The sequence below is a fragment of the Carassius auratus genome, chromosome 41 (assembly GCF_003368295.1).
Source record: "Carassius auratus strain Wakin chromosome 41, ASM336829v1, whole genome shotgun sequence".
In the NCBI taxonomy this organism is placed as follows: Eukaryota; Metazoa; Chordata; class Actinopteri; order Cypriniformes; family Cyprinidae; genus Carassius; species Carassius auratus.
Window position 1 is genome coordinate 22,578,041 of NC_039283.1, and position 144,179 is coordinate 22,722,219.

At 37.6% G+C, this 144,179-nt stretch overlaps 7 protein-coding genes across 13 annotated transcripts; 3 read left to right on the top strand and 4 right to left on the bottom strand.

Moving 5' to 3' along the window:
- The first annotated feature begins 10,371 nt into the window (after positions 1 to 10,371).
- LOC113059300 (neural-cadherin-like) lies at positions 10,372 to 68,344 on the top strand. Its single transcript, XM_026227688.1, has 31 exons — positions 10,372 to 10,657; positions 13,736 to 13,961; positions 14,577 to 14,781; positions 23,343 to 23,454; positions 28,736 to 28,985; positions 30,089 to 30,231; positions 31,580 to 31,752; positions 34,964 to 35,132; positions 35,283 to 35,453; positions 36,264 to 36,436; positions 37,703 to 37,870; positions 45,000 to 45,249; positions 46,666 to 46,793; positions 47,034 to 47,220; positions 47,979 to 48,122; positions 51,703 to 51,986; positions 52,200 to 53,817; positions 54,817 to 54,910; positions 57,801 to 57,985; positions 58,923 to 59,158; positions 60,230 to 60,507; positions 60,653 to 60,867; positions 62,598 to 62,725; positions 63,055 to 63,182; positions 63,573 to 63,696; positions 64,427 to 64,774; positions 64,903 to 65,167; positions 65,387 to 65,567; positions 65,645 to 65,898; positions 66,912 to 67,069; positions 67,373 to 68,344. Exons 1-31 carry the CDS (start codon positions 10,372 to 10,374, stop codon positions 67,826 to 67,828), a joined length of 7,737 nt encoding a protein of 2,578 aa, XP_026083473.1. The 3' UTR covers positions 67,829 to 68,344.
- Positions 68,345 to 71,738: 3,394 nt separating this feature from the next.
- LOC113059301 (G1/S-specific cyclin-E2-like) lies at positions 71,739 to 76,601 on the bottom strand. 2 transcript variants are annotated; one of them, XM_026227690.1, is made up of 11 exons: positions 76,508 to 76,601; positions 75,526 to 75,566; positions 75,354 to 75,429; positions 75,198 to 75,248; positions 74,488 to 74,636; positions 74,046 to 74,181; positions 73,784 to 73,930; positions 73,414 to 73,644; positions 73,215 to 73,326; positions 72,849 to 73,006; positions 71,739 to 72,758 (listed from the first exon to the last, which is right to left on the bottom strand). In XM_026227690.1, the coding sequence occupies exons 2-11, from the start codon at positions 75,537 to 75,539 to the stop codon at positions 72,651 to 72,653; spliced, it is 1,182 nt and encodes a 393-aa protein (XP_026083475.1). In that variant the 5' UTR covers positions 75,540 to 75,566; positions 76,508 to 76,601; the 3' UTR covers positions 71,739 to 72,650. The 2 variants fall into 2 exon arrangements, with proteins under 2 accessions (XP_026083475.1, XP_026083474.1); XM_026227689.1 differs by having other exon boundaries at positions 75,198 to 75,251.
- A 3,440-nt stretch (positions 76,602 to 80,041) lies between these two features.
- On the bottom strand, positions 80,042 to 85,628 carry LOC113059302 (tumor protein p53-inducible nuclear protein 1-like). Its single transcript, XM_026227691.1, has 4 exons — positions 85,406 to 85,628; positions 83,308 to 83,615; positions 81,278 to 81,629; positions 80,042 to 80,606 (listed from the first exon to the last, which is right to left on the bottom strand). The coding sequence occupies exons 2-4, from the start codon at positions 83,414 to 83,416 to the stop codon at positions 80,354 to 80,356; spliced, it is 714 nt and encodes a 237-aa protein (XP_026083476.1). The 5' UTR covers positions 83,417 to 83,615; positions 85,406 to 85,628; the 3' UTR covers positions 80,042 to 80,353.
- A 4,916-nt stretch (positions 85,629 to 90,544) lies between these two features.
- Positions 90,545 to 101,057, bottom strand: LOC113059303 (N-acetylglucosamine-1-phosphodiester alpha-N-acetylglucosaminidase-like). Its single transcript, XM_026227693.1, has 10 exons — positions 100,543 to 101,057; positions 98,381 to 98,520; positions 98,077 to 98,185; positions 97,120 to 97,248; positions 96,834 to 97,033; positions 96,108 to 96,155; positions 95,845 to 95,973; positions 95,285 to 95,416; positions 93,894 to 93,963; positions 90,545 to 92,697 (listed from the first exon to the last, which is right to left on the bottom strand). Exons 1-10 carry the CDS (start codon positions 101,040 to 101,042, stop codon positions 92,466 to 92,468), a joined length of 1,689 nt encoding a protein of 562 aa, XP_026083478.1. The 5' UTR covers positions 101,043 to 101,057; the 3' UTR covers positions 90,545 to 92,465.
- Positions 101,058 to 102,004: 947 nt separating this feature from the next.
- LOC113059304 (NADH dehydrogenase (ubiquinone) complex I, assembly factor 6-like) lies at positions 102,005 to 110,320 on the top strand. 5 transcript variants are annotated; one of them, XM_026227695.1, is made up of 10 exons: positions 102,005 to 102,408; positions 102,533 to 102,609; positions 103,563 to 103,662; positions 103,844 to 103,966; positions 104,159 to 104,215; positions 104,409 to 104,511; positions 105,429 to 105,562; positions 107,543 to 107,644; positions 108,505 to 108,561; positions 110,097 to 110,320. In XM_026227695.1, the coding sequence occupies exons 1-10, from the start codon at positions 102,385 to 102,387 to the stop codon at positions 110,223 to 110,225; spliced, it is 906 nt and encodes a 301-aa protein (XP_026083480.1). In that variant the 5' UTR covers positions 102,005 to 102,384; the 3' UTR covers positions 110,226 to 110,320. The 5 variants fall into 5 exon arrangements, with proteins under 5 accessions (XP_026083480.1, XP_026083479.1, XP_026083481.1 ...); XM_026227694.1 differs by lacking the exon at positions 110,097 to 110,320 and adding an exon at positions 108,662 to 109,372 and having other exon boundaries at positions 102,005 to 102,609; XM_026227696.1 differs by lacking the exon at positions 103,563 to 103,662 and having other exon boundaries at positions 102,005 to 102,609.
- Positions 110,321 to 115,317: 4,997 nt separating this feature from the next.
- Positions 115,318 to 118,028, bottom strand: LOC113059676 (beta-2 adrenergic receptor-like). The gene is made up of 2 exons (XM_026228221.1): positions 117,852 to 118,028; positions 115,318 to 117,327 (listed from the first exon to the last, which is right to left on the bottom strand). Exon 2 carries the CDS (start codon positions 117,210 to 117,212, stop codon positions 116,151 to 116,153), a length of 1,062 nt encoding a protein of 353 aa, XP_026084006.1. The 5' UTR covers positions 117,213 to 117,327; positions 117,852 to 118,028; the 3' UTR covers positions 115,318 to 116,150.
- A 1,135-nt stretch (positions 118,029 to 119,163) lies between these two features.
- Positions 119,164 to 137,757, top strand: LOC113059305 (pleckstrin homology domain-containing family F member 2-like). 2 transcript variants are annotated; one of them, XM_026227700.1, is made up of 2 exons: positions 119,164 to 119,370; positions 134,805 to 137,757. In XM_026227700.1, exon 2 carries the CDS (start codon positions 134,816 to 134,818, stop codon positions 135,527 to 135,529), a length of 714 nt encoding a protein of 237 aa, XP_026083485.1. In that variant the 5' UTR covers positions 119,164 to 119,370; positions 134,805 to 134,815; the 3' UTR covers positions 135,530 to 137,757. The 2 variants fall into 2 exon arrangements, with proteins under 2 accessions (XP_026083485.1, XP_026083486.1); XM_026227701.1 differs by lacking the exon at positions 119,164 to 119,370 and adding an exon at positions 119,416 to 119,545.
- Positions 137,758 to 144,179: the final 6,422 nt, after the last annotated feature.

Below are 144,179 nucleotides of genomic sequence, written 5' to 3' on the forward strand. Positions count from 1 at the left end.
CTACACTGTCATTTACCAGGACACCTGCAAGTCTTTCCCTATGCTGTTTGTGTGTCTGTGTGATTCCAGATCATCTGTTCGGGTGGTCCTTTAGGGAGGTATCTGGCTGCAATAGAGACTTCAGCAACATGGTATCAAACAGACCAACAATGGCACAATTTTCAAGATGGTGGAGTTTTTTCAAACAGGTAGTTTTCCCCAAAATTAAAATTTTAAGTCACCATGAAGTCAAAATGTTTTTTTATTTTTCTTAATTTTTTATGGAATAATGCCGTTTTTTTTAAATAAATGTATTATTATTGTTATTATTATTTTATTAAAATGTGCACAAGGACTGGGCAATAATTCCTCCTTTCCAGAAACCTGTCACTCACACGAGATCGCAAAGATTCATGAATCTAGCCTGGCCTTTCATTTTTACTTTGTTCGGATAAATGTAACAAAAGAGAAGAAAAGATGTTTGTAATTTACATTTAATGTAGACTTTAAAGGGGTCATGAACTGAGAAATCAACATTCCCTTGATCTTTTGAAATATAAGAGGTCATTGTGCTATAAAAAAAACAATCTATAAGTATCAAAAATGTTCTTGTTAGCCTAAAAACATTGAATTCAAGACCTGGATCAATGAATGAATGAATCATTCAAATCATTTGAGCAGGTTTTGCAGAATGAATCTACAGATTCATAGGAGTCAAACCAACAGTTCATTCATGAATCATTTAATTCAGACATCACTGCTATTTTTCATTAATTCAAATTAATATGTTATGAATTGCTTTAATTTCAGCCCCGAAGATAATTTAATAATTGGAATTTGATGTTTTTTTCCATAATTTAAGGTGACACCCACAGTATTCATTGATTTTCAAATTTTTAGTGACTTTATTAATTTTGTTCTGAAGAAGAAATAAAATCATACAGGGTTGGAATGACATGAGAGTGAGTAAATGGTAGAATTTTCATTAACCAAATTATCTGCACTTTATTAAAGATTTAAAACGAAAAGCATGTATATATATATAATGAATATAATGAAAATAAATAATGAAGAATTACTTAAATCTGTTCAATTCTGAAAGAGCTAGCTCTAAGCAATGCAATTTTCCTGTTGTTTGTTTCATGCCCTTATATTTGAATCACCATTGCAAAAAAAAATAAAAATGGCAACAAAAGAAAAGCTGCACATGTTTGATGTGGTTGAAGACCATTTAAGTCTCTTTGAATGGAATCTAATTTTCCTCTGTCGGCATCAGCTTCTGTTGCATCCTCTCGCCAAATTACCGTACACCAAATTAGGCCAAAAACAACACAGCACACACCCGTTTCCGTCCCTCTTTTTGTATCCGCTTTTGATCTTTTTTTTTTCTTTTTTTTTTTATGTAACAATCCGTGACATCTTCTGTATTGATTTTCAAATTAGTGTGGAGCTTTGGATGGACTTAATGAAATTCACCAGCTATTTATATACCGACCATATTATATCCGATGCTTTGCTTCACCGCAGTCTGTGCTTAGCGTGGATAAACGAGGCCAAAACAAATGCATGAAAGCCTTTGCACTTTCTTCTCCAGTTTTTTTTCTCACGTTATCTGAACTTGTAAACTGCGATGCCATACAGATCAAGTGATTGTTTCATTGTATTTTATGCATAGGGTGAGAAAGAGATCAAAGTTGGCATTCCATATTGTTCTTTTGAAACAAAGAGTAAGATGCCCAGTCATGAAATGGATATTAAAAACCCGCTGTTTCTTTACCAGACGGCCTTGTAATTTCTATCATCGATAAAAGGGATTTTTACACTTTCCTTTCTCTCTCATTCTCCTGATCCGAGGGGTGTTTATCTATCTTCAGGATGTGGTGATTCTGTGACAGCTGTTTTGGAGGAGTTGAGTAGAGATCCCTTTGCTGGAAGCCTCGCCAGGGTTCCTCGGGTGTCCCTTGAACTGCCCTCTTCCCCGCTGGAGGTTTGTTGACTGAGCCTGTGGCTCATTTTCCTCTCAGGTGTGGGTGTTTGGGTTTGATCCACATCTGTTCGGCCTTTAGGCCACTTCAGCGGTGGGCTGCACAAAGAACTCTGTGTGAGGTAGGAAGGGTCGCTTCTTAGGTCTGTGTGTCCATGTGGAGAACACAGATCTTTAGAGACCCATGAAGATGTGGAACCCCTAAAGTACACAAACAGTACCAGACAAAGTCAACGTGTCTGTTCTGTCTGCGCTCTCACTCCACATGAAGTCACCTACTTTTGTGTCATTTAACATAATTTGGCCAAAAACCCTCAATGCCTTCTCCCATCTTGAGATATGATTCAGAGCTGCCTGGTGAAGAAAGCTCCTTTAACAAACTAGAATTTTACTTAATTCAACTTAATATATATGTGCATAAAATGTAAATAACATAAATTATTTTTATTTATTTAATGTAAAATAATAAATGCTTATATCCTTTTCATATATACTTTATAGTACAAAAATTATATATATTTATTATTTTACATTATTATTACAATATTGTTTACATGCAAATTTTACATTACATACAAAATTCTATAATTATATTATATTCATATCTGATAAATAAACATTTTTATTGAATAAACAATATTTTTTGAAAATGTTATCTTTATATTTTTACTTTTTTATTTATTACACTATACACTTAAGTATTAGCTACTAAGTTACTGTATTATGAATTTATATTTTTAAAACTTGTTTTTGTTATTGAATTTTAGTGTGTTGTAACAGTTCATATGTATGGGCATTATATGCAGAAATTTTATCTACATTTAAACATTGCTAGTGCATGATCAGTTTTATTCTCATATTTTCATCAACAGTATATTTTTGGTCTTTTGTCATAAATTTAGCGCAGAATATTTAGCAAGTATTATCCTTTCACGAGAATATACAGTTCCTGTATATTGTAATCCTGTAATAAAATATTATTCAATAAGGCATTACTATTCTGTTCCTTGCTGTGTTGCTAAAGCCAAAGTTCCTTCATTTGGATACATTTATGCATGCATTTGGCATACATCTTGCTAGGTTCAGTCATGTAGACCACTGATAATTTATCTGTATTATCATCAAACATCAGTGAATCACAGTGGCAAGTGGACAGCCACAGAATTTGATTACACCAACAGCAGCTTTGATAGGATGTACATGCATTTGCATAGAGAATGTCATTTTTTTTTGACTTTAACATGTGCAGTGATCTGTGGGGGTTTGTTGGTTTGTGTTTTTGCTCTGCTTGTATTGATGTGGCTTTATCTATTTGACTGGCTGCTCAACTTGAGCTCCATCCATCCGTTTGCACGACACATCATGCCTCCATAGACGATCACAGCACAGAGACATGGAAACATAGAGGTGAGACACACAAGCCCCCGACCCTTGTATCTCTTTTGCTCTCATTGTGTCTTTTGTCTTTTCCTTGCATCTCCCTCAATCAATCTCTCTTCACATACTCCTGAACATGGCTATGAAAAGCAGGAAGTGAGGGTAGTGGTAGTATGTTCTCTGTTGACTAGGTGCTTAGAAGTGAAGTTTTTCTTATTTACACTCGTCTCACTTTTTCGTGAAATGTCAAAAACAACATGATGCAAGTCTGGAAACAAACATACAACAGAGAAAAGAGAACACAAAAACACCCCAAAAAAGATATTTCTCCTCTGATAAGTCGCTCCTTTCTCTGTCTGATCTTCTGAGGCCGTCTGAGGGAGCAGATCGGGTCTCTGACAGCAAACTTCCTCAGGACCTACAGGGGAAGTCAGAGATGACGTGTTCTACAGAAATCTCATTTCTGTCTTGCAGCCGAGCATCCTCGGGCTGAAAGACAGTCTGAAGCCAAGAGGCGTCACTGAACTCAGGGTGGCTGAAGGCTTTCTCTACCCGTCCTGCTCTTTTGGTTGGTATTGAGATTAGACTATGTGCTTTCTGGGGCTATAGATGCAACACTGTAGCTCGGTAGATATGTTTGGGATTGTTTTGCTGAGATTACAGAGATTGTGAAAAACATTATGAACATCCTCCAAAAAGAAGACAATGAAAATTATAAAACAAGAAGAGTATCACAAGAAGGAAGATGACAAGCCTTGAATTTCTCTTATTAGGACCCATTGTTGGATAATTAGCTCATGATCTTGATCATCCAAGTGGATTAAACTGTACTTTTGGTTTTTATGCCTGTTTTTCACCTGTTTCAATTTTATTTACAAAAAGATCTTTAATCGCATAACAATAATAATAATATTAACAATAATACAATTATGTTTTTATCATTGCTATGTGTTACTAAGGTGTTGCTATAATGCCGATGGTTTCCAGCACAAGTTCTTAATTAGTCTCAGTTCCCTTTGAAACAGTTTCTGCTTCCTCCCATAATAGTAATAAAAAAGTATTTTCTAATTTACAATAATTAATGAATTAGCCGTACAGAAGAGAAATTGTCTTTTGAAAAACAATTAATTAGTATTATATTTTTCTCATAAATAGCTGAATTAGATTTTACAAGATGACTTGCATTATTTAATGTATTGCAATGCATAAAAAAATCTACATCTTAGATTTAGATTTAGTTTAATATTTTTTACTGATAAATACCTGAATTAACTACACTGTAAAAAATTGTCCTGTAAATTAACGGTAGTATACTGGCAGCAGGGTTTCCAGCAGTGTACCGTAATTTTACAGTTTTATTACCGTTTTCTGAATTACGGCTTTTTTGTAAATTAACGGTAATATACTGGCAGCAGGGTTTCCAGCTGTGTACCGTTATTTTACAGTTTCCAGAATTACAGCTTTTCTGTAAATTAACAGTAATATACTGGCAGCAGGGTTTCCAGCTGTGTACCGTTATTTTACAGTTTTCTGAATTACAGCTTTTTTTGTAAATTAACAGTAATATACTGGCAGCAGGGTTTCCAGCGGTGTACCGTAATTTTTCAGGATCATTACTGTATTCTAGTTTTTTTTTTTTTCTAAACCGTAGAACTGGCAATTTTGCCAACCATTAACTTTATTAAAAATACCTGTATTTTAACAAATTCACAAACTGGCATTTCATTTATACTAAAAAGTGGCAGCAAATAGACAGAAAAGAGAGGACCAAGGGGGTATTTCTTATAGAACACTATTTATTTAAGTGCCCAACCAATAATTCAAATGCTTTCTCAAAAAAAAAAAAAAAAAAAATAAGCAATCAAAATGGAAGAATCAGTCTTTGTATGTGTTAGAGAAAGATGAGATGAAGAGAGAAGAAAATTAACCAATTTACAAAACAGACAATGTGCAAAATGAACCCTGCAGAAGTCTGTGGACATATTTAAACTAATTTAAGTTGACCATATAAAACACAAAACAAGCAGCCGTTTTAGGTCTAGCTTTGTGCTATGAGTATGACAATGCATGGGCATGGGCTTGGAGTGTACGTTCCCCTAAAAACAGCCTTTAAGAAATGGCAAACAACTTCTGAACAAGAATCTTATTTTGGTGTAATAAGTCAAAACCTGGCAAGGATTTGTAGAACAGTCCAAGAACGTTTCAGAAGCATAAAACTGTCACCAACTCTGATGCAAGTGTAGCCAGGGAGGGGTGTAGTCTGAAACATAAACATTGAGAAAAATCCTTTTTAAGTTAAAATAACATCAGCAGAATTTTAATAGAACGTAACAAAAAACATGTATACTGTATAATAATATAAAACATTTCAGAAACTTAGGACCCTACGATTTCCACAATGTGAAAAACATGGAGGCAATCACAGAATCAAATCATGAAAACGGAATTAGGCAAATAATGTGGATTGTCACAGAATTTGTCACATTTGTGATGAATACAATAAAATAGTGTTGTACACTAACTGAAATCGCGATGTGGATTAGTGTATTAATTAATAAAAGTTGCATTATTATGTTAGAAGTTGTACTTATAATTTTTGTAAAGTTATCCAAAGGATTAATTAGTTAATCAAAAAAAGGAACACTAGATTAAAGGGGGGGGGGGGGGGGTGAAATGCTATTTCATGCATACTGAGTTTTTTACACTGTTAAAGAGTTGGATTCCCATGCTAAACATCGACAAAGTTCCAAAAATACTCCTTCCGGTTTGTCACAAGTTTCGGAAAGTTTTTTTCGAGTATGGCTCTGTGTGACGTTAGATGGAGCGGAATTTCCTTATATGGGTCCTGAGGCACTTCTGCCGGAAGAGCGCACGCTCCCGTATAGCAGAGCACTGAGAGCACAACAGACTTCACTGATCAGAGCGAGAGCGTTGCGAGAAGTCACAAAAGAAGTGTGTTTTTGGTTGCCAGGGCAAGACAACGCTGCACAGATTACCAAAAAAAACAGCATTAAGGGACCAGTGGATGGAGTTTATTTTTAGAGAGCATCAACGGAGTTGTGCAAGTGTTTGTGTTTGTTCCCTGCATTTCGAAGATTCTTGTTCACAAGGCCCAGTTTGACGACGGATTTGCGTATCGTTTATTTCTTAAGGATGATGCAATCCCAACGAAAAAGGGTCACAATCGTGTGTTGGAACCGCAGGCGGTGAGTAAAACTGCTTAAAATATCTCTGCCTTCTTGTTAGTGCGTCCGCCTCCCATCGGAGACCCGGGTTCGAGCCCCGCTCGGAGCGAGTCGTTGCTGCTGCTGCTTTCGTTCAGTTTCAGCCTCAGGATCTGATTCTGGATCATAAATAAACGACTGAATCTGACTGTTAACCATGGTTTGTTTTGGATGATGGTTTTTTTTCCTCATGCTAATGTCACAACTTCCAAACGCTCTCAATGCAAAAGCCTACTGGCGCTCGTGATTCTTTAGCTCCGCCCACACGTCACATTAGTTTACAGAAAAGATAATCAATAGTTGCAGCTCTATCCCACATACACAAAAAAAAAAAAATCAAGCGTCTTCACATCAATCCTTCAAAATAAAGGTTCGGTCTAATGTGATGTGATTGTGACGGAAATATATCACTTTTGTACAGTAGAATATGTCATTTTCAAAGTAATATAATAATACAAATAAGAATTATAGTAATAAAAATAATAATAATCATTAAAAATGATGTTTAAGGAATAATTACACAATTGTTATTCAATGTTTTAATTGTAACAGGAATAAAAATGGAATTTGAGAATAAAACATATTTCTAAAATGTATTTTAACCATTAAGATGTAATTTGAAAAAGTTAAAACAAAACAAAAAAAAATTATAAAACATATTTACTTAATTTCTTCATGAGTGTTAAGTTAAATATTAAGCAGATTTTACCTGAGAATGACAGGTGAGTTGCACTTTATATTAGAACAGTCAAATTTACTTATAATATACTTTTCGCAAAGTAAATCTTATTTAATTTTTTTCAAAGTTGAGCGCTTGCATACAATTTTTTATAATTCATAGAAATGGGAAATGCTTCTTTTCTCTTTTTTTTCTCATTGTTTCCACACTATTAGTATGACCAGTACTTAATTTGTAAATTGCTAGGTCCCGGAATAAAGTGGGGTGACCGGTTAGAGGACGGAGAGGTAACGGTGCATTTGAGCAACATTAGTGGACCAACTAAACTGATTAATAGTGTGCATGTACTCAAAAAAAAATAAAAAATAAAAAAAATCATGGTTTTAATAAAATCATTATATTATTTCAACCTCGAAATTTTTTTGTGTGTTTGGATAGTTTTTGTGTAACCTGGGACTGAACAGTCGCAACAACATAGGGGTTGTAATGAGTGCGGACTGTATCCTCTTCAGGGTAGTTCTCAGTGCCACTGACGATTTTTCTTTGGGTCAAATATAGGTTTGTGGATTTTATTTATAAAACCGTTTCTTTGCTGTAAATTATTTTATTTTATGCAATGCAAACTACAGGGACGCAACGTTAGTAGCCAAAATGAGTCACACCAGTCTTTTTCAACTGACTACTTTTAAATGTTGATTTTTTTTTTGTTAAACAAGTTTAAATGTGAGAAATATTCTGTGTGTAAACTGTGAAATAAGTTGTATTAAGAACTGTATTTAATGAAAATGTATGTGTAACTTCACTTGCCTAGATGAAGTCCCATTTGAAGTCCATTCGATTTTTTGTAGAGTGGCAACCTTTGGATTGACTGTAGTGGACTTCTTATTCACCACCTTCCCCGTCTTCTTGGAGACTACCTTGCCTCGGCAGGTCTTTGAGCCTCTTTCTGGGTTTATTCCATAGAATCATCTAAGGAAAGTTGCATTACACATTACCGAAGTGTATAATAACCATTTTTCAAAATTCTGATTAATTAATTTGGTTTAGAATTTAGATTAATTTTGTAAAACTTTATAATAAGTATAAAGTAATAAAGCACTTATAAATCATTTGCAAACGATCTATATATATATTCTGACTCGTTTCGATTTAATGTGGATCTACATGCCTTTCTCCTATTTTCTCCGTGTCTGGCATGCAAATAAAACCACATTTGACAGTGTTTCAGATGATGAACTGAAAAAACTGAAATGGAAGAACAGTTAAAGTGTAGTAAAGTGTTACCACAGATTCTAAGAGAGTGATTAAAACATACGCAAAAAGGAAAACACTTACCTTTGAAAAAACTCTAACGTGCAACAGGCCTCCTCTTGATACTGCAGATTGAAGATGTAGTGCACAGCAAACACTTGCAACTGCAGTCAAAAATGTTGACTGGACACTCACAAAAAAAAAAGAAAAAAAGAAGCAATTTTAACAATTGTGCACAACAGCAATGTTAACAATTTTATATCTCAGCCATCAGTAAATGTTTCTTCTTCATCATGCGCAATGACACACTAACCCAGCAAAATCAGATGAGGATTGGCAGGTAGATTGAGTGTCTTCTCAACATCAGATGCAGATGCTGCAACCTGTAGAGAACACACAATACACAAATAATAATATTACATAATATAATGTGGTGAAGTGGAAAGAAGAAAATAAAATACTTACATCTGCATGCGAATCCAGTCCATCTTCGTGTTCCTGGAAGTGGGACATTAACGTTAGAATCTTGACAAGCAGGTGTACCATATCTTTGTTCTCATCCAGGGACATCCTCCAACTGTAAGTGAATGAAGTAACGTTTCCTCTGTGATATAGAGATTTGTGCCAATAAATCCAGTGCAAAATTAAAATTCAAATGTGCTCACATACAAAGCCCACTTTATTAACAATAAGTTATTTAGATTACACTCTAACTAGTTTTAGATACGACTTATATTGAAAGACTAATGTGTGTGAAAACAAATGTTTCTCACCATAACGTTAACGCTACTCTTTCCATCTATCCAGTCAAGTGCTCATGCAAAAGGCGATGAGTTTATGCTTCCTAAGTAAAATTAAGTTTACAGGCCTATTTTCGATTTCCCAACATATAAGGATAATATAGTTACCAACTTTATACGCACCTAACTTAGCAACATTAATGCAAATAAAACAAATCCTCCATTTTAAACTACACTGGGTTGGCGCCAATGCAAAATGTAAATATAATTGTGCAAATAAGTGTTTCAGAAAATCAGGAAAACACACTTACTTCATATCCTCGTTATCTGCAGTCTGTAATAGAGATTATATTTGAGATAATATCCGTTTTATTCACAGAGACTGATGATGCTTTTCTCTGGTATCAGACGCTAACCGTTGCTCCCCTCCCCCACCGATCACGTGCTCATCTTCTACCGTTGCCAAATATGTTCAATTCATATCCAATTAAATAATCAGCGAACGCAAGTATTTTATATTTAACTATTTACAAGTTTAACATGTACAGGAGTTTACACCAGGAAAGAAAAAAAACGATGCAAATCCTTCACAAACACACTCATACACACTTAACTTTCAGGAGAAATTTGTAAAAATTGCATACATGCTAGTTCACCGTCTTGGCAAGATTTGTCAAAGGTAAATTAAAATATTGTTCCCACATTAAAAAAACGCTGCAGTTTAAGATAAAAATGTATTCAGACTTTGATCTGCTTACCTGTAAATGAGCCTCAACTTGAGATGGAATCCATAAAACTTTGACTGAAACCATGCTCCACCATGTGTCGGCTAGCCTTTGGTTCCCCCTCTCCCACCGATCACGTGTGCATTTACGGTAAGACACCGTAATTTTAGAAAACAGTTCAGTACTGTATATTTACGCTGTTAATATGCTGTAAATTTACAGAAATTTTTTACAGTGTAGGTGGACTTACATTGCTATATTCTGTTTTGTAATGCATAAAACATACATATTGTGAATCTTCATTTAATTTGATATTTTGTCCTGATATATTTTAATAATTAAATCAACTTTTTTTTTTTGTAGACTTCCATTGTTATTTTACATATTGTAATGCATAAAATGCACAATAAAAATGCAAACGTCTACAGTATCCCAAAATAAACAAGTGAACGAAGTGCTTTTGGTATGTGATAAATTAAAATCATATTTGTCTGTTTCTCTCTCTGTAGGTGATGAATGGTACCTTTGCTGGCTGACACTGACCCTCCCCAACCTGTCAGATGTGCAGTGGGCAATGTTCCCCTACCCCTACCTGGCAGCTGTCGGTCCTGACACTGGTGCTGGCTCTGTGGTCTACAAGCTCTTGGCCCGAAGTGGTGATAGCTCTTTGGGAACTGCTAACTTCCTTTTAGTTGATGGTGGGTTTGATTGGTGGACTATTTGATAATCGTAAAACTGTCAATACAATCACTCTGCAAGTTAAAACGCTGGCCCACTTTAGATGGAAAGGGAATTAGACTGATGTCTCACATGCAGACACACATTATATGATCAATAATTTTAAACCCTTGAAATTTGAAACTTGAAGCTCAGGTTTGAGATCAATTCAAAGACTGGTAGGAAACATCAGCCCCCCCGCCCCACCCAGCCAGTTAATTACTGTACAATGTAATAGAAATGGCATAATATGCTAAGCCACTAATGCAATTCTTGCCATTTCCATAGTTGTTCACTCTGAGTGATTTAATTGATTGCACAGAGAGCAGCAAAGGTGAATCTGAGGCATTATTAGAATTCTGTCTAATTAATCAGAAGCAAACAGACTAAACAATATCTAAACGTACAGCTCTGATCTGCCCATGTATGTGTTAGTGTCTGTGTGCGTTGGGATAGGTGTGCTGTACTAGTTTTATTGTACCTCCAGGACATCTTCAGAAACATCATAACCTCTCATAATGGTTAGTCATTCATCATCTGATACGTTGTGACATTACAAAATTACTTCTCTGGTCCATAAGGATTTAAACTTTGCTATAAATATTCTGTCTCCAGTGGTATTACACTCAGATGTTTATAAACTCTGTGAATCGGTGGCGTTGCCTATAGTGCTCTTTCTCCTAGTATTTGATCTGTCTTTAAGGTGAATGTCATTCATTGTCAGTTAGACTAGATTTGCACTTACAGAATGGATGACTAGTCCTTGTAGGACAAAAGTGTTAATGTTTTAGAGAAGCATAGATTTTAGACCTTGATTTTGATATTATAAAAAGGATTGTTTACTGATTGGTCAGTATGGAATTCCAGCCATGTTGTGTTGCACAGTAGCACTTAATGAAATTGCTTAATAATATTTTAATGAAAAATTTTTCATAACAAAATCAAGGCCATGTTATATTCTGAATATTTTCACAGCGTAAGGATTGCAGGTACTTCTGTATGTTGTGCTTTACAGCATCCTTTAGACATGACTAATCTACCATTTTTGTAGTATAGGCAGATATAGTTGTTAAAATAGATACAAACTAGATACAAACTTATACAAACAAACCTATCAAAATTAATTATGCAAATAAATGCATGATAAATAATTAATTGCATCACATTGATAAAAATTACATTAATGACATTAACAAATTTAGAAAAGATTTGTTCCAAATAAATGCTGTTCTTTTTAAACTTTGTATTTATCAAAAATCCTGAAAAAAAATGTATCACAGTTTTCACAACTGTTTTCAATGTTAAGAAGAAGAAGAAATGTTTTTGAGCACCAAAACAGCATATTAGAATAATTTCTGGAGGATCTTGTGCTGCTGGAGACTGAAAATTCAGTTTTGTCATCACAAGAATAGATTATATTTTAAAAAATATTAAAATTGAAAGTAGTTTTTTTAATAATAATATTTCACAATATTACTGTATTTTACATCAATCAAATGCAGCCTTTTTGAGCATAAGACACTTTTTTCCCGAAACATTAAAAAATCTCAACCCCAAAGTTTCGAATGTATATGTACGCAAATATAACATTGATATGATATGTTGTCCGTTAGATCATAACATTTTTCCATTTGTTTAGTAGCATGTAAATGTTCTTAGAGTTACTCGTCCCTAAACAAAACATCAAACAGTAATTGGAGGTTGCTCAGCTTTTTCCTGTCTAAGAGGTCAATGCTTAGCCAGAATAAGATGCAAAATTTACATAATAGGAATAAGATTCATTTCACACAATTAACAAGTTTTTTTGGAGAGAGCTTGTAAGAACAGAATCGAGTATGATTGTGGATCAGAACCTCTGCTCGTGGCAGATGAGCATTCGAGCAGCTGCAGAAAGGCCAAGGTGAGGCGGGTACAGCTGGGAGATCTGCTCCGCCTCAGCAGCTGTGTTCTTCATCCACCTCCTCTTCCTCGGCTCCCAAATAACGACATGCTCCAGGGGACAGCAGTTAAAATGAGCTCTTGTCTTGCTATTGTCCTGAAGGAGGAACGGAGGGGAGCACATTGCTCCTCACACACACACAGATGCACTGAACCACAGCTGGCAGAAGGGTCCCTCACACTTAATGTGTGTAAAAAGACTCAAAGGCTTTTGTGACTTTGTCTCTGTAATGCTCTTGCACTTTAAGCTGAACTTTACATGAGTTTTTCTTTTAATATGTGATTATAAACAAGTGCCACATCAGTTTTTAGGAGATGTTTGCAAATTGGTAACATGCCACAAGTCATAATTTATTAAAGTTATTTTAAAGGCAGGTTGTTCCTTTACAATACATTTTCATGTCCTTATACAGTAAAATGTGTCTTAATATACTGGTTAAAATATTATATAAGGAAATCATATTAGTTAGTTTCTGCTTACCATACTTGTTATTTTAGTATTATTTTATTTACTATTAATGTATATATTCATATCTTGAATTAGGTTTTATTTTATTTTTTTATTTTAAATTTTTTATTAAATTTTTGATTGTTAAATTCAGTTCTACAAATTAATTTATTGAACATTTTTGAGTTCAAGATTACACTTTTTATCTAATAATCTATTTATTTTTATTTGCATTTTTTTATTTCATCTTCATTTCAAATGACAAAAATGTAAATGTAATTTGGAAAATAATAAATAATAAAAATACAGATTACAAAATAACATTTTAGAAGTCTATATTTTAATATGTATATAAAAACATGTATATTTTTAAGTATTTGCCTTATTTTCTTTTATTGTTATTATTTTTAGCTTCATTTCAAATACTGAAATGTATTTTTAGTAGTCTTGGTTTTAGCTTTAGTTTTAGTTAACAATAACAACACTGGTCACAATATCATTTATAAATATCATTTAAAAATAATATATCTTAAAAATATAGATTACAAAAACATTATAGAAACCTTAATTTTTTTTTATCTTAATTTTAAAAGATATTTTATAAATATTGCAGATTGTATTTGTATTATTTTATTTAATTTGCTACATTAATTGGGTGTGTATTTTGTGACAGGTGGAGAAGATTCATTTGAAGTGGACAGAGCAACAGGAGAAGTGAAGACCACAGGGCGACCTCTGACCCCCAGTAAGGAGTACACACTGACCGTCCAGGCTGTGGACTCACAGGGCAGGAGGGGTCCGCATGCCTCTGTCTTCATACTAGCTGGCTTCCGGCCCCCTCAGTTCACCAACACCACCTATACCATTTACATCCCAGAGAGCACCGGCGTGGGCCAAGCGTGAGTACAGGAAGCTGTGTTTTAGTGGCTGTGTTTGTGTGTGTCAGTATGTAAAAAGATTCAGAATTTGCTGCTCATTAGAGTGTAAGAGAAGGATTGTGTGAACATGGCCAGCTCTAAAGCTTTGTGTGTCATCTGTTGCATGAAACAATTCACCCGGAGGGATAGCGGAGGTTGAGAGAGGGGGGTCAGAGTGAATAGAAGAGGTTGTGGCAGAGAGGGGGAACACAGATGCATCATTTTGTCCCCAGGCTCTTATGTTTGAAAGCGAGTTCAAATTCAAATATTTATTAAAGGAACTTCTGGATAAGCATGCAGAGCAGAGTCTGAACTTCCCGCTTCAGGCACTGGCACAGAACTGAGCATAATAATCTGTGTGAAGGAGGAGAGGACAGCTAATCATGGACAGAGAGACATATTAAAAAGAGAGACATATTAAAGTTAGAGTGTGGAAGGGGGAGATGACATGGGACGCAAGCCACAAAGAACAACTGAGATATCTCAGACATGCATTATTTCCCATTTTTAACTGTAAAGACATTAGTCATTTTCTACAATATTGTAAGTTGCCTTGATGCATACAAAAGCATACAAATTTCCTTGATGTGTCTGTAGGGTAGCGGTGGTCCAGGCTGTCTCTTTCCAGAGGAAGACTCTGTCTTATATGCTGCTGGTGAACCCAAGCAACCTGTTTAGCATAAACCAAGAGAGTGGTGCACTCAGCCTGACACGCACTGTGGACTTTGAGAGTGGACAACATCTCCATCACCTGCAAGTCCGAGTTTCCGAACCAGGTACAGGACTGAGCAACATGGCAGAGGTAAGCACATGTTTATCTAAACAGAGTCTTTCCTTGGTCTTCAATCACTTTGATTCTTTTTCCACTTTACTCACATGCCTGAATAGAAAAACCATCTTAAGCCTGACATTAATATGCTGTATGTGTGGCTGTCAGTCATTCTTCACATTGAGGCCTTGTATGATTTCATGACACATCTGGTTCTTTCAGAGGTAAAGGTGGATATGCTTTGATACACACAATAACATGCACACAAATGCATAAAAGCATGTGCAAGCTCAAACAAAAGCAAGCACATATCAGCAGAAATGCTCTAATGAGAGATTGTGTGTGACGCTGAGGCCATCAAACACGCCAACTGTGGCTGTTACCACTTATGAGACTTACTGTAGCGGTGCATGTGTCTTTATGTGTAAGATGAAGTGAAGCGACAAAGGCAAAGAAATATGACAGATGATTGATGTATTTTACCAATTGTGTTGCTGTTGCCAATATTAGTTGCTCAAAAATATATATCAATTTGTGTGTGCGTGTTGCGTGTTGTTGTTCCATGTTGTTGTTTGGCAGAAGTTCCTCCACAATAATTGAGTCCTCTTGGTGGACTTGGCTGAGACACAGTGATGTGGAACTGTGTGTCTCCGCCAGCACCAGTCACACACACATGTGCACATTTTGGATATTTGTCGGAGTCACTGCCCCTTGCCAAATGATTACACCATCTGTGAAGACGACTCCATGAGTAGGACAGGCTAGAACAGAGATGAGATGAAGCAAAATGAGAGAAGGGGAGAAGATAAGAGACAAGGCCAGAAGAGACTAGATTGGACAAGACTAAATAAACAGAGAAGAGATTAGAAAAACAGACGAGACTAGAAAATAAAAAGTGATGAGATGAGATGAGATGCAGCAAAGAGGAGATCAGTTGAGACAAAACAAACCAAAAACCAGAGGAAAACTCTGTCTTATATGCTGCTGGTGAACCCAAGCAACCTGCTTAGCATAAACCAAGAGAGTGGTGAGATGAGATGAGTTGAGATGCAACAAGAGAGAAGATCATCTGAGACAAAACAAGCTAAAAGAGACCCTCAAAAGATATAATGAAACCAGATGAAAACTTATTATATAGAAATGTCAAAGCTTATAAGACAATAGGAGACAAAGGTAAGACTAGAAGAGAGGAGAGAAGATAAGACAAAAAAAAACTATGTAATGAGACAAGAGGGATAAGACGAGACACTAAATGAGATGAGACGAGAAAAGACTAAATGTGTTGAGATGAGACAGCAGGAAAAGACACTAGAAAAGGTAAAATGAGACAATATGAGACCAAAAGAGATGAGATGAGAAGACAGGTAATGAGTAGAGATGAGGATATAGAAGAGAACGAAAGAGATAAGGCTAGAAGAGACAAAATGATAATAGATGAAAAGAAGAAATGAGACCAAATGAGAAAAGAAGAGACTAAACAAGGCAAGCTGAGAAGAAAAAAAGAAGCGAAGAATGAGCGTCTGTCCTCTTAGCATGTGAAAAATGATTTCATAAAGCTCTACATTAAGACTCTTCATCTCTTTTAGACCCCCGTCGTTGTTGTTATTAGCAGTGATTCTCCTCCAGCAGCAGACGTCAGACTCATTACTGCCATATTCAATTTCCAACAGCTATGAAACAAACACAGAACATCCTCTTTCATAGGGCAGATTCCTGAGGGACAATTGGTGAGAAAAAGAAACCCTTAATGCAGAGCAACATCGGTTTTAAGGTCCTGGCATGACGGTTTCAGAGCTGTATGGTCCGCTATGGTGCCGTGTGTGTTACATGTAAGGAACTTCTCCCTCTTGGCAGTGCTGTTCCTCTGAGATAAGCAGTTCTGCAGGACTCAGCCTCACCATGACTAACGCTCCCACTGAGAACACGTAACCCTGCTTTTCCTCTGCCTCTGTTCGGTCAAAGTCAAATCCTGTGCCAGTATTCTGTCTGATTTCTCACAAATCGCTGCACAGAGAGAAGCCTGAATTTAGATACAGCCCTTCCATAAGCTATCATCTGAGCTTCAGCTGAGATCTGCTTCATCAAAGCCTACAAACTGAGTTTGACTGGGGTTTATGTGTCTGTTTGTGGGGTGGTAGAGCCATTTGCATTCAGTGGCTTCTACCACAGCTGTTCTGTTCTGCTTCAGTCTCTTCTTTTAATTTTACTCCTGTTCTCTGTTCTTAACCAAAAGCCTCCAGAGAGCCAAGTGACTCAGGACATGAAATTTGTCCATGCTCATGCAGGGGTTTATCCCTGTTTTAAAGATTACCTTCCATGCAAATATTGAGGTCAACCATCTTTCTGAAGGAGCTGGTTGACCAAATAACTGAATTTTAAGAATAAAGTAGACAAAAAACAATCAAAAAGTTTGCAAACCAATCAATAAAGTGAGGAATAATAATTGTTTGAAGCTCACTTACTCTCACAATTCTGTAAATATTGGCGTGTTTGTAAACGTTATAGAGCCATAAGAAATTTGCCTTGAAGGTCAGTAAGGAGAGTATGTGCACAGAGGTTGTGATATGAATAATCATTATACATCACCCTGATGAACGTCTCTAGGTTACGTATGTAACCCTAGTTCCTCGAGGGAACGAGACGCTGCGTCAAAAGCGCTTTGGGGAACGCGCCCAGCGTGCGCGACTCTGAATATCGTGTGAAATCAGACCAATGGAAGAGCGTGACGTCACCGGCGGAGGTACGTAAGCGACCAGGAAGCTATAAAAGCACGTGCCACGCAGCTGGCGTCAGCTTCGAGTACCAGCAAGCGCCGGCAGGGGTGCCGGGGGGTATAGCTCCGAGACGCAGCGTCTCGTTCCCTCGAGGAACTAGGGTTACATACGTAACCTAGAGACGTTCCTCTTCAGGAACTCGAGCTGCGTCAAAAGCGCTTTGGGGAACGAGTACCAACGCCGCCAGACTACCAAACCCCTGCCTAGTGTGTATCCGAAGAGCACAGCTTAGGTCAGGAGGACTGAAGCGCCTGGAGTGACTGGCATGTCTAGGCCATAGAATCTGACAAACGTGGAGGGCGTGGACCATCCCGCAGCGTTGCAGATGTCCAGCATGGACACACCTGCTAAGAAGGCCTTGGAGGCCGCCATACCCCGGGTAGAGTGAGCCTTGGCTCCCGACAGCGGGGGACGACCAGAGGACTCATAGGAAGCGTTGATAGCCTCGACTATCCAACGACTGATAGTCTGCTTAGAAGCAGGAAAACCCCTCTTGGGGGGACCGTAGCATACAAGCAATTGATCGGTCTTTCTCCACAGGGCAGCTCTGTGGACGTATGCGTCCAGCGCTCTAACTGGACACATACAATTTAGCTTCGCCTGGTCGGGCTCCCGAAAGATAGGACAGAAGGCCTGCAGTACGACAGGTTGTGGTGTAACAGAGGGAACCTTAGGAACATATCCCGCTCGAGGGTATATGAACGCTTTAGTCATGCCTGGTGCAAATTCAAGATAAGTAGGGGCCACAGAGAGGGCCTGAAGGTCTCCTACTCTCCGCAGAGAGGTGATAGCCAACAGAAAGGAGGTTTTAAGTGTAAGGTGTCTGCCTGAGATATCTTGAATAGGTTCAAATGGGGGTCTGCACATTGCCTCTAACACCACCACCAGGTCCCACGGGGGAATACGGGACCGTACTGGAGGTTTCAGCCTCAGCGCACCGCGGAGGAAACGTGTAACTAAGGGGTGTCTTCCCAAAGACTGGCCATCGAGAAGGGCGTGGTAGGCCGCAATAGCCGCCACGTAAACCTTCAGCGTGGAGTGGGTCAACCCTGCAGAGAGCCTAGCCTGTAGAAACTCCAGAACTGTACCAATCGGGCAGTTTGCTGGGTCTAGCTGGCGGTCTCCGCACCATGAGGTGAAGAGTTTCCACCTCAGGGCGTACAGTTTCCTCGTTGAGGGAGCTCTGGATTGGAGAAGGGTCTCGACAACCTCGGTTGAGAGACCGGCTGCTAAAAGTTGTGCCCCCTCAGGGGCCACACCCACAGCTTCCACAACTCCGGGCGAGGGTGAATTATCGTACCCTGCGCCTGCGAGAGGAGGTCTGTCCTGATCGGTATCTCCCACGGAGAGCCGTCGAGGAGCGAGACTAGATCTGAGAACCATACTCGGCCCGGCCAGAACGGGGCTACTAACAACAGACGGACCCTGTCCCGGCGCACTCTCGCCAGAACTCCCGGGAGCAGAGCAATAGGGGGAAATGCGTACAGACGAAGCCTCGGCCAGGTCTGTACCATAGCGTCCAGTCCCAGAGGAGCTGGATGAACTAGAGAGAACCAAAGGGGGCATTGAGACGTCTCTTGAGATGCAAATAGGTCTACTTGAGCCCTGCCAAATATTCTCCAAATCTGCTTCACTACTTGTGGGTGAAGTTTCCACTCCCCGGGCCTCGGCCCCTGCCTCGACAGTATGTCTGCTCCCACATTTTGTTTCCCAGGAATATATACTGCTCTTAGTGAGAGGAGTTTGCTCTGGGACCACACCAGGATCTGGTGCGCCAGCTTGTACAAAGGGCACGAACGCAGACCTCCCTGGTGGTTGATATAGGAGACCACCGATGTGTTGTCGGTGCGCACCAACACATGGTGACCCCTTAGGTCTGGGAGGAAGTGCTTCAGTGCACGAAAAACTGCTAGCATTTCTAGACAATTGATATGCCATGTTCGATGGCGATCGCTCCACAGACCACGGGCAGGGTGGCCACTCATGACTGCACCCCAACCAGTGAGGGATGCATCTGTCGCTAGCGTTTCACGGCGACAAAGAGCTTCCAGCACCGGGCCCTGTTTCAAGAACCAAGGTTTCTTCCATACATCTAAGGCATGTAGGCAGCGCCGCGTGACCTTGATAGTGCGAAGTAGATTGCCCTTTGGGGAAAATCCCTTGGTCTTGAGCCACCACTGCAGGGGCCTCATGTACAGCAGGCCAAGAGGTATCACGTTGGACGCAGCTGCCATCAGACCCAACAATCTCTGAAATTGTTTGGCAGTGAGTGACTGGCCTTGTTTGACTCTCTCGACTGAGATGCGGATCGACTCGATACGAGCAGGGGACAATCGTGCCTGCATCGTGGTCGAATCCCATACTACGCCTAGATAGATGGTTCTCTGAACCGGAGAAAGTACACTCTCCTTGGCATTCAGTCTCAAACCCAGCTCCCCCATATGTGCGAGGACGACATCTCGATGCCGAACCGCAGCCTGCTCTGACTGAGCTAAGATCAACCAATCGTCGATATAGTTGAGAATGCGGATGCCCTGCATGCGCAGGGGGACCAGAGCCGCGTCTACACATTTTGTGAACGTGCGGGGTGAGAGTGCAAGGCCGAAGGGAAGTACTCGATATTGGTAAGCTTCGCCCCCGAAAGCGAACCTCAGAAACTTCCTGTGATGTGGAAGGATGGATATATGAAAATATGCGTCTTTGAGATCTATCGTGACAAACCAGTCCTGGGACCTGATCTGTGCTACAACTTGCTTGATTGTGAGCATTCTGAATTTTAGTCTCATAACTGAACGATTTAAGACCCTCAAGTCTATAATCGGACGCAGCCCCCCATCCTTCTTGGGAACTATGAAATACCGGCTGTAAAATCCGGACTCCCTGTCTTGAGGAGGGACCACCTCGATGGCCTCCTTCTCTAATAGGGTTTTCACCTCCTGTTCCATAACCAGACCCTGCCTGAGGCCGACTACTGTCTGAACGACCCCGTTGAATACTGGCGGCACGGAGCCGAACTGAATGCGGTAGCCTTTTTCTACTGTGTGCAGGACCCATCGAGATACATTTGGCAGTAGTTTCCACGCTGCTAAATAATCTACTAAGGGAATCAGTCTCTCGAGACTGATCTCTGGTGTAAGAGGCCCCCGCAGGGGCGGCGAGCGTCTCAGCCCCGCTACGCGCACGGGCGGAAGATACTGAGAGCGATGCTCGCTGGGACCTGCTGCGCCCTGGATCACTGGCAGGGTTAGCAGACCGGCCCCCAGAGGGCGCTGAGGGGAGACGGGCACCGTGTACTGCGGTGTGTACCGCTCTACCCCAGCAGAGGCTGCCCTCTGAAACCCTGGGTTGTTGGCGTCAGGGTTTCTTGGCCGAGGACTTCTTAGCTTCAATAACCGCCCTGAGATCTTGTTTGGGCTGGGAAGTCCTCGGCCGAGAGCTTCGTCGAGACTCTCGTTCCCGACGCGGAGGAGCACGAGAGGCGACGCTATGCTTCTGAGCCTCGCGGTACGAGGAGCTAGGGAGCGGCTGGGGCATCTCCCGCCCAGATGCCCCGAGGGAGCGACGAGGGAGGAACTTATGGAACGCCGCCGCTTGCTTGCGGGCCTCCTGAAACCTGTCGACGACAGAATTGACTGCGTCGCCGAACAGGCCAGTCGGCTGGATCGGGGCGTCCATGAGGCAGACCCTGTCCCGCTCTTTCATATCAGACAGGGTCAACCATAAGTGCCTCTCCGCGGCCACCATAGCTGCCATGGACCGCCCAATCGCTCGAGCGGTCTCCTTGGTGGCGCGGAGGGAGAGATCAGCGGTCCTTCTTAGCTCAGAGATATCATGGGACTTGATCTCCTCTCCCTCATCTAGCTCCTTGAGCAGATCGGCTTGGTACGCCTGTAACACCGCCATGGTGTGCAGACACGCACCAGCCTGACCTGCTGCCGCATACCCTTTGCCCACCAAAGCCGAAGTTGTTCTTAGTGGCTTTGAGGGCAATGCCGGGGCCTTTAGAGACGACGCCGCACCGGGGGACAGATAGCTCGCGAGCGTCTGTTCCACCCGGGGCATCGCTCTATAACCGCGCTCTCCCATCCCCACTACGCTCCTGTAGTAGTCTGACAAGGGGATGTAGAGGCGGGCCGAGAATGGGCGTTTCCACGACCTGGAGATCTCATCGGTCAGGTCGGGAAAGAATGGCAGGCCCCGGCTGGGAGGTGGCTGACTCGCGCGCAGGAAGCGTTCATCAAGCTTGCTTCTCTGCGGTTCAGCTGCTTTCTCGGTGGGCCAATCGATGTTTAGCTTGGCCACCGCGCGAGTAACCACCTCCAAGAGCTCCTCATACTGCGGCGAGTGGGGTGGCGAATCCCTGTCGAGCGACTCCACATCAACTTCCTCCTCGGAGGAAGAGAGGCGAAGCGTCGACCCCTCTCCCTGAGTGGAAGGAACCGCTGAGCGTGCTTCCGACTCTAGGGATTGGGTGCCGGATCTGGCAGAAGTGGAAGGAGATAGGGACTGGCCCGTCTCCATTCCCTCCACCAGATCCACTTGCGAACCCCACGAGTGCAGCCGCCGTTCTGCCTCAGCAGAAGCGGGACCAGCACCGCGGGGAACGCTGGCGAAGGCCCCCTCCTCGAAGAGGGCCCTCCGGGAACGAAGCATACGCACCGACATCCGCAAACAGTGCGGGCAGTCGGCCCCCTCGAGAGCCGACTCGGCGTGCTTCGAACCCAGGCAAACCACGCAAAGGTTGTGTGTATCCCCACCCGTTATATATCTCGGGCAGGGAGGAACACACAGCCTAAAACGCGATTTGGAATCGCCAGAATGCTTAACTTTCGCCTTGCTTTTGGGCATTGTCTAGGAGCTCTTAAACTGGACAGACAACAGTAAATAAGACTCACAGACAAACAGTTTGACAATCACACACAGAGCGCTTGCTGAGAGACGCGAAGCTGACGCCAGCTGCGTGGCACGTGCTTTTATAGCTTCCTGGTCGCTTACGTCACTCCGCCGGTGACGTCACGCTCTTCCATTGGTCTGATTTCACACGATATTCAGAGTCGCGCACGCTGGGCGCGTTCCCCAAAGCGCTTTTGACGCAGCTCGAGTTCCTGAAGAGGAACTGGTTTGCAAATATTCTGTCTTGTTCTGTTTTAATCTTGCAGTATTGTTCTGTTTGGCATTTTGAGTCCAGCATAACAAGAAGTTCTGTGGCAAGAGCTATTTTAGTGTTCTCATTAATGAAATTTCATTGAAATTCCACTGGAAATAGCGTAGTAATGTATGAAGCTCTGTTCACCCTGAAGCCACTTTCAAACTGTCGGTCACTGCAGCAAATATTTATGTGAAAAACAGACATTTGTGCACAAAATTTGGCAGAACAATGGTAAATGTGTTCACACTTTGTTTCTCTCGTTTATATTCTCTGCACTTTAAAACTCTTGTTTTACTTCCTTTCTCTTCAATTCTAATGCCTCTTAGCGTCCTTTATTTATTTGAATATTCCTTAAGTATATTTAACACAATCAAACAAATAATGTTTTTAATTGTTTTTAGTTTTTTTATCTGTCAACGTTATGGAAAGTATTTTTATTTGTCCATTTGTCCAATGTTCTTATAATTCTGTAAAAGACACACACACAAAAAATGATGGTTAATGCCGTCACTAGTACATTTTGATGCTTTATAGACCTGGTTAAAATCCATAGACTATGAAGTGATGAAGGTGTTTGGGAGTTGACTTTATTTGGGGACTAACTGTTCATGTTTTAATACTTGTCCACATAATAATGTTTCTTTCTTGGTCTCATTCTCTTACTTATGCAGGTGCTGGTTCACATCATAGATGAGAATGACTGCACACCAGAATTTATGCACTCCATTTACAGTCGAGACAATGTCCCTGAGACCACCCCTACTGGCACATCCTTACTGCAGGGTGAGTGTCTGTTTCTCGATTTATCTTTGTGTCCGTCTCTCTTTCTTTCTCTCTGTCTGTGTTCTTCCCCTGGCAGTCCCACTCTTGAGGCAGGTGCAGTTGCCGTTTGCTCTGCGGGGGTGAGTGTCTCTTCAACTCAGTCCTGTAATTATGAAATAATTCATTATGGCATCGCTTTCTGGGTGGTAAATGGATTGTAATCAAAGCCAGCTCAGTGGTTTCCAGGCAGAGAAGCTTTTCTGCCCCCGTCTTCCTCTCTTTTCCAATTTCTCATCCTCCCGACTAGCTCTGTCAAACTAGTAAAACCATTTTGTGTCTTTACTGACGTTGTGGGTTCTAGAAACACAGGTCGGAGACTGTGACCCAGCAATAGAGGTGAGATCTCCTCTGTGGCAATGGATGTGGCCAGGTGTAGGGCTACGACCCCCTCCATTTTCTTCAGATAATCATGTCTGATAGAGAAAGGCAGCTCTGAAGAAAAGGCATGCCTGACCTCCTTCTCTAAAGTACAAGCGTTAATGGGTAGGAACCTGTATATCTCTCTGTGCCGACCCAAGTCTTATCGCTTTAATTGAATGTGTTTTAGAAGCTTAAAAAAATAAGAATGAGGTGTCGTGTTGCATTTCAGAAAAAGCTTTGAGTGCATTAGTTGTCTGAATAAATATTCATAAGCCCTAATTAGTGGTGCTTGCTAAGTCAGGCACTATTAGTGGTGCTCATAACTTGTGTTTGAACAAACCTCATTATTAAAGGCATAGTTCTCCCAAAAATGTACTTACTTTCACATTGTACCAAATCTTCAAAACACCATTTAAGATATATTTAATAAAACTCTACTTTTTTTAATAAAAAGTTTCTGTTCTTCCATTAAAAGCGCAGGTAACCAAAACTTTTTATAATTTTTGTTAAAAGAGAGGTGTACTGCTTAAAATTAGGTTATATAAAATAAAACTTTACTATTTGTATATATAGTGTTTGTATATTTTACCATTTAAAATTAAAAATAAAACACTAAAAACTCAAATCAGTTAAAAGCCAGGTGTATAAATAGGCATAAAATATGACAATAATTAGTTTGATAAATGAATATTCATTTTGAGATTTGCTAAAGATAATATTTAACTGTTTTTAATCTGAAGATCAACTTTAAGTCTTTTAGGATGACAGAGGTAATCTTAACATGTATTGAATATCTAATGCTAATATTTATCCAGTATTGACTGATGCTGATAAATTACAAAATCTCTCATATTGAAGGCTAAGAATTATGGTATCATATGGATACATTTGTGTTTCTAGTAAAAATTTCATAGACTTCAACAGAAGGAGGCCTATCTATAGATCAGAATATCAAAGAGACTTGTGGCTGGACTTCTTTGAACAGCCTAACAACCACATAGCAACATGCTAAAAAACACTGAAAAACTACACCATAAATGTATGTGAAAAAAAGCTAAATTTATACACAAAGGTCTTGTTCAGTAAAATTGGCAATGATCTGTACATGTTAGACTAGTATATGCATGTGTCCTTTTTTATTAACATTCTCCAATCTAATAGTTATCTAAGTATAAAACAGAAGCTTTGTGCTCAGCAGCAAGGAATTTCTTCTCATCCAGTGTAGGGCTGTGCGATTAATCATAATCATTAATAAATCACGATTTGAGCATTTGCGATTTCTAAATCACTTTATAGCACGATTTTCCACAGCCCCAAACTCCTGTAGTATGCTATCCGAACCAATCAGAATGCAGAGTGCATAAATGGAGCGCGAGGACCAGGTTTTTTCCGAGCCCATATTAACGGTTCATAATGTTCACACTGCACATATTAAAAGATGTGAACACAAAAGGTTAGAAATAGAAAGGTGTGAAAATAATTCATATCTAGCGCCTGAGAACAGAGAGAGTGGTGAGTGCTCAGGAAACAGTTTGAGAGAGAGGAGAGACACATTTAAGTGCACGCACTCTCTCCAGGCGAGAGCAGCGTGTATCTGAGTGTGCGCGCCTGGTTTGATGCAAAGGAAATCCGCGTGCGAACAGAGAGATTCGCGCTCACGCATTATGTTAATGTGCTTTCGTACTACTGTGCTGCTTCTGCACCACATACACATACTGTATATGCACTGCAGACTAAGTATGTGTGAACCTGGCACCACTACAATGAGCTCTATGACCAATGCATTGCAAAGAGAAAAAAAATAGACATTTTGTCACACGTTTACTTTTATTTTGACTTATGTCTGTACTACAGACAAATTACTTTAATTGGTTTTCTTTAGAAATTAAGTTTCAAATTCTTACTGAATGCATTTATGACTGTAAAGCATGTCTGTGTGTTTCAAAATCGTGATTAAAATCAATATCGCAAAACTGATAAAAGAAATCAATATAGGGTTTTTTGTCCATATCGCACAGAGATCGAAAAGCTCTACGATGCCCCAGTGCTGGCCACCCTTTTAAAGAGCTCCTCACCTTCTCCGCAGAATTCTCAGTGATGAACTATTCTTCATTTAGACTTTGTTATGCACAAGCCTACGACACTGATGAAAAGAAGCAGAAAAGAGAGAAAAGCAAAGCAACAAGCAACAGAAGTGAGTCAGAACTGACAGACCACACGCTTTGTGTGGCAGATGCACAAATGTAGAATGCCAACTGCATTTATGCAATTCCATTATGTTTACATATCGCTGCACCCAGTGAAAACAAGCACTGTTCACCATATGAAAACAGAATGGTTCCTGCCTCTGATTCCAGTTGGCTCTCCTGTTTTAGTGCAGTACGCACAACAACTTTCTTTTTCTGTCTCTGCATCTTCCTTCTCTTCTTGTTTTGTCTCCCTCACTTTCTTTCTCTCGCTTTCAACATGCAAAAGCAGCAGGTTCACACAAACACCAGCTGGGACTGTTATTTTCTTATCAAATGTGTTCTGTTGTGAGTATAAAAAAAAGAAAAGAAAAACACGGTGCAATCGTTGACTGTGCGAAGCCTGGCAGAAGGGAGAGATTATTATTGTTGTTTACCTTAAAACGGGATTAGACTGTAAATTGGGTGCCAGCTTTTAATAGGGCCTAGCAAGAAGAGAAGTGCAGAAGGCGCTCCAATTATCACACGGAAAACGTCTCTGGGAGGATTTAGTGCACAGCGAAGCAGCACACTTAAAACTCGCCCAACCTTAGCACACCTTCCTACCAGCCTTTCTCTATCTCTCTCTCTCTCCCCCAAGCCGCCTAACTGGTATGTTTAATTTATCCCTGGTCTCTTACTCGCATGCATTAAATATGGTAATAGGTAGCCCTCAGAGACACTGTATTAGGGCTTGTATTTTTAATGAACCTTCTGTTTGAATCCTGGCCGTATGACTTCACATGCATTCATGGCTGCTCCGAATCTTGTTTATACTTGTGTGGAGCACTGACACCCACCCTTACCCACCTGCTGCCAACAACTGCAACAAGTCCTCAGCTTAACCGCGAGAGAAAGAAGGTTTCTGCTGAACATCACTACATCTATGTGTGCTAGCTATTTACCTTGAAGATTGGGGAGCTGTCATGTGGCTGTAGTAATTGAGTATGCTGGCCGACTGGGTATAATGACAGCTTGCCTGCAGTATAATGATACAGGGCCCTGACTTTGGCTGTGTGCCTAGTGACAGCAAAGCCTTCCTTCACTCGTACTTTTGATCTGGTTCAGTCAACAGCAGCTTTTCACTGTGACAGAAGAGCACTTAAATTGATCAAATATAGAACTGGCCTCTGCTACATAGTTTCAATTAATATTGTCTCTATTAATATGACAACGTACACAATTTAAAAAGCACTTAGCACAAAATGTCCAACAAGATGGTTTTCGGTGTCATACTGTTTTCTTACTGGATAAATATATATGATATTCAGAGTTTTGTGATTTGTTTTAAAATATATATAAATATATATAAACTTTTTTTTCGAACAAAGTGTCTTACCAATGCTGCATTTATTTGATCAAAAATTATTATACATTATATACAGTACTGTGAAAAAGTCTTCGGCCACTAATATTTTCACCAACAAAAATGGTTTTAAGTCAGTTATTTCTATCTTTTTGCTTTAGTGTGTCTGTAGTAAATATCAGTTTACATTTCCAAACATTATTTTTGCCATTAAATGTAATAATCCAGTGAGATTTTTGTTTTGCACGAGGAGTCCGACAGCAGGCAGAGCTCCACACAGAGATCTGATCTCATCATCATCAGTCTGTCTGAAATGACATGAAGAAACAGAACAAACTAAGACAGACTAAATCCAGAATAACTGTGGCAATGTCTCCAAGACACTTCAAGAAATCTACCTGCAAAGCTACCTGAAAAACAATGGGCAAGTGCATCTTGGACAAAAGCTTTTTTTTAACACATAGATTGGTCACACCAAATGTTGAATTAATTTAGTTAAGTTAATAGAAGTTAATTAATAAAATTATTATTATTACATTATTTTTGATGGCATCCTCACTTTACAGCATTTTTACACATGTGCCTAAAATGTTGCACAGTACTGTAGCTTTGCAGCTTTCTTGAAGCATGTTTGACACATTGCCACAGTTCTTCTGGATTTAGTCTTTCTCAGTTTGTTCTGTTTCTTCATGTCATTTCAGACATACTGATGATGGTGTGTGTGTGTTTGTGTGTGTGTGTGTGTGTGTGTGTGTGTGCGTGTGTGTGTGCGTGTGTGTGTGTGTGTGTGTGTGTGTGTGTGTATGTATGTATGTATGTATATATATATATATATATATATATATATATATATATATATATATATATATATATATATATATATAGTATAATAACCCTCCCGCTCCCCCCATTTTTTATAATGCAAAATGCAATTCCTTATTTTCTTATTCTGATTTAATTAAACATTAAGTATCTTGTGGCTGAATTTGTCACTTCATATTACTTGACACTTGAAACATGTATGTTAAGACACAGTGTTTTGCATACACACGCACACACAAATCCTTCCTCAAAACCCCACAAGCAAGTGGTGATAGTGACATTAAAGCATGTCATTGATAGTGAATACCCCCATATCAGAACATTCCAGGCCTAATGAGAACACAGCTGTCTGAGAAAAGCAAAGAGATGATTAAGAATTGGCATTTATTTTCAGTGACTGACCCAGAGCAGATCTCCAACAAGGTTGCCTTCACCACGATTTACTGCTATGTTATTGCTAGCTGTTGCCTTTAGTCAACGTGACCTGAAGTTTAACACAGATCTTTTGTCCCTCCCTCTCTCTTTCTAGTTCTGGCAAGGGACTGTGATACGGGGCTGAATGCAGAACTTTCCTACTTCATTCAAAGCGTGAACTTTGACATCTCATCTCAGGGAGTGGTGAGCCCCAGGCAGAGGCTGGACTATGAGAGACCCAACCACATGTACGAGTGCACGGTGGTGGCCGTGGACAAGGGAACGCCCCCTCGCACAGGCACAGCCTCCATCCGAATCCGCATGGCCAACGTCAACGATGAAGCTCCTGTCTTTTCACAAACAATGTATGGCTCTTTTCTGTATGTTTTCCATTTTCTTTTTTTGCAAAACGTTCAGGAATACTTGATTCTGATTGGTCAGAATCAACAATCTGCAATCAAATTTGCATATAATCACTACTTAAACCATATATTTGACCGTTGATCTTTTCAAATATTTCTTCTCACATCCTTTTTTTATGTTTATTTATTTATTATTAATTTATTTATATATTTATTAGTTTACCTTATAAACTTATATTAATCTATTTTAAACTTTATATATATTTAAATTTCATTTAAAAATTGAAATTATGTTTGCATATAATAAATACAAAACTGTGTAAATGATCTCTCAAATCACTTTCTTCTCACATAATAAATTCAACTCATATATATATATATATATATATATATATATATATATATATATATATATATATATATATATATATATATATATATATTAACTTAATTTAGCAGATTTTCATTTCATTCATTCATTCAACAAGATCCACTGGATTCAGAATTGGTGTTTATTGATGTCTGTACATTATTCCACTTATTTCACAGCTACTTAAATAAAGTATCTCTATCTCTTTGGAGTTCCTAAGTATAAACAGTTTTACACTTATTCTTCGTCACAATGGGATTTCATCAGAGCAGAAGAAAGCAGAGGGTCCCACGAAAGCTGTGCGCCAGGCATTTATTAAATGTAGCCAGAAGGAGAGGCAGACATGTGGTCTGATTCAGAAGAAAGACAACAGTCACACTGAAGCAAGCGAGCCATCTACACACACACACACACACACACACACACACACACACACACACACACACACACACACACACACACAAATAAGGCTCTATTTGAGAACATCATCTCCCTTGATAGAAGTTTGGGTGACACATAAAGGAGGTGGTGGTGGTGTATCATAATTAGAGCTGCAGTATGTGTGTGTGTTTATGTTAGGTTTCGCTCTGGTTCTTCTCAGTGCAGGGACCGCGTGGTTGTTTGTGTGCGCCCTGGGATACGCTTCAGAGGCCGTGTAGGGGAAGCAGATGGTGGGTCTGTGATGTTCTGAGCCTGATCTGTCTGTCTATCTCATTCTGTCTCCCTCTTTCTGCAGATATAAAACCTTTCTTTCAGAAGACGCCGGCCCGGAGACTCTAGTGGCCATTGTGCATGCCAAAGACCCAGACGGGGATGGCGTAACGTATGCCATCACTGGGGGTAATGAAAACAGCAATTTTGAGCTGGACAACCAGAAGGGTGAGTCAAGGGGGATGCAAACTCAAAGCTCTCTTGCTCTGGTAACAGCGTCCAGGCATCCAGTACAAGGCCTTGGGGATGCTGTCTTTAAAAAGAACATCCAAAGCCATCAAAAAAGAAGTTTTCTCTTCCTGTCTGCTCAGCACGCGCTTTAATCCATCATTCAACTCACGTTTGCTGTAAAAGCAAACACCCCTTGTGTTGTTTTTGGCCTACAGCTCTTGTTTTTTAGTGTGTGTGCACTTGTATGTGAATGCATATTTGTCTGTTTTTATGCCTGCCTTCCTGCTTTCAATCTCAAGGTTACATTTGTCTGCAGTGTTTGCTTTCCGTTTGTTTACCAGCACATTTTATGCCTAAGAGCTGGAAAAAGCAGTATGCTAAAGCTCTCTCCTGTCTTATCAGCCTCTCGGCACGGCTGTTCCACCACCTAACCCATTACAGGCCAGCACAGAGAGATGGCCCGTGGCTTCAGCACTCAAAAAAGCTGCGTGGAGTTGTCACTTCAAAAATGCAGCAACACTTTTTTTTGGTGCATAACCCCATACTCCTCAGTTGTTTGGTGAATGTGCAACCATAAAAAGAAAATTTTACGATGTTGTTAAGCATGATGCATAAAGGCGGTTGTCATTCTTTTCAGATATTAATGTTTTCATTTTGAGAGCTTGTCACCTTGGGTAAAAAAGTGCTTGTATTCATAAACAATTTTGACAGTGATTTTTTTGGTTGTGCACCCTTGTGAAAAACAAAGTACATTTTTGCAACCTAAAAAAAAAAACAATACAGAAATAATACTTATTATGGAAATGATACCCTTTAACAGAATACACTTTAGTGTGAACTGAATGTAATATTTTTGGGCACTCATTTTTTTTCTTAATTTTAGTTAAATGAAAATTTACAGTTTTATTATTTACTTTTAGATTAAAAGCCACTGAACTTTAGAAATCTTTTTTGTAATGCTGAATGCTCTGACCAGCTTTAACGATAAACTAAAATATCCTTTAATGTCATTTCTAATGATATTTGTAATAATGTACTTGTGATGATAAAGTTGCTATTTAGTAAATTTGGAATCTTAACTTTATTTTTTATACTGAATCAAGCATGGGCTTTAGTATGTTAGTCAGCGCACACAAAAGTGTACTTTAGTTTGACAAAAAATTATTAAATTAATGATTTAAAATGAAACTTATGGTCTTTTATTTAAGTAATGTTATATTATCTGCAAATAATTTTTTTTTAAATGTCATTGTATTATACAAGTGCAGATTCAATACAGTTAAGCGCACGTGTCTTTTAAAAGGGCGGTGAGATGAGCTAAAGCATTCTATTGAATTATTTACAGGCATCATCAAACTGCGGCGTAGTCCTCCTCCAAAACTGCGCGGGCCTCAATATGTCCTTAACATCACGGCGACTGATGACAATGCAGCCGGTGGGCCACTCCCCCTTAGCAGCTCCGCACAGGTCATCGTTGGCATCAATGACATCAACAACAACAAGCCAGTATTTGATGAGGTGAGGTTAAAAAAGATCTTAAACGTGTGTCAAAATCCATTTCTAGTGAGCAATACACTGGAGAAGAGCCTGACTCGATCGGTCTAGATAGGAGTACAGAATTCAAATATATTCTCTCATTAAATCTGCCTAGTATTGAGTGCCTCAGGCTTTTAATACGAATGACACTGTGAACACCTCACTAATGGCAGTGTTTATTGCTAGAGATGAAGTCTGATGAGACAGAAAGTAAAGAATAATGGGTAGGAGCTAATATAAAGAAATAAAAGAGCAGAAGACATACTGTAAATGAAAGGATAAACAATGAATTTTGTCTACTGATGACATCCACAGTCTCATTTTATAATCCGTTTTACAAAAAAAAAAAAAAAAAGATTCATTTGCTAAACACAATTTCTATGACATGATTCTCAGTTTTTAGGTTTGTTTTTGAATGTTAGATTTTGATGGATGCAGGAGACTGCCATGAACTTACATTATTTACTCAGACTGTGAACCAGACACCTGAATTGTCTCTTTAAGACATTTAAAATATGTTTGACTACATTGCGCATCTGGCTAAAAGGCTATTTCATGAATTCACCCCAAAATGAGCAAGTAAAAGAGAGCAAACATTAAAGAACGTGCGAAATGAAACACAGCGAGAAAGAGAAAGGTAAAAGCAGAGCTGAGGGAAGAGCAGACAGCTGGCAGAAGGAGATCTAAAGGCTCTTGGAGGTCTCCGGTGGGAGAGCTTTCCCGCACAGGCTAGTGGTGCAGGAGAGCAGTGTGTGAGTGTGTAGCCCACAGAATCGTGTTCCTGTACACTTCCGTGAGCCCCACAGGCCGTACTTCTGCTGCCTCCACTGCTGCGCCACCATCTCCTCTGCTGCTGCCCATGAATATTTCAAGGGGGAATTACTCCCCGGCACAGGGGATGCATATGAAATAGAAGCACTAAGTGAGCCCCAGGGGCAACATCTGGCCCTGTTCCTTCCTCTCACTCTCTATAGCCCCTTTCACACTGCACGTCGGACCCGGCTTATTGCCGGAACATTGCCGGGTCGGCTTCTGTGTGAAAGCAACCACGTTCCGGGATTGATTCCGGGATTGATTCCGGGATTAAACCCGGGTGGAGGACCTAGTAACATTGCCGGGTTCAATTGCGATGGGCGCTGTGTGAACAAAAGCCAGAACTAATGCCGTGTCGAAGTGATGATGCACGTTATCGTGAGACTCTTTTACCGGCTGTTGAAGGAAGATCAACGTTCCCGACGAAAAAATAAGTGCAAACTGTAATGAAGGAGAGATCAGTTAGTTCCTCACTTTCCGTGCTGACGCCGAGATCGTTTGCTTGCTTCAGTGGAAGTATAACGTGCCTAACGTTTTCGACTCGTACATTACACGTCACGCCCTGATGTCACGTGTTGTTACGGTATCTTTACAGGTTGTGTGTGAAAGCACGCACATATCCCGGGTAATCACTGACAGTGTGAAAGTGCAAAATCTAGCGACCCGGGAACAATTGCCGGAACACTTTACCCGTGTATTTGCCGGAATGGCAGTGTGAAAGGGGCTTATGAGTCTTTCTCTTCTGTATAACTGGTTCTCAACTGGTTTCAAGACTCTTCATTTTACATCAAGCAGTGATTCAGTGCAGTACCAAACTTGTTTATTGTACAGAAAATGTTCTTAAATTCAAATATTAAAAGTTTTTAAATTATTATTAATGGTAATTTATTAATATAATGATTGGTTTCTAAATCCTTTGTTCATCTTTAGAACACAAGATATTCTTGATGAAATCCAAGAGTTATTTGACACTGCATAGACAGCAACAGAACTGAAAAGTTTTATGGACCAGAAAGGTAGTAAGGACATTGGTAAAAAAAATTGTCCATATGACATCAGTGGTTCAACCATAATGTTATGAAGCTACAAGAATACTTTTTCTGTACAGAGAAAACAAAAATAAAGACTTTTTATATAATTTATATAACCTTTTAAATAATTTGTTGTTAAATTGTTGAATAAAGTCGTTATTTTTGCTTTCTTTGCACATAAAAAGTATTCTCATAGCTGTGTTACATTACGGTTGAACCACTGATGTTACATTGTCTATGTTATTGATGTCCTTACTACCTTTGGCAATTATCTCAAGTTTATTCTGAGAAGAAAAGTCAGAATTGTGAGATGAACATTTCTTATTATTTGTATGGTGCAAAAAAAAAGATACAAATGCGAGATGTAAAATTCTGTCTCGCAGTTCTGAGTTTATGTTTTTTTTATTCTGAGTTTATAGCTCATAATTTCTCTGAGAAAACAAGTCTGAATTCTTTCCTTTTTTTCCTTTTTTATTCTTTATTCCATAGGGGAAACAGGCTTCCATAGAAACGTGGAATGCAAAAAATATAAATGGTCATTCATTTTCATTTTAAGATATGATTTCTTTTGATTTTGAAGTGCAGTAAGTCATGTTCTTAACTGGATTTGTGAGGTTCACACTGCCTCATCTTGACCACACACGCTTTTTGATGTTCAGTTGAATGCAAAACCTTACCCTGCTTCGCAGTTGCTGGTTGCCGGCGCTCCTAATAGCACTGAAGATTATGGCAGTAGACTGTTCTAGTCTTTTCCCTTGCTAAAGTGAGAAATCCTCCCTAAGCCCTCTCAGAAAGGTGAGTGTGTGTGTCGAAAGACAATGAGAGGTGTGAAGTGCAAAGCACAGTGAGAATTCTCTTCAGAGGCTGGGAGGGAGGCTAATTCCAGCTTTTAGCCCCAGTATCGATCTAGTCACTTGATTAATCACCTTAAATTGACATGCCACTCCCTTGTGGGCACCGCTCATCAGATGCCTGCTCTGTAATGAGAGCATGATGAGAAAGCAAGAGGAGGAGGAGGAGGAGGAAGAAGAGGGAGGTTGAGCCCTCATTATGAGTGTGTTTGCTCATATTATGGACATCATATTGGAATTTATAAACACTTTATCTTAAATCAAAAACTTAAATCAAACTTCATTCTCTCTGTCGTCATGTCTTGGTGTCCTGTTCCTGCTTTTCTTGCTCTTTATCTATTATTTGGAATCATATTATTTGGAATCCAGCATCAGTCTTGTACTGTTCAGTTTTTGTTTGAGATCTTGATATTGGCCTATGCCAAGGCATTTGCTAAGAATGCATTTCTGGTGTTTCTTGTATTTTTATCCATGTCTGAAACTCGGGTTCCTTTAAAGTGCCACAACTACAGCGTGAATGCACTGGTCCTGGAGAATCAGCCCCCAGGCACTTTTGTCCTGCGCGTGCAGGCTCATGACGCCGACACTGGGGTCAATGGGGAGGTCAAGTATGGGATAATGCAGAGGGACGGGGCCTCACCAGGGTTCACTATCAACCCTGACACAGGTATTTCCTTCCTTCTTTACCAGATCATTGAATACACGCAATTGAGCCTTAGCTGGCATGTGTTTCTAGTCAATGGGACTTTAAACATGAGCAGAATGCATGCCATTTAAGTTTGTGAAATCACCAATGAGCATTGTATGTGTTGTGCAGGTTTGATCAGTACGGTGGTAAGTTTTGATCGAGAGAGACAGCGAGAGTATACACTCTCGGTCACAGCTACAGACCAAGCAAAGGAGCCCCTTATCGGCATCTGTCAGATCACTGTCCTTATCGCTGACCAGAACGACAACGACCCAAAGTTTGAGAACAGCCGTTATCAATGTAAGAACCACTAAACAATGTTTATAAGTCTTATTGAAGACCTGGTCAAACTGATGCAGATGTTAGCTACAGTGTACAAGGCAGCACACTTTTCTTATGTAAATCCCAAAGTAAAAGCTTTTTCTAAAGAGATCTATTTTATTTGTTACATAGTGATACTATGAAATGAAATCTTCCAAATGGTCTTCTGTGGAGATAGGATCTGTTGGCCTTACTTAGGATCTGTTCCTCTGCTTGTGTGCATATGTAAAGGAGAGCAAGAAGGCATTCTTGACATAGCCCCAACTCAGGTTGTAGCTGTAGACTCTTTAAACATTTATACATGGGCCTTTAACATTGCACTTAAGGGCAGTAAGGATTTTGCAAGCTTAACGAATTCTCAAGTTCAAGATTTCTGGGTTTAGTCAACACATTAAACCTCAATATTAAAAATGCATAATGGTCTGAGCAAGGTGAGGTTTACTGCGCTGAACACAGTATAAACACATCACTAATCATTTTTAGATGCAATCGTTTGCAATCCTGGAAAGCTTGCTTAGCCTAGAAGTGTGAGAAATTTGCTGTGCTCTTCTAAGTGATTTTATTTATAATTGCAAATATAAGTGCGGTAAAATTGATGACAGAATTCCTTTTCATCACATTAAAAGCGGTACTGAGAAAGCTCATTAACTATTAAAGAGAAAAATTGAAACATTTCTGGACATGCACTCCCCCCCCCCCTTTCCCTGCACATGGATTTTGATAGCAGCAGGCATTGCTTGTATTTAGACTGTTGTTATTTGTTTTTATTGTTAACCCTAACTGTGCCAGACTTTCTGCGAGAGGACACACCAGTTGGGACAAGCTTCCTGAGGGCAGCAGCTCATGATGACGACCAGGGCACCAACGCAGCCATTACCTACTCTCTATCCCAGCAGACCCCAGCCTACTTTCATATCAACCCCAGCACAGGATGGATCTACGTCAACCATCCTATCTCACAGGTACACACACACCTTTTCCAAGCTTTTAAAATGGGAGCATGCAAATACTTCTGTTGTTATAAAGCTAATTATTACTATGCAAAATCAATTTCTGTTGGGCAGACCCTTTGAGCACCTGAGCAGAAACATACATGTATAATAAAATATATATATATATATATATATATATATATATATATATATATATATATATATATTCGAGATTCGTCCAGTTTTTGTACTTAAATGGCTATTGTGAGTAGGACTATTTTTTCCACGTCTCATCCAATGCCTCTTTTGCTAGTACCAAAACGTAATTTTAAAGCTGGTAACGGAGGCTTGAGCTGTTGATAGCATTCTGATGCAGTTATTAATTGAGTTATTAGCAAGAGAGCAAGAGCAACAGAGAGAGAGAGAGCTTGTGTGAATTAGGCTAACGTACCTCTGTGCGTCACTCAACACTCGTCTGTAAACAGCGCTGAAATGTCACGTGTAGTCTTTAAGTTGCTACACTTTCTAACAGATAAAATCATCAAGGCAGCGCTGACAACAGCTTTTTGTGCAAACTGCGTGACCATTATTACAGTTAACTATGCGAAGTGATATGGAACTGTAATGTGGTCAAGAGAGCTTCCTGGAACTACATTCGCCGTGTTTTTCCCAGAAAATAATTGCACACCTCAGAACGTTCGTCAGCCAATCAAATTCAAGAATTCAACGGCCCCCGTAGTATAAATACATATAATTTATAATGAACACAGTTGTAGTCCGACTTGTTTTTGTTAAGTTAATTTGCTCTATTTTATTTTTTCTCTTTGAGGACGGCTCCAAATGTTTTGTCAGATTTAGTTAACCTTTGTTTTTGTCCCTAAAGTATAGAGTAAACATATGCACTTGTGTAAACAAACATGTTTTAAGATGACATGCATACATTCCTGCTGAGAAAACTTAATACTGTTTATTGTAGTACAGGACCTGAAAAGGCAAACTTTTGGAGCCAGTTAAGCAAAGTTTACTGCTGACTCAATCTTAGAAAGTGTTTTTCAATTAGTAAGAGTCATTTGAAAGAATCATTAAAGTAAAAAAAGCTGCTTAACTGCTGTACATGATATTCTGGATGTGAAACATCCAATGGAAAATGGTAGTATCAGGGATTGCTCTCTTCTTTGAACCTCCATCGACAGAAAAACCTGTCGTCACCGGTATCAGTGACAACTTACATATTATTACAGTGTATGCTGATAAGCCCCTAGGCTGGATTATATCACCTGTCTCTTGTGCTGACAGACATCACGGATCAGCCAGCAGATAATCGCTACAGACGGAGGGAGTCGGAACAGCTCGGTCGACCTCACTGTCATCATCACCAATGTGCACAACCAGCCCCCGCAGTGGGAACAGGCGGAATATTGGGTCACGATCCCCGAGAACACACCGCGCGACACCAAAATAGTGGTGAGACATTCATATTCCACCACAGTTTCCTCTCTGCTTCCAAACACAAAGTACCACTACATTTAAAAAAAAATGTACACAAAAGCATGGCTTTTCAGCCATTCAGATTGTGCAGCTGTTCCTAACTATTACACTAATATGTAATCATATGCTCTACCGTTCAAAAGTCTAATTTATTATTATAATAATTTATTAATGATTAATATAATTTGTAATTGATTAATGTAATTTCATCCTGTGATGCCAAAGCTGAATTTTCAGCACCTTTACTCCATTTTTGGGTTCTTTGACGTACAGAAAGTTCAAAAGAACAGCCTTTATGTAATCTTTTGTAACATTGTTAATGTCTTTATTGTACATTCTAATAAATTTAATGTATATGTATGTGCACACATTTATGTATGTAATTTTTTTTGCCCTATTGAAAAGTAATGTCATGCTCCACATAGCAACTCATTTGTGTGTGATACAAATAGTGCACTGTGCACAAGATACTTTGATCACCATTGATTTAATTACAGATGAAGCAAGAGAAATGACATAAGGATAAATATACAATATACACAGTACACACAAACATTTATTAATGTATTTGGCAATATTTCTCAGTATTCAATGATAATCATTCAATCATAATCATTTTCACTTTGTCTGCTATTCATTTTCACTAAGCTTCTCTTAGTTGATTCTGGTAAGCTTGTCTTAGTTGATTGTCTTTTCAGCCTTTGCATCAGTTTTTTTGTTTTGGTTTTTTTTTGGAAAAGAGAAGTGGTTTTCACTCACAAAGGCAGTGTTGTGACTTTCTGCTGAAGCTTGTCACATCTTATCCAGCCTTCATCTTGTCTGCTATTTCAGCCTGTTTCATTCACTGTCAAATGTTACATTGGTCTTGGAGCTTGTACTCGGAGAGAGATCAGCATCCACAAACAACCTCATTTGTCCAGCAAACTCAAGCTGACTGCTTGTCTGAACATTCTATTCTAATTCATTCAAAAGGGGCGAAAAGGCCAGTCCTCAGAGTCTGTTTTCCTCACAAACAGCAGATTTAACCGTGAAGAGTGCCAAGAAGAATTCTGCTGGAGTCACTGTGTTTCCCTGACATCAGCGGCTTCCTCTGCCTGCTGCCAGCTATTCTGCAATCTGTATGAACCTCCACATCTGTCTTAGCAGTCCTCAGTGGCACAAACTATGGCAGGGATGTTCACCTCTTCACGTTGCCACAGGATGTAAAATAGGCTTAGGTTGGATGTTTGATCTTAAAATACCTAATGATGTTTGTTAAGACACTCTTTAATGATTTACTGTCTTTGCATTGGAAGGCAGCTATGTAATCAGTACATTATGTTTTGAAACAGAAATTTACAGTGCATACATCCACAATCTACTTTTTATTTTATTTTACATATTCATGGTAATGAAGAACAGGAAAAAGAGCTAAAACAGCATGTAGCATAGTTTCTAATTGGTCGGGACTTTACTAGCAGCGTGAAGCTCGATTAACTGCATTCATCTCCTGACAGCCCGCCCTCCTCTGGGGGCTTCTGTTAGCATCCCTGTCAAAGAAAATTAATATTGTCCTAATGAACTGTTCCACACACCGCATGTTACATATTTTAATACAAATGTTTTTTTTCTTTTTTTTTTTTTAACTCCACTCAATTATTTATATTAATTAACATTCTCACTTATACTGATAGAATTCTAACCTACACTGTATAGACTCTCACAGATGTTGAATATATATATATATATATATATATATATATATATATATATATATATATATATATATATATATATATATATATATATATATATATATATATATATATATATATATATATACACACATATACGTGTGTGTGTGTGTAATTTACATTTATATATGTATGTATTTCTACAATCTGGTCCTCTGCACAGCATGAATTCTGTTATTAGCAGTGTATTAGTAAAGTAAAACTGTAACTTTAGGGCGCAGTATTCAATGTGACCGCATTGAAGCATATTTTATGACTGGCACTGAAAAAGAGCCACTGCAAGGCATCTCTGATCAGCTTTTTCTTTCTGATGCCATTGCTGTGTAATGAGATGATTTCTAATTATTGCTAATTTCATGGCACCTTAGGCTATGCTCATTTTGCTGGGAGTGCCATTATCCATCTTATCACCAGCTTATCTGTTTCAGTCTTTTTAAGTGGTTATTTTTGATTATGTCAACAGCTTTTCTTCATTTAATACAGGACATGAGACCACAGCTCTCAGAATGAGATTTCTTCTGCCATCACTCCAATTATGGTCTTGCTTGTACCTGTTGCCGATTCAGGGCCAAGAGTTTCTCATTGTGTTAGATTTATTGGGTCTTGTGGGGGGAGGTCACTAGTGTATGTTTTGGATGCTGTATTATAAAGGAATATTTCAACTGGAACATTTTTGGCACCTATGCATCATTACTGAATATTTATGTAAAAGCTTAAAAATGGCCTGTTTAATTTTGAGTGAACAGTTACTTTTAATTAATATAACCAGAAAGATTTCCTGAATGACTAGCTGAAATTGAGGCACAAAATTACTTTCCAGAACCTCTTTATTCACTGTCCCTTCACTGCCAAGTCCCTAACATTATTTAAGAAAATCTTGAATTAGTACTTAACTGCATCCTGCTAACTCTTTGAAAAAAATAATAATAATAAACATCCTTTGCTTTCATAAATCCCTCTCTGTTCAAGCTTGTGCTATTCTAGATTATGTTTGAAACTTCATATTGCTAGCCCATCTTGTTTTATTGCCACCTTAAGGTGAATCACTTGTATAAAGTGTCTGCTAAATGAATAAATGTAAATAGTGCATGGCTGATCAACAAGCTAGACCAGTACCAAAACAGCACTAGCTAGCCTAATCAATCATGACTAGTTTGAAAGGTGTAGCTGTATTAGACAAGCTGTACTGTTTATCCTCTCCTAGATATCTTTAGTCAGGTTTCTGCATGTCTGGGATTGTGTGTGTGTGTGTGTGTGTGTTAGCATTAAGTCTGCCACAGTGTGTATATGAAGGTGATGGTCCTGGGGGTAGTGTGTCAGAGCAGATCTGCGTGTCCCTGCCCAATCTAACAGCTCTGCTAATGGAGGATGTACCTGGAGGTCACCTTCAGTGTCTCCTCAGTTAGAAAATAAGATAAGTGTTGTTCCTCAGAACTTTTTACAACTTCCCTTCCTGCTCTCTGTTGAGTGTCAATGTCATTTCATATCCAGCCACTCTTTTTTTAACTACTTCGTCATACTCTCCACACTTCTTTAAGTTGGATGTAATGATTATAACTTAAGTCAAGGGGTTTCAAAACGCAGGGTGCACAAGTATTCAGATGCAATCACTGCCTTTTGTTAATGAAACACACCTTGTCAATTGGACAAATAACCTCATTTTCTTTATCCTTCCTTTCACATGTCTATGTTTCCCTCCTGTCAATCCCCACACCGACTCCCAGAACTCTAACACCGATGTTCCCTGTAATATGACTTGAAAAACAAAGTGCTTCACAACAATTACAGTCGATCTCTCTTTCGCTTCAACTTTCCAAATACAGTATGAACTCCCTAATGTGAAATAACTGTAGCAACTGGCTGTTCAGATCTGTTCTGTGTATTGGGATCCTCCATGCTAATTCATCCTCAGAACTCTAAATACAAATTAGACTTGTTAAACAGTATAATGCATTCATTAGCAACACTGAGTAGCCTTGTTGTGTGTCGAGTGCTCCTATTCATTTCTCACTCTCACTTCCTCCCCCCTCGTCTTTCTTCTTCATCTATCTGTCTGTCTCTCAGTCTAACTAATTAAACATTTAAATATCAGTCAGCTCATTGTGGTATTATCTCAAGGAATGCTAATTAACACATTTTCAAAAGCAGTAATTGCAACCTTGAGGATGTAATTTAAAGGGCCTTGTTCGTGTGTATGGATAATGAGAATGCTGTTCTCATCAAGCCTGAGAGACGTGCTCTAATAAACTCTTGGAGGGAAGATTAGACAGGTTGGGATTTGAAAGTTGGCCAAATTTCTGTTTAGTTGAATAGGGGAACTTTCGGTCGTATGAATAGTTTAACACCATGGGTGGTTAACCAATAGAATGGTGTGGTGGGCTGGTAAATGAAAGTCTGTAGGTTCAAAATCCATGATGGTTGATCTGTGAAATATCACCATTGCACTGACCAAAACACTTAACCCTGTGTTACTCCAGATGGATTGTCCCTGTAGAAACTACAATGTAAGTCACTACAAAAAATGTCAACTACATGATGATGAAATGAAGGTTTTGAAGTGAAGGCAAGATGGCTTAGGTTACTTCTGAGAGATTTTTGATGTTACTTTGCACTAAAACATGCTGTTTTGAGAGTGTGTAAGTGACTGTTTCAGGCCTCACAAGTTCTTTGTATGAGGGGGGGGGGGGGCTGAAAATCTTCATAAATTTACTTCAAAATGTATAGATCAGAGGTCTGGATCAGTATTTAGACACAGTGGAACTGTCATAGTAGCATTGGTCAGGGAAGTTATTGGAGCTCTGTCAAAGTGTCTGTGGCAAATAAGTTTACTTAACGGGCCATTTCTGTTGGGGGACACATACTGGATGGCAATGCCGACCCTTAAAAGCAGGAAGCAAAAGCCACAGAGCTTTTAAGGTGCTTGTTTTCTGTGTTGCAGTGGCTGGATGCTCTCAAACCATGGCCATGCTTGATTTAATGCCTGACTGGACCCATGTTCTCTGGCACAGAGTTCTTCCTCTGTAACTTGTCATTGCTCCCTCTCTCCATGCACGTTTATTTTGCTCTACCTTTTCAATTCAATTTCAATTCAATTCAAGTTTATTTGTATAGCGCTTTTTATAAACAATCGTTACAAAGCAACTTTACAGAAAATTATGTTTCTACAATATTTAGTAGTAGCTAGTAGTTTGTGCACATTTGACAGGATTTCAGAAAAAATAAAAATAATAATAATACAAGACGTAGTCAGCTAGACGATGAACTATCAATATTATTAATTAAGTTATTATATGATTCAGTCACACATTTAGCAATAATTGTTAGTTCTGTTTGTTGATTCAGGGTTAGCATCATCTGAGGTCCTCTGAGGGTCAGCATCATCTCTTCTCAGGTGTTCTGGATCCAGACTGGAGCTTGTGTAAATCCTAGTTACCACGGGATGTAAATCCCGTGGCGAAACATAGAAACAAAATACAGACATCATTAGCATAGCTGCTGATCCACAAAGTAAAATTAGTTTAACCCAAGCTAATGAATAAAAAAGCACCTTTGATCAGATGCAACTACACTCACAATTTAAAAGATACATTATTCTTTTAAACTCCTTTTCTCTGTCGTCAAAGTTTTTTAAACCTGTGTTTGTACGCCAAACATTCATTACACTGGATGACCATAAATGGGACTTTATCTTTGCTGTGTCTTTGGCTGTATTGTCATTGGTTTATGGTGTTTTGGGTTAAATGTGTTTTAGTCAGCTAAAAGACTTTGTGAGTTCTCAACACAGACATGTTCCAGCTGTAATATTGGATTTTCCAAGCCCAAATCGGCTCCATGACTTGTATCCAAGTACAATGCGTGCATTTTTGGATGAACACAGAATAAACAATGACTTTGGCTATCAAGTTGTAGCATTTTATTTCAAAAGTTGCAAAGCTGAGGTATGAGAACAATAGAAAGTGTACATTTATTCAGATTAACAGCCAAGAAGTAGTTACGTTTTCAAATTATTAAGTTATTTTGCAGTTAATATAGAATTTTGTGATCTGGAATAAATTATAACTTTGATATATTCAAACAAATCTCTGATTATGAGGCAGGGAAATACTGCTCTGATTAAATTATAAGTAGTATACTAATTATGGTTATAAAATGACATTGCTTACTCCTTAAGTAACTTTATGTCTTGTTAGTATAATGCAGCTCTGTGAGGCTGACGTCTGGAAACTACTACCGCAGAAAGTTACTCCATAACTGTCAATATCAGTTTGATAAGCAATTATGCTTAGAGATGGATTACAGATGAACCGTGTCTAATGTATTCACACGCTGCAGTCAGCAGACTCCTGACCAACGGTTCTGCTGATTTCAGATGCCTTTTCACCAGTGTTGCCAACTTCTTTCAATGGAAAGTAGCTAAACCCTGCCTGAATAGTCGCTAAATGGCGCTAGATGACGTCATATGCTAATTAGCATATTCATGACGTAAGTGCGTCATATTATCTTGCCTTTTCTGTGCTCATGTACTGCATTTTAAGGCAGCTAAAATTCTCAATAAAAGTTTTTAATTATTATATTTTAATGTTTCTGTTGTCCGACAACGGAATTAATATTATAATGACTGAAACGCGGTCCATTAAGACTACATAACCAGCTCTCAAAGATGTTAATCTCTGCAGTAAAATACTATTCATGACAATATTCTGATCAATTAATCCTATTCTAATGAAATCACATACACATAAGATTAAGATAATGATTGTACTGTGATTTCGGCTATACTTGTATGTAAAATAGAGTTAGAAGCAACAGAATATATTTTTTTAACTGAAAGTGCTGCTCCTCTCTGCTCGCTGAACATAACAGATGCACAGAGAGAGAGGCGTGTGTGCACGCTGGGAGAGAGAGAGAGCTCGTGCGGCAGTGTCCGAGACTCTCAGAGACTAAATAAGGTCTGTCGCTAGTCGCTTTTTTGGAAAAAAGTCGCTATGGGGGTCTGAAAAGTCGCTAAATCTAGCGACAAAGTCGCTAAGTTGGCAACACTGCTTTTCACAAATAATGCTAATTATACTGTTTGAGCTTTGGGAGAAGGTGTTTATCTTACTCTAATATGTGACCCTGGACAACAAGTCTTAAGTGTCAAATTTAATACATTTTCGAAATACATCATCTGAATGATGAATAAATGAGCTTTCTATTGATTTTCATGGTTTGAAAATATAGAATCTGAGAGTGCAAAAAAATCTAAATACTATAACAGGAACCTTGACATCACTGCTGAAAGATCTTCCCTATTCATGACATAATATTTCACCTTGCAGGTCATATTTAATTTTATATCACTAACCTAAAGTTAATCCCCCACCCCCCAACAGACCATCAAGGCGACTTCCCCTCTTGGTGACCCCAGGGTGACTTACAACCTGGAGGAAGGTCAGGTTCCTGAGACCAACATGCCCGTGCGCTTTTACATCAAGCCTAACCGGAGGGACGGTTCTGCGTCTATTCTGGTGGCAGAGAATCCAGACTATGAGACCACGCGTTTCTTTATGCTCCGAGTGCGTGTACAGAATGTGGCGGCTGTACCACTAGCTTCCTTCACCACTGTCTATGTCAACATCACAGGTGAGAGATACTTTATTCTTCTGTAAATTATACTGAATTATACGTAAACGGTAATATAAATTCCACAAATTTGGGTTAATTTAATATATATTTGTATGCACACACACATATATAATTTATTAATCATACATTTTAACAATAGATGCACTATTAGTATTTTTGACAAATAGAAAGTTCAAAAGAACAGCATTTTCTGGAATGTAAATATTTTGTTACATTATCAATGTATTACAGTGGTACCATGTCTAAAAAATCCTGGTAACACCATGGTACTTCATACTTAGTGAAAGACAAAGAGAAAGAAAAAGGATCAAATATATGTACAAATCTGACACAATGATAATAGTCAATGTTGACCCCTCTCACTAGCACGCTACAAATATGCCTTGACAACAGGTTCTACGCTGCCTGTTTGCAGGTAAACTCATTTGCTGTAGTTTAGCAATCAGGATTTCATGCCAGTGCGGTTTCTCAGAAGCACATCAGTGTCTGATCTGATTCACTGATTGTGTTTGAGCCGCTGATGCTAATGCCCCCCCCCCCTTTCTTCATAGCTCATTTAGCCTGTTGTGCTTTTGTACACAAAAGTGTTTTCTGCTGTCTTTGAGTGTATGTGGAAATACACAGAGTGCTGATGAGTGCATGACAGGCGGAGGATGGGGTTGTAGCACGATGGTGTGTGTGTGTGTGTGTGTGTGTGTGTAATAGGAACAGTGAAGAACTTTGGGACTGACACACAACACTTGAGACCACATCAGCATTAATTAAGAGGAAAATGGAGATTGAAATTGAGGGAAAAGGAGACAAAAAGCCCACGGGAAAATCTAGTTTAGAGGGGTTACAATCTACAAAGAGCTGAGAATCCAGAAAATAAACCTGCATTTAGTGAATCCAAAAATTAAAACTTGCACTTACTCTTGCTTAACCTGAACACAGTTAAGCACACACCAAACATGATCACAATGAACTAAGCCATACAATTAAAAATTAAAAGACCAACAAATGACCCCAAAGGTGACTCTTAAGTCATACTTAAGAATCCCATTGAATTACATATAAAATAAATCATACAGAAGATATCAAACCAAGTGGAGTTTATTTTTCAAGTAAAGAAAATAAAAAAAATTTAAATGCTATAATAGTTGGTACTTTATGGCAGTCTCAAATAGTGGAATATTCAGAAAAGCAATTTGGTTCTGAGAAAAGTTTAGAATCATTTAATTGCAGGTGCCTAATTTTGTATCTAATGCAGTTAAACTTCAAATACTTTTTGGGGCTACTGCATTACTGTAAAATAATGTTTTGTCCCTTATCTAACATGTGTCCAGATTCCATTTGAAGTTTTGTTACAGTAGTGTTTCATTTGTAACAGATTGCTCTCTCTCTCTCTCTCTCTCTCTCTCTCTCTCTTTTCAGATGTAAACGACAATGTTCCCTTTTTCATGTCATCCACGTATGAGGCGACGGTCCCAGAGGGTGCGGAGATTGGCACATCAGTTGCACAGGTCTCAGCAACTGACCTGGACTCTGGTCTCCATGGAATGGTGAGACTCCTCTAGAGTCATGGTCCTTCTGGTTCTCTCTAAAGACCAATTCACACTGCACTGACAGACACAAACAAATGGCAACACATATCATTGGGTTTTGTCGGCACATCTGTTTATGTTGGTCCAAGCTAGTTTTCGCAGATTTAATATGTTAGTGTGTATTGGCCTTAATACTCTACCTTGCAATGATTTTTAGAATACTTGATGCAAAGTTATTTTTTTATCTTTTCTATCTAGATTAACTACATCATTCTGAAGGATCAAAGTGGGGACTCACAGTTCTTCAGCATTAATTCCTACACGGGCATCATCCACACCCGGGCCACCTTCGACCGTGAGCAGAAAGGGTCCTACTTGATCGAGGTCCAGTCTCAGGACAGCTCAGAGTCGGGCCGACCCGGTCAGCAGGGTCAACCCAACACAGGTGTGATCCACAAAGCATGTCATCCTAACCTCACTCTGTTTCCCCTTTAATAATTACAGCAGGGCACACCAACCTCCAGGATGAACTCCATTCATTAAGACTTCAATGGGTCACGCCTAATGAAGAACTAATGCCATCCCAGGGATTTGTGCGTAATATAGACTGCGTATAATATAATAAGGCTGCAGTTTTAATATTTAACATTCATTAGGATATTTAATACAATTTTACACTGAAGACTGGAGTAATAGTTGCTAAAAATTATGCTCTGCCGTCACATTGATTAATTACATTTTAAAATCTAGTAAAATGGAAAGCAGTTATTTTAAATTGTAATAACATTTCACAATATTACTGTTTTACTGTATTTTTGATATAATGCACTCTGACGAGCATAATAAACTAATTTCAAAACCAACCCCAAAGTTTTGAACAGTTCTGCAAATATATATATATATATATATATATATATATATATATATATATATATATATATATATATATATATATATATATATATATATATATATATATATATATACACACATTTACATTTCACTTGAGCTCCGATGATTCAATTTCATCATACAATGAATGCCAGTGACTTTGTTTTTCTTCTTTTCTCTTTTGTTGTTTTCGTTCTCCCATCTTGGTTTGATTTATAAATTAATTATCCAGAAAGAACAGCTTTTCTCTTGAGAGACTATAATGCATTGATGTGATCTGGAAGTAATGCACACCTCTCTTCTGCCCTGTAGACACAGCCTACGTGAGGGTTTTTGTCACAGATGTAAATGACAATGCTCCAGCCTTCTCTCAGCCTGTATATGAGATCAGTGTGGAGGAAGACAAAGAAGTGGGCTTTGTGGTCATTACAGTTACAGCTAACGATGAAGATGAAGGTAATTTTGTTTTTCATTGTGTGTAGGTGTATCAAATATTATTCAGATAGTCCTGTCACTTGTCTTTAGTTTGTGGTTTTTGTTGTTTTAGTTTTGTTTGTTTATGCAATGATTCCTATCTGACAGTTCAATGATATATCTGACAGAGATTGAGGAGGAGGGGTTGCAAAAAGAAATTGGGCGAAATAAATCTAGGTGGAAAATTCGCTCCTTTTTGTGCTGAGCTTGTTAGCAAATCTCTGTGGTGAATGTGGGTGTAACAATTTCAGCACCCCATTTGATGTTTGTCTCTTTGATTTGTTTTTCTTTGTTGTCTTCAAGAAAAAGAATTAAATAAGTAGCAGGCTTTCTTTAACGATAGAAGTAAACCCTTGTGTGAAAGATTTTGCATAGAAATTTACATGAGATGCGTGACATCTGAGAACCCAGGCAAATAACCATTGAGATTTTTAAATGGAACGGAATAGGCAGCTCTACACTTTTGAAAAATATAGTGAAATGATAAAAGTAGTGTGTAATGGTAGATTTTTGACAAAACTCTTGAGAGGCTTTACCAGGTGGCGTAACCAGAGATTAAATGAGAAAGAAAATAACAAGTGTTTTAAACAAGCTGCACAGATTTATTCATCTATTATTAGTCAAACAAGGGAAAAAAAAAGTTTTTAAAGAAATAGTTCACCCAAACATGTGAATTCTGCCATTATTTACTCACATCATTGCTCTTTTCCATATTGCACCAACTTGGTCTGTTTTATCGAATGAGCTATTTTTATTTGAGCCGTAGTTTGAAGTAATCTTGATGTATAATGTATGTTTTTGTCATTTTAATTATTTTAAAATCAGGTTTTTTTATATATGGGTAACATTTTACAATAAGTTTCTGCTTGTTAACATTACTTAACCACACTAGTTAACATAAACTAACAATGAAAATAATTCAAAAGTATTTCTTAATCTTTGTTAATGTTAAATCCAACATTTACTAAAACATTATTAAATTCAAGAGTTGTATCTATTAATGTTATTTAATGAACCTGAGCTAACATGGACTAACAATGACAATGAATTGTATTTCTTACTAATAAATTACTAATGTTAACAAAGATTAATAAATACTGCAAAAAATGTATTGCTCACTGTTAGTTTTGTTTTCCAAAGTGCTCCATATTGTAAGAGTATTGTTACCAAAGTATACTGAACCCCTCAAGGGCAAGCTGAAGCTGCAGGGAGTTCATGTTTATTTCAATAGCACACAGACTTTGCAATGATGTAACTATCACCATTACCGGTACACCATTTTACAGAAGACAGTCTGTATTTTTATTTCTCCCTGTAATGTAAGATGCCAAAATTAGCATGTGTACAGTTATTGCTGGCAATGTACTTTACCTTAATGCTATGCATTGTTTGACCTCTGAAATGAAACTTAGCTGTTTAGTAAATGGTTTGTTAATGTATTTAGAGAGCTCTGTATCTGTCACGATACTACTGTGTCAGAGCAGGGAAGTTTTCGGAGAACACACTTTAAAAATCCAGATAGTGGTTAACACAGGAAGACAGGAGTCACACATAGCACCTCACAGAGAGACTTTCAGACATACAATACCAGACAGGGAATCACAGGACAGACTTCGCTATAAGTACTAACACAAACGAGGGTAATTAACAAGACACACATGAACCAAATAACACAATCAAACATGAGGGAAAACTAGGACACGGAGAACACATGGGGAGAAAAACTCACACACAAACAATCCAGGGGTGTGACAGTATCTTTCAAACAATTTCAGCACTGCCTGAAAACATGAACAGCTATGAATTAGTCTAGTGAACTCTCTGTGGTCAGTTAAATTAGCATATTCTGGAGCGACTTCTACAGTTGATTTTGTTATTCCTGTTGGAACATTTGGTCTGTCACTCTTTCCTCTTCCAACATAGCATGGCAGCCTTCCTGTCTGCCCGTCTGCCCACCCCGTCATTTCTCATCCTCTGTAGAATATTCAAAGCTTTCACCTCCACACATCTTGGTGACACGATTCTCTCCACCTGATCTCACTCTGATCTCCATCAGGGCATGGTGACTTCGGCTCATCTGTCAACAAAAACAAACAGGCGGGAGCACGATGTCTCTCACGGTGTCGCGGCTTCATGTGTTACATATGCATGACAAATTATGTGTGGCATGGAGCTGCATCAACAAGCAGACTGAAGAGAAAGACACAGGGGCAACAGGATGGAGACATGCAGGTGTCTGATACCTCATTAATGATGAGACGCACATGCTGCCATGGAGGTGAGAAAGGTGACATGACCTGCCACAGCTGGATGGACAGTTCAGAGCCGAGCAACAGCTAATATCTCACTACTGTTATGAAGAGCCATGCAATTCGAAGCTTGATGTCCCTCTGTCCCCTTCCTGCTTCCAAAAGCACAATGAGTGAGATCGCCATTAAAATGAAATATTTCTTATTACGCTGGGGATGAAAATGTGGAAAAGGAATAATTAGGAGCTGATTTGCAGGAGAGAAGGAATTGTATGGTCCTGTTAAGTGTTTCCTAAAGCTGATTAGCTGTGCCTTCTTTGAGCTGTTCATTAAACTCCAGACTGATTTTAAAGATGGAATATGTAAAACATGGCAAACTTTCTTCAACAGCCGAATGAGCAAAAGGTCTCCTAGACGTTCAGCTGTCTTTCATCACCAATGACCATTCTATATATCAGTTGCTAGGTTTAACCTAGTTGGCTTGTGGTGGTGGTGGTGGTGTGGGTAGGGCCGCCATATGGACTGGCTAGTCATTAAGGAAGCTTGCTTTTGGCAAAATCACTGGAGCGCCCCTCAGCAAGTGTCACAGCACATCATAATTCACAACCCTGATGGGCGTAGCCAAGATGAGCATGAAACGTTCTAATAAAATCCTCACACTTCATGCCCAGATGCCGTTTGTCTCTGCCAATCTGAAACCGAGCAGGTGCGAAACTAGAGCCTTTCCCCCTGCAGTGTACCATGGTTGGATAAAGCCATTTGGGGTCAAGCTGGGGGGCAGCAGAAGTGGGAAAGATAGACTGTGGTCATTGTTTGAAATAAGATTTTCAAGCACAGATGTACATCTCTAAAGATGAAGAGTTTATTTTTTATTCCAATAGGGCTTCCAAAGAGAATTGCTAGAAAAAAAGGAACATTTTATAATATTGTTATTATAAGAAAATATGTATTTATTATTTTTTTTTTTAGCATTGTATTTCACATATTAGCAGAGATAAGTTATTAAACTTTTTGATGTATCATTTTTATAATCAAACTGTCATTTCAAAGAATCAAATTGGATTTAATGGTGCATTGATTAAGAAAAAACGGTTTAAAAATACGTACAAAACATTCTTTGTGACATTGTGTGTACGTATGTTGTTTCAGTATTTAAACACAATCATATCATGTCTATGTGCATTAGAGCTTTCTTGTCCTTTATGTAATCCTCATAAAACGAGCACAGATTAATGCTGACATTCTCTTTTTATCGAGCTCAGCCAAGCTTAACACTTCCTAAAATGCTAATGCTTCCCAAACCCCCCAAACAGGTGCCAATGCCAAACTGCGGTACCAGATTACCTCTGGGAACACCATGGGCGCATTCGATGTGGAGCCAGAGGTTGGCACGATCTTCATTGCCCAGCGGCTAGACTATGAGCAGGTGCAGCGCTATGAGTTACGACTGGTTGCGTCGGATGGAAAATGGGAAAACCAGACAATGGTTGTCATTAATGTCATCAACCAGAATGATGAGGCACCCCTTTTCACTCAGACTGAGTACCACGCCAGTGTCATGGAAGAACTTACAGAGCTTCCTGTCCTTGTACTTGAGGTGAAGAGTTAAAAGACTATTGTCAGTATCAGTGTGTCAGTGTAAAAAATAGACGTCAGAGGCTTTGCATAAACATACCGGAAAAGAGGTGGAGAGAACTATCCGCATTCCTTTGCTCTGACTATTAACTATTAAATGCCCCATATGTTCTGTGACAACTGTGTTGAATTCTTATATGCATGCCTGTTTTTTTCACATCTGTTCTTCACACAGGTCTCAGCCACAGATCCAGATCAGGAGGCGGACCAGCGTGCAGTGCGGTATTCTCTACACGGGCAGGGAGCTGGTAGTGAATTCACCATAGATGAGATGAATGGTAGGATCTTCTCCCAACGTCGTTTAGATCGTGAGGTCCGCTCGGCCTGGCAATTTCTGGTACTTGCCACTGATGAGAATGGGGCAGGTCTTACCGGGTTTGCTGATGTTCTAGTCGAAGTGCAGGATATCAATGACAATGCACCTGTCTTCCTGTGTGCAACAGACAACTGCTTTTTGGGTCATGTGCCTGAGAACTCCCCAGCGGACACTTCCATAATGGAGATGCAGGCCACTGACCTAGATGATCCAAAAGCTGTGAAAAACGCTATTCTTACATACAGAATTGTGCAGAATGTGCGCAATGAGATAAATCTTAACCTTTTCTCCATCAACCCAGCCACAGGCACAATCTATACTGTTTTGCGCTCTTTGGACAGGGAAGTGGTGGATCGATATCTTGTTGTGGTAGAAGCTCGTGATGGAGGAGGACTTTTGGGGACAGGGACAGCCACCATCATAGTTTCTGACGTCAATGACCATCCTCCAGTGTTTACCCAGAGAGTCTACATGGCCTCTATGCCAGAAAACATGGACATCAACAGTGAGGCAGTGGTAGTGGCTGCCACCGATGGTGATGAAGGTGAAAATTCAGTCATGACGTTCAGCATCATTGGTGGGGATGAAGACCGCAAATTCTTCATTGAGACTGACAAGGTGAACCACCGTGGCATAGTGAGGCTGAAGAAGAAGATTGACTTTGAGAAGCCACATGAGCGCACATTCAACCTGACGATCAAAGTGGAGGATGCTGACTTCTTTAGCCTGGCCTACTGCATCATTCAGGTGGAAGACTCCAATGACCACACTCCAGTCTTCTTCCCACAGTTCTACGAAGCGGGATCCATGTTTGAGGACGTTCCAGTAGGCACCATCCTGGCACAGGTGACAGCAGTGGATCTGGACTCTGGACAAAATGGGAGGTTCACATACAGCATCGCCCCAGAATCTGACCCCTTTCAGCAGTTCCTGGTAGATAAGAGTGGTTGGGTTTTAGTAGCTGACTCTCTGGATAGTGAAAAGGTATCTCAACATAGGCTTATGATCCTGGCCACTGACATGGGCAGCCCTGCTCTGACTGGCTCTGCCATTGTGCTAGTGACCGTACAAGATGTCAATGACAATGGACCAGAGTTTGAGGCTCCATATCGGCCCATTGTGTGGGAGAACACTATTGCACCACAGGATGTTCACATGAACGATACATCCGTTCTGTTGCATGTTATTGACAGAGACACATCATCCAACGGAGGGCCTTTTTCCATCCGTCTGCTGATGCTGACATCTGATGTTACTAATTTCAACTTGACTGATCTGCGGAATGGCAGCGCCTTGATAACCGCTCTCCGCAGCTTTGACCGGGAACAGCAGAAGCAGTATCTTCTCCCCATCCTGATGATTGACAGCGGTTCACCACCAATGAGCTCCACCAGTACACTCACCATCATAATTGGAGATAAAAATGACCATCCCCATGCACCTGGACACAGCGAGTTCATAGTGTACAAATTACCGGGTATGTTCCAAAGAAATTACATAATCTTGCTACCATAGTACCTGCTGAGAAACACAGAAAATTCACTGCCTGTTGTTATTTACATCCCTTACAAAAAATACTGTGGCAGTACCATAGTATATTGGTGGCGATACTATAGTATTTTGAAATATACCATGGTACTGAAATTCATATATCATTGTATTTTAATGGTACTCTAGGGTACTTCCAAGAATACCATGATACTACTATTCTGCATGTCCCGAATACCATTGGTGGCACCATAGTACTTTTTGTTAGTGTTAACATATAATTTTGCATGATATTTAGTTGGTACTCCAAGGTCCTTTAAAATATACTTTGGTACTGCCATGGTAAATTTGTAAAAAAAAATAATAAAAAAATAAACTATGGTATTGCCATGCTACATGTCCAGAATACCATGGTAGTACCATGTTTAAATTCCAAAATACCATGAAATTATTTATTTTATTCTACTTAAAAATATTTTAATAATGTGTAAAGAAGTCATGGCTAAAACACTACGTTTTTTAGTCTTCTTAATTTATCACATTTTAGGAAATTAATATAGTTTTACTTGATATATTTTTAGCATTTTCCTCTTTTCTCTGATGAAAATGCATTAGTCTTTTAATAAGAATTTGTCATGTAACTTAAATATGCCATGATGGTAACAATTTACTTAAATCCAAGGCTTAAGAGGCACATAAACAGGAACCATTTTAAAGGGTGTTGATTTCATGACTAACAGGATTTCAGTATTTCGTTTTTCCTTTTGGAGAAATGGCAATGCTGCATGCTAATAGCATTGCATCCCTCCCCCCAACCCCCCGTGCTTGCTGTTTAAGTGGGTCCTTATGTGCCAGTGAGATGCTCTGCTTTTTGCTTATCTTTTTAAAGATATTTCTCTTCCGCCCACCCACACAGGCGCATCGCCCCAGGTATCGCACAGGCTGATGAAGGTAGCTTTTCTTTAACCTCATTATGTATTTTCCCCAGGTGCATTCCCCATGACAGTGCTTGGACAGGTTCAATCCCCTGACCTTGATGATTGGAGTGAGAAGGTTTACAAGTTCGAAGGCAAACCCCCCAGGTGCTTTGATCTTTTATTGAAGTTTGATTCAAACTCTACTGTGACACTTACAAGAGAGAAAAAAAAGCGAGGTTAAGGTAAAGGGTGTGAGCGTGCAGAGCCAAGGCTTGAAAACAAAATAAAAATTAAATCTGTTTACTCTGAGCTGAACTGATATTTTAACGTTTCTGTTCCTGCGTTCCTCTGATATTATTACAATTGGGTGGAAGAAATACCGGTTAATAACGTTATTTTTTAAAAACAATATTCTTTGCCTATAATTTGCCTAGGAAAAAAATAGATATCTAACGCTTAGTCACAGCAAATACAGCATCATCTTTTCTAGATTTTGGCCAAATGAAAGCTACTTAAAAAATAATAATAATCATAAATAATATATATTTACACTTTCAAGACATCAAACTATTTTTAAGATATTCAAAAATGTTTGCTGCATTGTTAAAATAATAAAATAAAATAAAAACTTGTATAAAATTTTGTTTTGAGAGTGAGAAAAAAAAAAACTTAAACTGGTTAATAATCGGTTAAGGAGCGTCGGATAGGAAAAATAACCGAAATTAACATCCCTAGTCGGTAATGTCACAGAGCAAAGAATATAGAATAATAGTTACTGTATAATAAGTAACGCTGTATATGCGTCCGAAAGTTGGACTTAGAATTATTTTGAGGTTAATATAGCAAATGAAAACTGTTAAGCTTCCGGGAAATTTGAGAAGCTCCGCTAGGCTAGTTTAGTTTCCCTTACTCCACAACAAATCATAACCGTATTTAGAAAATAACAAGAATTACAAATATAAGAAACCATAACAATATTAACGACAAACCAAAACTAATTAATTTAGGGCTAAAAAAAACTCAAACTAAACCAATGGAAAATCAAATGTTTCCGTATCCGCAATGTATTTGAATGCCAAATGATTATAAAAATAGCCTACCTATATTAACAGTGTTTATTATAGCCTAATGTTTGTAAACATTTTGTGTCTGCATTATGTCTATTTCTTAATGAAGTAATCTTTTATTTCTCTAAAAAAAGTATATGTTTTTTATGAGCTGCATCTAAGTGTGGTGGCCTTTGTCCAAACCAGACTCTGTGGCTAATGCCAACAATGGCACCTTTAAGTAAAGTGCTTATGCTAACACTCCAGCAACCAATGCCAACTCAATCAGTTTAGTCTTGAGTTCAATCACAGTCTATTTCTGTCTGTTTCATTCAAAGCTGTGCCCGACGGTGTGTTGTGGAGGATCTCCTCATTAATTTGGATAATTAACACATTAATACATTAGCAGTTAGCTGTGTGCTAGCTAGTGTGACACATCTCTTGGCACCAAGAGCATAGCTTCGATCCAAGCAATTTTTCATTTGCTTACTTGTCAGTTAAGTACCTAATTTGGCACCCGAGCTGAAGGTTATCATCGAGGATGAACACTGTTCCTGTTATATGAACATGATTGAATTTAATTTGCGCAGTGACTACTGTGAGTTTAGCGACCTTGCTGCATAGTGTTTGAAGTTACAGGGCCAAGCAAATGCCATATTAAGAGCCATAAACCAGGGCTGCTGTAATAGACATGAAATGTCTATTTTCATTGTGTGTCTTTGTCCTCTAAGCTCACCCTACAAAACATATATGCCGTTATTTTACCAACAAATTTCAAGAGTGCATGATTGTAGAACAAATGTACATTAATATAATGTACGAGCGTGAATCTCTCTATTTGCATGCAGATTTCCTTTGCTCTCGCACAAAACGGGATGCTCTCTGCGCAGGGATATGCTGCTCTCACCCATTGGGTGCATGCACTTAAAACATGTCCATTACAATTGTGCTAGAAATTCATTATTTTCGCACCTGTATTAAATGTTGTCAAAAATTATCAACCAATCAGACATTTTGGGGAAAGGATTTTTTGATGAATATAAAGTAAAAAAAAAAAAGCATTCGTTTGAAATAAAAATTGTGTTAGTGTAACAAAAAGTCTTTACTGTGGCAGCTGATAGATACTGTACTTGTTAATTAAAGTATTAATTTCTTTAAAAAAAAATTATAATAATAAAAAAAGCATACTGACCCCAATGTGAAGTGTAGGCTAATTATCTTTTTTTAAGCATATATCTCACACAGTTGAGTTGTGGTTTATGCTTAAAAGCAAGAAAAATGTGCACAAGAGGACACGCTTGAAAATGCACAAAAGAAATAATACAAATGTGACCTAGAGAGAGAAAGAGCGTATCCAAAAGAGAGACTAAGAGATTGGTGTGGCCCAGCTGTTCCTGGAATCTCTTATCCAGAACAGCAGAACTGTCCCTGTCATGGTCATCACATCTGGAGATGGAGACAGGAGTTGACATAAGTGCTTTCACTGATATACACACTGTCATTAATAATACATCTTGAGTTATCTTACAGCATCAGTGCTGCTCTCTCATATGTGATGATCCAAGAATGAACCTGGGAATGAATCACCAGTTACTGTACAGTTACTTTCACTCTGGTTTAAAAGGGATAACTCACCCAAAAATGGAAATTCTGATACCATTCTGTCACCCTCGTTTTTTTCCAGACCCATATTTCAGAGGTGTTAGACAGAAAGTTGATGCTAGTAGATGCTGTCGAGCTCCAAAATGAAAAAAAGAACCAAAAGTATTATAAATGTCTTCCCTCTATATGTACATTCCAAATGCTATAAAGCCATAAAAGATAGCTTTGCGTGAGGAACAGGACAAATGTGTGAAAAAGAAATGAGTAAATTATTAATTTCTTTTAATCATTATTATAATATAAATATTTACAGGTAGTCAATTGAGATGATCATCAATACACTAGTTGAATATTGAGTCGTGAATTAATTCTCATCCTTTTAACCCACTGAACATGACCCCACACAGGCAATTCAGCCTGAACCAAAACACCGGTCAGCTGAGCATCCGAGAGGGAACACCAGCTGGACTCTACAGCCTGCAGGTGAGGGTGGCAGATAAGAGCTGGCCTGATGTCACCTCATCAGCCGAGGTCATGGTGATGGAGCTGGAGGAGGAGGCGCTGAGGAATGCTGGGTCAATCAGACTGGCCAGTAGGTGACTCTTCGTTTAAAAAAGAAAAAACTGACAATAGAACAACTTGTTTTTGTTTTAATTTATTAATCTATTATTTCTTAAACATATGCTTACATTTTTGTTAGTTTAACATTCATTTTATGTGAGAAGATTTTATTTTCCCCAAAAATGCTATGTTACTGCATTGGACTCCAACTTTGTGACTCTTGTGGAGTTCCCGTTCAGAAATGAACAACCTACAAAAAAATTGTTTGTAGATCTCTCATCATGCAATATTATTACCAAATGTAGTATTTCTATCAACTTGTTTTCTTTCAAATGGCCATTGGGTTTTGTGTTTCTTTTTGGAGCTTATTGCTATTTATCTGAATTTATGCACCTCTGTTTTTGAGCGCACATTGCAAAAATTATCCACAAAAAATCTTTATTTCTTTTTCACTCCGAAATTTAGGTGCAGAAGCACAGATCAGTGAAGCCTATGAGTACGGTAGTCAGTTCCAAAAATAAATAAGTAAATAAAAGTACAAAAAACATTTAAAAAAAAACATAACATTTGCATCATTGTGTCCCAGTTGAAAAAAGTGACTCATTTTTATGCTCAGTCATTTCATTTCACCGTAAAAGTTTATGCATCACATTTCAATGTAGATTTTGTAAGTGTATCACATGTAATGCAGGCTTTTATTGATGAAGGAGCATAATGCAGTACACAGCCTGAGAGTAAGTGCTCTAACTTATTTCATATGCGAAGAGGCCATCTGCTTGTAAGTCTTAGGAAAAAGTCCAACAAAATAGAGAGATTGTGGAAAATATATGGTAAAAAAAAAACTACATTTGGTACAAGGAATATTTTAAGTTGTAAAAATTTTTTAAGAAACAGTATGATGTTAATAAATATGCTTGGATTTTACACTAATGGCAAGTTCTTTGTATGTGTGTGTTTGTTATGCACAGACCTTTCTGCAAATGAGTTTTTCCGAGCATCAACTAATGAGGAGAGCCGATACATGCGTCTCCGTCGCCTCTTGTCCGAGCTCTTCCAGATTGATATTGAGAACGTTGACATCTTTAGCCTGGCCAGTGGCAGTCAACCAATACAGCATCACCTCAGCGTGTGGTTTGCCGCCCATGGCTCGTCATACTACAAGCCAGAGAAACTCCACGGCTACGTGGCAATGCACAAAGCCAAGGTGAAAAAGATATGCACACAAAAAACATCACACTTTCTCACCAATCCTTGTCTCCTGTGTTTCTCACATAGGCACAGACATGGAGTCTGTAAAGCCATTCACATTTACATGCGTCTCACATATGCACTAAGAGACACACTTTGCAATGGTTCAATAAATATTTAATTTCCATGTAAGGTGGGCTGACGCTTTGGGCTGGGGAAGCAAGCAGGATTTCTTATAAGGATTGAGGGAGGAATGGATAGAAAGAACATGTGGCTCCCTGTGCAGCATCCATCAGTCTATAAATCAGGTGTAGAGTGGGTGCTCTTCACAGCCCAGCGTGGTGCTAATACTCTCACCGAGATGATGTTGATGCACTACACAGGAAGCTGCTCTGACATTTTTAGAGCCGCTGCTGAGGGATATGATGGACTGCCCTTGAGTCCAGAACAAACATACACACTCACACTAACAACACATGTACAGAAATGATTATAGTGAATCACCTGTGTTGCTTTGTTCCACTTGTGAATTGTTTTGGATAATAATGTATATGGATAAAAAAGGGGTTTCTTATGCTAAAGAAAGAAAATGAAAATGTAGTCATCAGAAAGAAATTGAAAATATAGTCATCCAAACGTATGCTCTTGTCGTTCCAAACCAATATGACATTTCCTTTACTGTTTCCCAACTCCTCTTTTCCTTAATTTAATTTAATTTTATTTTATTTTCAGTAGTCTGACAAAAGTTGTCTTTTCCATATAACTAAAGTGAATATTGACTGGTAAATTAAAGGAAATAACAGGTTGAATGTGGGGGAAAAAGAAAGGAAGAAATTTGTAAAATTGAAACATAATATTTGCTCTAATGTACTTTGTATTTTAGCTTTTCGTTTTATTTCATTTAACTTGCAATCTAGTTGTAGTTATGTCAGGTTGCCAACTGTTCCAATATGTTGTTTTGCTTATGTGTAGAATTTGTTTTTATATAAAAAAAGATATCAATCATCAAATATTGTAAAAAGGAATCAGTTGTGGAAGTAACATTAATTCAGCAAGTAATTTAGTAGGATTTGTAATTCTCTTTCAGCTGGAGTCCGCTCTTGGTAAGCCCATTCTACAGGTGGGGGTGGACGAGTGCACCTATGCTGCCTGCGGTCAGACAGGTGGCTGCTCTAACAAGGTGACATTCAGTGACACCCCTAAAACACTGAACAATGGAAATGTCTCTTTGGTGTCTGTCTCAGCCAAAGCGAGCGCTCAGTGTGGCTGTCTTGCTCGAGAGCGCGTTCACCTGCACTGCTCTTCATACTCACACAACCCTTGCCTGAATGGAGGCACCTGTGTGGACAGTGAACTAGGCTACAGGTAAAACAGTCTAGTGTTCTAGCACTCATGTCTTGTTAATAATTGCTTGTTTCATTATATGATAGAATAAATTATGTTTATTGATATAATGCAGTTTCACTTTTGGTGAAGTAAAATCTACTACTAATCTACTACTCTGTTGTAGGTGTAAATGTCCCCCTATGTTTGATGGACCAGAATGCCAGCAAACCAAGCACAGTTTCCTGGGTAATGGTTATGCTTGGTTCTCTCCCATAAGGCCTTGCTTCCAGAGCCACATCTCTCTGGAGTTTATTACAGAGGTAGGCAATGGTCTGCTATTCTACAATGGCCCAATGGGAACACCTCAGCCTGGAGAAAAAGAGGACTTCATTGCACTGGGTATGTATGACAAATGATCATGTTTAACTGTTTATTTGCCTAGTGCAGTGGAAAGTGACATGTCAATTTAGAATGTACTGTGTTATTTTAGTATTATTTATCTAGCATTTCTGTATTTATTAATATTCTGAATCAGCTTGTGTTCAGTTTTTATTTTATTTCATTTTATTTATACTTTTAGTCATGTGCTTTTGTCATTTTTGTTAGTTTTTTCTATACAGTTAATTTATTTTTATTTTTATTCTAAAAACAATCTCCATAACAGAGAGAATATCCATCCATAGTGCCATCATAATTTAAGATTCTCTTGTTACACTTCATGACATTAATTTCCTCTACCAATTAATTGTGTTACTAAAATCGATTAATGGCAACAAGTACAATCTGAAGTGAGTCATTAATTAAAGATGTGTGTAAATATGTGTTGTCAGCAGTGGTATGAATGGGGTTTGGTGAAAAGTCACTGGTGAAGGTCAGATATTCAGATTCTATGCCACCTGTCCAGTACTGTATTGTGCAACTGGTCGTGTGATTTCAGGAAACGACCCTCCTGTGGCCTTGCATTAGCTTACATCATCAGTTTGGAACAAACTTGTTTGTATTGAACTGGGGCAAAAGCCCTGCCACTGCAGTGACAGCAATTTCAAACTGACCACAAATAATTTTTACTGCTGGGGGTCAAAACCAATCTTAGGGGGCATTAAACAGCATTAGATTTTCACGTCACATGTGTTTGTGGTACCAGTGTCATATGCCTTCCTATAATGAGTTTGAGAACTTGTTAAAGGTGAAGTGTAGCCTACTAGTGGCACCAAATAGATTTTTGCCATTTTATGTTGCTCTGGGAAAAAATCATTAGTCTGTTTGCTTTAAGCTGCATGATTTGAGGTGTCATTCATGTTTGTAGCACAAATAATGGTAACACTTTAGAATAAGGTTACATTAGTTAATGTTAGTTAACTACTTTCGTTAACATGAACTAAGCAAGAACAATCCTTCTACAGCATTTATAAGTCTTAGTTCATGTTAATTTCAACATTTACTAAGGCATTATTTAAATCAAAAGTTGTGCTTGTTAACATTAGTTAATGCACTGTGAATTACCATGAACTAACAATGAATAACTGTATTTTCATTAACTAACATTAACAAAGATGAATAAATACAGTAATAAATGTATTATTCATTGTTTGTTCATGTTAATTAATACATTAACTAACATTAACTAATGGAACCTTATTCTAAAGTGTTACCCAAATAACACAAGCTCAAACAAGTCTTTAGGCCCAGAACTCCCTTTTTTGCAGTGTTAATTTGTGAAATGGTTTCAAATTGGGTCAGTAAGTTTTTTCTTTTAAATGATTATTGCTTTTTTTCAACAAAGATGCCTTACATTTTCACAGTTTCCATAAAAATAGCCAATTCATTAAATTAAAATTATTTCTGAAGGATCACTGAAGGAAGACTGAAGTAATGGCTACTAATAATTCAGCTATTACAAGAATAAATGACATTTTAAAAGATATTAATTGTAATAATACTTTTTTGTTTCTAATGTTTCTTTATCAAATAAATGCAGCCTTAGTGAGCATAAGAGACTTCTTCCAAAATTTTAGAACATTTTACCAACCTCAAACTTTTGAATGGCACTATACCTGTTGGCATTCACTATCATCAATATACTGTGTGTCTTCTAGTCCAATTCTGAATCTTTTTTGTTTTTTCATTAGAGCTGAAAAAAGGAATTCCTGTGCTGAGTGTGAATCATGGTTCAGGCACTCTAACACTGCAGCTGTCCGCGAGAGCCACTGTCACGGACCGCCGCTGGCATCACCTTGACATCATCAGCGATAGCAAGGTAGAAGCATAGACTGAAATGGAGGGCACGTGACCAGGATGAGAAATTGGGCATTTGCCTTTCCCAGATGAATTTTAGTTTGACTTAATAATGTTCTCATCCTGACCTCAATTTTATTGAGACATGAAGCTGTCAGAGAGTCCAGATCATCACATAGCTCTGATGTTCACACTGGGTTAAGCAGATTGTGAGCTTTATTGCCCTCTTGAATTTGGGTCTAAAATATCCATTATGAAACGTGACCTCTCGTGCAGTGTATTACTTTGTCTTGAAGTCATTATTGTGTGTGTGCGTGCGTGTGTGTGTGTGTGTGTGTGTGTTTTGTGTAGACTGTCCAGATGATTCTGGACCACTGCTCTGGTGCCATGGTGAACGAGGTGGAAGGCCTGGGAGTTGAGATGTTTGAGACTGATCAGTCGTTGTGCAAGGCCTCCGGAGAGACGCCAGGCAGTGAAAGGTAAATTTTTTTTATCTTAATATACTGATAGAGAAATACCCTGCTAAAAAAGTATCTACTTAGACCATTTGCTTGCTGGTCCAGGATTACAGATTTTACTACATTGCAACTTTATTAAGAACCCCATGAAATGAAAACAAGAGTTTTGTGGATTTTTGATTTCATCCGAGTGTCATGGCCTTATACCTTTAGCCCATATATATTTTTTTTCTTTAGGACAAAAGACCAAAATGCTGTTAACTTAATTTTTCACGAAGCCATATACAAATGTTTGTCCGATAAAAATGATCTCTAGAATACCACCTGCCTTTGAATAGCAATAGCAAGTAGTAAATCATGGTTCCTGGATGTGATGTAAACTAAATGCCACATTTGCTCATTTCACTTCAGGTTTTTGGATGTGTACCAACCTCTCCAGTTGGGTGGGGTTAAAGAGACACACTCACCCCGTAGCTCACACCCCCATTACAAAGGATTTGTGGGATGTGTGAGGAACCTGGTGGTGGATAGTCAGGTAAAACCAATGTAAATCTGTTTAACTTTCTGGAGAGAGTCTTGACAAAAGAAATTTATATAATTTAACAAAACAAGTATAAACAAAATAATTAAATACTCTCAACTGACAAAAATGGAATATTGACTATTACAGACTCCTTTTCTTTCATTGTGCAATGGGACTGTGGGAAATATTAGCCAAAAACAAATGCACAAGCGCACAGTCCCAAATTTGTTTTGGAAAAAAACAAATAATAAAACCAATGGCATGCTTGGCTTAATATTTAAAGCATACAATCTTCAGTGTATTTGGTAGGCACTAATTCTGTTTGCATCGATTATTTGTAAATACAAACACGGTGTAGATATTTCTATTTCAAAAATGATTGCACAACACTGTGCTTTTTTAGTTTTTTTGACAGTGGGCCTAATTCATAAAACAAAATCGAAATGAATTCTGCTGGAAATAATTAAGAAACACAAAATTTGCACATATGCACTACTGCATCTTATTCAAATGAATGCAGAAATTATTTATAATCATGCGTCACGTATGAACCTGTCAGTGTTCAACGTCTTTTCTTTTTCTGGCTGAGATTAAGACAATGTTTTTCAATCCACAATCTTTTGTTTGGACAGAACAGACGTTCACCTGAGCCACTTTCTGACAGTGGGTCGATATGGATCAATGATGTTCAGAATTGTTCTGACTCGGGCCTTTCTGTGTGCATGTGTCTGTTTTCTGTCAGGTGTACGACCTCGGCAGCACAGCAGAGAGTGAGAACAGTGCCCCGGGATGTGCCCTAACAGATGGTGTGTGTCTGACCGCTGGAGGACCCTCCTGTGGGGTCCATGGGAAATGTCTGGGGGAATGGGGCTCCTTCAGCTGTGATTGCCACCCTGGATATAGCGGACACAAGTGTGACAAAGCGCTTCCTGAGTGGTCGTTTGAGAAGGACAGTGTTCTGAGGTACCAGCTGAGAGGTGGAGGAAGTCCACGCAAAACCCAAGCTCACTTCCTGCTGAGAACCCGCTCCTCCATGGGCAGCCTGCTCAGCATGGCCTCACGTGACACCAACGAGTTCATTATCCTTGAAGTGAGTGGTACACATGAATGCAATGACATCTAGTGCAATAGTATCTGTTTTAAGCATCCCTTAAGTGTCCAAATACATCTGAAAATGTTTTTAAAGCTGTAACGCTGTGTCATCTTCTTGTCTCTCAGATGGTAGATGGGTTCCTCACTGTCCGTGCAAACCTTGGAGATGGCAATCACTCTCTGAAGTTAACAGGTCATCGTGTGAACCACGGCCAGTGGGTCTTCATTAGCCTTCATCGCTATGACAACACCTTTACCCTGCGACTGGAGCAGGGAGGGGGGTCACGGGAGGTCACAGGGGTCCTGGGTCAGAAAAAGGAAATAGTAGTTCACCCCTCCAGTGTGTTTCTGGGAAACAGTGCAACTCCAAACGCACAGAGAGACTTTCAGGGTGGGTTTTCTCTTCCCTTTTTCAAAGTAGCTGTGTAATGAATGAAGTTATGCACAGTCAAAAAAAATAGTAAACCTTAAAAAATAATAAATAAATAAAATAGAAATAAAATAAATAAAAAACTTTGTACAAATATCCAAAAAATGTATAAATTCATAGTAACAAATACAAAATCTGTAAGTTCTGTAGTGTTTTCACCATGTTTCTTTTACCGTACAGGCTGTATGCGGGACGTAAGACTGAATGGTCACTCTCTGCCACTGGATGGTCAGGGCACAGAGTTCAGTACTGTGCTGGAGCGCCGTGGAGTCGTGCCCGGCTGCCACTCTGACGCCTGCAGTGTCAAACCCTGCCTGAGTCCGCTGTACTGCGTCGACCTGTGGAGGAAACACGAGTGCAGGTGAACACTCTCTCCTACACGGTTTCCTTCTGTCAAATGCCTCTTCATTCATTTTAACATCCGCTCTCTTACTCCAGGTGTCCAACCAATCAGGTTGCAGTGGTGGATGAGGTCACAGGTCTTCTGCATTGCTCCCCATCCCCCTGTGTCCCCACCTCATGTCATAATGGTGGCACCTGCCTGGCTCACTCCACCAAGAGCTACCAGTGCCGCTGTCCAGAGGGCTTCAGGGGCCAGTGGTGTGAGATCGGCCGGGTCAAATCTCTCCATCTCACAGCGCTCAGTCCCAGCTCCATCCTAGCCATCAGCATGTGTCTACTCATCTTTTTCGGTAACTGTCAGGGTATCATGGAACACTTTTCATGAAAAGCATTTTAAAGTCTCCTTTATCAATGTGGAACTATAACGAGACCCTCTAAGTAGAGTAAGTAGAGACTGGTCAGTAACACCAGTCAGTAGAGAGACAACTCATTCAAAAGAATGATGAGGCAGGCCAGTCGTGTGTGTGTGTGTGTGTGTGTGTGTGTGTGTGTGTGTGTGTGTGTGTTCGTGACAGGACACCTCAGAAAGGTACATCCATGACGTGACAGGCTGGCAGTGCCCTCCAGGCCTCTCTGCCAGCTCTGACACGCCGTCAGCACATCACAAGCAGACACACAAATCCTTTTTAAAGCATTACTGCATGCAGGCAGGAAGAAATCACTCATCAACTGAAGCACAAAAAGAGAAACGTGCTGCCAGATGATGGAATTGGTTGGGCTTATGGCCTTCAGAGAAACTTGGCAGAAAATGATGGGTTATTTTTGGATTTATCTGTCTGTAATTGAAAAGAGGAGTCTTACCATCCATGAACTGGCAAGATGAGATGAGCTGGTGGAAGCTGAAGCCTGCAGTCAGACTGTTGCACTTAAAAAATGAAATTAAAACTGATCTTGTTTACTCTGTAAAAAAAAAAAATTAAAGGATGATTTACATATTGTCCACATTATTCCAAAGACAAAAAAATCCTTGTAATATTTCATCAAAATATGATTTTTCCCCCTCCACCTCTGAATCACAAATCTGGGATCCAAAATCTGGGATTTTGTCAATTTAGTGCATTCTTTCTGAATAAAAGTATTAATTTCTTTATTAACTTTGCTGACCTCAAACTTTTGAACAGTTGTGTAAAAAAAAAAATGCAAAAGAGAAGCATTTTCATTAATTGTTTTCAACGTCTTTTGGACCTCTTTGCATGTCGCAAAATGTAACTTACCTTAAGCATCCACAGTTCAACAAAAAATATACTTTTAATAACTGGTGTCATCATTCTTGTATTAATCTCTCTCTCTCTGTCCTCTGCAGCCGTGCTTGTGGCGGTGACCGTATGGAATCAGAAGGGTAGTCGGAATAAGTTCCGCAAGCGAGGTGTTTACCACATCCCAGCGGAGAACGAGAGCTGGGAGGACATCCGGGAGAACATCCTCAACTACAACGAGGAGGGAGGAGGAGAGCAGGACCAGGTATTCCATTAACGTAGGGCAGCCGCGGGAGATATTGATTTACTTTCAGTAAGACTCGGGTCAGGGGAATGACCTCCATCGGCATCTACAATCAACTGCAATACCATCATCCTCTAGGTGGCAGCATTCAGCTCTTTAGAATTTCAATCTGCATTCTACATACTCCCTACTGTTCCTCATACAGTTCAAAAAGTATGCTATATTGTTGTCACATGACCGCTTAGAGAGTTTGAGATATATGTCATAAAGTGGCGTTCTATAGTACTCCCCCAGAATTTAAAGTGTTGCCTGTGTGTCCAACAGAATGCCTATGACATCACTGAGCTGAAGAGGCCTCTGTGTTCCAGCTTGTCACAGTCCTCCTCCTGCACCACCGCCCCCCTCATCAAATCATCCCAGGGCTCTCAGGAGGAGGTCCATCCCTGCGGACACATCAGCCTTCCCTACCACCACAATGCCAGCTGCAGCGGTCCCTGCTCCATGGACTTCAAGAGCTACGTGTCGCGCATCATCTGGGAGGCTGATAATGACAGCCTTGCGTTCCCCATGGACACCTACCACGTGTACTGCATCGAGGGAATGGGCTCCAGCGCGGGCAGCCTCAGCTCTCTGGGATCGGCCGTTTCAGAGGAGGCCTTCACCTACGACTCTCTGCGGCACTGGGGCTCCAAGTTCGAAGCCCTCAGCGAGCTTTATCATCGACCTGAGCTGGCCATCCCCTACATGGACACGGTGCAAAGCCAAAGCCAGGAACAATAACCTTCAAGTTACTGATGACTTCAAGCCCAGCGTTTGTTTTTGTGTTAGTGTTTTATAGCCTTTATAGGGTTCCAACTCTACAAAAATGTGTCCTAAGTAACGGTTTCTGTTCATTTCAGATCACACAGCTTTAAGTGTGAGAAGCAGCTGAGGTTAGAGAAATGATTTGTTTTATTTATTGAGTAAAATATTAAATGTACTGTATTTATTTTTGCTCTGATAGGGAACAAAGCCAGTGAATCATCAGGACTTCACCATGATGAAAATGGTATAGTCACATCCAGCATCTCACAACTAATCTGCATTTTAGTGAACACAGGTGACTAATGCTGCATTCCTTTTGACTCCGAAATTTACAGCTTTCTTTGTGGAAATGTGCATTAGAATGCCACTTTATGTAAGATATCCATCTTAGAAGCTTGTGCGGAACTTTGATTTTGCCAAATTTTTTATTCACAGTAGCGTTCAGAAGTTTGGGATCGGTAAGATTTTTATTGTAAAAAATTAAAATTAAAATCCAGTAAAACATTGACATTGTGAAGTATTATTACGTTTTAAAATAACCTTTTTATATTTTAATATATTTTTAAAAAAATGTAATTCATTCCTTTGATGGCAAAACTGAATTTCTAGGATTTTTTTATAAAAATAACATTTTAATTTTGAACAATGTGATGTGTCTTTACCTGTCACTTTTGATCAATGTAATGCATTATTGCTGAATAAAAGCATTCATTTCTTTAAAGAAAAATACAAAAATAATACAAAATCTTACTGACCCCAAACTTTCCCATAAACGGGGTTCCCATAGTCCTGAAAGACCAAAACAAGCAGACAAATACATAAATAAAATATAATTTTAAAGTATTTCTTAGCATAGAAAATACTTAATTCATTAAGTTCTATAAAATCTCCAAAACAAATTTATAATTTAATGAAAATATCATGATCAAGTCATGTTAAATTACTGGAAAACTAATGGACATGTCATTGAAAATGCACAGAAAAATTTGTTAGGAAGTGTGGGAACCCTGCTTGAACATGACCCAGTTAACAATAAACATTCACTGCATCAATGAGACAAATTTTCCTACATTTATCCACTGATGAAACCTGTTTAGCAGAGTTTTGCAGTGACAGGTGTGTAAAACACTAAATGATCTTTTCCAGATCATCATACACCAGCACAGCCATTTTGTTTCTTTATGTCATTGAGAATCAGACCACAGAACATGGTTTTATGGTCAGACGTCATAAAAATGAAATAGATCCCACATCCGCCTTTGAATGGAGTGCAGCATTATTCCCAGCAGTTTACTGTTTAGAGCGTAATGTTTTATAAATCAGCACTTGACCAAAACACTTTTGTTTTAATGGACCCAGCTGCACTAGTGATGGATGCCCTCTTCAGAATTTGAACACTGAAGCATAAATTTGCCAAAAAAGGGGGTCATAAAGACACCAAAAGACTTCACAGGTGACTGATGTGCCAATGAATCACATATCCGCTCTTGCAAAAAGAGCATAAGTTACATTACTTTCAGTCAGTGGCAGTATAAATCTGCATTCTGCCATGAATATTCATTGTGTAGGGTTTTTTTTTTTTTTTTTCATGAGGATACCAATCATTTTTGATGCTGGTGTGCTGAAACGTGGTGACACTATGGTCTGTCACAACACCAGATGAATGTGTGCAGTATTGAGTAGCTGAGTCAAGACTCCACTGTGTCAAGTCTGTTTAAAACGTTCAAATGTGGCCAGACACAGCGCAAATACAATCATTGTGAATATTTTAAATCGCAATACGATTACAAAGGCTCTGTATAGTTCTATTTTTATTGTTGTAAAACTAAAATTTGCAGGCTACATTTTGTAAGAACAGTGAGTCATAAGATTGTTTTTTTTTTTCAGTTAGGTTAGTCCTCTAATAAATGCTCAGTAAAACCTGTAGAGACATAAACTGAGTCGAAGACATGACCATTGGCCTTTTTTCTGGAGAGGTCCGGGCAATGTCACTTCATGAATCTTGTAAACCTAACAAGAGCATAAGGTCATTGCCACAATGGCTCATAGTTGACTTGAAATGTTCCTTTTAACCCCTCACAGACCTGTGCTGCTCATTCTGCCATGTAAATAATGTACATACAGAAATACTTTTTCTAGGGACTTAACATTTCCTTTTTTTGTATATGAATTTTAATAAATAAAACGTTTTCCTTGATCAACCGTGAGAGCGAGGTTATTTTTATCGTGTAGTTTCCTCATGTTACACTTCACGCCTCAATGTCGCTGATTTTCTTTCGTGTTGTTTTATTGCCACCCAGCGGTGACTTACAGTAATCACAGGCTGCTTGTTTTTTTTTTCTGCAGTATTGTTTGCAATTGCCTCGTGATCTGTAGATTCCTGTTAATTTAGGTCATTTATATTATCATCTACATCATTTATATGAGTTTTCCAGCCTTTTTTAAACTTGCTGATGTTTGAACTTTTGTATATTTTCTATATTTAGGTTTGCTCTCATCCTTTTACATCAGTTTCTGAACTTAGATCTGTAAGAGTATTACTATTGAGAGCCATAAATTGTCTTATCAATTTCCTTTTTATTCTTGACAGGCTCCTGTTCTGCACCAATCTGTCTCCTCTACTAATCTTAGGAGCTGTGTAGTCTAGTATAAAGGTCAGCTGGTCAGTGTTGTTTCTGTTCTTTGTGGTAATACAGTAATATAATTTTCCTACTTTGTCTAGCACATTTATTTGACTATATTTCTCCTGGTTTGAATTTTTGAGCTACCTTAGTCTCTTTAGTGGGTGTCATGATGTCTGACACATTTCTGGTTTATCTTCATGACCTTTCTGACACCTTAGGTTCTGCTTATTAAACTATATATAATAATATATATCTGTTTGAATCTTCTCCAAGCCATCATGATGCAGTGGTATGTGGGACACATCATTAAAAGTAAAAGCGTGTAGTCGGGAGTCGGGTCTTTGTCTCAGAGGTTCTTGCAGGGGGTTGGGAGTTCAGGGGTAGGAAGCCCACTGAGGAGGGGACACTCGTTCCCAGACCTACACAATAACTCACACAACAAAAGCATTGTAAGGAGAGTCCATGTCTTCAGTGCCAGCCACATGTCTGGGAGACACCTTTACACACACACACTGGCTGGCCACTGCGTAAACACAGGAACTCTTTACAATATGTATCAAAATGTCAAGAGAATATTATCCAGCTCTAATAATTAGAAAACAGACCCTTTACTAAAGAATTGAGCTCTAGTTATAGCTAGCTGCTTCTGCAAATACTTGAGCTGCTTGAGTTTCTTGCCAAAGATTCTCCACATTGTATATCAAAAGGTGTTTGTCTTTATGGTCTTTCTTCTCTGTTTATCTGGAGGTGAGAACAGCAACAACTTTTTTTGGGGAGACCCAGACACCTCAACACACTCATTAGGACAATTTGCAATTCAGATTTGTCAGTAGTGCTTTTCCTTTGTCACGCCACCAAAAGGTACATCACTGCCTCCCCCTCCTTTCGCCTGCTAAAGAGTCATGAGGAATGACAATGACTTCACGTTAGATCAGATAGATGTTTGCACATTTCTGTAAATCAGAATCAGTTTTATTCAATAGGTGTGTGTAAACACACGAGGAATCCTTTTTTTAGATTTTTTTTTATTATCACTCGATGTACAAATGCTCTTGAGTTCAAAAGTTTAGGTCAAGTAAAAATTATATATAATTTTAACTTTACATTTAGAAAATTCTGAAAAGAAAAAAAAAATTATCTGAACAGCACTACTGTTTTCAACATTGATAAGAAATGTTTCTTGAGCATATCAGAATTTCTGAAGGAATTTGTGACACTGAAGACGTAATGGGTAATCGCTTTGATCAAGTGAAAAATGAAAGTGAGTTTTTTTTTTTTTTTATAATTTCACATAGGAAATTACATATTACAGAGTCTTGAAATTGTTATTTGTACACATATACATCTCATGTACATTTTTACACCGTTCTTAAATCAACAATGTAGCTAACGTGACTGGTTCAAGTCCAAGTCAAAATTAATTGAAGCTATGCTACACACAAATGGCATTACATTCATAAATAGCAAGCACCTCAAATTATTAAATATGCCTTTGGCATTGAGGAACACAATTGCAATTCAAATATTACAAAGACAATCTATATGAAATAAATATGCAGTTTGCTTAAATTCAGTTTGGTAAATTCACTTCCGAGGGGTGAAAACAGTCAAGTCTTCCAGGAATATCTTCTGTCGCAGGAGAATGAAAACACAGGAATGACATTCACAATGATGTAAAGGTTTAAGAAAATAAGCCAATAACCTAATCGTCCTGTTTAGCAGAGTTCACACCACTGGGTTAGCATCGGACCACACTGATGCCAAAATTAAGAACATGTTTCTCATCATACGTTATCACACGCACACACACAATAAAATTAAATCATATTTACATGACATAAAACAGTAACATATGATCCACAAAGCAGCAGCATTTATCCAAACCTCTGATCTGACAACATGGCCAGAAGCTCTTTCAGTCTGAGATCATTAATGTTTCGTTTCTAGTTTCAGAAAATGGATATGAATCCATTCTTTGATGGAAGGCACTTTTGAGTGCTTCAAATACTGCTTTGGGAGACCAAACATCTGAAGGTTATAGCATCTCAACCTGATTCAACACCGCACACAACAACTGGAAGTCTCTGGATGTGTTGGTGTGGAAGGTCTCGCACCTCTCTGGGCTGTGACTGCATTAAATGAAGACTAGCTATGCCAGGTTCTCCTCAAACCCTTCAGGCATTTGCAGGTTTCTCAGTGCTTTTAGGAGGGGTCAATATTCCGGCTACAGCCAATGGAGACATCCGGTCCATGCTGTCCTGCTGCCGATCATGTGCTTCACTCTGAAAAAAAAAAAAAAAAAAAAAAGGATGAGTTTACCAGTTGGATCTCAAATAAACCTGATAGAGGAGACCGTGAAAATGAGAACTCACCAGCATGGCCAGGTAGTCCACGTGGGTCTGTATGTTGTGTCGAGCGTCTGTCGCCACCTTTTTGAAGTCCTTCAGCTGTGGTCTGGGCCATTCACGTACCGCCCGTGCAAACGGGTTCATCCACCGCACACAGCTTGAAATGCTGTCCCACGTGAGTCCTGATGGGGAACAAAAAGACAATACTTAGAACAAAAACAATAAACTGATGAAACGACAAACACAAAAACGTTCAGGGTTCCTGCAGGTTTTATGAAGGAGAAACAATAAATCAATATGGTCTTCAAATGTAAATTAATCAGAAAAGAAATAAATGGCCTGCAGAAACCCTTCAAATCCTTAAAGGATATTCAAGATCAGAAAGCTCACCTGATACTTTATGGACCGTTTCAAAAGAAGTAAAGTGACAAAACGCAGCAGCAGCGAGGACTCCATACTGGTAATCCAAACAGTTAATGTCTAAAATGCAGAGATCCAACAACTGCAGAGAGGATTCAAGAGTCAGAAGAGGCGTCAAGAAAACAACACCACTATATACACACTTACATCAAACAAGCTCAAGTCTCACCTGTGTGATCTGGATGTAGGTTTCCTGCGAGAACTGGGGAATGAGGAAATTAGCATCATCCTTCAAAGAGTCCACTTGGGAGTAGAGCTTCAACCATGACATGACGGTTTCAGGACAGAGCTCCCACTTCAACGCCTTTAACATCACGAGCTCTTGAGAAAGAATCTCCTCCTCGTCGCAGGCCCCGTCCGTCACATAAGCAAACTCCTGGAGCTTTGGCGGGTAAATCTCCTATCAAACAGACATACGTTATGAGATAAACAGCACCATGGAGTTCTGTTATGATTCAGATGAACTGTATTGCCATTACTGAATCTTACAGAAAACCCTTCTAGTTCTGTAAAACCAATTCAAGAAGATGTTAAAGTACCTCTATTTTTGAGGCTATGAAGAGTGATGTTATGCCGATGAGCTGCAGGTGATCTTTGCCAATGTCTTTTTGAGTGAGCATGAAGCGATCGAAGATGTCCTGAGCCAAATAAAATGTCTCCCGGTGCAGAGTATAAACTTCACTGACCTGCACAGAAAGAATTTAATAACAGGTTAAACAAATAATCAGGTGACAAGAACACAAACCCTTCATAGCTGTGAAAAAGAAGAAAAAAGAAAAAGAAAAAAAAATAACTCCATACCTCCATGAGCCAGTCCAGCAGAATGGACCTCATCTTGGGCTGCAGATTTGGATGTTGCTGGATGAAGCCCTTGTCGTGTACATACTTCAGCTCCTTGTTCAGCATCTTTATCCACACATCATCTGAACTGGCCCAACTGACAGGACAACAGCAAGTTTAGACCATTAAACCAGAGAGCAAGTACTGAATGATATTAAATAAGTTCATGGGTAAATTCAGCTTGTGCGTTTCAAAACGCTGGTGATAAAACCATAACACAGGAAGTGATGACAATAAATCAAGCCAAGTGTTTTTCTCTCACTAGGATTCTGAATTAGTTTCCTTAAAGGAACGGAAAGGGTAATAATGTTGTCAAGTGCTTTGTTTTACATGACATTATTAGTAAGAGGCTTTGATTTACTTTCACTTTTCAAAAGCGTGAGACGCTGTGATCGTGTGTTACCTGAGGCATGGCAGCGGAGAGGGTTTCACAAAGAGGTTCTTGAATCTGAAGTGCTTGAAACCAGAAAGATTAGCGGTCTCCTGATGAAGCTCCTTCTGAGGAGTCTCGATTAACACACTGGGACTAACATCACCTTCAAAACACCGGTTCTAGGAAAAGAAAACATATGGGGTCACCACAGACATTTTATGAATAGGACTTAACCGTAAGGCATTAATAAGAAGAAGGGATTTAGATTACTCAGCATAGTGTTTCTTTTGCCTATTTTTATTTTTATAAACTCTTGTAGGCCTATAGCATACATTATACGGCATTTACAGTTTCAGGATTTCTGCAAAGGAATATTCTTTCAGGCATCAAAGAACATTTTAAGCGAATGAACTTTTATTAATACAGCAGCTGCCAAACAAAACGTTAAGAATTTTTTTTAGGCAACGTTCACTAATTAAATAAAGTTTTTTTTTTCGCGGGCTGCTGAATAAAGGAAATAACAACGGGAGGTTCCGCACGTGACGTCACGGCGCGCTGATTAGTGACACCATTTACTGCGCGTGACCGAGCTACTGCATAATAAACAGACTGCTAGAGAAAAACTAACAGGCATTTCTTATACCGAATACAATCAGTCTGGCTCTTTTAGCTGCTAAAAAATAATACGAATGATTTATAAATATACAGAATAGTGATAATAATACATATCATCGGCTCACCTGAATTTCATAGTGTTGTTTCTTAGCTGCTGACGGGATTCTTCTGTTGCACTGCTGAAAAAGGGTTTATGATATTTAAATATTTACATAACATTACATTGTGAAGAAAATAATTAACAGCTGTTTCAGTAACGTAATATTTAAAACAAATCTCACCTCGCTTTTTCTTTTCCTCTGCGGTTTATTTTGTTCAGGTGCATTTTCATTTCTTTCTTGTAATGTGATGCGACTACTATTAAATCACAAAAGTTATAAAATGTTTTTTTAGGGTTAGAAAAGTCATACATTCGACAAATTAAACGAATCAAACTAATAATGCTTAAGTTACCTGCGTCTTGACATTTTCTAAACAAATGGTGTGCTTTTCTCCTGTGAAACAGAAACATACAACGTTAAGGTTACACTTTGATTAACAAAAGAACTTCTTAAACCTAAATGAAGAATAATGACGTAACTACATATCGAAAAAGTATTAAAATACAGTATTTAAGAGAAATCCTGGCCAAAGAAAAAAAGATGATTAACGTTAACGATAAACATTCGAGTCATTCAGCCATTTGATCAGAGAGAGAAGTGCATATGTGACCAGAAATATCGAACACATTTTTTATAATCCATACAAATTAAAATTCAGTTAAAGTCGAAAGGCATTGAGGGTAAATGCTAAGTCTACACAAACAGTAGTATGATCATCTGTTTTTACTGAAACCAGAAATACATGATCCAGTTCTGTGGGTTTGTGAAAGGACAGTCCGCGCCAATTTACACGAAGCGGGAGACTACAGCTGCCCCCACAAAACCCCATCTAAGATCTATTCAAAGCGCAATAAACACCAGTTTAACCGAAAATACTGTTCAGGTAACCCCTTGGTGTATGGAAAACCGATAACACTTTCCACAATATCAGTTATTTCCCCAGTTTCTGAAAGAGTTTACAAATGTAAGTCCACGTACAGACAACGATCCGATCTGGCGCCTAGCAGAGACGGCTAACTTTCAGCAACATCCCCCCTCTAAAGTCGACATTACCTTAAACTTTTGCCTATGATATATTTCGAAACACATTCATTGCGCTTTCTACCTTAATAATCTATCCAAAAAAAGCTGTTTTTAGGAGTCCCGAGGAGATCTTCACCTCTAGTCGTAGATGACTAACGTTAGTTAAAAGACACAAACTTCCGTTTAAAGCAAAAGCAGCATAAAGCAACAACACTATTCCCGCTAAAGCGTGATTACGACTCGATTTAACGAAGTGAAATTTACATAAAAAGAGATTAAAGGTGAACAAAGATTAAAGTACGTGTCCTTACCGCTGAGTTCCGTGCGAAAGAAATGAATGGATGGCGCGAAGTGTTGCTGAAGTATTATATAGTCCAGTGGCTCGCGGCTACTGCGCATGCGTGCCGCTCTTTTCATCCTTTAAAAACAAACCAAAAAACTAAATATTACGTTGTTTTGGGGGGCTAAAAATGACCAGTCAGCCTCATAGGTGATAGTTAAAAAATCTGCAAGGAATTAGAAACTATAATGTGGACTGCTTGTGAGAAACCTACAGAAAGTATTGTGGTTGGTAGACTTGTTTTAGTCTGAGTAGACCCTTGGTTTAAATATGTAAAAAACGCGCTTTCCTGATTTCCCGGTTAAACAAATCCGGCGCTCGAGGACCTCATGCATTATATGCGAGTAGGATTGTATGTTAATTATTGCATTTATACGTTATTATGACGAGTTTTCAACTCTAAGGAGACGCTTCCTAGTTTGACAGCTTCTAGTGGGCGTGGATTTGAATCGTTCTAGCCAATCACGGTTATTCTGCGAGAAACAACGTGCTCTTGTAAACAAACCCATGAGGATTCTTGTTCTGACAGGCAATGTTAAACTTATCATAATATTAGTTGCATTTCACAATCATAGATGTCAATTTATCAACCAAGAGCCTTTTTTGGTCTTAAATAAATTATCAAAAACGACAATGATCTGTCATTATCATTTACTAATTTTGTGACAAGGCTTTTTAATGTCTTCTAGCCACTGGTTACGTTGTTACATTTACTAAGCATACAAAACAAAAATTACTTTGAACACGCTAACATACATTTTTGCACCCGTTAAGAGGAACACTAAAACACAAGGGAAGTTCTGTCCATCCAAGATCAACGCGACAGCTTTACACGTAAACAAGAAAAATTGTACTGCTTTAACCTTTTGAAAGAATAATAATAATAGGAATACTTTTTGGAGGGATGTGGAAACGGCGCGAATTCTTTACACATTAAAATCCCGCTCACCCTTTTGTGTATGTGTATGTTAAATTACGTCACATCCGGGGAGAGGCAAAATATTGCTACGCGCAACATATAAATAAATAAATTCTCCTTCACGCACTACATGAGTTCCAAATGCAAAGATCTCCAAAATTCTATTTTACATTAACATTTACAAAACAAAGTTTTTAAAGTCTATGGAACTCCCTTTATGGACTTTTCCAAACAATTCACCCAGTAAAAAAAGATACAACCAAAAATTAATATATATAATATAATTTAATATAAAACATGTATGGTACTACATGTATGGGGGGGAGGGGGCGGTGTATGGTACTAATGCCGTTCCAAAAAACAAAAATCTTAAAGTCATAACAAAAAGCTAATATGAATTATATTTGGATTTTAGGTAAACATTCAACATTGCAAAGAGACTGTTAGACTATACAAGCTACAGGTCACTATAGGCAGCATGTAACCCCAGAAAGCACCAGTGCATTGAGAACAACAAGGAGGACATGATTAAACTGCTACAGTTAGAAATCTACTTTATTAAGGTTAATACCCACACTGGTACAATGAATAATAGGCTTGCGGTAATCGTGGCTTGGGATTCTTTAGAGATTAGTTGGGTTGAGTTACAGGTTGGTATGGGTTCTTCAAACGCTCCTTAGTGGAAACCTTTCATTATAATTTGGTGTGGTGATTAAGTTACAGTATAAATTATGCATGATGGCAGAACATGCGAACACCCACCTAAGACTTATATTTTAACATTTCTGTTTACTAATAGAAAAGGGCAGAAAACTTAATTTTGTATTAAAACATTTATTGAGAAGGGAGTATACATAATGACAAACAGTTGGTTTTGAGACATATGAAATGAACAATTTATTTGCAAATTATACTACTCATATAAAACAGTCTGTGTATGACGTATCCAAAACATATCAGTTCAAGAAAAACATAAATATACAATGCTAAATAATCCTAAAACCCTACACTTTTGGCAAAGTGCTGTATTATTCCAGTAAAATGAGAAAAAAAAAAAAGCGACAAAAAACCGCAACTAAAGCATAGTCTAAAACTTACCAATGCCACAGAGAATTTTCTTCACACATTTAACACAGAAAAAAATTTGCTACATTTCATGTAAAAGTTGACAGAGCGAGCAAGTGGCTCACAGAGACAAGGTAATCCTCTGTGCATAGTAAAATTACATTTGTTTGTGTCCCTTTGGACAAAGTTCAAGTTCTTCACGGATGCATTGTCATACTGTTCACCTGGAAGGCACATGATCCCCAAACGCAATTCAAGGCAAAATGAAATCCCTGTTATGAATACCAAATATCAGGCGTCTACTGACATAGGGAAAGACCTCCAGTACTACTCGAGGAATATGAAGAGAACCTTATGTCCCTTCCATTCCCTTCGTCCACAGAGAAAAATGTCAGAAAATGCAATATACTGCTCAACACAGAATGCAGCAAGCCAAAAAAATTATAAAAACAAAACAAGCTGTAGGTGTTATCCTTGAGTTGCTCATGCATGAAATATGCATTCGACTGAATGTCAGAGTTACTGAATTCAGTTTCATTCATTTAGGGGAGACATTTACCTGGGCAGTGTCACCGGAAAATTACAACAAAAGGTTGCACGTGATAAAGGAATAAAGAGTAACAAACAAAACCTACAAAGAATTTGAAGTTTTTTGCTACTTTACATATTTCGCTCAGTAAATATATCATGTAACTAGTCAAATAAAACATGAAAAGGCATGTAACACAAAAGGTTACTACAAGTGAGAAAACTAAAAATATATATAACATTTTTTTTTAAATGCTAACAGTTTCACTTCATTGTAAAAGGTTTTAACAGTCAATTAAGAGAAAGTGTTGTTTTCACAGTCCTCGGAGGAGCAAGCTTTCATTCGAAGTGTGAGACACACATTATGTTAAAGATTTACATCAATTACAAATATTTCCACAAGGTAACATACACACTGATAAAGTTAGAGGTTCCCCAGTATGAACGGAGACAATTTACTGTCTGCAAGTAATCTGCATTTTTAGCAAAGAGCAAAGGTGAACAGTGATGACCCTGAGACATGTACTGCAGATATATAGCAAACATAAAAATAAACATTACAACACAATGTCGTTTTTTTGTTGATTTTTCACCTGTTGGAAAATTAGCTCTACACAGTCATACATCAAACCAGTCACTAAAGTCACTCTAAAAATAGAAAACCTACATACATATCTATGCAGATAACATACACTCTTATCAACTTCATACTGATATGTAATATATTCTATATTTTGAATTTTTAAAATATTTTGGAAGTTTTTTTTAAATATATTTTACATATTTTGAAATCTACTATGGATACAAGGCTTTTAGTGATAATAAACCCAGTATATTTTACCTTTCTTTTTTTAAAGAGAGAAAAAAAAATCAAAGAGGAAGAAAGTACTGATCTACAAAATCACAGGCAGGTTCCCTCCTAACCAGAAAAGTGCTGCTGATGATTTCATCACCGATGTGATCAAACGTAGTATGGCTTTAAATAAAATAAAAAAAGCAGAGACAAGTTAAAGGCATTGAAAGTGCCAAGCTGCCTACAAATGCTCAAACAGAGCACTACAACATCATGCTCACTATAACAAAATACTTGGTTATTCAACCTTCAAGACACATAACATAAAACAGAACCTATAAGATATAGCTTATAAAGGAAACACGATGCAGACACATTCAGGTCGAGTGGAACCTGCCGTGAAGTAAAGTGACCTATGGCATTGATTCTAAAGGACTCCATTCCTTCTGGCGAAAGACCAGTTCTCCCAGTGTGGAAGGGGTAGCGTACAGGGGAGAGAAGTGGGGACTGCCTCAGTAGTTGTACTGCCTCTGTCCCGGCTGGTGAATATAGCCTCCAGTGGCTTTGGCCTGTCTGGCTCCTCCGTCGCGCAGCAGGTTGAGGCGACGGAGGGCATTGCGAGACAGCTGCTGGCGCTCCACCTTGTCACGGATGCGCTGTGCCAAGCGGCTGTTCTTGGTCTGCTCCAGAAACCCGGCGTGAGCAGCAACAAGAGCAGCTGTGTAGCAGCCAGAAGGGTGACTGGGCCGGCGCTGAACATCAGATCTGCAAAGCCAAACAGAATCTGTGAGATTCAAATATTTCACATTGTCATAAACATTATTACACATATCTGACATTTTTGATTCTGGTTGGTCAGACAAACTTTGTGAGTTCTGGTGGTTTCGAGGATGATTGTTTTGTACATTGCAATGCATTATAACACAAACAGGTAAGATCCATATAATTATTTATTTTAGTTGTAAGTTGTATGATTGTACATTTACTTTGAGAAAGATTTGAGCTAATGAAATATTTCAACTAAAAAAAATATGTCATGACCATTTGTGTACTTATGTGGCAAGTATCTGTGTAATAAGCAAGGTAATGTACATCCAGCCAGTTGTTATCACAAATTATTACACTGCGCTGTGGAATACTTGATTCTGATTGGTCAGTCGCGACATTCCGAGGTATGTTATCCCTCGGCCTTCATCACGGAACTTTTGTGTTCAAACATTTCAACTCAAATTAATATTAAGTGTCTAATTATTTACTCATGTGGCAAGTAGCCGTGTAATAAGCAGGATAATGTACATCCGGCTCGTTGTTGTCGCAGAATAACCCCCTTCAGGGTGATACTAGTCCTAATCACCCTGTCGGGGTTATTCTGCGATAGCAACCAGCTAGATGTACTTTACCCCTTGCATAAAAAAAAATCTCAATCTGCCCTTTACCTTAAAATGGATGGCTCATGGGTGCTGTCCTTGGCAGGTCGTTGACGAGGGCTTTGAACGGCGTACACGGACATGCTGGGATGCTCAATCAGTAGGTTCTCCAGAGGACTGGTCTCCAGCAGGACCGGAGCTCTGCCTCCAGCCATGAAACACGGCGGAGGAGTGATGAACCAGCTTTCTTCTAGCCCACATGTCGCCTCTAGACGTAAGAAGTCGCCATCCTCTGCATCAGTGTCTGCCACTGAATCCAGAGAGGAGCAGGAAGGGCAGCGCACGGGGGAGTCCAGGGGAGCGACATCGTCAGAGCACACCTCCACCAGATCATCTCCACACGCACCGGAACAGGCCTTCGCTACAGAGAGCAGAAAGGATGTCAATACAGTAAAATGGCAGTTTTCCTATAATAATAAGTTCACAGGAGTCTTAGTTTTTGTACTGTTCAGACTATTCATGAAATCCAAAGCTATACACTTTTTGAAGCAATCTGAGTCTGGCAGACAATTCAATGAGGGGGAGATCCCACTGACATTGTAGAAGTACTAGATTTCAGTCAAGTCATATGCAGAGAGTAAAACATCATACAAACAAACCAAACCATAGTTCATCACTGGTTCATACCAAGAACATCTGAACACTATGGAAACCAAAAATGGCGTAAACAGTTGGCTGTTGGGAAGAGCCTACACATTTAGTGGCCTCTAGAGGGCAGTGTAATCGAACAATCCTTCACCACTTCTAAATATGCAAAAACTTGACAGCCTTCACGTGAAGTTAATGTGACAAGTTTGAAATTACAGTGATAACGCCTTATATTTACACAAAATGTAACAAGACCAACTAGTGATTAGAGAGTCCCACACCCATAACACAATGTTATAGCACACATAGAACTTGTCTTTCACAGAGCCACACCTTGTTTATCTGTAGCCCTGCAGCATCCTGCCAGATGACATCAAACATATTCTCAACTCAGCTGGTAAAGAAGCCATTTAACCCTCTTACAGCACTCTTCAGTGTCCCTGGGAAGCCAGTTAACCTTTAATCCTCGGACCATAATGGAAAAATACTCACTTCCATCCATCAAGCTTTATGGATATAAAACCAAAGAAATGTTCCCATCCTGTCTACCTCAGCCTTCAGGCAACGACTGATGTTTGTAATCATTCCATGTTCAAGGCTTATTTGCTTTACGTGCTTAAACGGTAACTTAGTCTGTCCTATTTTTAATCACAGACTCCAACATAGACACTTTTGTCTGACAGGCTAAAAACGTTGGCCATAAGCATGTCTCCCCCTGTCCTAAAAAAAGAGAACTGGACCATCCAGATTGCCTTGCACCTGAAATATTCACACACATACACAATATGGGAAGGCCTGTATTTGGGCAGGCAGCTTATGAGAGGTATCATGTTAATGAGGGCATGAAGTCTGTGCCAGGGGTCACAGAATCTGTAATACTGTCCAGCAGACCACGTCATCAGAACCAACTGAGGTGATCTAGGGTCGACTCATGAATAAGAGCATACCCAATCTGCTCTGATTTCGGGGGGAAATAAGCAGAATGAATGCATGAATGCATTTAAAGTATATGCAAATTGCCCTTTATCTCCATCATGTGATATTTGAGAGTAAAACTGAATATTCTATTGGAAAAACGAAAGGGAAACTTGACTATATAAACTGGAAAATGCTGACTTAAGCATTATTTCATGGATGGTATGGCCTAAGTGACATCAGCAGAAAAAGAAATGATTCAGAGGAAGAGCAAGTACACTTTGATTAAATATTCTGAAGACTCTGGAAATTGACAATTGGGATAATATGCAACAATACTCAACATTAAAGTTACAAACATGCAATAAAAAAGGTTATGCATTAATTTTATGTTGACTTGAAATGCTGAGACTACATCACCCTCATTCTTTGGTATGAACTGCTTGTTCATTTCTGCATTTAGGGAGAAGCTCTTACACAAGATCCATATTTCAGTTCACTAACCAAAAACAGGAAATGCAAGAAAGATCTCTCACCTAGATAATCGACCAGAATCCACTCATCCTCCTCCTCTTTCTCATTGAAGTCTGGATCCACAGGACATCCACTGTCTCCAAACAAGACGCTGGTGAACCTCTGGAACATGGTGTTGTCTGGGGCAGAGGCGTGAGGCTGGAGAGTCCTGCTGGAAGTGGGTGAGGGCCTTGCTCTTTGGTCATCAGCTGCGGGAGCCGCTCACTGAGATCTTGGTAAAGGTGCTAAAGTGCATTAGTTACTCCTTCTCAGCCGAGGAACACCTGATGAAGTTCAGCCATAGCTCTTGTTGATTGTGCAAAAACAGGCCCTGGAGGATAATCAAAGATAACCGTGTTGTTAAAGAAAACGTAGACACAAACTGGCCAGCCTTTAAGTACAGAACTGGTTCTGTCACAATTAGCCCATAAATTACAGGTCATAAAATACAGACAGATATTCCTGAGAACAGACCAGCCAAAACAACACAGTCTAACGTGTCTCTGCTGTCACAGATACTGTCTGTCCTCTTCACACAAAGCTGATGCCTATGAAAACTGATCTTTGTACAGATACACCTGACCTCCTTCAGGAATATGACTCATGAGGGTCCCCTTTTCCGTTGTTTTGCTTGCAATAACAAAAAGAGACAACTGTGAAGGACTACAAGCTGTTCTTCACCTCACTACATCATTAAAAGAAGATAACCGAGTCTTACTCCCTTCCACCTGCTCATAGTCAAGGCAGCACTCTTTGTTGTGTGTTTAGGGGGTTGGGGCTATTATGAGGTCACATATGTATAAGATACCCTTCATAACCCCCAAAAAGAGGATTATAGTCTGACATGCAGAGATAAGTAGGACTAGGATGGCCTTTGTGTCAAAACTGCAATGCTGAGAGGTCACCATTTTAAAGCTAAGGAGATATAAATTAAATACACTGAGAACTTCATTATGTATCAACTTGTTTTTTTCATTATATAGGAGATCTTCACTACATACACATTTCTCAAAGGAAAAGCAGCCCATTTAATCTCATTGTTGTTGTTTTATTATTATTATTCTCATGGGAGATGTTCTAAAAATACATCATGAAATATGTCGATACAAAACTGAAATGGAACAAAAATGCCAATGCAATTCATGTTAATGTGGTGTAGACAGAAAAATCACTAAATAAATAAAAATAAAACAAAACTTGCAAAGTGCACATTTATGTACATGACAAAACGAAAAATGCAAAAAAAAACAAAAAAAAAAAACAAGCCTGGTCAAAATGGTCTTCAGCTGGTTTAGCTGGTCTCCCCCACCAGACCTGTGTGAAAACTGTCCAAAACCATTCTGAAACCAGTGCAGACCATCTTAGCTATTGTAATATTATTCTATGGAGACAGCGTTGAAGCGTCTTTTTTATTATTCTTTTATTTTATTCTGCAGGCCCAGAACTGAACACTGCACATATTTCAATGTTTATTCACAGGTATTGTTCAAACAGCTGGTCCATAATTGATAAAAATGCAGAATCATAGAAAAAAAAGCATCAAAAAGCATCGAACGCAACAAAACAAGAACCTACTTAAGGTGACATAACGGTTACATTAGACTGCTAAAATAATTTATTAACGCAGCCATGCATTGAGAAAAGCATGCATCATCGTGCTTATTACAATCTGAATGATTGTACAGGTGCAAACATGTACGAAAGCTGCATTAGCTTGTCATATGGTTTATCGACCCGCCTGGCCGGGGGAGGGATGAGTAACCCTACACCGAGCGACGGGGCGGACCGCGAACACAAACGCTTCAACTCGCTCTGCTGAACAAAGCTTAATTCGTAAAATCCGAACATGCTTACATTGCAGAAACAAATAATGAACTTAGCAAATCTACCTGCATGCTTTGACAGGTAGTGCTATGCAGAAAGTCGACATTTTTAAATGCATTTTTTTCCTTCTATTTTTTTTACATTTAGCTACATGTTCGACCAAATTTTCACTTTTCTTTTTACAACCAAAATTGAATACTTTTGTATAATACATTCGTAGTATTTAGCTCCTGGGCGTTTCTATAACGTCTTAATGCAGAATGTCGGTCGAACACCAACAAAGAGGTTTTAACTCACCTGCGGCAAAAAGTAATGTAAACAGGAAGAGGGTTGACTTCAAGAACAAAAACAGATCAGTTCAAGTGGTTGAGGTAGATTATTTGCCGTGAGATATAAGATATAAATACAGTTCTTCCCGGAAGAAGTTTCTGGACCGTTTAGCTCGTAGTTTCACGTTCAGTTCCTTTTCGTTTCTTCTCCGAGGTCTCAACTGCTCTCTTTGTTATTGTTGTGGAAAATTAACAGCTGATCGGCCGTTACGTAGCTGAGGACAGCCTATGGGCGGGGCTTGTCAGAACCCTTTCAGCCAATGAAATGGCGCCCCGGACTATGACTGACTGTCACCAACGCACGTGACCTCATCCCGGGAACGGCAAGACCGGGCAGAGCACTCCATGTTAAGGAGTGTCAGTAACCAAGTGTTTTTTGGGATGTTCAAAGATATTGAAAATATGCTTTAAAAATAGAATGGTTCAACAAACCTTACATACTGTCATCCTGACTTTTGAGTTCATTTTTGAGAATGATTTTGACTGGGCATGATCAAGGACAGAACTATAAAATCATTTGCAAGAATCTACTCATTGCAACTGAAATGACTGGAATTTTTTCACAAAGATCATCTTCAACCAAGCAGTGTTTAATTCATTCTGATGGCTCTAAAAACTTTTAACTATATTAATTTGTACGTTACACAATTTTCATCCGTCTAAACAAACTGTTAAAAGAGCAGCATAGGATCATGTGTGTGTCAGTCGGTCATCATAAACCATAAAATAACATAATAAAAATGCATTAATTTAATTAACAAATAAATAAATGGACATACAATATAAATTTAATTTTTATTAGAAAATAACATGATTGTGCCAGCTTCCTCATATAAAACTATTTAACCACAGAATGGCGTGACTGACCAATCATAATCAAGTATTCTAGATAGCATCCAATAATGATTAAAAGTCTCAGACAAAACTGTCATTTTGGGGTAAATTGTAAATTGTATGCACTTTTTAGCCCTATACTGGGTGAAAATGTTTAGAACAAAACATGGAAATCCTCCCCATTATAGATGTAGGCCACCAGTTTTTTGGGAACAAAGCACTCCACCCCCTCAACATCTCAGATGGCTGTTTTGCTAAGAGAGGCCCATTCTAAGATTCAGCTATAGACCATTTTCTGCCCCCGCATAGACAATGGTTTTGAACAAAAGGACTTACACTGGTGAGTCAGCAGATCTAATAAAGCAAGCTAAACATGATATTGCATCATCCATATATTCTGATTAATCTACATGAATTTTTATAGATAACATATATATCATCTAGACACATTAAACATATTTATAATCCCTAGTGTGCTTAATCAAAATATCCTGCAATTTTACTTTTGGTATAGTAAACTGGTATATTTAAAGTCTACTAAACTGGAACAATTAATTTTGTAGTGCTGAGGTCTAACTAAAGATATGCTTAATATTTGTGCCAAAATGGAACTACTGCGAGTATACTTCAGGTACACTTTGAATATCTTGCATTTAAATACTTATATTATACCGAGATCATATAATCCAGTGACATTAAAACACATTTTAGGCCTAATATTAAGAAATGTGCAATACTCCAAATAAAGCTCAATTATCAGTAAGTCTTAAGTGATATACCAACAAATATTCTAATGGATTTTAAATATACTTAAATATATATTTTAAATAAAATAGGCATAGGTTTGGCATTACTGGATATACTACATAATTGGACCCTTTGTCCTGTCTTCCCTTCAAAATGAGACAGATGACCTTTTCATTGGGATGGGATGGGAATAAAATGTAACTTTCTTTCCTGGTTTGGAGTTCTTTCTCTGACACAGACCTTTTTCTCCTTTCCTATCCAATCAGTCCACTTCCACTTTTTCAGACCACAATACTGGTCCCATTTATGTACAGGAGGGACAATCTTCCTGTTGGATAAATGTAACCCTGGAGCACAAAACCAGTCTTAAGTGTAACATTTTATAAATTTACATTTATACATAATCAGAAAACGGAAAAAATAAGCTTTTCATTGATGTATTTGTTAGGATAGGACAATATTTGGCCGAGATACAACTATTTGAAAATCTGGAATGTGAGGGTGAAAAAAAATTCAAAATACTGAGAAAATCACCTTTAAATTTCTCCAAATTAAGCTCTTATAGCAATGCATATTACTAATCAAAGATTAAGTTACATTTACGGTTGGACATTTACAAAATATCTTCATGGAACATGATCTTCATTTAATATACTTATGATATTTGGCATAAAAGAAAAATCGAAAACTTTTTTTTTTTTTTTTTTTGGCAATTGCTACAAATAAACCCCAGCGACGAAAAACTGGTTTTGTGGTCCCGGGTCACAGATATGTTCTAACCATCCATTTTCCCCCTAGGATGATGTGATAGTGAATCAGCATTCTCATGCGCTGTCATCATGTTTTTCTTCTGTTTCTGTATATTTCCTTTATTTACCCTCCAAAACAAAGTCACACCTGCTCACTCGGGTTTAAATCATAAAGATGAGCCATAACCCACCCTGACCTCGACAGGCCTTGTCTCAAGTGGTAGCAAAACACTAACTGATTGTAAAATTGTAAAAAAGTAACTTCATGGATGAAGTGAGACTTTTTGCATGCTATTGACATTTTTACTAAAAAAAAAAAGGTTATTATTTGATAAATTATAAAATGAAGCTCAGAGATCATAAAATCTGAGCAAAGCACATGCCTAATTCCACCCAAACTAAGAAATTTTAAGATTTCTGATCTCTTGTCCGAACTGATTCTTATCAAGCCATAAAAGAACATATTGTCCAATATGTGCATTATGATTCCACAGCATTCCTGATCTAAACAACATATTATCCACTGTTCAGAGGTCCACACTTTGACCCTCTGATGTAATTCTGATGACACTCTGATGTAAAAAGGTTTAGGGCATGTACCAAGCCGTTGTGCAATAAACCATAGTCAAGTTATTTAATTTGACATAAAATGAGCAATTGAAAACAAGGCTGTGAGGGATACTAACACCATATAATCTCACAAATGGACAGGAGTTTCTGTGGCGGGTTTTATACAAGTTCATACATATATTCTCAGTGGTAACCTTTTTGTGAGTCATTCTTTGATGTGATACAAGCGTCCATGGATGATGAAACTAATATGTCACAGAATCTTTGTGGCATTTCCAGAGCCTCTTTTTCTTGGAGAAACTAAAAGTCAAAAGGGGAGTGTGACGAAGAGTTTAATCACAAAAAAGCACTAAGTACACAGACATGCTCTCTGAAATGTCCTGGTTTACTACCTGACACTTAGGTTAAACAAAGCAGACTGAAAAACCAAACACATTGCATAAACTTACAATGTCACCAAAATGTATCTTGAATTAAATATCAGATTATCAAAATTTACCAAAATGTCATTTATTTTCAAGAAATGCTATAGAACAAGCATACGGATTACATTTAAAATAATAATAATAAACATAACAATGGAAAGCACCATTTGGGCACTTTCTGGACATGTCAAATAGGTAATGTTATAAGTTACTGTGAACTTGAGCTGAAATCAGTAACATGTCATTTACTGTAAGTGTGGCCTAAATTATGCAGCTCTATATGAACTGCTAGTATACAGCAATTTTAGGAACTAATTCCAACCATATAGTCACAAATGTTACTAGAAAGCACTGCACTAAAGGACAAAACATATGGAATGCATATGTAATTGTATACATATGTACATGGTCCCAAATATCAAGCTATGGAACGAATTAGGAGAGTTCACTTGAAACCATCTGAACCATCACATTGCAACACATGAGAATCCTCGGTGATATCTAATATCAGTAAGTTGAAAATGAGAAGGGAGACTGAAACTTAGCATCTAAAGGCCCATGTGTGACTGTTAGGGTGGAGGGAGATCAAGAGGACAGATGATGATGCAAAGAAGCTTACAGTGTGACATCTGGGTAGAGGATTGCATGATGTGAAGAGGACAGACAGGCAGGTGGAGGCACAATCGTGTGTGAGTCAGTGAGCTGTCAGCCGTGACATCCTGTCAGTCACAACCTGCAGGTCTTGTGGTTATGTCTGACTGCATTAATGGCTTGTAAATAAACTGCAGTTAAAATGTCATAGGAATCATGCACCTCTAGAAATATTCTTCTGCATACCAAACACTTTAAAGCATGGAGTAAAATAGTTACAGCATGATGCATCAAATTGAGGCCTAAAATGCTCTGAACAAATTTAAAATGTCACATTGAGGGAGATGTTCCTTATCATTGAATATAACGTATGATATAATCTCCTCCTGGTGTACAGTATTGTACTTCTTTTGTAGTTATGATCGTGCCATTTTTTTATTTATTTTTTTGAGTTTGAGAGGAATATAAATCTGTTTAGATGAGGGAAATCGCAGTGTCTCATTGGTTGATTCATTTGACTCCATCCTTGTCGGATGTAAAATATGAAAATCAGATGAGTTATAAATCACAAAGTGCAAAAAAGTGAAAATTCAAGACCATCATAAAAAAAGACAAAGCAGACCGATGGCTTTTATTAGTCTTTTTGTTGATTGTTAAAGGTGACCTGTGATGACCACGAAATTAAATGAAACACGATGAAGCAAAACATTTTGTTTGTTGAAATCAAAAAAACTTGAGGAACAACCACTTTTTTAAACAAAATTGAACAGCACAATGAAATCCTTATCTTCACATTCTGTGACACACATCTGTTCCTGAACATCTGTTCTATTGATCACACCCAGGAGATACAGGCTTTTAACGTTTCTCTGAAAGAACACACCTTTTGCAGACTATGCAATGACAACCAATTGTGTGCTTCAATGACCTGATGAATTCATTATCTCAAAACAGATAATGCATTCGATTAGCGGCCTGAAAAAAGTCTGTATACAACCTGATAAGTTCATTACAGCCAAATTCTATTAACTGATCCAGTGTATGGAAGATAAAAATTTGACCTGTAAATTCATTTTGGGAAAACCAGCCATTTTGGGCACAAACATATATGCAATATAAAAATAAAAGCCAACCTGAGAGCAACCAGATAATCTGAATTAGAGAGATTAATCACACATTAATCACACAAACAAAATTTACTATAATTTATTATGCATGTTCTTTTAATAGCAATTTTGATCATTTAACAAAAGTACACACAACATTACAAATTCACTCACTAAAAATGAGTGTCAGCAGCCTCAGATGCTCTGATTAGCATCATGACCGAACCGGGGACTTACAAGTACCCTCATCTGCCTGCATGATTAGATTGAAATCAAAAACTACATTCAAGCCTTTTCCCTGACTGCTTTAGGCTATCAGCATAGAGGTTGCTCACAGTGAAGAACATATGCAAAGCAGGCAGTGAGCGAGGTGGAAGTTAATAAACAGTCAAATGTATCACACTGCAGACAAACACCTTTTGTAAATGATATTTCTGTAACTCTGTAACTAAGGACATCACTTTCTGGGTGAAAAGATGTACAAGCTAAATTCCCCCTCAAAAATAACAACAACAGCAACAGAAATAAATTATATTTTGCATGAAAAATGTCATCCATTCAGATATTTTTGTGCATCATAAAATTAAGTAAGCAATATTTCCTATTATTGTATTGTATCTAGGTGTTTTTCTTACAAATAATTTACAATCTAACAGATTTAACAAAATTATTTATGTTAGAAAAATAATAGATTATTTTACATTACAGTGATGAAAAGTAGGCAGAGAAAATGTGCATAATTGTTATTAAAATACTATGAGAGTTTACAAAAAATAACAAACAGGATATATAATATTTTTTTGGGGGGGGGGGGGGTATTATTATTTATTTCAGTTGATGTGTAATTTAATATGATCTGGAATGTTTTGATGGGTTAATGCGATTCATTCTTCCACATGTCTCTGTGTTTGCTTGTGAAATGTTTAAACTATTAAAACAAGACAGGCTTAATTCTATTTTAATGCTAAACAGGAAACAACACAGGAACTACAGTCCTGAGTAAATGTTCCTCTTCCATAATATCTGCGTCATGCTTCAGAGCTAAAACAGAACCAGACAAAACATTTCTACTCAAATCTCTTCCAAAAGCCCAGATTCACTGCTTGAGAACAGAGAAAAAAAGAGCAACTTTGTGCTAAGCACAGACGAAATGTCCTTCTCTTGTTTTCCTAGAGAGTGAAAACAATCCAGGCCTTGATTATTTTATTTTATTTTTTACATAATGTGTTTCTATGGCTGGTTTCAAGTGCCTAAGCCAACACACAAAACAGCACCATGATAAGGCTGGAAGCAGTTGGCAAGGCGTTTACAGAAACAAAGGGACTATGGGGTGGAATCAAAATAAACTGAATGACCTCTGGTGCCGCAGATAAAAAAATAAAAATAATTCAATAAAACTATGTTTCAAAACAGCAGTGTTGCAAGTTCCTGCAGGAAGAATTCTGCAAGAAGAGTTCATAGTTCAAAACTTGTCCGTTCCTATGGCAACAGGTGGAACAACTGGGCCATCCTGTCAATAAAAACTCTGTGTGGTGATATTGGTCATTTTCTTGGTTCTCTTCTCTCCTAAGGACCACAATGAAAAGCTTTATTGAAGTCAACAAAACAGTATTTTAAACTGTGAATGATTTAACATGAGAAACCTGTTGCTAACAGCTACTATGAAAGTGTTCTCAAACAAACAAGAAATGTGCAAAATGCAGTCAAACTGCATTATCAAGGCATTTGGCATCTGTTGAGCTGGTGTCTACAGACTGAACGCACTTAGCCACACAGACAGCTGTTTGGACGATAACGCCCATCTCAATATCCATCATTACCAATTTGGACGCCCCAATCCAAAGACGAAGAGGCCCTTCCAAAAGCTCATCGATTCACAGCAGGAACAAACAAACCCTTTCCTCGTCCTCAGACTAATGAGGGCTTGCACTGGCTAGCTAGCGCTTCACTGGATGGCACGCTTGCATGAACCAGCACAAATGCATACATTTTGAAACACGGTCACATTATGAGGAGTCTTGGGAGTCCGAGTCTTCTTTCTGAAAAAGAGCGGTCCCAGAATTTGTCCCCTGTCCTCTGCTTCTCTCCACCAACCCGTTGATCTCTCCCAGCGGCAAGTAGGAGTAGTCCGCCCTCTGCCCGCGCGCTTTGCATTTTCTGCACGTCTGGATAAGGTTACCGGCGAGGCTGGCCAGCAGCGACGTTGCCAGGATAGCGCAGATAACCAGCCAGCTTTGTCTGCACACATAAACAAAACACTCTGAGGGTGAGGAGTTGCACTTTGACCTCTGACTCCACCGCTGCTGCCCACAGCCTCCTCAAAGCACTTGACTGCAACCATGGCAACACCACACAATCCCTTACTTGCATGTGAAAGGCCGAGCTGACTAATAAATTCATCTGCGCCACTCCGCTGCTGCAGAGTTGTTTACCAGTACAGTCGGGGCACTTGGTTCAGACTTGTCCGAAAGCCTGTTCTGTTAAACAAGGGCCTGGAATTTGTCAGAGTGAATTTCCATGGCAATAATCACGTTACTCAAACACGCAGATAGGGAATGGTATACATGACAAGCTGTTTGAGATAACAGATTTTTTTTTTCTCATGTTGTGGAAACTGTGGCTTTAAGGCATAGGAAAAATATGTCATATAATTGTACATGACATTTGGTTTTTAAAATAGCAAAATTTCCACTCTGAAAAGGAACCAGAGATGATCACTAGAATGTTCTTATCACAAATGGACCATTGTGATTGATTTTCTTTAGCAAAACCACCTGTCCTCAGACCACAATTTAATATTTCACATAGATTAAAACATCTATAATAATGTATATTTATATTATGTATATTTTATATTTAGTTTATATTTATAATATAAAATATATATTGTTTATTTATTTCTTTAGAATATATATATCAATTTTACACATTATATATTTATATATAATATAAATATAATTTTATTTTGATATATATTTTAGTTTATTTAAAATACTATTTTATGGTCTTAAATCAGAATATAGCTCTATTTCAGAAAATATAAAGAAATTATTCTGGATTTTTAGACACATTTCCCCCTTTAGAGTAGGACTCTAAATGGAATCATTCTGATTCAGACTAATTACCAACTGGAAACACCACAAAAACAAAACAGCTTCTTTATTTAATGCATATGTGAAATGCTAAATTAATTATTTTTAAAAATTGTTATTGCATGCTAGAGTTGTAAATATTCATAATAAATATTTTACGTGAAACTCACTTTCGTATCTGACAGTTATGACACATAGTAATTAATTAAATGTGACAAAATGTTATGCTTTGTCCCATGTCTCAAGAAGCAGCGAGAGGACAAATATTGGCTGCTGTTATGGGGGGTGGGGTGTGTGTGTGTGTGTGTGTGTGTGTGTTTGGGTGCGTTTTTGAGCACTTACTCAGATAAATACTCAGCTTCCTCCTCTTGTCTCCATTCCCTCAACATCTGGGCAGCCAGGCAGTGACCGGCTGAAAGATTGTGGGAAAAAAAATAAAAAATTTAATCAAATCCCTTGTTAGGACAATAACTCTCCCTTACAGGCATATTTCTCCTGTCCCTCCTATCCTAACTTAAGATTTCACTCTTTTTTTTTTTTTTTGGTAAATCAGTGCTGTATTATGGTCACTGAAATTCCTATTTTTTTTATATTCAAATGTGGCTCTAGAGTGAAGGTGCGGTCACATTACTGAAAGTGTGGAGAAAACAAAATTTGCAGACAAAAAATGTCTTATGTCAATAGTATAGTGATGTATTAAGCACAGCTCACAGATAAGTCAGAAGCAGCTTTGTATTGGTTTTTTGCTGAAAAAGGCAAATTTGACCACACCTAAACAATTCATAATGGAAACTTATTTTTTTATGTTATATTATTTAAGATATATCAAGAAAATATTAAGATGTATCTATTATCCTTTTTCCCTAAAGTTCAATTATAATATTAAATCAAGCTTTTAGCACAAACAAAAAAAATATAATAATTGAGCTTTTACAACCATTTTCTCTCTCTGAACCTTAAAATTAAAAAAAAAATTCTGCACCCATTACTGTCTAATACAGATCTAATACAGCTTGCACTGCCCCTTTCATCAGTTGCAGCTTTTGGAAAGCCTGCATTAGATTGTGCAAGACTCCCTGCTAAAAATAAAGAGACCAAAAATTGATGTTCCAAAAATTCACAACCCCTCCCCACCCCGAGAAATCGTGAGAGACTTTGGCTGTCAATCGATTATATTTTAATAAATATATATACTTAATGTGCTAATAAATTAATCAAATTAACTGGAAATAACTGCCTGAAAAACTCAAGCCTACAAAAAGTGTTACTATAAAAAGAAATTACATTGGCAATTATATTATATTATCTTAATTTTATATTGCCAATATTTTTTTCTTCATGGTTTAATTTTTCAGATTGTAGGAACATTTGTTATCAAAGGAATCTGCGTAAATCAGTTTTTTTTTTTTAAAATAATTAATTTCAATAAATTGGTGGGTTAAATGAACAGTCCTTGTAAAAACAAAAAAATCACCCCAAAGGTAAGTGAAAAAGGCTGGTGAGAAATATTTAGGTCAACTTGCATGATCCGTTCCACAGTAGAGAAGTGTGGACAGACACATACACACACACACATATAGGAGGACTATAAGGAATGCTGATGGCTGAAGCTATAAGCAGAGAGAGTTATGTGCTGAGAAAGTGTGAACATTAAACTGATCTATAGAGACGTAACATAGGGAGGGAATGTGTTGTTTACATGTCGTGTGAGTGCTAATAGATCTGTACAGCACCTCTGTTCAGGCTGATGTTTCTCTCTTCTTGGTATGTGGTGTTGCAGCTTCCTGTGACAGCGTTGCATTGGCACATGTCGTGGCATTGGCATGACTGCTTGCAGTTCAGCCCATAGAATCCAAGAGGGCACTCTGGGACAACAAAGAGAGCAGAGACATGATTATGTTCATCTTTTCATAGATTTGCTGCAAATAAGACTTGCCTTAGCAGGTTCTTAAGTACTTAGCAATATTATGATTTTGGTTTATATGATATATTTAATCAAAATCTAAAACAGCATTGCATGCAATACTAAAGGCAATTGCACTACAATTAAGAAGGGTTGACTAAAAATATGTTCTGGAAACTTTCATCCAATTTAAGATTCACATCACTTAATATTTGTGTGTGTTAAATATTTTTTGTGCTTATTTGAGAATGTGTTAATTTACCTGGAAATATATATTTCTCACGTTTTTCATTACCTTACTCGAGCACACTCAATCCTCAGGACACATACATGTTAAATATGTGCATTTGCTTAATATATTCCAAAACTAATTGAGATTGGACTGCATACCTTGCTCGCAGAAATCTCCATGGAGACCAGCAGGACAGGTGCACCATCCGTGAACAGGATCACATGAGACTCCGTTTGTGCATGCACATGTTTGCTTACAGCCATCGCCATAGAATCCTGCTGCACATACTGTGAGGAGTATAAACCAAGCTCAGATGAACATATTGGTTTAAAATAGTTCAAATCACCACTGCTGACTGACTGTAACAACATAAGAGCTTATTGATGGTACAAATCTGTGTGACAGTCAGATTTACCCTCACCTTGGCTACAGTTTAAACCCATCCATCCAGAATCACACACACATCCATCTGTTCAGAGAGAGGGATAAGACAAGAAAAATAGAAAAAAATAGAGTTATCAAAAAAAAACTTAAATACCACCTTTAATGCAAAAGCATTTTCTCTGTTTAAAACATTCACTAACTACAAACAATCTGTCAAAATCTGTTATTTTTTAGCAATATGCTCCTTCTAATGTAATGGATGCAGTATAAGCTACATGCCTTAAACAAATCAATGTCAAATGTCATTAACACTTTACTTTATATCATGCATTAATTATACATTTACATAAATATCTGTGACCAGAGTTAAAATGCATTATAATATTTGCAGATTTCTTGTTACCTCTGTAATTACGGTACTTGTTTGTCATGTTTTTTTTTATTAAACTTACAGTTATACATTAATACAAGTTACATTACATGGCTACTTAGTTATGTATTCAGAAATGTAGACATAATGAATGTTACGATGAATAATGCTTGTGATCATAAGTATTAATATAAGAATGAATGTGTTATATTTTCTCAAGGTGTAACAATGAATGAATGTTTTATGTATTATAGCAGTGGTTAGAATTATTAATGAAATCATACAATGCATTTTAAGGTGCATTACAAGGCTTAATGCACTAAAAAAAGCTTCAAGTAAAATTTGACCATAATGTCCTTTTGTGATATACAGGAGTGTACAAGAGTGACTCACTCTCAGTGCAGATCCCATGCTCTCCACATTCAGCCTGGCATGTGAGATTGGCACATCCTGGGCGGCTCCAGCCCTCCCGGCACACACACTGGCCCTCCACGCAGCGCCCATGTCCATTGCAGTCCTCTGGCTGGCACAGCCTCTCGTGAACACACAGTACAGTGGACACGGCCCGTGGACAGCGCCACTTTGGAAGGTCGCTTTAATTTAGGCAAAAATGTTGAGATAAAACTGCAAAATTCAGCACACTGTTTGTTTGTTACTGTGTAGTTTTGCATTTACACACCAGTGGTCTGAAGGGTAATTGGCCAGGGATCCGTTGAGGACATAAGTGGCTGAGCCGCCTCCATCCAGATTGATAGCGTTCAAGATATTTTGTTCCTTCAGAAACTTTGCCACTTGCCAGAGATTCATTCTGCAGAGACAGTAGTTCACTAAACACATGATAAACTAAACTGAAAGAACTAAACTGTACCAGAATTCTGGGTGTGCAGTGCACTACAAATGTGCACTCACTCCATTTGGATTTAAATGGCTTACAGTGGTTTAAATAAGGTTTTAAATCTAAGCTGAAATATTTTGTCACAGCCATAACAACATGCAAATTAACCAACCATAATAAGTTATTTATATATAAATCTAATGCATATTTAATTTCATTTAGGGAACTGGTATTTTTAAGTCAATTTAATTAAGGGCCAGAAAGACTAAATTTTTCTATTTCTTTTTGTAATGTTTTTCTAAAGTAAAAACATTAATATTGTAAAACATTAATAATATACATCATTCTAAAACAGTTGTGCTGCATAATATTACATTTTTTTTCTCAGAATTCATCGATGAGTGTAAAATGTTCAAAAGAACAGCATTTATTTGAAACTGAAATCTTTAGTAACATTAAAAATGTCTTTAAAGTCCGTTTGATATATCTTCACAAAAAAAAAAGTGTTCAATTCTCTCCAAAAAAAAAAAGAAAGAAAAATAAACTATATATTATGAGTTTGTTGCAAGGAACTTGATTAACACTACAACTCAAAGTGCATAAAAAGCTAATAAAATCATGATTATGGCGCCTCTGGAAAAAAAATTGGAAAAAAGCATTCTGCTTTTGCAATGTTTTTTTGAGCAATAAATCTTGCAACGGTTCCTTCTGGGTTATTTAGTGTTGTAGCCTGAACAGACAGACTCAATGTTTACAGTGATAAACAGCTGAGATCTGCTCAGGTTCAAAGTCCATTCTCACCCTCTTACACGCGTCTGACCGTCGACATGAAAGAGGACGAGTTTCCCCTCTGCATCGTGACCCACCGCCGTACGGGCAGATATCACGTCCACAAATTCCTGGAATTTTCCTGTAAAATAAAAGATCAACGACCAACTGAATTTGACATCATAAGCTCGGAGCACAGATGTGTTTGAAAACAGGACTGAGCACCTGAACTACTGTATAAGATACAGTTTTTCTGATATAGGGAGGAATTTTAGGGAGCCAGATAATGAAGCTTATCATATGCTCACACTTCAGACAGAATCTTGTCTAATCTTACCGGTCATCTGGGTTTTGTCACATTCTGCCTGCATGCTCTCATTGATGTAGATCTCACCGTTTCTCAGCAGCCACACCACCCCACTGATCAACTGCACGAAGGGGTTTACCTGATCCAGGACGTCATCTTCAGACAGATAGCTAAAATATACACAAGATAGAGCAAGTGAGACAGAGAAAGATAAGATGGTATAGCCTAATGGTTAAAGATCTATTCTTAAGTCTGGTTAAACATCCTGTCTTTGATCAAGTCATTCCAGTAATATGCTGTATAGCACAATTTTCTTTTCTGTTGTTGAAGAATCTCCTAAAAACAGTAAAGGTGTGGAATATTTGTACTATTTAAAACAGCTGTTTTTTTATGTTAATATCTTTTTTAAACATAATTTATTCTCATGCTGGCAAATTTTCAGCAGCCATTACTCCAGTCTTCATTGTCACATGATTCTTCAGAAATCATTCGATATATGATGATTTGATGCTTAAGAAACCTTTCCTATTATTATGAATGATATAAACAGTTGCACCACATATTAAGATTACAGGATGCTTTCAAAATAAGCAAGTTTAAAAAATAACAGAATTAGTTTGAAATGGAAATTATTTGGAACGTTACAAACGTCTTTACTGACGTTTTAATTCAGTTCTTTGCCATTCTAAATCAATTCTTCTGCATCCTATGCATAAAAAAATTCATAATAACAACTTTACATTACATCACAGCCCAGTAGAACCACACTTGACAGACTACACTAAGATCTAAAGCAATAATGTTTTGAATACCTTAAAGCTCATCCAGGTGAATGTCCAAATATGCTATATAAACACCTTACCTAACGTCAGAACATTCCGGTTAAAGGCCTTAACCTCATAATGAATGACAAATTGAGACACTCTGGGTACACGACGTTCCAAAGTACTTCCTATTATTAAGAAGGTATAGCCTAATGGTTAAAGATCTATTCTTAAGTCTGGTTAAACATCCTGTCTTTGATCAAGACATTCCAGTAATATGCTGTATAGGCACAATTTTCTTTTCTGTTGTTGAAGAATCTCCTAAAACAGTAAAGGTGTGGAATATTTGTACTATTTAAAACAGCTGTTTTTTTATGTTAATATCTTTTTAAACATAATTTATTCTCATGCTGGCAAATTTTCAGCAGCCATTACTCCAGTCTTCATTGTCACATGATTCTTCAGAAATCATTCGATATATGATGATTTGATGCTTAAGAAACCTTTCCTATTATTATGAATGATATAAACAGTTGCACCACATATTAGGATTACAGGATACTTTCAAAATAAGCAAGTTAAAAAATAACAGAATTAGTTTGAAATGGAAATTATTTGGAACATTACAAACGTCTTTACTGACGTTTTAATCAGTTCTTTGCCATTCTAAATCAATTCTTCTGCATCCTATGCATAAAAAAATCATAATAACAACTTTACATTACATCACAGCCCAGTAGAACCACACTTGACAGACTACACTAAGATCTAAAGCAATAATGTTTTGAATACCTTAAAGCTCATCCAGGTGAATGTCCAAATATGCTATATAAACACCTTACCTAACGTCAGAACATTCCGGTTAAAGGCCCTTAACCTCATAATGAATGACAAATTGAGACACTCTGGGTACACGACGTTCCAAAGTACTTCCTATTATTAAGAGCACTGGTGAGTCATGCAATATTGCCACGTCTTTGTAAAGATTCTATTTTAGGAAACAGATGTTCTACGTGCCCTTTGATCCCATGACTTACTTCATCCAAATTCTGCATCCAAATTTAGGTTGAGCACCCTACAGTAAAGGAAAGCACTTTGTGCTTACTGTGCACTCAAGTGTACTTTACTAAACATCATCTTTGGTGTTCCACAAAAGAAAAAGAAATATCATATGATTTCGAAGAACATGAAGTGAGAATTGAGAAAGTCATTTTGGGACCTATCCCTTTAAGGGTGTGATACAGATTTAGCACAGCTTAATTATAGTGAGGTCAAAAGTACACCAGCACCCATCCAGGAAAGACTGGCTCAATTTTCTATTGTTTCTTGGGACTCCACACAAAAACAAACACTGTGGTATTGCAGAACATCACACAGGCCAGGAGAAAAACTGCAGAGTGACAGTGAGACCTCGGGCTGTGTCCTTACCCAAACACGAGCGTCCCATCCTTTCGAATGCCAAACTGAGCATTTTGAATTCCTCCACTGTTCCTCACCAGTTTCCCATCACTCATGACATTCCCAAAACACTGCCCGCTGTCAATGTCAAAGTAGCCTCCATTCTGGGCGATGAGGCACTTTCTAGTTTTGGCAGTGTGCTCCACCAGCTCTCTGTGACTCCGCTTGCACCCTCCAGGGCCTCCTGGTTCCAGAACAGACACAGTTCTCAGTGGGTCGTGCACCTCTGTGATGTGGCCGCTCACCCGTCTGTGAACGCCAGAGTCATCAGTGATGTCGGAGATGAATATATTTGACTTGAACACTGGAGAAGTCGAGTCTTTGCTTGCTGCCCAGGTTTCGTGGGTTACATTGCCATGAGCGATGGGCTGACAGTCCCTCACGTGGCGGTGAGAATGAGATGGGCCATGGGATTTGGTGTAGGGTAACAAGAGGTCATCATCCAAAGAATGTCTGTGGAAAATTAACATTCTGATTAAATTAGAAAAATAAAGAGGAAAAAATGTGTTTGTTAAGCTAGTTAGGTTAACTTGGAAAATGTATCTAGTTGATTCAGAGAAAATGAGTCCCTCTCCTAGATCCTACATCGTCCTAAGCACATTTTCATACACACGTTTCTTTGAAAGACACCTGTTGTTTTGTATACTTCTCAGTCTAAACCCAAGACAACATTATCTGAGCAAAGAGTAAAAATTCAATAGAGAAGCAGCAGATGCTGAATCTTGAATTGCACAATCCTTATGCAAGTCTGGGTTCAGCATGTGGTTGATCAATATGCAAATTAACTATAGATTTAGTTGGGAGTGTGGTACTGTACTGTGTACACAAAACCTAATGAAAACTAGTTTAGCCAATAATACTTCAAAATAACTATTTGCTAATCTGCCAATGTGTTTCAAAGTTTCTATATTATAGTAAATGGTAAAAAAAAACACAGACACCAGGGGGCACTGTTTTTAAACTATTACATTTAGGTAACATTAAAATTCTTTTAAAAAATGCTGATTACCAAACCATAAGTAAAACTACATATTATAAACATTTACACACATATTTAACATTTATAAATATATATAATTTAATTTAAAAATAAGAAGAACAGATATAAAGCAGTGGTTTGTTATATCATTTATAACATTGTTTCTACATGTTGATGCACAGCGTTGATATTATTTTCAAGTCAGTGACTTTATATTTTAGTGAATTTCTCTGAGACTATACATGCCACATTTTTACATAATTTGGTACTCTTAGGGAAATAATATAATATTTTGTAATTATTTTATATTAAATATAGCTAATTTTCGAAAAAGAAAAAAAAACATCTAAGAAAAATGTCATGGGTTTTCAAATCGTAATATGACTTTTTGTTTATGAAATAAGTCATATTTTTCATTCATGTCTTCTGTAGAGGACACCAGGACAAATTGGGACAAACATATTAAAAACAAAGAAATGTGAACGAAATTCACGGACGACGTTGCCATAAGACATACGTATAATACAATAAAATAAAACAAGTTACTGTCCCGGTTATATCCGTTTTCTTCGGTGAAAGGACTTTCATCTGTGCTGGTCATATGATGCGAATGCGGATCACATGATCACGCCAAATGATTTTATCTGTCAATCATTTCTTCACGCAATGTAAGCGCAAATAACTGCTAAACAATTCATACATGTAAACTGCATTCAAATTAAAATCCGTTACATTTTAAGTGACATGCAAATGATATGGTTCACTCCGAAACTAAACTTAATTCGAACGCGGAACGCACTGTCAGAAGTGTTTGATTACTGGGGAGTTGTAATATGGCGCACGCGCTAGAGGAGGAGGTACAGCTCAAGGATACATGGATGCATGATGTTAGCAATGACATCCAGTATAAACATAATAAATGGACTTTTAACCATCAAAAATTCACTCCACATAAAGATTCCCTATCTCACATTTATACAGAGGCCAACAGAGATCAAGTGCTCAAGAACATTAACAACAGGACAGCACAATGAACAGTACTGTATTGATATTGTAAGGTAAGTTATTAGTTTAAAAATCGATTTTTTTCTTCTTAGTTTTACGTAGAAGCAAACCGGGTAGATATGTATCCCAGACTACCTTAGAGTATTTTCTCTTGTTGTATTCCAAATTGAATTTTCTCTTGTTGTATGTCAAATTGAAATGGGGAGAAGTCCTGGCCTAATGGTTAGAGGGTTGGACCTCCCAATCAAAGGGTTGTGAGTTCTAGTCCCGGGTCGGCAGGCATTGTGGGTGGGGGAAGTGCATGTACAGTTCTCTCTCCACCTTCAATATCACGACTTAGGTGCCCTTGAGCAAGGCATCTAACCCCCAACTACTCTCCAACTGACCATACTTGGCTGAATGTCACTTCACTTGAAAAAAAATATTGATAAATGGCGAGACACTATTTCTTTAAATTAAGTAAATCGCATTATATACAAACATTATATTTTCCATGGTTAAAATTGATGTCAATTGTTCAAATGAATCCTAGAAATGTCTAGGTGATGTATCAGTGTAAAAGAAATATGAAATAAATCTTCTCATTCACAATCTGAAATGCAAAAATGTAATGCATGATTTTAAATTATATATTCTGGGACTTTCTTCATTAATGAAAATTACGATCAAGTCATGTCATATAAACAACATAAATTCAGTGTGCAGGGAAATCATTTTAGTACTTTGCATTTTTAGACATTAAATAATTTGTAGGAAATTCTATAAACATTTTACAAAATGTTTTTTGAAACCAACATGAATGAAACATTAAACTTGGCAAATATACTTTAGCGTAAATCTTGAGATTTTACAAATATTTGTCTTTGTCCCTTATAAAGTAGTCTTTATGTGATAATTGTCTTCTGCTTACAGAAATTTCGGTCTCTATTTAGGCTTAGTTTTGTAAATGTAGGTTAATGGCACTACAGAACACACTGAGTGAATAACACTGTGCTGTCACCAATAGGAAAAGGGACTATGAGGGATTTTTGTGTTCATTGCTTTTTCCTGAGGCTGTTCGTCGCTCTGCACTGGCACTGAGGGCATTCAATGTAGAACTGGCACAGGCAGGTATTCCAGCTATTGAGTGCAACGATGCACAAACTCATTTATTCAGTTTGTTTTAAGCTAATTACCTTTTAACTGTGTATCATTGTGTGAAAACCAACTCTTGTCTTGAAACATAAAAGTGGCTGTTGTTAAAGAAAAACTCATATATGCTCATAAATTTGCTTCTTCTTTTTTTAGATTAAGGACTCTGTTTCTCAGAAAACCATTGGTTTAATGCGACTGCAGTTCTGGAAGAGCGCCGTGGAGGATATTTACAGAGATGACCCTCCAGTCCAGCCCGTCAGTGCAGAACTGTGGAGAGTGCGTCTTACTACTATAAAAGAAAGATTCTGTCATCATTTACACTACCATTCAATAGTTTGGGGTTGTTATATATATATTTTTTTTATCTGCAAGGACACATTGAATTATAAAACAATAATAATAATTTAAAAATCACAGCGTCATTCAATACATTGGCACTGATATTCTAAAACTGCTTTGTGTTCTCAGGCAGTGTGGAAGCACACATTAACAAGGAGGTGGATGTTAAGGATCATATCTGAAAGAGTACGTAATCAGATTTGTCCTAAAATATGAATAATGAAAATAATTGAAAGTTCTCTTCAAATGATTGATTAACTCTTAAAGCTGTGCGTGTGACATACATGGTTATTCTAGACATTAATAGTCATGTAGTGAGTCATTATGCACATTATACTGTCCTCTAGCAATTGTATTTAAAACATTATGTTTTGAAAAGGAGAAAGATATGGAGGACAAAGCATACAGGAATTTTCAAGAGCTGGAGGCCTATGGTGAAAACACACAATCCTCTCTTCTTTACCTGCTGCTGGAGACACTCGGTGAGCAGACTTTTCTTGGTCTCCAACTTAAAGAAGTAGATCTTGCAAAAATTATTGCAATTCTGTCATTTACACATCCTTTGCGTTGCACTTGACCGTGTGAAATACAAAATAGATGTTTGGTAGAATGTTATGTCCTAACAGCCCCAGTCATTATTTGCTTTCATTGTATATGGAAAAAATGCAACAAAGTTTTAGTCACCTAAAGGATAACTGAATTAATTGCTTTAATTTGAAAAGAAACGAATACAATTGTTATTATAGCTTAAAGGCTTATCATTTGCTGGTTTGCACTGGGTTTTTCTAGTAGAGTTTTAATATACACTACCATTCAAGGATTAGAGGTAAGAAATTTGATGTTTTTGAAAGTCTTGGGCTCACCAAGGCTGCAATTAATTGAATAAAACTACAGTAAATGCTAATTTGCTGCTTTATGAAACTATAATTTTATAGTTTTAAAGGAGGAATATTAGATTTTTCAGACTCATTAAAATATAATTTGAGGACACTTTTTTTTTTTTAGATTAGCAAGAAATATCACCCTGTATCACAAGACTGGTTACCCACTGAAGCTAGGGAGGGTTGAGCCTGGTTAGTGCCTGCATGGAAGACCTCCTGGGAAAACTCCTGCTGCTGCTGCTGAAATAGAGTTGTTAGTGAGACCAGCAGGGGGTGCTCACCTTCTGTTCTGTGTGGGTCCTAACGCCCCTGTATAGTGATGGGGATACTATAATATAAACAGCACCATTCTTTGGATGAGATGTTAAACAGAGGTGCTTTGGGTGTACAGCAGTACACAATAAAGCTCTATATAAATGCCTCATTTATGCATTAATTGGAAAATTCACTATTTTACTCAAATCTGTTTAAAACTGGTCTCATAAAGCTGTATACTTTGTTTAACTTTTTTGATGTAGGTGTGAAAAATGTCCATTCAGACCATGCCGCAAGCCACATTGGCAAAGCCCAGGGCATCCTGACCTGCTTGCGGGCGACCCCATACAACAGCAGCAGACGCAAGGTCTACCTGCCAATGGACATCTGCATGCTGGTGGGTAAATCTGCTGTCACCTTGTCATCTCTGTTTCTGTCTGTAACTCCATGCTTTTCTAACATCAGAGGGACTAGTGAAGAACTAGAGACAATTCATGTGCCAGACAGCATATATGTGGGTGAAGCTGTCCATTCCAGTGCCCTCTTGTCTACTAAACCCAAACCCATGGGCTTTGTTCCAGCCATCTGTCACCATTTCAGCACGAACAAGCCATTAGACTTGGGATTTAGAAGATTGTGCCCTTAGTGTAAGAAAAGAAAAGAATTTCATCTGTCGTTTACCCTTAACTAATCTCAGCTAGAGTCAGTGTACAGTATTAAGATCAAAATATGTTATGTAGATTGTTTTGCAGTATGATTGCACATTCACCTAAAGGGGGCACTGTTGTTTCGCCATAAACGATATGGACATATTTGGTTTCGGAGGTTATCAAATGCCCACTAATACAATACATTTTAAAGAAATGTTTCTTCATTTGTAAGTATTTCTTGTTTTCTTAAATGTAGTTTTTCTAGCCTCCCGATAATTACACTCTCTGGTTGTTCATTGTGTTGATTGCCTTGTTAATGCTTTATTCTTAGATACTGCTTTTGTTTGAGGAACAATGGGCTTTAAAATTAGATACTAAATGAAACCTTCTGCAGTGATTATTGATCACTTTTTATTTATTCATTTTTGTTCAGATCACAGGCAGCACAATCACAGGCAACACTTAGTGATGGAAATTTTTACATTTGTTTCTGTCATTGTTTGAATCAGTAGTTGAACAAATACAACTAAGTGGGATTTCAATAATAGTCTTGGGATACGGAGTAAACACATCAACTGATGTTCTGCATGCAGATTTTCACATTTTCATCCAGCATACTAAAATTTTCTGATGTTTAAGTATTTTTGTTGAATGCTGGGAAATCAATAAAGATGAATCTCATGAAAACTGTCAAGAAATGACTAGGTCATATCTCACCCCAAAATCCAAAAGAAAATTTTGTGAAATTATGCCTATGTGTGTCATGAACATGAGACATGAATGCTGAGAATCCAAATGCAGTGTTAGTTCAGAGGGTAATCCACAATCATTATCCAAATGCAGGCAAAAATTATAAACCAGGAAAACAGTCCAAAGAGCAACAGAGTAATCCAGAACAATTGGCAGAATAAACCAAGACACATGAAAACAGGAAATAATGGCTCAAAAATGCAGTACATGGCACATTCAATACTTCACAATAAATTACAAAATTGGCTATATTTAGGGTGAGCAGACAGGGTTAATGATGCACAGGTGCAAACAATTAGTGCTGATGAGTCCGGGACAAAGGATAATTGGAAATTAAGTCCAAGACTGAGTGACAGAGGTATGGAATTGAGTGCCCTCTGGTGGTTCTCAAAGGCACTTCAGCTGGTGATCCTGACCCCATGACAGTACTGTGATGTTATTTTCATGAATCTTGCACATCCTCCCCCTCACAATTTTCAGTAGCCAACAGCAAAAATTGCCAAAATAAAAGTGCAATTGTCAGTATATATTGTTTTTTGTTGTACTGAAATGAATTAACAAAATAAAAAAAAGATTTAAATAAAAGGAAATAAAAGAATATATAATCATAATGTATGCAATAATAATAATAATAATAATAATAATAATAATAGAATTACAAACTTAATAATGATTTCTATTACTGGTGAGTGAGGTCTTTTATTACAGTAATGAGAAGAAAATATTTTTTAATAGTAATAAGATTACATCACTATGCAATTAAATAAATAAATAAGGGACTGTAATAATCAGTTGTCATTATTATTAAATAAATTCTTTATTTTAGTTTTTTTTCCTTTAGATTTTAAAAGATTGTATTATTGCAATGGAGCTTGAAATATGGAAGGTTAAGGAAAAAATTGTGGTGTCATCAACCTCATTTTTCTATCTATCAGCAGAGGGTTACTGATAATGCATTTTCACTGTTTCTCACCCAGCATGGCGCGTCTCAAGAGGACTTCATTCGTGGCAGCAGGGACCAGAACATCAGGGATGTTGTTTATGACATTGCCAGCCAAGCCCATGTCCATCTCCAGCACGTATGAAAATCCTTTCAGTTTAATATCTGTGGTTAGATATTGACTGGGATTTATGTTCCCCAGTAATTTTCTTTTTGCATACTAACATCATGAGTTTTCAAAAGTGTTATCACACCTCCTCCACCAACAGCTCTGATGCCCCTTGATTGTTGCCCTCTCCTCATTAATGAATTTATTATAAGTTCTGTGTAACCATGGGGAATGCATACCCCACTTTGCATATATGGTGTGAATCAAAGTTAGCACGAATGACCTAGGTGAGGACCACATAAAAAAAAAAAAAAAAATTAATAAACAAACAAGGGGAAAACTGAAATTTGATACTTTTAATGTAAATGTTGACCAAATTTTGGGTTATAATTCATGAAAACTTTTCACCACGCCAAAATACAATATTTTTGCAATGTGAGATCATTTTCGTGAGAGTTAAGCATGATTCCCCCCATAATACTGAAATCCTGTATAGGTGATTCTCATTACTATAATATAATAAAAAAAAAGATTCACTGTATTAAAGAAAAGAAAACATAATGAGAAAGTACTATATTTTATATAAATATAAAAAATAAAAGAAAATAAAAAATCTTGTTCTTCTTACAAAATAAAAAACTATTTCAGATGAGAAAAAGTAAAGCATATACAGTAGTATCATTGAGAATGATAATGGAACTGTCATGAAAATAAAGTAATGCTACATTTTCAAAGAATATTTATATAGTTTTTCTATGTGGAGGTGAAATATGATCTGGACATGTCCAGGTTTTTTTTACCTAATTTGTTTCACTGTGTGATTTACCTAAGGTTTGTGTGATGTACTATGTGAGTACCTATATCCTAACTCATTATTACATGTCTTACAGGCTAGATCATTCAGTGAGAACGTTCCACATGTGGCCATGCCTGCCTTCCTGCAAACGGTGAGTAATTTCATCTCTTTCAGCTCCTCTCCCATCCCTTTGCCTCACTAATGTGATGTGACACAGAGAAGCTCATGGCTTATCCTCATTCTGCCTCCAAAAGAGGTGGAGCCTCTTCAACCCACATGACTCCTGCCCCCTGAAGGCACCACTACCAGCTGATGGTCTGATTACACATCTTAAGCCTTTTTTACTCTTTTACAGTAATTTCCCTTAAAGGAAGAAATGTCTAAGAGGAGATGGGGGAATAACATATTAGGCAAAGCATAGGGAAGCAGTCTGAAATTTTCAGTCCAATTTCAGCCTGTTTGTCGATGCTTCAGTGTTTCAATTGCTTCGACCAGTGAAATGCTTTCTGTGAACAAAATGGCCTGGATAGCGTTTTTATTTCACTTCCTATCACTGTAATATTCTGCTCTTATTTTCCATTTCCACATCCCTGTGTTTAACTGTCATTCGTATTCTTTAAAGCCATTGCTTCACAGCAGGCCGTTTAGTGACACTTTGTGCTCCACTTGGTTTGGCTGGTGTTAATCGTAACTGTTTTCTCACAAAAGGAATTTACTGTAAGGTTTGGCATTTGAGGGTTGTAATTTGTATTTGGGTTAATTTACAGCTGCAGGAAAAAGTATGTGAACCCTCGGGTGTTCTTGTGAATTGCAAACACAAAACCATTTTTACAGGACTGGTTGGCTAAGTCAGTAGCCTAGGGATTTACATGCGTCCTCCCATCCTGCACTGCAAAATTTTACATGGATAACTATATTGTTTAAAAGTTTGGGGGCGATGAGACTTTTATATTATTTATTTAAAGAAATGAAATGCTTTTATTCAGCAAGTACAAATACAATTTCTATTCATCAAAGATTCCTGGGAGTGTTTTTGTTAAAATATTAACTCTTTTCAGCATTGATAATAATAATAAATGTTTCCTAAGCACCAAATCAGCTTATTATGATTTTTGAAGGATCACGAGACACTGAAGACTGGAGTAATGGCTGCTGAAAATTCAGCTTTGCATCAGAGGAATAAATTACATTTTAAGATATATTTAAATAGAACAGTTATTTTAAGTCATAATAATATTTAACTAATATTTCACTACTGTTTTACTGTATTTTAGCTCAAACAAATCCAGCTTTAATGAGAATTAGACACTCAAAAAGATTAAACATATTTGACTGATTCCAATTTTTTTAGCAGTTGTGTATATTGATCAAAGACAAGAAAATATATTTTGAGTGTTATTAAAGTAATTAAACTTTTTGTAAGCACATTTTAAACACATTTATACAGAAATGCAGATAAATCTCAACTCCACAATATCAATTTTTATTTAAACACTTTGTTAATAGATTTTGTAAAATGCATGGCTGTGTTGTGTCGCTGCTTTCTACTAAATTTCCAGCTGTATCCTTTTTGCCTTTCATTCTTTTTCTTTGTACTTGTAAGTTCTTTCAATAATGTACCATCCTCCAGGCTTTCAAAAAAGTAAAATGAATAGCTTCTGAGTGTCTTTGTGTTCTGTCTCTCAGGTTGTTTTGGAGGACTACCTGCAGAGAGTGAGGAAAGTAGACTTTGACGTGTTTCACCCAAGCCTACAAAAGAGGAATCCAATGCTGCCCCTTCAGCTGTATTTACGGTCATGGAAGAAGATCTATTGATCTGTTTGATTAAAACATCATCTGATTGCTTCAGATGAGCTCCCTGTCAAACAACCAAACACTTGTAATAAATCTTCTAGCTTCTATATGTTCACAATTTTTATGTATTCCTGTCCTCTTTGTTAAAGCTTCACAGAAAATAACCACAATTAAAACAGTCGGTTAAATGACATTAAATTTGTCTGAACTTAAAAACTAAAATATTTCCAAACATAATACAAACGATGTCAAACTGTTTTGAATTTGTTTAAGTATCTGCATGGAGTTGGTGACATGAATTGAAGCAAATGGCCCACGGAACATGTTTCGTTATAAATTCAATTACTTAAGACATTTGCAAACAAATTGGCAACAGTTTTACATATTTATAGGTGAGGAATGTGTCACATGCCTTTTCTGATAGGCAAGGTCAACCAATTCTGTTTCACACTGCAAGTGTGATGCAAGGTGGAATATTTTTAGCGGCACAATCATGAGTTTATTTAGTCACTGAAAATACAGTCCTCCCACTGCCACAAAAGCTCTTATCTGATCGACAAGAAAACAACTCCTGGCTGTTTGTGACTGCTCTTGAACTGCAGAGAATATTTTGCTGGGAGCGAGGTCTTCTGCTTTGCTCTGCTTAACTCATTCAGTTGCTTTCATTTCCAGACGAGTTAAGTTTCAGAAATTCCATGCCATGAAAAGACTATTAAAATTCTCTAATTTATTGAACAGATTGGAAACTAAAAAAGCTTTTAATATAAATGCATAATATAATTCATTCTAATAGCATGCAGACAGTAAAATATACAACCGATCATCGAGCTCTGGTTTGAAGCACATACTGTAAAACACAAAAAATGTATCAGGATCTCATAAGTCTACTTCTGCTCATATAATAAGCACATTAAAGCTCATTTCCATTCCCAAATCTTAGTTGTCAGTGATTAAGTTCTGCCCCTTTGAATTGAAGTGCTGAAATGAAAGGAGACACATTCCAAGTAATAATCATCTGGAAAAACTGAAGGAAAAAAAAGCCTCCTTGCACTCGCTTGTTGCCGTGATTTTGCCAAGTATGACATGTTCCTGGATCAACATCTTTTGTTGATTCTGGATCAACATTATTACTACCCCTAAACCTAACCCTACACATAATTTATTCGGTCCTGCAGATTTGCCTTATACAACATTAGGAAGATTAGGCCATTCCTGTCAGAGCAAGCAACCCAACTTCTTGTCCAACCTCTTGTTCTCTCCAGACTAGACTATTGTAATGCTCTCCTGGCGGGACTTCCTGCATGTACCGTCAAGCCTCTGCATTGATCCAGAATGCAGCAGCAAGGGTTGTCTTCAATGAGCCAAAAAAAGCTCTGCAAGAGTTCCATTTTGGCCAATTTAGGAATCTCATCCAATGGTTTATAGGAGTTTGTTCAACTGTTTTTCCACATTTAGGTGATAAGCATCATATTTATATGGAAGCCTGTTTTAATCATGGAATTAAAACACAAACAAACAACTAACATCTACAAAAGAGAGAGAGAGAGAGAGAAAGTACAAATTTCTGAGACAAAAAGTAAAAAAAAAAAAAAAAATCTCAGAATTTTACATCTTGCAATTATGAAACTCCAAATTGTGATGCATAAACTCAAAATTCCAAGAACAAAGTCTGATTTGTGAGCTGAAAAAAGTCACAATTTCCCTCTTTCATTTAACATGAACGACATTTTCTTGGTTTTGTGCAAATATGTGACCCTGAACCAGTCTTAGGTCGCTAGGGTATATTTATAGCAATAGCCTATGGGTCAAAACTACAGATTTTTTCTTTTAAAGCCAAAAATCATTAGAATATTAAGTGAAGACCATGTTCCATGAAGATATTTAGTAAATTTCCAATTGTAAATATATCAAAACTTATTTTTGATTAGTAATATGCATTGCTAAGAACTTCATTTAGACAACTTTAAAGGTGATTTTCTCATTCGTATTTAGATTTTTTTGCATCCTCAGATTCCAGATTTTTAAATAGTTGCATCTCGGCCAAATATTGTTCTACTGCTTTCCGATGATGTATATACATCTCAATTTCAAAAAAATAAAAAATATATATATAAAACAGGACCCAGTTTTGTCGTCCAGGGTCTAATATTATAAATAATTTTTAATTTTTGTGATTTATTAATGTCCATGACGTTCTCTTTTATCTAATTCCCCATTAGAAAGAGTTTCCAGAAAGTTAGAACAGGTTTATCTTTCATTTGTTTAGATTATTCTTTCTGGCCAGGAGATGTGATGCATTTTGAAAATAGTTTCTAATTGCTGCACTGCACCTCTAAAATGGAACTGACAGCTTCTGTTGGCCCATCACAGTCCTTTTTCACATTCAGGTCTTCAGATTAACTGCCTCAGTTGCCAAGGTGAATTGCTTTTCATTTCGCGACCTGAGGCAAATACCATGTCTAATATTTAGAAAGTGACAACTACTATTCATCAACTCAGGACATAACACCTGTCATTACAAAACATGTACAAATCATTAAATACCCATCCTTTCTGCTGTTTGTTCAGATTAGATGTTTGTGATCTCATTTTTTCATTGAGACCAATATAATTGTATGAAATTCCATTTATCCCTTTGAAATATTGGCTTTAAATGAACACCAAACTTTGGATGAGCGGAAATGCATTTCTTTGTCTTCTGATTTACTTCATTGTTGGTGTTCAAGAACAACAGTGGAGTTAGAAGCAGTTTTGATTGTGTGAACAGTTTCTGCCTCAGTGTTCCTCTGAAAAACCACACCACCATGAAAAGAACAAAATTATAATTAGAATCTATGTTCTTATAGGCAATATGAATACTCTTGAATTACATGGCAAGGTAGAAAAATACTGAGCAGCAGAAGCTCCAGATCTACAATTGCTAGAATTTGGGGGTTGAACTACCTCTTTAAAAGATTAAAGGAATAATTCACTAAGAAATAAAAAAAAAACTGAAATTCTTTCATCAACGAAAAGAGAATCTTTTAATATTCTTCATGACCACTCTTTTTCACCTAATGAATGTAAACACTAAACTACCAAAAAAAATTTTTTGTTAAATTGGTCTTCGTCTTCTAAAGTCATATGTTAGCTTTGTTTGTGGAAACAAAGGAAAACAGAAAATATTGTACATACATTTTCAATTTTGGGTGAACTATCTCTTTAAGAAATTTATTTTAAGGCTGTAGGAACTTTAAATTAACTAAAAAGATTTCCTTTTTTTAAGCTTTTAGTTAAATAATTGTCTTACAGCACACAAAAGCCTGAAATTTCTTTTGGAATTTACTGATGAAAGTTAGATTATGAACTCTCCGAACCTATCTACATTATTACCAGCTTGAAACAGTGTTGAATATCATCACTTCAGGTCTTTTATTCTCTCAGACGCTATTATCTTTTTAGATCACAGGCATATGAAGTCACTGAATGAATTTATCCTTTGCATCTATACCATGTATAATGAGGGGTATTGTGTCTCTGATCAACTGTTCTGACATTTGGCTGCAATTTCTCATTTTTTAGTGGATTCCACCAAAGTGATAAAGGCTATTTAGGCATTTATAGAATCTGAAGTGGAAAAAAAATGGATTTGGTTATTTCTAATTTCACAGAACACAATATATGTATAACTTTTTCTTCAAAGTTTCCTAAAGTCTGTCACAAATTAAACCAAATACATCAAGCATGCATGTAAATTTCACATGTTCCATGCAAGCAAACAGCCACCAGCAATAGCAAATTAGACTAATGCAACCTTCCTCCTAGTATGATGTGCCAGTTTTTTTGGAGGCAATTCCGTGACATATTTTTTATGGATGCCAGACACGCATCCTTCATTATGACCTCATGAACGTCAGTTTAAATAGGCTTGTTTTGCAGGGAATAAAAAGACAAACAAAACTCAGGATTAATTAAAACCACTTAATGAAAACCCAAATACTTTTAAAAATGTTCAGTTTCATCAGTTGTATTCCAATACAATATGGGATGAATAAGATGCAAAACCAGCACTAAATTCAGTTTATGACATAGTGTGTTTTAGATATTATTCTATGACCTCAAAATTTGGTTACCATACAAACACATATGTCCTGTCCTCCTGCACATACACATGACTGGCATGCAATCCAGAAGATTCCCCTCTGTTACAACTTGTAGTAAAAAAAACACATTGTTTACCAGATGCCCTATGAGTAAGGCAGCTGCCAAATCTTGCTATTGCTTCACAGAAATGACATTGAAATAATAATTAAAAAATAAAATGCTAAAGCCAGGCCATCTGCCCTCCCCCCAAGGTCTTATGGGGAATTGGACAGCCCCTTGGTTCCAAACTGGACCCTCCAGGCTTGACACATCTATGAGGGGACAAGTGATTGGAGATTCACCAGACAGTAATCTCTGAAACAAGATTAAAGATGGTTTAGCAAAATTCTGATTTAAGATTAACATGGCTAACATTTGCCTACTCTGCTGGATCTTCAGATGCATTGTGTTGCATCCCATCTGTGTGAATGTATTTGCACGGTGAGAGATAAAAGGTTTTGAAGGGGTAAATTGTCCTCTTGAGCACTGAGATCAAGCGGTTTAATATGTTGCAAAGTTCTGATAAAATATGCATAATATAGTTGGAGAAATTCTCAACCCCACAAAAAATAAATAAATAAAAAATTCACCAACTTCACCCTCGTTGTTCCAAGCGTGTATGACTTACTTTCTTCTCTGGAACATAATAGAAGATATTTTGAAAAATTTTCATTTGTTTTTGTTTTTTTCCCCTGCAATGGAAGTCCATGGGGAATTAAACTAGTTACATATCTTCTTGTTCCACAGAAGAAATAAAGTCATACATGATTGGAATGCAATGATTTTTGGGTGGATTATTCTTTTAATCCGTACAGTTTATTTAGGTAACAATGGATCAGATGTTTAGCAAATTTAAAAGATTTAAATGAACTTTCTCTGTCAAAGATGTACTTAAAAATTTCATCAAATTCATTAAAACAGACATTTAATGAAGAATTCTTTATTGTATACAATACAAAACTGTGCAAAAGAATAATGGCCTGAATAAATAATCAACTCATAGTCACTGAACATCAGTCATGTCTTTGGTATATGTTGATAACCAAAATTATGCATATAATATGAATACACCAATAAGCAAATGCACTTGTCTTGACACAACCTTCTAGTTTTTTATGGAAATCACATAAGCCAATAAACAATTAACTCTATAATAATGTGTGCTTTAAAACTCCCAAGTGTTTATATTGATAATTTACATAAGTATCAGTACATATCAAGTACATTTATATACACACATTTTTTTAAAGCCACACAATATCTCAAAATATCAATTCTCCAACATTGAAAAAAGACGCCAAATCAAATCAATACTCTACTGAAGCATCAATGTAATATGTGAAAAGACCCCAAAGCAAATGTTTTGGGAATATCATGATCCTTTGGATATTCAATTACATGGTGAAATCTTGTGACATGAAATCTCTCATGCAAAGTTTAGAATCAATCAAAAAGGTGACCTGAGTATGACATGCCATTTAACAGGTATGAAGGCATTAAATAACACTGGCATCAATAGGCACCCTGTGGCCTAATGGTTGGAGATCTAAGCTGATAATAAAAACATTGTAGGTTTGATTACAAGGAATGATTCATGTCCTCAATGTATCTTGACCTCCAGTTCTTTCAGGGGGACTAGAAAGCTGGCAGGTTAAGCTAACAGCTGTGTTTCTGGTAGACCTTGAACCAGCAACAAACCAGTTATAAGCCATTTTAACCAGCTTGGTCCATCTAATGTACAGCTAGAAACCAGATAGCCTACTACAGCTTATGTAATAAAAAAAGCACCATCTAAATCGGGCTGCTGCTCAGTAATATCATTCATTAGGTTTGCTTGTCTATTTCCTCATTGTCTTTCCCCCCATTTACAGTGTTTTCATACTCAGGCTTTTTAGGCGCAGTGTTCAACTGAGCGGATATGAGCAGCTGATACGCGCGACTTCTAAACTTCTGGTCTCTCACACCATATATAATAACATTACAGCAGCTGTTTGAAGTCAGAATCCAAAAGGCAAAAAACGCAAAATTGCACCATTCGTTTCCCAACACATTCCCAACTACAAACACGGCGATGGGAGTGAAAGAAGCGGTGAAAGCCAGCGTCAGAGTGCCGATCGTCTTGGCAGCCTTGATGTCGGAGAAGCTTGGTTTCGCTGAGCTTTGACTCTCGGTCTGTGCGAGATGTTTCCTCCTTTTTGAATGCTGGCGGATTGTGGTGAGGGATATGATATTGATGACAACAGTACCTCCAAGCAGTGTAAAGTCAAAGGCAGGGAAGAGTAAGAGAATGTTCCAAGCTTGCGACGGGAAGTCTGTGCTTCCAAGCGCGTAATTGCACATGCGGCTGCAAGGATTGTACTCCAGCGCGATTTCATCGCTGAAAACCAGTGGAGATATTGCCAGGAAAAAACTGCCTATCCAAGAAAAGACTATTAGTATGCTTGTTCTTTTTTTAGTTATGACTGATTCCTTATGCAGTGGCCTCAAAACGGCAATGCTCCTTTCAATAGTCAGGAGGAAAATTGTTGTAATGGAAACTAAAGTGCATCCCGCAAATACAGGTCCGATGAAATTGCACGGGTGGAAAAGTGTGGTTTGGGAATTGCGCGTAGTCCACACTGGCACTGAATTGTAGATCATGAGAGATACTTCTGCGTAAACGGAGACGGGCACCACAAAAATGCCCACAGCCAGGTCTGCCACGGCCAGTGAGGCTTTTAAATAACCCTGTGGAGTGTGGAAGTGTTTCGTTCCAACGACCACTGCTAATGTCAAGAGGTTTCCGAAGAGTATAGCAAGTATCAGTGATACCATGAAGACCACCAGGAGTATCTTATTGGTCGTGGTACAGCAACACACACTGCAGTTTGCGAGTTCCTCTGGCATCGTTCAGCTGCGCGAAAAATTCCAGTCAGTAGCACAGTGGGATTTCTCCTCTTTGCTCGGAGGCAAGGCAGGGCAACCTGCGCATGGTGGTCTTTGCAGATTGAGAAATTCACTTCTGCCAATATCAATGACATAATGATGAACATAAAGTTTTGAATAATTGTCACTTTTTCATGAAGAGGATGTCTAAAATTGTCTTTAATTTTTGTACCCAAAGTCCCAAAGACATCAGCCATGAAAAACTGACAGCAATTATAAACACTGGCATCAATACATACATATATATATATATATATATATATATATATATATATATATATATATATATATATATATATATATATATAGGCTAAAGCTATCCCAGCTGATTTTTAAAATACATTTCCATGCATATAATTTCAATGTTTGCCTCATAGTAGCCTATGTTTAGAATCTTACAGAAACCACGTTTTCAAAATGGAAAAGCCACCAATTTAGCGGAATGACTCAAAATACGCTCACAACATCACACTGATTGAAAGAAAACACAATAATCTTAGATTAAAATCCTAAAGGAAAACCATTTGAGACACAATTTACTACATATAGAAATGTGCATAGTGCATATAGCATAATGTGGTACAGCTGATGTTAACATACCTTGCTGGGTAAATCCTTATATCCAACTTTGGCGTCTTCCAGCACATCTGAGAAAATATTCCGAACGAGTCCGGAATATTATAATCAAGTAACTAGTTGCATTAGCTAAATATGTGGAGAAATGGGGGAATCTCCTCTACAATCCCCTGTCTGTGACTGCTTTTACATTGCGTGTGCTCAAACAGCCTGGAGTGCAAGCGAGCACTTGCCAGTCTGACGGGCACTGATGCAGTCATCGGAATGCCCAATGGCTATTGTTTACTTTCCCTCAATTACTATGCAAACACAGTAATTAGAGAAAATATAAAATGATCAGTGATGAGTAATCAGCCAGTAGCTCTATAAGAGCACCGCAACAAGCTCAAAGAGTAATTATCATTGACAGGGTATGCAAAGAATCTTTTCAATGCAACTATATATATATATATATATATATATATATATATATATATATATATATATATATATATATATATATATATATATACACACACACACACTCACACACACGATGCAATTGTCTGAATCCTAATAAGACAGAGGTTATAAGGTAATAAGATACCGTTGTGAGCACACTGGCAGTCACCTGGGGGCAGCAGAGAGTTGCACTATCAACAGACTAATCTCACAATTTCTAACCAGAAAAAGGAATAAAGCAAAATAGAGTAACATTGCACATTTAATTAATAGGAATATAATATATATTATAATAAAATATATTAATGTATTCAAATATTATTCATCAATTATTTATATTGATATTGATATAAATAATATCAATTAATAATATAAATTTAAACAAACTTTTCAGATCAAACCAGAAATAACCTGCAACTTGACTTAGAACAATAATAATAATAAAAAGAAATTTAACTCTTTAAAACAAAACAGAGAGCTGTGCAATGTACTCAGAATCCAGGCAACTCCACAACATCCAAACTAGAAATTAGAAAAGTGTTTTGTTGTGTTATGCATAGCCATTGTCAGCTTACATGAGAAAGACCAAGATAATTTAAGTTGGCCTCATCATTTACCTCATAACCCAATAACAGTTTTAAAAAAGATTATGCCTTTATAACCCTATCAGTTGGGACTACTTTAACTACTCAACTGGGTTATTAAACCCAGTGTTGCTTACCTCACACACTAACTCACATGACCAGGCAGTTATAAAGACAGATTTAATCTGTGGTTTATTTCCACGAAACATGTATATGCATGTTTCCAGCGAGAAGGAAAAGCGAAAGGCACCACATAAACACCAGACAACGTTAAATACAAGGATCAGTGTTTATCCAGATTAGTCCCTGCCCCTTCTCCCACACCACAAGTGACGCTTCCATTCCCTGCTCCTACCCTCAGCCATATTGAAAGTGCAGTTTCCGAGTTTGGCTGCACGGGAAGGAGGCAGAACAACTTACAAGTGACGCTTTTTGAATTTGGAATTTAAATATTTTATCCGTTGGAAAACTAACTTGAGATTGTCTACAGTCCACAGCTGTCGATCGTTTGTGTTGAGGTAAGCGCGCGCGTGCCTGTCTGTGTCTAAACTCACCAAGCGCTCGCGGACCGTCTGCTTTCCAATCGCGCCTGACAGAGCAAGTTTGTGTTGTAATTGTTGAACGACTACTTGTTTATCGTGGTTCATTTAAAAAATATTCTACATTAGCGTCAGTGAAATGTGTTTCAGTTGGGTAAGTTTGAAAGCTGCTGTAGGAAGTAGTCAAGAAACTATTCGTGCGCTATGGGACAGTCCAAGCGACCTGTTAGCTTGTAGCATGCTAACATGAGGAAAAACTTTGACAACGACGAAATGTAAAACTAACTTGACCACAGCAACATAGGTTTGCTGTTTAGGTATGTTCCTCTAATTCATAGAGCATTTTAGCCAGCCAGTACAAACTCCGTCAAAGTAACTAGACTTTTAGTTGAGTTGTCAGTGTCAAAACAACTGCATTTTGCATTTTTGTGCAACATTTGAATTTTTAATCTGACAGAAAATCAGAAGTTGTAACGTTACTCTTAACTTCGCCTGTGTGACAGCCAGTGCTCGGTGACTCATCGAAACTGCATGGTGAAAACCACCCAAGCCTGTTCCTTGCTAAACAGCATGGTATCTATCAGTCATGTAGTGATGGGATAATTGAGGAGTAAGTTAACGTTAGCAGTTTTTTCTTTCCTTCAACCGTTCGTCATGGAGAACATTTGAAATTGCTTTAGATTTAAGGTCGCATAAGTTAACTAGTAACAAGCTGTGGTGGCTTGGAAATACTTGGTCGAAGTGCTTTGTGTAATATTATACAGCATGTAACTGCACGAACAGGATAACTTACATGAAAAAAAAAAAACATGGATACAAACATATTTTAGCCGAAGGGTTTGCATGGAACTTTTATGTAGTTGCTGTTAGTCTGATAACTTTTTTTTCCACCTATGCCTCATACTATGTATGATTTTCTTATGACCACACATTGAGCATTCATTTAACATTTTTTTTTTAAGACGAGATCCTCAGAACTGTTTTATATATTCTATCGTCACAGTTTCACTTCTTCATTCATATGGCTGTTTGATCCACACCTGCACTTTTAAAAAGTGCAACGGAGTCGGTTGCTTGTATTTGTGAAGATGGATGCTGTCATACACTAATGGATATATTTAAATGTAAAATACTTTTCTTGTAAATTTGGCTTTTTCTGTTTGTACCCTTTGGACTGTGTGCAAAGTTCTTGAAAGAATAGACTGATCTCTCTCTCTCTAAGTTTGTATGTATATAAAGTCAATACTAATCTTTTTTTTTCTTCTTTTTTTACGTTTGAGTGTCTGACACCTGATATGCAGAAGGAGAACTGATTCTTAAATGTTTATTTCTGCTTTTTAGTTTATTCTGCTTTTAATTTTAATAATAATATATTTTAAATGTATTGTTATAACTAATATAAATATTAATGTTTAATATTAATTGTATAATTTGAATAACTGCTTCATTTGTTAACACTTTTTGTTTCCTATTGAATATAGTGGAGTTGTTGGATCCTGTTATTTAGAGAAATATTTATTGGTAGACCAGGGGCCTGTACCACGAAGCTGGATTAGGTGGCTAGCCAGCTATGTTTCAGCTTGGTTTCCGCCAACCCTGGGTTTTAGGTACTATGAAAGTAGCTCGGCTTTAATCGGTGTTTGTTGCCATGGTATCTTACGCTTCACGGCTAACCTGCTCCGGGGCAGGTTATGTTCTGGATTCAAGATCTCAGACTGAAGGTGAACCAATCAGATGTGAGAGAAGTGACACATGTCTGAAACAAAGTAACTCCAGTTTATCTTGCTCCAAATTAAAGGTCACTTATGCTTAAAAAAAAAAAAAAATAGAAGTCTGGCTTTATGATAATAACTGAGTCATTTTATGATTTATATAATTATTTTGATTCATATTATTATTCATCTCTTACACACAAGGAATTTTAGTTTAACACTTATTATAAATTATTTTAAATAAATATTAATGTATACAGATCATGTAATATAAATAAGATGTAGTATCAAAAGATTGCACTATTTAAAAAAAATTACAAATCTGAACTTACAATTTCAAGTCTCTATCACTATATATTTTCAAATGTATAAACTAAGTTAACAAGTTCCACTTGTGACTACACTGATGGAGCAAGATCATTTATTTTATTAGTCCTCCTTCATTTTTCATATGACATTTTAAATTTGTCATATTCTTCAATCTCTTAACCTTTAGCAAAACCTTTAACCTTTAGTTTTGAATCTCACTGGGTCTCTCGCGAGAAGTAAATCAAACCATCTTTGTATTGCAAGGATCGTGATTGGCTGTTCGCCAGTGATGTCACACATTCATGTGCACGCGCTCCACAAACTCAGGATCAAAGCCTGAATTGACAAAGAAAGTTGATGAACAGCATCATGCTACCAACAAAGCCAGATTGGAGAGGTTTGGTTTTGTCAACTCAAAACTAATCCTGTAACTCTGAATTTGTTCAGCTACCATCATGGTACAGGCCCCAGGGGCCTGTGCTTCGTATGTTGCTAACTCTGTTAGCTGGATTTGATTGTTGGCGTTTTGGCATGATCTTGGGTCATTTGGTTCTTCGAAGCTCATCCTGGACTTGCTGTCATAGCAACAGGTCTTTAAGCTTAAACCTGCTTGGGAGCAAGCTTATTTCATGTAAACAGGGTTAGATTGCATCTTTTTAAAAGAAATTGATATTTAAAATCTGTCCCAGCCACTGCTAGTTCATTAAAAGAGTACCCTACTGATCAGGGAACAATAATTAAAAATAAAAACATTTAATTAGAAAATAATATTAGAGTGTTTTGGAGTCTAGATGCATCCAGTTTTACATATTGAAAAATTTATCTGTGATAAAATAATTACTTTATAATTGATTTAGAGCATTACACACATGATATACAGTTGTGCATTAATTTGAGTGGTGACAAATCTGCTTTAAAGAAAAAATTAAATAAATTGCTAATTACAACATTGAAATAAAAATGTAAAGCCTGACAATATAAACAATTGGGAATCATGAAAATAATAAATTAAATATAAACAGTGCACATTTCATTTAACTGGCTGTTTGTTGATATAGGTCTATAAATTCTTCGTCAGGTGTTCTTTTTTTTGGTTATATGATTTTTATATGTCATTACTTTGCTTTCTTGCCACCAGCCAATCGCTGCATTGCTGATTGTGGTTTAGAGTATCAATACATCTGCCCTTTATGGAGGAACACGAGAATGCACTTTAATTTTAGACAACTTAATAAAATCTGTTAATTTGTTTGAAGAACCAAATTAACCAGAGATCAGTTATCACTGTAAAAAGATCCGGCATCTTTCAAATCATCTCGGATGTATTAAGCGAGGTACGAAGAACAGGCCCTGTATATTGAGGAACCAAAAACAAACAAAAAAATAGAAATGTGTGAATATCGGTTATATATATATATATATATATATATATATATATTTATATATATATATGTATATATTTATATTTATTTATTTATAAAAACTCTGCTTGTCTCAGAGCATTTGCTGAACAACATGTATGTTTTCAGTATAAAGGGAATGCACCATGAAAACGTGTTTCTTCATTTACTCTTATTTCTTACCTTTGGTGCTACTTGTCCAACCAGGTATTTCAGAAGTGAAAGTAAGTTAATAGTTAATAATCATGTTTACCAGCCTTGCTTGATTGTACTACTTTACTTGACGCTCTCACTGAGTACAATTGGTCTCACTTTCCTAATAAAGTCAAAATAGATAACCTTTCTTCAGAACAGTAATACATTTTATGGATAAGTCAAGATTAAAGTTTAAAGTTCAATTCTGTTAGGCTTTGAGTTGATTTTGTTTCTGCATTGCAGTCATTACTCTGTCATTGACCTCAGCATGTTTGCTGTGATTTTGTGCAATGATTCTTTTCAGCAAAAATCTTAATTGTAAATGCATTATGACTTCCAAAGATGTTGAGTCAACCATTTATAATGGTCTAAATGAATCTTGCATGTAATAATATGATTTTGGTACATCCAAGGATCAGCCTGTGCTTATGCAGGTCTGTCTGGTGCTAACTTAGTCATTTCTATAATGATGGGTACAGAAATATCAGTGTCAGCAAGACAAACAGCAGGGTCCAACTGAAATGTTGTGTGGTGTAATGAAGCAAAAGTGACTTGTTTTGTTATATGCAGTTATTCACCAAAGATTATGCTCTATTAAGAGGTTTTAACTAAGTGAAGGCATGGTCTACCAAACTTGTAACTACCAGTTAGCAGGAATTCATATGAGATTTTAATGTTTGCATATCCAAATATCTGATAAGGGCCTGTTTGAATCGCTCCTCTCTTTAAAGCTGCCCACAGTTTAAGGTCATTTTTCATAGAGAGGGTTGTCAAATTGAGCATTGCCTATATTCAAGGCTCTATTCATCACAAGGTCAAATATGTCAATGAAAGTAAAAAAAAAAAAAAAATTCTGGATTGATACGCAAAAAACTAAATGGAATTTGAGTTTATCAAATTAAAGTTCTATTTATCAGCCAATGAAGAATTTGGAATCAAATTGTGAGTCCTAAGTCAAAATTTTATTTAATCATGAGGTGCCAAAAAATATCCACTTCTTGCTTTGCCATCGAAACAACTTTAAATAGACACAAGAAGTGTTTGTCGTTTAATACATAGAACAGATCCTGCTGTGATTAGTTGGAAATCAGCTTATGTCTTCAGTGTAACCAAGTACCTGGAAATAGTGATTTTTACCCTTGAGGTGGGTTTTGACTTGTGTAAAGAAAAGGATTAAGATGGAAACAGATTTGCTGAATAAGTCATCCATGCGCATCAAAAGTCATTTGACTGCGCTTTGGGTTGGGATAACTTGACTAGCCATCTTGTTGCATCTAAAATGTTCAAAGGAATCATTAGTTCGCAAATCAGACGTGTACAGCATGCATTGTGTAATTATCTCTGCAGTTTAGGATATCGCACAAAATTTGACAACACAGAAAACATTTCATGACTAGATAGTTTTTTTTTCCCGACACCATCGTGTCAATTGATTTTGATTAATATGCGCGAGGGAGAGAGAGCAAGACATCGCTCGGGTTGTTTGGAGACTGTGTAGGTGAGCGTGCGCGCGACCGGGTCTCTCTCTCTCTCTCTCTCTCTCTCTCTGCTCATTCTTATATGCACCCTGTTAAACTGACAGGACCTAAAAACACTTGCAAATGATAAACTTTCACTCTATGATGGTTAAGCTGTGCAATTAATCTGCGATTCACATTTGTCAAGGGCTGGGGAGCAGCTGTACGGTTAATGAATAACGGATCAACTACGACAGCCTACATCGCACATCCTGCGATGTGACTATCGTGGATTCGTACATCGCAATATCGATGCCTAAATGACACATCGTGCAGCCCTAATATTATGTGATATTCCAGTTTTGCACGTTAAATTTGCAACTTTGGATGGGAACCCAGCTATAGTTAGCATGGGCATTTAACCTGCAGAAGGCAAACTGCTTTTAAATGCATATTTACTCTATAGCAGTAAAGCCCAAGTTTATAGTGATCTTATCTTGCCTGTTACCTGTGGCTTATTTATGCATGCTGATGTGACAGGATGTATGGTTAGATTTTGTGTGTGAATATTTGTATGTTTGAACAGGCGTAATCTAATTTTGTGGGCTGAAAAGTTTGAGTAAATTAAAGAAGATTCACTTTGAAGATCTTGTTTATGCCTTGAGTTGGAGAAACCAAAAGATCTGAATGTAGTTAAGGTTTAAAAGTTAAAAATATTCAGTGGTGTAGCTGAGAATAGTTCTGCTGTACTTCCTTAATCTTGACTTACTGGAAGGCACTGTGTTGCCATCATTTTACTGCTTTTAATTTGCCCAGAATGGTTTATTGACAGCATTAAGGTCAGACTTTTACTGTACAAAACTGCTGGTTGTTAAATGAACTTTGGACTGGTTTGTTGAGTTATCCAGATGTGCAGTCATGCAAGTTTACAAGCCATCACATACTTTGCTTTTGCAGTGCTGATTTAATTCTGGTTTCAAAATAAAATAACAAAAATTTTATGTCAAAAATGTAGGCCCAACTTAATAAAACTTAATTATGCTTCAATATGTCCTACCCTCACCTCACGGACATGTAATATGGATTAGCTTCAGTTAGGGCTGCTTGAGTAATCAAAACTGAAATTGCGATCTGGCTTAGTGTGATTAGCTAATCGAAAAGGCTGCAGTTTGATGAAATATGTGCTGCTTTTTTTAGAGTAAAGCTGTGATTTTATACATGAGCTGCTTATAATACTCACTCCAAGCATCTTGATTCACAAATGCTTCTTCTCGTAAACTCCATCTCTCCAAGTGCATTTTAAAACTATGTAAAAAAACATGGGCAGAATCATGTATATTTTTGTGCAGCACTGCAGGGGTCTTGTCAGAATAAACTTAATGGTTTGACATTTTAAGAAATGAGTGCCATAAATGTTAGTATTGTAATTTTACAGTTGTACTGCAAGATTTATTTTCCTTTAAATACTCATTTATTCTTATTTTCCTATATTTTTTATTTAGTATTAATAATAATACTCATAATACAAATAATTGTAATTATATTGTAATATTAGCATAAAAAATTGGGGCTGAATTGTGCAACCCTATAAACAAGCACAGCAAACCTGGAGTTTTTTAAATCGCCTTTTTTAAATTGCAGTTGCAATTTGAGAAATGGCAATTAGTTTTTATCCCCAAAGTGTACAGCACTCACTTCAGTGCTCTTTGGAATGCTGTCGTACAAGTGCACTGGAATATTACGTCACTTTGTTAGAAGAAAATCTTTCTTTCGTTCGTTCTTTAAGAGGAAAGGCAGTCTTTATCATCTGCATTCCAGAACGTACTACACATATGTTAAAGTATAGATGTATGAATTCATTCTCCATTCCTCTCCTAAATATTATTTTTTAAGTATGTCTTTCTTGAATACGAGAATATCATAACGGGGTAATATTTACAGCATACAATATATCTGGTCTTGTGAACTGACAGCAGACGTTGTGGGTTGAAGGGATTCATTGGTTTTCCAAATGCAAACACATCCTTATTTTTGCAGCAAGGACCATTTTACTGCTTTTCATCTCTCAAGGTGTCAGGTTTTGTGGTGTGTTTTCTTTTTTATATGCATTAGGCTTGGAGACATATGGTTTCCAAATAGAGGCCCTGCCCTAAATTCCAGATTTATGAAGCGCATAATATGCAGTTTTGTTGAAACTTGGTCCACCAGGTGTGATGCAATAAAGCATTGCATAATTTAAATCACATGGTTTCTGTTTGCTGTGCTTGATTGCTCCACTAACAGTGAAATATCACTGGGTGCAATTTCTGCATTGCATATTTTTTAATTTAAGCATATTTAAGAAATATTGTAATTGACATTTAGCATCATGCACCATTTTCACTTTCATTGTGCACAGTCTGGAAAGATCAGAGGTGAACTGTGATTTGTATAAACACTTTCTTCATGTAACTTTAGAATGGCTTATATCTATATTTATTATGCAAGGCTAGATATTAGACTGTTTTCCAGGATCATTTCATCACTGTTAGTATGCTCCAGAAGTGCTTAGATAAACATGGAAACTAAGCTTGTCATTAATTAATTAGTGTAGTCTGAGCCTTCACTTGTCTTCTCATCTCTAAGTTGTTAGTCTTTAATCTTCTTTCATGGCCTCTCCCATCTCTTTTCCAACTTATGTCACCTTCCTGACACATTTTGAGAAGGCTTGGGACTGAAGTCATACCAAGCTCCATCACTCTTAAAATACTTTGAGCTCATATGTGTCATTTAATCCACATCACTCTGTTGTCACTTGCCACAGGCTAATAGTACTGCCTTATGCCACTAGGGTTGGGTATCGGTACCGATACTTATACCTTGGCTTCGATACTTGTTCTTGAATGATACCTTTTTCGATACCAATTTTCTGATATTCGCTTTAACAAGATTACACTACACAACCTAAAACTTTAGTCTTATTTTTTTTCACCTTGTTGATGTTTTTTCATACTCTTAAGCCACTCCACAAAATGTAACCAAAACAATAAATCAGAGCAAATAGTTTTAATAAAGACCGACAGACAGCATCCTTTCTGTTCGTTTTCCAATGATTTACTTATAAGCATTAGCTACTTCCAGCACTGTCTGTCTGTGTTTTCATGCGCATCTCATCAGTAAAGGCGATTCTTTGCCGATTTTATATATTGATTTTGTGTAGCCTGTCAGAATTTAGTCTGTGTAGTAAATGCTGCTCCACCTGAACCAGTGTTGCCAAGTCTGTGGTTGTTTTTCATGTCCGCAGGTCGAAGTTACCCCAATACCAATAACGTGATATCTAGCCCCTAAAATGTGAATTTTACCAAGGCAACCCCACCAAAAAACGTATATTTTAACTGCTGGATTAAATTTTTATCGGGAAACCCTCTGGAAACGCGATTGGGCTAGTTTTGGACTAGTTTTGAGAAGCAACTGGGCAGGCTTTGTTGTGAAAACCTGGCAACCCTAATGTGAACGCACGTGCTGGAGATATACCTTTCTCTCGCGAACATCTGCGCAGTTTAAAACACCAAATAGTTATGTTATGACAAGAACAAAGAGTCTCTCTCTTGCTCCACACATGCATGATAATATCGTGTATTGTCGATCTCACGGGCTGACGATATGACGATGAAATGGCCATATCGCCCAACTCTAGTGCACACTATTGCTGAAAAACACAATCACTACTTAGTAGTCAGATGTCTGTATCCACAAAGGCACAGACCCTTAAACAAGACTTTATCTGCAAATGTAACTTTTTTTTTAGTTATTAGTGACCATTTGTGCGTTGTTTCTGTCGTTGATTGACGTGTCTGACAGCTCCTGCTTTCCTCCGGCAGATGGACTATCAGGTTGCTTGGCTTCTGGAGGGCCAGGTGCTAGCTGCTAGACCTGCAGTGTGTTAGCGTTTTGCAGAGAAAGAGAGGTCTAGTTTCCACCTGCTGCTTTTGATCCCACTTTGATCTTTGATCTTCCAAGTGTCCAAAAGAGCTTTTCCGTGTAGCATCTGATGTACTGCAAACCACTGTGAAATGAGGGGGAAAACATCACACCAATGTCTGTTACAATGATTAGAACTGTTTGTTGTGACCCAAGGAAACTTAAAAAAAGGACACAATAATAAATTGTTCAAAAGAAACATTTAGAATATCAATATTTCTATTTCAAGTAAATGTTGTTCGAAACAATGTATTAATAACTACAATATATATGTACATGTAATGGCGATCTGAGCCCTCTTCCGTTCTTTGCCATTTCCACACAGGTGTTTCACAAATGATCTGACACGTAAATCCATAACTTATAGTGTAAAAGTTAGCTTTTTCTTTGTCAAGTTATATTATAAAAGAAATCCAACTCATGTAAATATATTGCAAGTATTTGATTGCTCATTCTCTTTGGTTCCTGCCTGTTAAATGATGAAAGTGCTTTTGGAGGGTTTGAGTTCTGGATGAAACATGCTGTGGCTAATGCTTTAGTGAGTCATGCTGGAGAGCGCGTAATTGAAATTAGACCGGCACCCATCCATCTGTCTTTGTCATAAAGGCTGGCAGAATTAGAATGACATCTCTCTACATGGCCAGTGTGTCCAGTGAAGGCCTTCCAGTCTTCTTTTCCAGATCACATTCACTTAGTCATTGCCAGCAGGTCTTCTAATCAAATTCGGTCAGCGACTCATACGCTTCAGCAAAGGAAATTAGCATTTGAGCAATCTAGTGAAGCAGGCAAGAAATATGGCTGTTTATCTTTTGTGCTTTGAGCGGCTACAGTGATTAATATGCACTTCCAAGCATGTTTGTATTTATTGATCTCTGCAACTAGAATATTTTTCAAAATTTTCTAGCAATACATTAAAAATGTTTTAATATTAATAGCACAGCTTGACATCATCTCACTGACATGTCTTTACAACCCTTGTGTTTTTTCTTTTAACTTGACATTATGTAGAGTATTAGATATAAAGAAAAATCATGCTTGCTTAGAGTCTCAAATGTTTGGTATATCACTCATCCAAGGATTTCACATTGGTACGTGTTATTTTTGTGAGTGGTATGAATCTCTTTTGCCGTGCTTCTGATGCTGATTTCAGGTAAAATTAGGTTTTACAAACTGATTCCCATTCCTGATTTGACATTATTTTTTTTAATTGATATGGAGAATACACCTCTCATTTACAGGTGAGAAGGTCTTGCTTGCAAATGGCTAAAATAAATGAGCTTGTGTCATTGCTGAGAGTTTCTAAGTGCTTATCACTGACCTTTCTGTAACTCAGCAACACGAGAGCGAACCTTTTACAAAGCAGCTATTTATGCGTTTTAAACCAGAGTCTGTATTAGGAAAACCTCTGTTTGAAGCACAACATGACACATTTTGTCCTAGCAATGCATTTCTTTTCTTTGGAACACAATAGAAGATTTTTTTTTTTTGTCCATACCATGAAAGTCAGTGGGGTCCAATGTTGTTTGAAGTGCATGGGCTTTCTTCTTTGCAAAAGAAACTAAGTGATACAGGTTTGGAACAACATGAGGATGAGTAAATAATGATGTCTTTAAAAATGTTGAAACCGACTACTCTCAAATGAGAAAGGGAAAAGGTTTTATTATTAGGTTTTGTCTGCCAGGTTAATTTATCTGTGATAAGTACATTTTTGTTTGGCATTGTGGTGTTAGGGCTGGGCAATATGGGCATAAAAAATTATTACAGTAAAAAGTTTGACATCAGTCGATAACGATAATCATCACACTACATTTTAAATCTTTATTTCTTTTCAAATTAAAAGGCTTGTAATTGAAAGTTGTAGAAACCAGACTGTTAATTGTGGTTTAAAACTACTCTTTATGGTCCGAATATGGCCAACACTTGAATTCTTTACACTTTTCCATTCATTTTTCCTTAACAATATAAGTATCTTAATGGAAAATAAACCTGTCATGATTTGAAACAAAAATTGTGTGTTATTTTGAGGACTGGTATCTTCAGCAGTTTGCAGGGCAGGCTGCAATATTAATATTACATTTTTTGATCTCTTATAAATGCACATTTGAAAGTAGCTTGAGTTGGGATCCAGATGTAAATTTATGTTCACTATCAAAGCAGTATCATCTGTAATTATATGGTGAAATTTATTTATTCTGACTAGTACTGGGACAATAAATGGATGCATTGCAAATCGAGAAATGATTCAGTATCGATTCTGCGAATTTTCCGAATTCATCGCAGTTCTTTGAGTTGATTCTGAGGTTAGTTTTGAACAGCAGATGCCACTGCATGCTTTAGAAACCGCGTTCTCTGCTTGTTTCCAAATCTTTACACACACTTGAACCTAAAATAATCATTCATAAAATAAGGAAAGGTTGAAGTGAATTACAAGCATGTTCACAGTGGGCTGTGTTTACATTAATCTCACGTCATAAAATAATTCTGAGCTGAGGTGAAATTAACGTTACATAACTCAGCCGAACGCACAAGCGCTATTTAGCACTTCATGAGCATTTGAGTGTGTAGATAAAAACTAGATTAGCGCTGTTAAACACTAAGCTCAGAATCGATTCCAGAGGAATTGCAATGCATTCGGAAAATCACGGAATCGGTCCACAAATCGATCCTGCATCGATTTATCGTCCCAGCTCGATCCATTTTATTAAAATTAACCATTGATCTTCCATAGTAGCAAACATTTTTATCATGATAACCACAGTTAAAACCACACATATGTAGCACCTCAATAGCAGGTAAAATGTAACTAATGTTAAAACAGTAGTCTAAATCCATTTATTTAAAATGCACAAATGCTATAGCTTAATCTCAAATATACTGTATTTATATTCCATTGCTTTAACGCATTTTATAAATCTATACGTTAATATAATACAGTTTTATATTAACATCCATCATTTCTGTTGCAATACCATGGTACAGTTGGTGTTACTACAGTAAATCCACAGTACAGTACTGTTTAGTAGTCACGTGACTGAGACCTGAGAGCAGCGAGTAGACACATCTGCTTTAGTGAGCTCACGCTTCTATGCTGTTTGAATTTTGTGGAGAGTAGATAAATGGTCTGTTTGGCACAGTTCTGCTTTTGGTGCATAAACATTACATTAAACATTTATCTAGTTATATATAACTCTTGTTAGCATTTATCGAGGTAGATTGTCGCGATAATTATCATTACCATTTTATCGGCCAGCCCTACTTTGTGTGCAAAACTGTCCTCTTTCATGTAGTATTGCCATGACATTGTGGCAGATTCAGTCTAGACTTTTTGTATTTTTCTGTAACATAGTACAGTATTTACTGACTCTAGAAAACTCTATAAAACTGCAGAAACACGAAAAGCAGAGTGCTTCTAATACTCAAAGCACCACTGCTTTCACTGTAGAACTTGAAACACTAGGAACTGGAATATGTTTAGCTATTCTAAACATGTAGTAGTGCCCACAGCATGTGTGGAATACCCTTGCATGAGTTTTCATTTTAATAAGGAGGAAGTGAGTCAGGAAAGTGCTGCTGTGTGGGAGGTGGTGGAGTCCTTTCACTGAGTTTCAGACATGCAGAGTTTCTCTACAAGCCATTATGTTACTTCAAAATGATTGCTGAGCTCCTCTGAACATCTATGTTAAAGATTGCATGATAATTATTCACATATTTGCCTTTTGTTTTCTCACAAAAGTTTCATCTTTTAAATGAATCCCCTTTGAAGCACAGTCACTGCAGCCAAAGACACTTGGACAAAACGTCTTGTCTTGTTTTTTTGGACATCCCACCGCAAGCGATACATTTTTTAAGACGCTTGTGCTAAAAATACTCTTAACCTTTAAAAGTGTCTTGAAAGATCCATGCATTCTTTTCAAGTGACACTTCTTTTTGGCACTTGGTGAGATGTTGTCTGATATGGTGTTACTATAGCTATTCAAATGTACATATCTTCTGACATTAAAGGAATAGTTCACCCAAAAATTATTATTCCGTCATTTACTTATTTCATGTTCCATACGACTAACACACAAAGTACTTCTGTGGTATTTTGTAGAATTTCATTCATTTTTATCTTTACAATTAATGTCATTGGGGTCTAATACAGTAAGTGTTTATAGACACAAAAACACTTTTGTGTAGCGTCTTTTGAAGAAAGAAGTCATACAGGTTTGGAACATGACACTCCTTTCATTTAGTCAACTATCTCTAGTCTGTCACTAGTAGTAGTTCTAGTTGGGGAAGATTAGTTGTGTGGTAATGTTTCCTGCTCTGGGGGTGGTGCGATTGGAGGAGATTGCATTAGATAATTATGTGGTTTATCTGTGAAGTTAGAAGTTGTACATGGGCATGCTTGCATTTTCAACATCGAGGTCAACGTGTAGGATGTATTAAATGTCATGGCGTACCTCTCTTGGTTAAGGGGCTCGTTTTGTCTGCTCTGTCATCAGATTACAATATGATAGTCATAACGGGGGCAGAACTGGGGTTTACCTTATCCATGGCATCATGGAAATAACACCCAGTATTGTTTTCTGGTCTCGTAATCCCCTAGCGCTGAACTCCTCTTTTACTGATTTATGAGTTCAGCAAGCTTTACACTGATACCCTTCTTACCCTTGGCGTCTACAGACCTCAGATTTCTCTTTTATTCAAACACTCTGTATCTTGGAAACCCAGCTGGCATGACACTGAGACCGGGTTTGAGCATTTCTAATTTACAAAGAGGGAAATGAGTTAATACCAAAGTGTGTAGCTTTTGCTTGACTCTAAACCAGAGTGTGTGTTCGTCACAATCTGCACTGCCATCTGAAGCAGCCTGGTAAACTCTGGATTATGTCATTTGTTTACGTGAGGCAAGTGAATAACAAGGGTGACACTACAGTATTACACACTTATTAAATGCATCAGTAGCATTATGAGATGTGTATGTCATCTGCTGCCACGTGTTGTTTCTTTTTAACTAGTGCAGTTCATTTCTTAGACCGGCACAGCTGCGACTGAAGAGGCAGACAGACAGACAGGATGTAATGTGAGAATGATCAGATCCTGTTGTCCTACCTTGAAAAGCTCATGTAGCTCTGTTTCTCTCTGACGCTGTGACAGATATCTTGTTATAATGATCAAAGATGCAGGGTTGCTTTAGACTGATTGGAGGTTTACTATTAGAGCTGAAATCAATGTCGCTTTTCTGTGATAAATTATATTTTTCTTTTTATATTCATTATTTTATTGTGAAAGCATGTCAGTATACATCTTAACTCATGGTCTCCACCAAACAATCTGCAGATTGAAAGATATAATAAAAAAATATATAAATAAATAAAATTGCCTACAATGATGTACATTGCGCTGCGGGAACACTCGTTTTTCTTATCCTTTGATCAGACTTTTCTTTCTTTTAATGATGTATGAGACCGCTCTTTATTCACAGTAATCCTGTATTAGTTATTGTTATTCAAAAATATTGTTGGGTAGCCTTCTCACAATACTACATTTTCACCAGAAAAATGTCACAATTCTTGTATCCGGAGCAAAAAAACAAATATGCTATCCTCTATGTTTGTATGTATATATTATAAAATGTAATTTATTACTTTGATGGCAAAACTTAATTTTCAGCAGCCATTATTCCCTTCTTCAGTGGCACATGATCCTTCAGAAATAATTATAATATGCTAATTTCTTATAATTATCAGTTTTGAACAGTTGTGTGGCATAATAATTAGAAATAGAAATATTTTGTAACTATCAATGGATTTATAGTCACTTTGATCAATTTATTTTATACTTTTTGGGAACTTTTGGGAAATTTTATTTCTTTTAAATAATTTTTCAAACTTGAATGGTATTTCAAATCAACATTGTTTGCTTCAGGTGTTTATCAACTAAGGACAAGTTGCTTTGTGTTTTTAGTAATTGTTCACATTTACAGTCAGTAATACAGAGCAAAAATATAAATTAAGAGTAGGGAATGGTTGGATTCATTGTGCTGTAAGTTTAATGATATCAATGGTTAATCAGTTATATTAATTGATAATGCTTGTATTTTAATGAAATATTCTTCTAATGAAATAGCTAGTCTTTCAAAGAACTTGGCAACCTGACTTTGAAAATATGCTGATGATTTTTTTAAACGAAAGCGTTGAGTAGCCATTGATTCAAAATTGGCCAGATTCAGGGAACTATTAAAAGGCCACAAAGAATTGGTTAAGATTTGATAAACCACAAGTGTTCCTTCCTTATGTCTGTATGGTTTTATCTCTTTACTGATATTGTCTGAGCCATTATATTCAGTGTCTGTTGCTGCTCCAATCATAACTTCTTATCTTTGTCTTTCCCAGGCATCTGAAAGATGGTGGACCGCTTGGCCAATAGTGAGGCCAACTCTAAGCGCATCGGGGTGGTGGAAGCATGCTTTGGCACAGCAGGACAACCGTTGGCCATCCCAGGTCGAGTGCTCATAGGAGAGGGTGTTCTCACAAAGCTGTGCCGCAAAAGGCCCAAAGCGCGACAGTTCTTCCTCTTTAACGACATCCTGGTGTACGGCAACATCGTCATCCAGAAGAAGAAGTACAACAAGCAGCACATCATCCCTCTGGAGAGCGTCACCATAGACACTGTAGAGGACGAGGGCGACCTCCGCAACGGCTGGCTCATTAAAACACCCACCAAATCCTTCGCCGTCTACGCCGCCACAGCATCGGAGAAGTCTGAGTGGATGAGCCACATCAGTAAGTGCGTCTCGGACCTACTAGAAAAAAGCGGCAAATCTCCCACCGGTGAGCACGCGGCTGTCTGGGTGCCTGACTCCGAGGCGACCGTGTGCATGCGCTGCCAGAAGATCAAATTCAACCCCGTCAACCGGCGCCACCATTGCCGGAAATGTGGCTTTGTTGTTTGTGGCCCCTGTTCGGAGAAGAAGTTTCTGCTTCCCAGTCAGTCGACCAAGCCGGTGCGTGTGTGTGAGTTCTGTTACAAGCAGCTCTCCTCGGGCTCCTACACCCATCTGGAGATTTCCGGCAACAACATCTCGGACGACGACGACGATGATGACAGCAGTGACTGAGGGTCACTTTTAGGAATGTTGACAATCTACTGATCATATCCCATTATAATAGTCTAATATTCATTCAGGGTTTTCAAAGGTTCCTGTGGCGATAACACTTTTGATTAGAGACCCCCGTGCATATGAACAAAAGGTTTGATGGGAATTGTTCCTGCGTATTAATGAACACTACTTTCACATTAAAGTCACTCTCATATTTCGCTTTCATGTTAGATGCATTTATTGGCAAAGGTGCTCTTTTATCTTCTTTTGAACTTTTTTCCCTTTCTTTTTTTGCTACTGTATTTTTACTGAGAGATGCTGCTATCCGCAGGAAGAAGAGAATTTTGGTTAATGTGATCGCAGGCTGTTCCTAGGCATACACTCCCTCAGGTGTAACCGTGTAGTTTTAAACTAGGAGCTGCACCACTAACAAACCGTGAAAGCTTGCGGTCAAGCGAAGATCTTCTGGATCTCACTTGGCTTAGTGTCTAGTAATTGCAAATGACAAATCAGATAGACGCTCCTAAGCTTGTAAATCCTTGTATGTAATGCTGTGGTGCAGGAAGTCTGTTGCAAAGTTCATCTGACAAGGTCATCACTGCCTTAGTGCCTCCTTATTTATCCTCAGGATCGAGAAATGAGAAACTATTTTTTGTTTACTACTTTATGACTTTCTTTGCTTTGAGACGCCGGCCTTTATCTAATGGCACATGCATGATGTATTCTGTTGAGAGGTGTACATGTAACATTGAGTGACCTTTTTTTTTTTTTTTTTTGAGGTTATAGTCAAAATGAGTTCAGTTGAGTATAGTTCAAATCATTATAATATCTCTTTCCAAATAGCTTTTGGAAATTGCTGTGATTCCAGCTGTAATATTTTCTCACATCCTGCATCTGTAGTCCGCATGCCCTAAACTATGATGGTATCTCTCCAGCCCTGATCTCAACTCACAGGAATCACTAAAGCCACATGTCACTAAGGCGAAGGACGCACTAGGACCCACTATCCATTCCGCCTGCCCTCTCTCTTCGAGTTCTCTGAGTTCTCTGTGTTGGAGAAGTCACATGTTGGGTCTGGACAGTCAGTTCTACATGTTTTGAACGGGAATCGAAAGCATTATGAGGAAGCGACTGTCAAACAGGCGCCTTTTGTTTCGTTTTTTTTTTATGGTTGTTTGACACTGCACTAACAACTTTCCAAAGTGGTTTTAATAAATGACTGTTGGACACTTTAGAGAGATACTGTAGTATATTTCATCAACGATCTGCCAATTTTAGAGTGTTTTTTACTTCTACCCAAGTCAAGCTAGTGGGAGAATCAGCTATACTGCTCGAGAACACATCTCAGTACTGAATACTTGATCACCTGTTAAAATGGCATATTTTGTTTGTCAGAATAATAAAACTGACATTGAAAAGGGATATTTAATTAACCTGTCAGACAGTCTAGTTCATATGCAGTTACAGATACACTGAAGAGAAAAGTGTATATATATATATATATATATATTTTACACTTATGTGAGACTTAGAACTAGGTCTACAGTGATTGACTCAAGGTAATTATCTAATCTTGCTTTTGGAATCTAACGTTAGATTCCAGGATAATTGTATATGTTATCATGTTTGAGTTAATGAATTAGTCTAATCGTTCCAAAATTAACCTGAGATTGTTTTAATTTTACTTATATGTCGTAATATTCTACTTCAGTTGTAATATTTTGAGATGATTGTTTTGATTTTGCATGTTGTAAACTTTTGTAAATATATTTTACTTTTAACTTGGGCTTGCTGCTTTTAGTTTTTTTTTTTCTTCATAGTGTTTCCGTGTGGTTCATGTGTGCATTTCCTGAACACCTCTGGATCAGCTTACCAGCACTTTACTCTCTCTGCGAACCACAAGAGAGGGGTGGGGCCTGATTGGGGAGAGGCTTGCTTAGTATGTGGGCGGGGCTACATGTCATGTCATGGCTACAAATCTGGCTTTCAAATGCAAGAGAATAGATCCGAGTAGAGGATGATCAGGATTTACATTTACGTTCCATATTTTTTCTTTTTGCGATTTCTTGAACATGTAATTTATGATTCCCTTGTTCTTGATGGATTTTGGAGGATTTCTGTTTCTTGTACATTTTTGCCATTTTTAATTCCAATTTAAAACTCTGAAAGGGCTGAAAACTGAATGTAATTCATGTTATCATTATTAGATACTAATTCTGAGAAATATATGCATTGCTTAAACTCTTGTCTTGTCTTCTGTAATACTTGCCAAATGCAATACCAATGGCTCAGCATATGCAACAGAGTATTAATGTCATTGGAAGTAGGACTCACTGGGATAGGAACCAAACTTTGTGATGGATATTCTGTCTGTTACAGTTAAGTCTATTTTTGTCAGTTTTTGTATGGTAATCCATACCACGTGCGGCAGTATTGTAAGGGGATTGCTACGTTACTTGCTCTGTCACTGGTGTTAGTGTGCCATTTAAATTCCTTACTTGACTTGATTCCTTATTTTATGTTTGATTAGCATTTCTTCTGAAACTTTTGGCCTATGATGGTCACAAGTGGTCCCTAAAATCTAGCTCTTTATTCAGAATAAACAGCTTTTTAAGGAGTCAGACCATTATGGTGTTAATGGCACTCTCATGGAACAAATCACTGAAGCCTGAAATACAAAAATCACGCATTTCTATGCTGTTGATTGACAAGCATGGAAATAAATGGGTTGCTTTAACCATTCATTTGTGCTGTAGTGTGACATGACTGTCAATAATATTTGGTCATTTGCCTTCATCAACTTGAAAGTCTGGATTTTTAATAAGTGTTAGAGGTACGGCATGCTTAATCGCTGTCAGATTTGTGGGAACCCTGACCACCAGAACGTAAAGAATATTGGGGTGTGTCTATAATTCTAAAAGGTTTCACTGCGGATCATTTTGCTGTAATAAGCTGTCAGGACTGTTTGCTTCTCAGAAGGCCCTCGGCTGCAGATGTTGAACCCTTCTGCTCCGCGCATGTGGATTATGCTGCTGATTTAAGTGATTAAGTGATTAAATATCACATGATTGTCATGATGCAAGAAAAATCTCCATAATCAGTCTGGGTATATCTAGCATTAAAACAAGTTTAGGCAAGGCATTTTACACGCTAATGACCTTTTACATTTTTGGAAAACAAAATCGCTGGCTTAGAGCAGTCCTGCACACATTTTATCTGAGCATATCCAGAGTAATCCTTGTTCTTCTGTGCTAATACACAAGTACAATTTAACAGTGGTTTCCAACCATGTTCCTGGAGGCCCTCTCAAATGTTTGCATGTTTCCTTAATCAAACACACCTGATTCAGATCATCAGCTCATTACTAGAGGCTCCAAGTCCTGAAATTGGTGTGTCCGAGAAAGGAGAGATGCAAAATGTGCAGTGTTGGGGGGCCTTCGGGTACGAGGTTGGGAGCCATTGATTTAACACAATCACATTTAATGCTCCAGAAACAAGATATGCACACTCTGCTGGTGTTGAACACATTTTAAAGGATTATTAAGGACTCTAGATGGTTATCATGGGAATCTGTATTCTGCAGTCACATGATCTTCTCTCATAAATAATTTCCCCTTTTGTCTTTCAGTCATGGTGATTAAGTGTCAGCCTTAGGCTTAGTGAAAGTGCCATTGTGAAGAGATAAAGATAACAAAAGCAACGAAAAGTGCCTATTTTTTGTGAACAGAAGATGGTGTTCAAAGGAAAGTTAATTTAACTCACTCTTTGAAGTGTAATATTCTTTACATTTAAAGGAATAGTTCACCATATAATGAAAATTCTCATTATTTACTCATTATTGTGTGTGTGTGTGTGTGTGTGTGTGTGTGTCTGTAGAATGGAACTTGATGGTAACCAAAACCTTTTGGTTTCTAACATGCATCAAATCATCATCTTTTGTGTTCCACAGAAGTAAGTCATAGGTTTGGAAAGACATGATGATGCTGTGTAAATGATGACAGAATTGTCATTATTGTGTGAAATATTTCTTTAAATGAGTTCACCATAAACTTAAAATTCTCTTAATGTTTACTCTCCCACATGTAAGACTTTCTTCCATATCATATGACCTTTTTTTTCCATGTATAACTTTCTTCCATTAAACACAAAATATGTTTTGAGGTTGATGATCACATTTTTAATCATATTTCAAAAGGGACAAAAGTACTATAAATGTAGTTCCTTCTACACGCAGGAAATAGATTATGTGACTATGTCGATATGGTTGGCCATGTTCCGAAATTGAAGAAGTTCTCTGAAAATCCCAGTGGTGTTTTTGTGTGTTCAGATTTGTCTTGTGGTCTGTGGTGTGTCTCTACGTTTTCAAACATCAGTTTAGTCTGACTGAATGCGCTTCGAGTTTGAGTTCAGTCTGTGTGTAGGTTGTGGTTGAGAGGATAGAAACTCGTATAGAATGTCAGATTGGCTGAGATTCATCATGACGATTTTACAATGTGCTTCATAATCACAGCTAAAGTGCGCCCCCTGCTGGCACCGGGGAGCGGTGGACTTTTTTGGAGCAACCTTTGATTTTGACCAGATTATGTTTGGTTTTATTCTGTCCAGGAACGACCTACTTAAGCACACACACACACACACACACACACACAACACTGTTTCATGATGTAAAGTGAAAAAAAGCACACTTTGATCTGAATTTGGTCCACTATTTAATCTGAAATTGATGATAAAATAATAATAGAATGTTGAGAAAAATTCTACTTTAATAATGGTGTGGTTGTCAACAATTGTACAGAAAATATATAAATATGGTAAAAAGTGTATAGACTCTGTAATCATAATTTCTGATAGTCAAAACGTTATAGAAACCGACTATGCCACAGAAATATTGGTCATGGATATGTATATACTCTTAAAAATAAAGGTTCCAAAAGAGGGGTTCCACACTGATGCCATAAAAGAAACATTTTAAATTTTCCTCAAAGAACCTGTAAATAAACAGTTCTTAAAACTAACTAACTATATATATATATATGCACACACACACTTTCATGAGAGTAGGAGAATCTATTTTTCCATTCCAAAAATTATATTTTTTACAATTATATAATTATAATTACATTCATTTCCAAAATTACATTTTTCCATAAAATGTGCAATAGCCTGCTTTATGACTCCACAATTTAGAACTGTCTGGGCTTTCTGATACTACTTTGCTTTGTGTAACATGTGGCCCCCAGCAGCACTGCACAGTTTGAATTTAGATTTTTCCTTTTTAGTGTTTTTTTTTTATTGGTTATTTTTTTAGGCTCTTTTTGAAGCACTGTGAAGCACCATTAAATAGCAAAAGCTTTGTAATGATTGTTTAAAATGTCTACTTTTGTGTTCCACAGAAATTACCAGCATACAGTCTGGGAAAGAAATGTTTTCATTTTTAGCTGAACTCTTTCTTTGCCATACACTGATTAGTGAAGGATGGTGTTTAGCAAGGGAAATATTTTTGACTGAACGTAATTACATTTTTTGAAGCTCCACAGCTGAAGCTGGATGAATGTCATCTTATCAAAGGCAACACGTCTTGGGTAAGAGGAATAGTATTTACAGAAATCCAAGTGATTGAAGGTGTGAGAAGTGTTGTATTGCTGTCATTCTCATGCATTACGCATCTTAACTCTGGCTTTTACATTTGTGCACCTAGATTACCTTTCTGATCTAAACATCTCTGCATTTGAACCAACGAGTTAATGAAACTTTATTGTTCTACAAATGTAGGCCTTGAATTTGAAGGAGACATCTGTGGTGCTTTTTTAAAACCCCGAATTGAAACGTTACTCCTGTCATTTTTTCTGGTTGCACTGTTGAAACTGGTACAATGCATGTTTTAGATAGCAAATCAAACCGACAGCATGAAATGTCTCAGCACTTGTCAGCTCACCAGATCCATGTTAACATTAAGGCCTAATAGCTGCGAGATTAGACTTGTACGGTAATTAGTAGGTCAGGAATGTGTTGTATGTGACAGGCAGAAGAAGAGTGTATGACTGGTATAATTGTGCGTCTTTTTGAAAGAGTGCAAAAGATGTACTTCATATCAGCTCGAGCGATGTCAGGTGGTGGGTGGAAGGATCTTGCTCGATGTCTAAAAGCTTTGAGATAACGCCTAATTAGTGGTTACAACATTTAATACATACACTCTATACACAGAGCAGCTGGGGATATTCATGTTTACATACACTTACAAAAACAGCTCAGTTGGTATCAAGAAAAAAATATTTTCTTGTTACAATTCATCTAGTGGTATAGAAATTATATTACTTCAAATCGTGTTTAGAGAGTTCTTTTGAAAGAAACTTCATGTGGTTTATTGGAAGTCCAGTTTTGAGAATTGAATTCATAATCTGTGTTGCCATGTGTATTATTATTATTATGGTGATTATCAGACATTATTGGAACTTTTAGTTCACTTAATAAAACCAATTTACCCGTATTTTTCGGACTATAAGTCGCACCTGAGTATAAGTCGCATCAGTCCAAAATTACGTCATGATGAGGAAAAAAACATATACAGTATAAGTGGCACTGGACTATAAGTCGCATTTATTTAGAACCAAGAGAAAACATTACCGTCTTCAGCCACGAGAGGGCGCTCTATGTCTTCAGTGTCGGCTACAGGAGCACTGAGCAGCCTAGAGCGCCCTCTGGCGGCTGTAGACGGTAATGTTTTCTCTTGGTTCATGTCTCTTAGTTAATTTCTCTTGTTTCATTTCTAATTAATTTTGATAAATAAGTCGCACCTGACTATAAGTTGCAGGACTAGCCAAACTATGAAAAAAAGTGCGACTTATAGTCTGGAAAATATGGTATATATGCACTAAACTGGAAAATATAATGTGATTTCTGAGTTTCAAGGATTTATTTCTTTAAAGAGAGTTACATTTGTATAAAATAAGTTTTGTGGATATATCTGAGATAGGAGACTGAGGAAAAAATAAGTTTATTTATTAAAATATTTTTCTCCTCTCCACCATAGACATGTTTTTCTGTCTATGCCAGTAAAACCTCAAAGCAGTGTCAACTGCTTTCATACTCATAGCTGTTGTTTGGATGTCTAAAAGCTGTTTGAAAATACCCATAATCTGCAACTCTGCAAATTTACCTTTAAATACATTGGTAGAGGCGTTCTACTGCAGCAACTCACTGATAAAGTGCACATCTCTCACAGTACGTGCAAAAGCTTTCAGGAGATGCCAAAATGAAATGCAGCTAACAGCCTGGCCATTTGAGAATAAGTATTTGGCATTTGTCCTTCATAGTCTATATCCCTGTCTGTGGTCTAATGTAATGTTACTTTGAAGCCTTGGATGATAAACAGCCACATTCTGAGTCTTTCTTTACTTTGTCTGCACTTCAGGTCTCTATAAATCTCTAGACTCAAGGTTGTATTCTAAAATTCACCTGGTGAATAATTTTCTCTTCTTATTCTGTTGCACTTTGCTGACATTGATGTTCTCCTTCGTTGTTCAGACATCATGGCAAAGCCTCTATTATGATGAACCAAATGAAATAATTTTTGCAGATTGCATTTTTCAACTGTTTTCCAAATTCCTCTGCCATTGCGGGGAAGTTTTTGGGATGTGAGCCTGTCAGAGAAGATAATGGTGCAGCTGCAGCTTAAACATGCTGAGTGGAGTTGGATCCTCTACAGTGAATGGGTGCCATCAGAATGAGAGTCCAAACAACTGATTAAAACACAAAAAACTCCAATATATCAATTAGCATCTTGTAAAGTGAAAAGCTGCTTATTTGTAAGAAACCAATCCATCATTAAGATGTTTTTAACTCTCTCTCCAGTGAAAAATGTGTTCCTCTGAATCAGGAGAGACATATGCACAGAACAAACCCTGTTTACAAGTGAAAGTTCTAAAATGTATTGCTGGATTTTGATGTCAGAGAACACCAGGGGATAGACATTTTCATTGGAGGAAACATGGTTTATGGACTTAAAGATGGATTTGTTTCTTAAAAACACAGCATTTTACTTCTATGTTAACTGTTGGAGTCCTGTCGATTATTGTGATGTTGTTAGCTGTTTTGACTCACATTCTGATGGCATCCATTCACTAGATGATCCACTGATGAGCAAGTGATGCAATGCTTAATTTATCCAAGTCTGCTGTGATGAAGAAACAAACTCACCTACATCTTGGATGGTCTGAGAGTGAAAATATATTCAGGGGAATAAAACACTAATTACAGTCCAAATAGAACACATTTGCAACAAAGAAAAGCAAATGAATTCAGTTATTGTAAGGAGTCTGCTTTGCTTCTTTCTCATTGTGTAGTAATTATTATTTTGCTTTTGCTGAGCAGTTGAGAAAAGGCTTGAGCCAGTATTTAGTAGAAGAAAACCAAAAGAAGCTTTTTCTTTGAAACAATGCCTTTGAATAAATTAAAGACATCAAGTCAAAACTGTACTTTCAATGCATTTGAAAGATCATCCATATCTAGCTTTTTTTTTGACACTGATTCCAGTTATTCTTCTTTATAACAAGGTCATTCAGACAGATTTTGCATTTAATTGCCGTGCTTCAAATGTCAGTTCCAGTTATGATGAAATTACCTTTTTGAGACTCATTACTAATGCTTAAATTATATTGCTAGCTTAGCC

What these genes read in the sequence shown, in the direction of transcription:
- LOC113059304 (XM_026227694.1), top strand. Translation starts at nt 102,434, where the DNA reads ATGATGTTAGCAATGACATCCAGTATAAACATAATAAATGGACTTTTA. An exon ending in CCTGCTGCTGGAGACACTCG is followed by an intron (nt 104,512 to 105,428) that starts GTGAGCAGACTT and finishes TTTTTGATGTAG; the next exon opens with GTGTGAAAAATGTCCATTCA. An exon ending in TGCCTGCCTTCCTGCAAACG is followed by an intron (nt 108,562 to 108,661) that starts GTGAGTAATTTC and finishes TTCTGCCTCCAA; the next exon opens with AAGAGGTGGAGCCTCTTCAA.
- LOC113059676 (XM_026228221.1), bottom strand. Translation starts at nt 117,212, where the DNA reads ATGCCAGAGGAACTCGCAAACTGCAGTGTGTGTTGCTGTACCACGACC.
- LOC113059300 (XM_026227688.1), top strand. Translation starts at nt 10,372, where the DNA reads ATGCAAACGTCTACAGTATCCCAAAATAAACAAGTGAACGAAGTGCTT. An exon ending in CGCGCGACACCAAAATAGTG is followed by an intron (nt 37,871 to 44,999) that starts GTGAGACATTCA and finishes ACCCCCCAACAG; the next exon opens with ACCATCAAGGCGACTTCCCC. An exon ending in TGGCAATGCACAAAGCCAAG is followed by an intron (nt 59,159 to 60,229) that starts GTGAAAAAGATA and finishes ATTCTCTTTCAG; the next exon opens with CTGGAGTCCGCTCTTGGTAA.
- LOC113059302 (XM_026227691.1), bottom strand. Translation starts at nt 83,416, where the DNA reads ATGTTCCAGAGGTTCACCAGCGTCTTGTTTGGAGACAGTGGATGTCCT. An exon ending in GATTCTGGTCGATTATCTAG is followed by an intron (nt 81,630 to 83,307) that starts GTGAGAGATCTT and finishes TGCTCTCTGTAG; the next exon opens with CGAAGGCCTGTTCCGGTGCG. An exon ending in CATGAGCCATCCATTTTAAG is followed by an intron (nt 80,607 to 81,277) that starts GTAAAGGGCAGA and finishes TTGGCTTTGCAG; the next exon opens with ATCTGATGTTCAGCGCCGGC.
- LOC113059301 (XM_026227689.1), bottom strand. An exon ending in AACAACACTATGAAATTCAG is followed by an intron (nt 74,637 to 75,197) that starts GTGAGCCGATGA and finishes TTCTTTTCCTAG; the next exon opens with AACCGGTGTTTTGAAGGTGA. An exon ending in CCTACATCCAGATCACACAG is followed by an intron (nt 73,327 to 73,413) that starts GTGAGACTTGAG and finishes TCCTCTCTGCAG; the next exon opens with TTGTTGGATCTCTGCATTTT.
- LOC113059303 (XM_026227693.1), bottom strand. Translation starts at nt 101,042, where the DNA reads ATGTTAATTTTCCACAGACATTCTTTGGATGATGACCTCTTGTTACCC. An exon ending in GATGGGACGCTCGTGTTTGG is followed by an intron (nt 98,521 to 100,542) that starts GTAAGGACACAG and finishes TGTATATTTTAG; the next exon opens with CTATCTGTCTGAAGATGACG. An exon ending in TGGAGATTTCTGCGAGCAAG is followed by an intron (nt 95,417 to 95,844) that starts GTATGCAGTCCA and finishes TTGTTGTCCCAG; the next exon opens with AGTGCCCTCTTGGATTCTAT.
- LOC113059305 (XM_026227700.1), top strand. Translation starts at nt 134,816, where the DNA reads ATGGTGGACCGCTTGGCCAATAGTGAGGCCAACTCTAAGCGCATCGGG.